The sequence below is a fragment of the Symphalangus syndactylus genome, chromosome 7, assembly GCF_028878055.3.
Source record: "Symphalangus syndactylus isolate Jambi chromosome 7, NHGRI_mSymSyn1-v2.1_pri, whole genome shotgun sequence".
NCBI lineage: Eukaryota > Metazoa > Chordata > Mammalia > Primates > Hylobatidae > Symphalangus > Symphalangus syndactylus.
In genome coordinates this window covers 34,903,778-35,036,200 of record NC_072429.2, presented here as the reverse complement: position 1 = coordinate 35,036,200, position 132,423 = coordinate 34,903,778, and the positions used below count along the sequence as shown (strand labels likewise).

The following is a 132,423-nucleotide window of genomic DNA, read 5'->3' as shown; positions in this document are numbered from 1 at the left end:
ACAGTAACATCTACTCTAAGGAATTAGTAATTTCACTTTTTATTATTTATACCAAATGTATGTGTGTGTTGTGTATGTTGGTGTAAATGTGGAGAGGTGGTAGCAATACCTGCTGATGCTGCTTGTAATTTGTTGCAGGGAATTACTGCACAATCTCAGAAAATACAAGGCTTCCCCAGTGCTTTCAGTCATCAGAGTTGGGATGATTGTGAGGTTTTGAATGATAGTATTGGACCTAAGAAATAGGATTAGCATCATGATCAGAACTGTTGAGAATCCTCGTACAATTATGTACATTATTGCTTGTAGAGTAAACACGAGAGCTTAGAGATGTATACGTTTCCACTGCTGGAAAATGATTATAAGTTAGGGCAACATTTTCTATAGGTGGCAGCAGTAGGAGCTCATCACATTGAACATTTTCAGATTTTAAAATGAAAATTTTCATCCGTAGGAATGGCCTAATGTATAGTTATTAGCTACTGAGCTTAGAACTCTTGACCCATGAGATTTTTTTTTTTTTTAATTTTAATTTTTATAGAGGCAAGGTCGTGCTATGTTGTCAGGCTGGTCTCAAGCTCCTGGCCTGATCAGTCCTCCTGCCTTCCAAGTAGCCGGAACTACAGGTGTGCACCATTGCACCTGGCCTCATGAGTATTTTAGTTAGATAAGATTTGTTTGGTTCAGTGGGTCTTAGTTTTTTAAGACCTGTTGATTTGTAATTAGAGATCTTGGGCCTTAAACTGTATTTTTGTTTTAGTGGTGAGGTTGGGCTTTACTTTGTGTATTCTAGTGTTCTCAACTTTGTCAGATATTGCTAGGGACCAGTGAGATCGATAATCCAAAAATAATAATTTGACTTTGGATGAGTATGTCATTACCACAGTGTTAGTTGAATTGCACTTTAGGTTAGAAAAGTTAATTTTCACATCTGTGCTGCGGATTAGGTGATATTGTCCAGAGCAGTTAAATGACAGGCTTGAATTGCACTTTAGGTTAGAAAAGTTAATTTTCACATCTGTGCTGCGGATTAGGTGATATTGTCCAGAGCAGTTAAATGACAGGCTTCCAAGTCATCCATGTAGCAAGGAGCACATTTGCCTTCCAAACTGATGCTATTTCTCTAGAACCATAATGCCCCCCTAATTACATTTCAGTAGCATAGACTGCAATGAACTTCCTACTGTAGGGAGACTGGAGTCTGGAATACATTCAGAACAAGGTTAACATTACAGTTCTTAATTTCCTTTAGGGCAAACAAGATAATTAAAGTTGGATTTTGTGAGTCTTTTTTTGATTTGCAGATTATATATGGTAACACAATAATGGTGGTTTGTTCTTAAGTTTTTTCTCATCAGGTTTGATAATTTAATGCAAACTTCAAATCTGGATGTGAATAATAATATTTTTATTATAGCATAATCCAGGTGAGTTTATTGTGCTTATAAACTGTCACCTTCTGATACTTTTCTTCATCCCTCTATTTGAAAAACCCTTGTAGAATTTAACGATTTAATGGAAAATGTTGCACTTCATAGAAAGCCATTTTAGAACTTATAGGTAACCTTTCTGAAGAGCTTAGATTTATAGAGCACTGTTTATGCTGAGTGACATTTCTTTTAAATGGTTGCATTTGTCAAATCTATAAAGATGTCTTTTATATTTCAGTTTTCTTTTTGTGCTACTTAAAGGAATCTTTGCAGTACTGCATATAGATGAGATAATTGTTGACCTTTTTAGTTCAGCAGTTTTTAAACTTGGAAAGAAGTAACATCAACATTTATTTGAATATCAGGTTTTAGCTAACTGCCTAATGTACCAAAAAAAAACTTAGCAGTGTCTTATGTGGGATGGGGGTTGAGTTAAAGTTGCTGATCAAGTAATGGCCATGTGGCACAAGATGATAACTAAGAATTTCTGGTTCTAAGGTAGTAATGCCTTTTGGGATTTGTATTTGTTTAATGTTGAGGTTCTGGGGACCATAAGTGGGCCTGTCAACTCTTAACAGACTATAGTAAAGGAGAGATGGTGGCTCAAGTGAGATAAAACTTGTTTATATTTACATTCTTGTTAGTGGATAGATACCACCTCAGGACAATACTGAAATTAAACTGCCTTGTTCATGCTTTCATGTCTCAAATCAAGGCCTAAATGAGTAAAAAAATGATTACAGATTACCTAAAACCCTTAACCAGTTTTGGTTTTTGATTATGCATATGTGTTGGCTTGCAATTAGGTTTTTAGTTTCTGTTTATGTGACTTGTTTGAAAACATTGGATTCGTCTTCTCTCCACAGTTTCTACTTGAACCTAGTAGCTTATTTTAATTCCCTGTAAGAGGAAAATTAATATAGGGAATCTGTTCAACTATTTCTTTAATAAATCATGTGACTTGGCCAATTACAGAAATTCATAAGTGTTTAGTATTTTGAAATGTGGCCAGTGTCCTAGATTTGTAAGGTATAGCATGCATACAGTGTGCCTTAGGATTTTTTTTTTTTAAGTAAATTAAGGATGTTTACCAGAAATTATTGATTTACTGAACCAAGTATTTATTTTCAGGAGCCCACTTTTGGGGAAGGTTGCCTATATTTTTGGTAGTGATTAGATGGAAGATTAAATCCTGTTTAACCTGGATAGAAACAGTTTTAACTATTGCTGAAGTTAAAATCACTTCGGGGTGGGGTGGGTTGGCTCATGCCTGTAATCCTAGTGCTTTGGGAGGCTGAGGCCAGAGGATTGCTCCAGGCCAGGAATTTGAGACCAGCTTGGGCAACATAGCAAGACCGTATCTCTACAGATAATTGAAAAGTGAGCCAGACGTGTTGGCGCATTCCTGTAGTCTCTGTCTCTCAGGAGGCTGAGGCAGGAGATTGCTTGAGCCCAGGAGTTGGAGGCTGCAGTGAGTTATGATCATGCCACTGCACTCTAACCTGGGTGACAGAGTGAGACCCTGTCTCTAAAAAACAAAAAATTAGAAAATGAAACAAAAACCACTTCGGTTACTCATTGTCCTCATGCTTTGATGTCAGTTGTTCTCCTACATTTTAAAATTTTGTTATGAAGATTGGATGTACACTGATTTGGCCTTTAAATGACATTATACCGAGAAGCTGGTATAAGGAAGTGGGAGATGAGAAAACTTTTTGAAAAATCATTTGGTGCATGCTAAGGTAGCTTGTAGGACATGTGGTTTTAAAAAATTCATGGATTTTGAAGAAGGATAGGGTGGAAGTAAAATTTAGCTGATAGCATAGGGAGCATTTTTGATTTATATAGAAAATAATTATATTTTTGAGTGAGAAGCATCAGACTTAAATTTTTTTCTTCTATTTTGGTTATTACCACAAGGAACAGAGAAACTCTCAGAATTCTTTGAATCATAGAATGTTAGTGCCAGAAAGGACTGGGAAGTGACTTGTACAACCCCTTCATTTTACAAATGATCAGAGAGAATTGGTTAGTAGAGTCCCAAATCTGCTTTTAGATGTAATACGGTGATCATCAGTTTAGATTCACTGTAGGAAGGCCAGCACTGTTAAAGTTTGTCAGGAGAAAAAGGGAAGGTATCGCTTTTTGTATGTTCACCCAGTTGCTTCTGTAGTTTTCATACGCCTGTTTTCTCTGTTTTCTTAGAACTGTCTTTAATGGCCCAGCTCTACCAGGCCTTGCTGTAGTTAAGGACATTAACTTGGCTCCCCTCAGGGATGGGTTTACTACTAGCTGTCAGAAAGCTATTGGGTATCCTAATGTGTTAATAGCTGAAACTCAGCTGTAATTTCTCCTAAATACTTCAGCATTTTGTATTCTGTACATTTTGGTGCTTTTTCCACCTTGTATTGTTGTAACTGTAAGCTCCTAGGGGGCAGCAATTTGGTCTTAGGCGTGTACCCTGTTTAGTGCCTGGCAATGCCATGTTTATATCAAGGTCTTAATATTACATTTCAGTTATTTCTCCCACTCTTCATGGAAGTGATGCTCCAGCCTTGCTAAAACACTTAGGTCCTCCCAATAAGCCAGGCATTGTGAGTCCGTGGCTTCAAGTGCCTTCTCTCTTCCCTGAAGGTCCACTGAGATCTACACTCCCCCCTTCCTCTGATCTCTTGCCATGTAAGTAATTTTTTAAAAGATCAGTACAAGAGCTATGTTTTTTCCTAAGAAAAAATTTCAACAGGAATGGGGAGACGTAGCCCCTTTTTGGGGCTGATCTGTCCAGAATTTGGAGTGAGGAACAAATCCATTCTCATCTACTTTCCACATTTTCCCTCTTGTTTGAGGTCCTGTTCCAACCTTCATTTCTAAAACTGTTCTAGAGCACTTTGTCTTTCTCATAGTTCATAACTTACCCCTTCAACCTAGAATTAGAATTACATTATCTGTTTTACTACTTTACTAGACTGTAAGCTCCTAGAAGACAAGGACCAGGGAGTTAATCTCTGTATTCCACCAGAAGGTACAGTGACTCATAACTAGAGTCTTTAGATGATAACTTACTGAGTTGAATAACTTAATATATTTCTGTTTTCATTCCCAAGGGAGGCATGTCTGGAGATAGACCTTGAATTTAATAAATTTTAGGCACTATACCATTTCAGTGGAGGAAATTGTTGGGAAATTTGGGGGGATGGATATAGAAGGGGGAGGAAGTCACTGGCCAGTTTGAGGTGCTTCCATTGGTCTGGGTAACTAGCCATTTCTTCCTGATTGTGCCTAGTATATCCCAGGCAGTTTGTTTCTATGCAGAATAATTTTATATGAAATTTTCATTTCTTTGCAAAAACTTGTTCCTTCTTTCAGTTCATGACATCATCCATGCTAAAGTCTGAGTCATCTGCTTCCATTTTTGTTATTCCCCACATCCAGTCTTCAGCTAAGTCCTGTCAGTTCTACCTCAAGTCTTTCACGTGTTTCTTCCTCACCTATGTAATTTCAGTAGTCTCTCAGCTTCACTTAACCTCTTACTCCAGCCTACTTTATACACAATGTTAGATTCATCTTACTGAAACATAGTTCTGACCATGTATCCCATGTATGTGTTCTCTCTCCCCTATTAGACTGTAAGCTCCTTATGGGCAGGATCTGTGTCTGAGTCATCTTTGTATCTTGCCTAGCACCTATCAATAAATACTTCTTGAATGAACAAATGAATTCTCATTTCTCAACATAAAGCCTTGTCTAAAGTGAGATATTTTCCAGGTTATACATAGGTTTCTCCCTGGGGTAATTGGAAGTTCTTGCATATAAAGTTGGTTAAATAGTAATAATTATGAGTTAACCACAGAAAATTTCAGAAAACTTTAATTTTTTTCCATTGGAATCAGCATGGATGTATGTATATGGATGGTTCAATAAATATACTTTTATATACATGTTTCACAGAAATTTTACATTCCATCTTCAAACTGCAGAAATAGATTTTTTTTTTTACAAGCCAAAAAATAACTGCCATAACTTCTATGACTTCATGCAAAAAAAGCGGGGAAGAGTAAGGGGCAAAAGGGAATTAGTTGTTCAAGGTTGAGTGTCCAGTAAGAAGTAAAAATGTTACATTAAGGAAGCGATTGCTTAACACACTGCTTAAGGTGGTAGCCAAACAAATCCTTAACTGCAGCATTAAGGCCATACCAAGTTTATACATATATACAGAGAAATTTCCATATAAAAGACATACTATCACATTTTCTTCTTCATAAGGATGAGGAACTTCATAATTCTGACCTAATTTTCCAAGCCAATTAATTAAAATGTCTCCAGGCTGCTCTTTAGAAATATCTTCTACTTTGGCTACCTGTCAGAGTTGCCGCTATGTGGGCTTGTGACTTCTGGTCTGGCGTGAAAGTATGAATCATCTTGAACCTCTTCCATCATAGCACTATGTTGCTGAGCTAATTCATGCTGCCCAGCTAAGCACATTTTCTACATCCCCAAAGTATTTGGAATCACAGAATTGTAACTTGTGGTTGTCTCACCTGTAACAGACTCCACAGTCATGCCGGCATTGTGACCTGAAGAATTACACAGTGCCCTTCTTAGATTATTTGGGGTTAAGGTAACTTCTTGAATAATGTACTAATGAACCATAGTGTTTCAGGAAACATGCCCTAGCTATTGGAAGTTCATATCTAACTTTTACCCCTTGTGTGTCATGATACATTTAAGTCGGTAGCAACATTTTTGGAATAAAGGAAATGTAAAATTATTTGCAGAATAATAATAACCTGGGATTTGCTCTTCTGCCTAAACATCAAACTAGGGAACTTTTAAGACGGTACATCTTTTGTGCAAGTATCTAAGCAGGCAAAATGGGGAAAACATGAAGGGCAAGTCCTTTGGGGATGACTTCCAATTAATGCAGAAGTCATTTGCTTTGGCAAGGTTGGGTGGGACTCTGAGATTGCACACTCTTGCCCTATTGGCAGAAACCAGCCCATCTTAAGTTAGTCAATGAATCGTGAGTCAAAATGAAAGGTTGCTAAATCTAAGATTGAGTGTATAAATAAAATAACCCCTTCCTCCAGTGACTGTGCATTTATTTTGTAATAAACTCATTTTGGAATGTTTTAAATTAAATACAACTTTGCCATTAATGTTGTCTTAGCAATGAATTGGTATCTCTGTTGTCCTGTTCATCGCCAATTTTCATGTGTGGCTCCAGTGTGTTCACAGCTATGGCTGCAAGGTAATTTGGTCTCTTTCTATAGCTTCCCTAGGCCAGTCAAGTTTGAGAATGACGTCTCCGTTAAATGGCCTATCCTGGGAGAGAGGACCAAGTGATTTGTGATTTGGAAGCACTGTGGTATGTTTGAACACTTGCCAAGTTAACAGTCACTGAGTATTCTAATCATGCACCAGCCACACTTCACCCTAAATGTACTACAAGTTATTCATTGCAGTAACTTGCATCAATTCTAGATAAGGTGATTTTTAATCAACAGGTCTACTGTGATGCTGATCTAGACAATGAGAGTGGAATAGCCTTTGGCAGTCTTGGAATATCAAGAGGGCTTAAAAGTATTAGGTTTTTGTTTTGGTCATTTTGTGGTTCACTTTGTCCATTTCAAGTCCAAAGCAGTTGAAGACATGTTTTACCCAGTTTGTCAGACATACTTGGAGACCACTGAGGTCCCTGCTATGTTTGTTTTGAAAGTAGAACTCAAGCTGTTTTTTCTTTTTTTTTTTTTAAACATTGCACTAACCTTTTGTCTAATAAGCACAAAAATCACATTGAGTAGGTATTTTGTCTATATCCATTGAATATACTAAGCAGGTGGGACCCATTTGGTTGGGATTTAATTTACTTATATCATTTTAACTGTTGTTAGTGCTGAAAATATAATGGCTTAAGTATTGGAAGATTGAACCACTAAAATATGAAGAAGTATGAATTTAAAATGCTCTGAAGTACCTTGTGGGAACTCAATTTTTTTAGCCTTTTCTGTACCATTCAGGCTGAATTGACATGTTGAGCATGGTATGCTTTTAGATGAGGTAGAAATACATCTAATGTGAAAAAAGTTGAGTTTAGCAAACTGCTTATTTGATATGTAAACACCAATTTTAAAAAAGATTTGAGGCAATCTTTAATTTACCATGGTAGGTAATACTAACTTTTCTTTTCCCCAGTGTGTGTTCTGAAGAATTTGCTTAAGAAATGTAAACTTTTGTGAAAGAAACTATTCCTTTTCCATACTTGGATTAGCAATGACTTAATACTAGCTGTGATTTAATACCAGTCAATACATGTTTGTCTTTATTTTTTTTCTACTCATATTTGGCTTCTTTTCCCCTCTGTATACCTTTTTTCTTTATGGACCTGATTTTCATGCTTTGAATAGAGATACTGGCTGGGAGAAGTAATTTCAGATGCAACTGAGGGTGTAAAAAAGGACATGCTAGACTGTTTTCTGAAGATGTGAATTGCTAGTGGGTACTCTACTTCTGAGACAAAGGAAAAGCTAAGTTCTCTCAAAATAAATACAGGGAAATCTGAGCTGAGCTGAAGGTGTCAGCTAATGGAAAGAAGATAGAAAGCCGCTCTGTTTGTGAGGGAGCACCCTATTGGTTTGTCTTTGAGAACTGCTATACTAATGAGTCCTGACCCTTTAAGCTTTTGATATACTCTAAATCTGTCTTCCCAAACATGTCTCCCATTGATTACACTTTATCCAAATGGATAATAACCTGGAATGTGCTGTCTATTTTTTAACATCCATATTTTCGCTCATACTGTTCCCTCTGCCTGGAATCTTGTCCTCATCTGTCAAAATCTCATCTGTTCTTTAGGTTACTGCTCACATTCCATGGTTTAATTTTTGCCCTCTCCATGGCACCCTCCTCCTCCTGTTAAATACTACATCCCACTTTAGTAATGATATTGGTGCTTTTATTATCCCCTCCTATATTGTAGGAAAAGGGGCTGTGTTTTTATTCTGATGCCCTGCTTTCATGGTATACTGATTTGCCATAATAGATTTAATATATAGCAGGTAGAAAGACAAGTATAGGGAAGTTAAAAATCTGAATAGAAAAACTGGAGATTATGTATGCGTGTGATGTTTTATGTAATAAAATATATTCTAGTTCTTCCTGAGCCCATTCTAACTTAGACTTTGAAAGAAGATTAAAATGCTTTCTCCCGGCTAAGGAAACATTTAAAAAATCATCCAAAGACATGTACATGGACCTGGAGACCCATTAAACCAGACTAAATAGGGACCATTCAAAGAGTGCCACTTTTCCTTTTCTGAACAACTTCCAGAGCTGACCAGAAGGGGTACTGTGCTGGCCCTCAGAGCAGTAGCTAAGACATTCCTGACATCACTGCTGTAGCTCATGGTCCTGTCATGCCAAAGACCAAGCTAGATGCAACTGAAGAGACAGGTAAGGCCAAGTGGATTCTATGAAGCACAGTCGTGGAGGCCTTGTCCAATGAACTCATCTGGCTAGTTTGCACAGATAAAAGGACTTCACAAGCAGGAGCATCTACTTTTTTGGAGAGGGGCACCTCTGTTGACACACTTCCCTTGTAATTTCATTTTCCTACTTCATGTCCAGAGCTTGGGTGGGAGTAAAGAGCCATTAGAAACTCCTCTGCTGGAATGAGACCACAATTACATAAATCCAGATAGTAAACTGCTATGGAAAAGAACCTTTTGTTTAGAATCTGAGCTCAAATGTCCCATCCTCCAAGAGACTTTGGATTGATTGTCTCTCGGATTCCATTGATATAAAGCATACATAATATCCCTGCTGAGAAAGAGAGTGTTTTCTGATTATAAGAAGTGTTGAAACCATAGTAGTGCAGAAGCATTTCAGAAACATTTCCAGGGCGAGGTCTTGTTTGAGGGTGAATATGGAGAGAGCTGGCTCAACTCCAGTCACATCTGCTATAAAATTGCTTCTTTTTATTGTAGTTAGTCAATGGTATGAATTTAGACAAACCCTTCAGTGGTCTGGAATGGTCCTACGTTTTCTGCTGTAACTGCACTTAGAGTAACAGGAACTACCAGGGAATACATTGTTAAATCTTGCTGGAAGTTTTCTCTATGATTAAATTGGGGGTGGGGGAGGGGGGTAGGGAGGAGTCATTAGAGTTATTTCTCTAAGGATATTTCACAAGTTCTGCTCTGATGGATTTCTGATTCTTGCAGAGGCTTTGGCAGAGAATTCAGACAACTGCCATGGGAAATGGGTTACAGCCTTCATAGGATACACATGCTAAAACACCAGAGTGGAATGTCCTGATGTGTGATGGGATTCTCAGGTGAGAAGCTAGTCTTAGAGGCAAGTCGTCCCGTGCTGTGAAATACCTTGACTTTCAAGGAAAAGGATTAAGATTATAATCTCTTCAAGGGCCAAGGCTCACTCTTTTTAAATGTCTCCCTACCTACTCACCAGAAGGCCTAGGATGGGGTGCCAAGCCTGATAGTAAAATACAATGAAACCTTTTACAACACACCGTATAGCTCTTCTTTTCTTCAGCCCATCAAAATATTCAGTTTGGCTTTTAAGAATCTCCTGCAACTCCCTCTTTTTATAGGAGAGTAAATAGGCCAAGAAAGTGAAACAGCTTATCTATATTCCCATGATGAACCTGAGGTTATACCAGAAGAAGGACCTACCTCTCTTTGACCTGTGTACTTCAAATGGCAGGTGTGTTTAAATAAGATACTGGGTTTCTGGAGTTGCATAAGGAAACAGTTGAGTCTGAAGAAGAGGAGGTTAAAAGACAATGCAGGGAATTGTGGAGCCAGGTGGAGGTGGGAATGGGAGACCCATTATGCTTGGAATCAGTATCCAGCCAGCAGATGTCTTTTATCCCTAGGTTAGTTAGCTGCTACTGCTTTGTAGCTGGTTAATGTCCTTATGTAGAATATAATTTCCATCACTGGGCTCTCTGAAGAGTATATTTTTGGTTTGCTATTCTCTACATTTTGACTTCTTGACCTAATGTTCCAGTGGAAACTTTGCAGAGCAATGAAATTCAAACTGCATGGGCAAGAGAATGAACAGAAATTGCAGCCTTAAAGCAAATAAGACAGGAGCTGCTATGTCCATTCTAGTCTACCCCTACTTCCCTTGGAAATAAATCAGCATCTTCTGACAGTTTGGTTTCATAAAATAAGATGCACAAACTGATGAAACGGGATGCTGACAGAAGAAAGGCAGTGGGAGGAGAAGGGGGAAGCAAAGGAGAAGTAATGGTCTGTTAAATGAAGGAGCTTTAGTATTAAAAATTATTGGGCAGTTTCTACTTTGGAATGCATTTTGCTGTTCTAATGAATGACAAAGCACCTTAATTACTGCTTTAAATAACCACATAGCTCCATCAAAACAGCATGAAATAGCACCAACGTATGAGCAAACCTATCTACTGCCATTTCTGTCTCTACAGCTTGAGAAATCCTTAGGAAACAACAGGATGATAATTGGTAGAGGCATCATTTAGTATGGGCCCTTGTGAATCTAGGTTACTCAGGCCTGGGTGAGATGTTTGTAGGATACCTTTGTCTTCCTTTGACATTCTGGGATCCTCAGCTAAGACAATCAGAAAAAAGTTACTGGTTTCATTCTCTTAATACTGGGCTTGGTTGAGGAGGGCTTCATTTCAGGATTTTTTTTTTTAAGTTATTTATTTCTACAGGGATTTCAACTTATCCAAGGATGTTCTCTCTCTGCATTGGGATTTCAGGATATGATAAGGCCAAAGCCTTGCCAACATACATGATTGCCCTTACACTGGTACAGGTAGTTCTCAAGAGCAAGGCAGCTCAATTAAAACAAATCATATTTCTTTTACTCCTCCCTTTGGTCAGGATTAGCACTTGTCTCTGGCTTCATAGAACTGCAGGAAAATAGGAAGGAAGGGGTTTTTTTTTTTTTTTTTGGGAGACGAAGTCTCACTCTTGTCACCCAGCCTGGAGTGCAATGGTATGATCTCGGCTCACTGCAACCTCTGCCTCCTGGGTTCAAGCGATTCTCCTGCCTCAGCCTCCCGAATAGCTGGGATTACAGGCACCCACCACCACACCTGGCTAATTTTTGTATTTTTAGTAGAGACAGGGTTTTACCACGTTGGCCAGGCTGGTCTCGAACTCCTGACCTCAGGTAATCTGTCCACCTTGGCCTCCCAACGTGCTGGGATTACAGGCATGAACCACCTCACCCAGCCAGGGAAGGTTCTTAATTCAAATTTCTGGAGTTGATTTCTGAGAGAAGGAGCTCAGTGGTAGAAAAGAAGCTAAATTATATTTTAAAAACATGCTGTCTGATTGCCTGTTTAGAGAATTTTTTTGGTTGGTTGGTTCAAGAAGGAATGATGCCGTATATCAAGGGTAGAGGTCGATTCACTTTTTCTCAACGTACCTTACCAGCCCCTCAGAGTGCAGGCCACCTAGCCAACCCAGGAAACATAGTCCACAAAGAAAATCTTGCCTGCCTTTTCAGAGTAGGCGTGGAGGGTGGGTAGAATGTGCAAAAGGTGCTCACCGAATAAATAAGATGCTTTCTAGAGCGGTATTCATGGCTCCTTAACTGGGCTTCCAGACAGACTAGGAAACAGCTACAAATCTTAGATCTTGACTTCTGTCCTAAAGCTGATACAGATTGTACCACCACCAAGCCCTGTGCTTATTCTAGTAAGGAGGCAGTTACTACAGATATAATAACCCCTTCCATTTCAGTATGTTGCAATTAACTAAGGAAGCTAATTTTCACACAAGACTATTATCAGTGATGGTATCAGTTTAGCTGGGGCATCAGCCCACTCTGTAATCTAATGCAGCCTCACAAAATACCATCTCTAGTTTTAATGATGTGGATAAAGATGTGTACTTTGAAGGAAAGGAACCATCTCTCATATTTTTCTCCCCAGTATGAACAAAACAGCCTGTGAAAAAGATTGGTGAGCTTTTGAGGGGGATTCATTTCTTATTTATTGACAGTTTAGAAGGAATAGTTTGGGTTAAATGACCAACCCTGTTGTTTTTTAGACTCAAACTAAAAATAGAGTTAAAATCAAGATACTACATACCCACATACACGGACATAGATTTTTTTTTTCCTTTCTATTCATGCCTGGTCTTGTTCATTCCCTAGAGTCTTAGCCAAGAATGTTTGAAAGGACTGGAGGGTGTCAAAGCTTAGCTATTTATTTTGAGTGTTCTTGAAATGAATGAGATACATTATAAACTAATAAGTGAGAATCAATTAAGCAGAAATTCGGTCTGCTTAATTGGTACCTCCTAGATTTGGCTCCTAGGATTAGCTGTAGTTTTGGAGGGTGAAATCACCAATGCTCTATGCCAGTGTCCAATTCTTACACCATGTATAAATGCTGGTGTGGTCTAGATAAGCAAAGAGTTTGAAAACTGGTAAACCATTCATTGTACCTAAATCAGTTTTTTGGCTACCATACCACTTAGCATCTGTAATCCCAAAGCATAGTATCCCCTGTGCTCAAACTGAAGAGGAAATTAAGAAAGTATTACTCTGTTCATTGGAGCCACTTAAAGTAATTGGCTTAGCTTATCTGGTTTGATTTTTCCATAAAGTTGAAATTCATGTAATTTGTTCTTACTACCTTATACATTGATGATAATGTCTTCCTTGAATATGCTTCCATTCTTAATTCATGATCATGTTTTTGAGTTTGTAATGATTGATGTCCTTTCCTCACCACCATTCGCCAAGTGGGGCAAAGAAAAAAGAAATCCACAAATTTTCCAAAGAAAGGCAACAATGTGTGGGTCCATGTGTTTGTGCATATGTATCCACACATCCATCTTGGAGGGTTTAGAAATCCAAGTGACATTAAATTTTTGGTTGTGTGAATTTCCTGTAGACGAGCTTAAACACAGAGTCATAGAGCACTTAGAGCTAAGAGGGAGTTTAGATACTATACTACTCTTCACATTGTGTATTTAGGGAAACTAAAGCCTAGTCATTTCCCCAAGGTCACTCAGCCTGTTATAGTGGCAGGACTAAAATCCAGGTTCTTTTCATTGCTATAATCACTCCACTCATGTTGATTTGCCATAAGGGACACTAGTTTGAAATAGTCTGAGAGAAGATTTCAGTGACATTCCCTCCTCTCTGTCTCAAAGAGATGATTCAATTATTTGTTGGCTACTGTCAACCTGGCAGCTCCCAGTGGGCCCACAAGCTGAATGTGGTGGCAGAAGTTCAAGGACGCAGCAGAGGTTGGGCAAATGGCCCAGTGATTTCTCTCAGATGGATTCCAGATACTACTTACAAGGAGGCTGGTTTGGAATCTGCAGATTTATGTTTTGAGTGGAGGCAGAATGTCTTAGAACAATGTCGTTGTCTTTAGTTTCTGCTGGAGGTCTAGCACGATTGTTGCCTGATTTACTAAGACTTCAGACATTCTGAATTTACTCCAGTAATGAGTAAAGTAGGAAGAAGGGCTTCTTTAATTTTTTTAGATTAAAAAGTGATTTTCCCTAAATAAAGTGAATAAAGTGCTAGTGAGAGGGCCTCTCCAGAGACTCATGCACCACTTGAGAATGTAGTGCTAATGAAAGGTGCTGACAGCAGCTCGAAGACTGATGTTCTCATCTTGAAGTATAGTCATTCAAGTCCCTCTTTTAAACTTTTCACTCCGTTGGACACATGTTTGTGATGGGGGAAAGGATGGTCTTAGATGAGAGACTCTTTACCCGCTTGGCTCCCATCTCCCAAGATTTCTTAGAAAAATAGATTCCAGGTTCTATCTCATATCATCCAAAGCTGTAATACCGTTTAGCTTTTTGGTCTACATAGGCCAAGAGAAGGGAAGGCAATAATTTATTTTCCCTGGACCTGGATGTAAACACCTTTTCCACTCAAGCCTCAAAGCCAGACCCTTTTTTGGCTGCATAGTGCATTTTCCTTATGTAAATCTCTTTAGATCTTTGCCATGACCTGCTACTTTAGGCCTGTATTAGTTATTGTGCTGCGGGAATGGGAGAATATCCCCTAGGGGAAGGTGCTTTAGGGAAAAGTTAGGCTTCCAGTGTCTCTTCTCTGCTTACCACTCCTCCTCCATCCTGCCTCAAGTTGGAGATTTTTAAAAGACACATGTGAAACCCCAGGCCTCAGTACAAACTGATTGTCAGCTATCTCAACATTCTACGTACACCTTTGATCCAAAGCTCAGACACTAAAGTGCAAAGAAAGAAATGGAACCCCAGTACTCTGGCCATGGGCCAAAGCAGGGAAAATGCTTCAGACAATGGTGCCATTATTTCAGGCTAGTGCTGTTGACAGTGGACAGAGGCCTGCTATCTCCACCTTGCAGACCTTCCATCTGTGATACCCATTTCTGTCCGCAGGACCATGCCCACCCACCCCACCCCCCAAATGAAATTCGTCTCCTGGTCCTTCTTTTTTTCTGGAGTGCCCTAGCTGTCCCAGGACAATTCTGGCACTTTAGAATTGAAAGAGAAATACTTGTCTAACTTTCCTAAATGTTAAACAAAGCACCTAAAAGGAAAAAAACAGACTTACAAAAATATAATGGGGTCAGCCCCCCAAACTTTGCACATTATGATATATGATATGTCAAAATATAACAAACATTTTCTAAACATTACCATCTCTCTCCACCCATTTATACCTAATCGGCAGCAGACTCAACACTGCCCTTTCACCTCTTAAAACTTTACTCTGTAGAACCACTAGATAATAAATGTATTTCACACCACTGACCCCACCTTCCCAAACATGCACTCAGTTGCAGTTCCAAAGAGACTCTCCAAAAAAATAGTCATTTGAAAAAAGTACCTGTTTACACTCAGTCTATCTGCATATTATTTTTCAAGATTATTACTTATTTTAACCATAAAAAAGATTGCATATTGGCAATATAATGAGAAAACCACGTCGGCCATTTCTGGGTGCCGGTAGAGGGTGAGTGGGGCGTTGTTGAAGCACAGAAGCAAGAGGGCTCAGAGAGGGGCAATTGTGGACCTCAGCCTTGAGATGTGAGGGTTGAGCTGGGGTTACCTACATTCTCAGTCCTTGGCCTCTGAAATATCCGTCTCTTTAGTCACTCCCTTCTCGTCTCTCTACCTGTCCCCATTTCCACTACCCATTCCCATACCACACAGCCCTCTTGAAGCAGAGGCAAAATGGCTTTTTGGCATGTATCCGCTTGGGTCAATTTGAAGACAGGTATGGCATTTGGAGGGGTATGATGTGGGACATACACCAGAGCAAGCTTATTTGTGACTGTTTCCACTCTGGGAAAAATTGTCCATTACTTCTGTGACTTTAAAAATTTCAGCAGTTACTAGGCTGATAGGTTAAGAAACAAATCTTTTGTTTTTGGGGTTTTGCATTAATATTAAGCATGAATATATATCATATATTACATTGCTTTCTTTCTGCTCTGGGGCAGACTGTGCTCTCCTTCCAAACAGGAAAACTGCACAGCCCATGGACTGAGATTTTTGAAAGCTATTATTTCCCCAATCCCCCACCCCCTGCCCTTACCCCCTCCCTTCCCCCCAGCCCTCAGTTCCTGTATTAGAAAAATCCCTCCTGACCCTCCTCCCAACAGCCCACCCGAGGTTAAATAGTGCCACATTGTAAAATTCATGCATCACTGCATTTTGCTATTGCACATATTGCAGAGAGAGTTGCGTAAGTGTGCCCCCTCCCTCTCTTCCCCTTCTCTTCCTTAGTTTCTCAGATTCCTGTGCTATTCCCACTTTCCCCTCTCCCAGCCTCCCCCAACCTTTCAGACCCTTCACTGGTTGTGGACATCCTCTCTACGGACAATCTTGTAGATGATCCAGTAGAACATATTGAAAATGAGGAAGGCCATGGGGAAGCCAATGCGGGATATTTTGTCGATCTTCTTGGCCCTCTGGATGAAGAGTTTTCGCATCTCCTCTGGGGACTTAGATGGTGCAGGAGGGGGGTTGGTGGTGTTATTGTTGTTGGCGCCCTTGACTGAGATGCCATCCTTGGCCTGCAGACAGGCTGGGCCCATCCCATAGGCAGAGAAGTTAAAGCGGCCTTCTCCAGCTTCATCCTCCTGGAATAGATTCAACATGGGGCTCTACTTAAAATAAGACAGGGGCTAGGCACCCTCCCTGCAAGGCACTCCCCTGGGGGCCAGGCCATGCCCATCTAGTTCTCCCTGCTTTCCAGACTGCATCACTCTAGGTTTTTGGAGGCTTTTTGGCTGGCTGGGGAGTTCTGCCTTATAGAGGGGCGCCACTTGCCTGCTGAAACAGATGCAAAACAGGGGATAGGAATGTGGTTTAGAGTCTGGAGACCTGTGTTCAAGTCCCAGCTGTATCAATTGCTGGTTGTATGACCATAGGCAAGTAATTTCCTTCTGTGAGTCTCCGGGATTTTTATTTCATTTTTTCTTCTACCTGGGGGATAAGATTCTCTCCACTACTCCACAAGTTTCTTTTGACCATCAGAAGTTATAATTGAGAACATACTCAAGGTTGTACTGGGTTTTAGTTAGAAATTCAGATAACAATTGGGAGAGATCCCCTGCTTTGCCTCTGTTGCTTCCTTGCCTCTTCCCCATCCCATTCCCCAGTTAATAGCTCCCAGGAGTGGGTGGTAAGGGAGATGGCTATGGGCCAGGATGGAGCAGGAGCTCTGGGCCTCACTTCCGTTCTACAACCCAGGGAAGCCACAGCTTCTTCCTGCCTCTACGTTCCCACATCCCTGGCAGTTGTAACTTCAGACAGACCTCTGGATTTTTACTAAGTTTTCATTCAAGACTCTTCATCATTTGGCTCCAACTTACCTTTCCAGGCTTTCCTTCTCCCCCACCAGATACTTTGCAGCCCTCCAGGTTTGTTTGTAGATTTTCTCTTGTGCCTTCTCATGTCCCTTCCTTAATGCTCGCTACCAAAATGCCTGCTGCCCTGATCTTTCTAGTTCATCCCTTTCCCAGGTCATGGTGGTCTTGCCCTGGTCTGAATCATGGAGGCACTTTTGTCTGCTCTCCTCATGTCCAGCTTTGTTATCTTTTCATGTGAGCTCTGGGGAGGAATTGAGAGTCTAATGTTTTGGTCTCAACTGAGCTGTCGATTCAGTGTTGGCATTGGGAAGTTTTATCAGCTCACATTGCCCACCTAGATAACGCTTTTAGGAAAGGAACACCATCTTCTGCTTGTTCCTGTGCAGGACCGGGCCAACAGAGAACAAGAAACTCAGTATAGGATCCACTGGTGCCTCTCCATCTCTCCTGTAGGATAGGCCACCTTCTGGTTTGTTTGTTTTGTTTTATTTTGTTTGTAGAGATGGGGGTCTCATTATGTTGCCCAGTCTGGTCTTGAACTCCTGGCCTCAAGAGATCCTCCTGCCTCGGCTTCCCAAAGTTCTAGGATTACAGGTGTGAGCCACTGTGTCCAGCCCACCATTGCAACAGCCTCCAATCTGCCCCCACCACCCAACCCATCTGAGTCGTTATAACACAGATCTTGGTCATCTTTTGCTTAGAACCTTTTAATAGGCTACCACTGACTTCAGGTTAATTAAAATCCTGAACATGATAAACAAGGCCTTAGAACCTGGACTCTGCCTGCTTTTCCAGTCTCATCTTGTGCCATTTCTATCTGGTGTTCTATGCTTTAGTCACTGAAATATTTCCTTATATTTGAAAATGTCATGGTTCTTTTCTTGATCTCTGGGCCTTTGTGCAGGTTGTTCTCCCTGCCTAGAACACGCTCTCAACCCCATCTCTTGTCTCCAACTCCTCTTTCACCTAATTCTTTCTCAGAAGCCTTCTCTGAGCTCCCAAGTATAGGCTAGCCGTTCCTGCTGTGTGCTCCATAAGCTCTCTGTACGTATCTCCGTCTTTTTTTTAAAGCTCTTATCACATTGTATGGTAATTTCTTGATTAGCGTCTGTCTCTTACTAGATTATAAGCTCCATGCAAAGTCTGTCATGTTCACTGCACTCTCAACACTGAACATATGAACGTAGTCCCTGGTTCATAAGCTCAAAACTTGGTATATGTTTGTTGAGCAAATGTTTACTTGTATATCTTCACCAGCTTTAGTGTCCTTTTTTTTTGTTGTTTGTTTGTTTAAATGGAGTTGTATTTTTAGCACCAGAAGGGTTTGAGACATATGGTAAATGCTCAAGAAATCCTTGGAAAATGAATGAATCTTGTCCAACATCTTCATTGCAAAAGTGAGGAGGAAGAGGATGTGCTACATACAGTGCCTGGCAAACAGGTGCTCAGTAAGTACTTGTCTATGAATAGGGCAACAGTAGAAGATTCAATGCCAGGGCCAAGGAGAGGAGTTGCGGGGAGCCGGCCAAATTGCTGGACCTAGTACTTAGAAGGGGGTCTAAGTCTGACTCTATTGCATTTCAGTGAAAATCTCCCCTTGCTGGAGCTTGGGTGTTGTTTTTTTTTTAATTTTATTTTTTATTTTAAACTGGGACCTAGTTAGATAGGGGGAAGCACCAAATTAACTTTTTATGCTGCTTTGGGTGAATTATTCTTTGCCTTTCTTATCTGTTAAACATGGGAATAGGAGGCATAGAGGTTTGGATTGAAGGCCCCATCTAGCTAGAGGATTATCAATTTCATATTGTGTCTGGGAGAAACATTCCCTAGGAATGACTGGTAAAGGGCTTGCTATTCTTATTGGAACCAGCAGGTGGCAGGAAATGTATGCCCAACTGCATCTGGAGCTGCTTAGAGCTGGAGCAGGGGAAATCTGGTAGTGTACTCTGGAGCTCAGGGAGGTTGCTAGTAGTATGCCTGCTGAGTCTGGTGCTCACAGATACGGTTTCCTAATAATTTGCCTAAGGAGGCAAGCCAGAGAATTCGAGAACCAGATGCTTTCTGCACAACAAATGAGGCAACATGGGAAGATTGTGGGAGCTGGGAAAGCTGTCCAAGATCATAGGCTCTGAGAAATTCAGGCATGTAGCTAGTTCCTCTCCACACCATCTGGGACTTAAAATCCCTTCTGCAAACTTCCTGTTAAAGAGGGTTTCTGCAGAAGAAGCTTGTACACCTCTAGTGTACAAATCACTTCCAGAGCGGCTTACTCTAAGGAAACTATGGTGAGCTCAATTCTGCATCATTGTAATTTCTGACATTTGGGCCAACTTAAGAGCCTTTATGAATGAGATTACGTTAATTCAAATGCATACAAGAAGGCAGGCAGGAGAAATGTGAGTGGTAAAGTGAGTTGGGGCTGAAAAATATCCCTGATTAGAAGGGATGGTATTAACTGGAAAATGCATTCCCTACCTAAAGGCAGTTCCAGTGCACCAATACCTTATGGGAAGCACATTCAGTGTGGCTGGTTGCTATGATTTTTTTTCTAGTGAAGCCAGAAGTGTGGTTTTTAAAAGCTGACCCCTTAAGTCCAGATTTTAAAAACACTCCAGGCCAAAGTAAAGATATTTGCACATCAAATTTGGCCTTCTGGCTACTAGTTTTTGACCTTCGCCATGGGATGAGGCTTAGTTTTTATTTAAGATCTAATAAATGAAAGACGATTTTTATCTGCTTCAGGATGGACACACTGAACAGATAAGAACTCATGGAGGTATGGTTAATGTTTGGAGAAGAACCTCGGGTCTTTTAGCACCTCTCCTGCCTTTGCCATCAGTGCCTCGTGATACTGGTGACTTGACCTTGCTATTGTGGGTCTCTCTCATCAGTTGCATGGAAGGAGTGGATGGGGTGATTGCTGAGGTATCTTCAAAGGAGGGAACAGAGCAGGAGAATCTGATCAAATCTAGCTAGTGGCCTTATTCACACTTTATCTGGCCAGAGATAGTGTTTGTTTTCTTCTAGTGTGTCAAACTGGTAGATACTTGGGGGGCGTAGAAGCGGCCTTTGAAAGTACCATAGGCCTACCATACTACATATCTTCAGGAGGCTCCATTCCCATTTTAGTCCATACAAACAGCATCTACTGGAGCTGTGCAGTGCCCAGTCAAAGGGGCTGGTGCTAGTAAAATATCTTGGACATGATCTTTTCAAATTAGTGTTTTTAACAAATGTCTCTAGCAGATGAAATTATAAAAAGCAGCTAGTCTATAGGGAAAATGGAAAAATAAAATCCTAGAGATACTTATGTTTGGTCCCTTTCTTTCTTTCTTTCTTTCTTTCTTTCTTTCTTTCTTTCTTTCTTCTTTCTTTCTTTCTTTCTTTCTTTCTTTCTTTCTTTCTTTCTTTCTTTCTTCTTTTTCCTTCTTTCCCTTTCTTTCTTTCTTTCTTTCTTTCTTTCTTTCTTTCTTTTCTTTTCTTTTTTTTTTTTTTTTTGACACAGTCACTATGTTGCCCACATTGGTCTGGAACTCCTGGGCTAAAGCAATCCTTTCACCTCAGTCTTCCTAGTACTTGGGATTATAGGCACAAGCCATCAGGCCAGTTTCTTAATTAGACTTTTTTTTTTTTTTTTTTTAAGCATCGGAGGCTAGGTATTAAATGGACAATATAGAGTAGCTAAAACTAGGGGTCGTTTAAGAAGTGTCATCTGGCTTGCTGAACTCAAGACAATTTCTTCCTTCAATGTAGTTTAGAAGGATGGTGATATCTTAATTCCCATGGACATCTTCTGTCTTGGAACGTCGGCCTCCTCCCTGTGGTAAACTGCCAGAAGTTAATTGAATCAGATTGCTGATGTTTAAGAAACACACTGATGGAAATGTGTGTATATGTAATCATTTTAATCCTCGGCACTTGTGCGGCAGGAACAAAACTTAAAGCTACTTTGGCATACCCTGATTTAATTCTCACCAGAATTTCCCTTTATACGCATTTTGCACATGGAGAACCTGGGCCCAGGTAGGCTAGCTCGAAGTCTCATACTAAAGAAAACTAAAGAGGCAGGGTCCTTTGTCACAGCACATTGCACCTGGGCAGACAACTATTTTGTTTTATTTTATTTTTGAGCTTTGCTGATTAGTAGACAACGATTTTAAATAGGTCAGTCTAAAGCTTGTAGGACCTGGCACATTGCAGGTATGTACTGTGACCTGCAACACTATGACAGGTCATAATGTGTGGGTCCCTGGTTGCCCTAATCTGTCAGTGGAAAAACTTCAGACTGTCTGTCTTCTTTATTGCTTTTAATGGCAAAAACTGCAATTATTTTTCCACCAACCTAATCGTTTGTTTATCCCTTTGTTCATTTGTTTGACAAATACTTATTGCATGCTCACTATATGTTAGGCATTGTGTTAGGCACCAGGGATATAGCACAGAGCAAAAACAAACACGGTCTCTGCCTTTATGGAGCTTGCAATTTGGTGGAAGAGATCGGCTTTAAAAAACACATCATTGAATTTGTGCTTTTAAATCAGGATACGTTTTTAGAAGTTTAGAAATTAAGTTCAAGTAGAACATGGCATTTGCTAGGACACACAGTGCACTGGAAGAGCAGTACAGGGAAAGAGAACAAGATATTTAAAGTCTTGTGTGTATGTTTGAAGAACTAAGAAAAAAGCCAGGGTGGTTGGATCTTCTGGGGAACTAGTTATGGACCCATGATATGGAGCAGTTTGCTCCAGCAGGCTGCATGCTCCCCATTGGCATTCTTTGGTCAGTGCACAACCTCGTGAACAGAGATTGGTAACTCCTCAGAGGTGCCCTGTCAAATATTCCTTTATTCAATCCCTCATATGGAGAGAGAACCCACTCTGGTGGAGATCTTGCTTGTTGCCTCTTTCCTGGAGGCAGGAAGCAAAGGCCTGAACCTGGGCATTCTACTTTAAGATCTCACCTTTTATGGAGCAATTGTCTTCTGGAATCAAGCCTATTAAAACAATGCAGGCTTGCAGAAAAAAGCCAATGGACACCTCCCAATCTTTTAGGCTTATAGTTAGTTATTTTCTTGACCCCATCAGCTTTTAGTTAATTAGTTCTGCCTTTAGGTATAACTTGATAATTTCTGTAATGTTACTGTTACGATTCAAAGAGTGACTGCCTATAGACCCAACTAGGGCATTATTTACGGGAGGGAAAGCTGAGACCTCTAGGTCTTTAATTCCTATTTCTAACCTGCCTTGCACATTGAGAAGGATGGACCATTGAAACAAATAACACAAGACAAGACTACTTAGAACTCTTTTGTTTACTACCAGCTGTCCCTCCTTAGGCAGTGACCCAAAGGCCTACCTTGTGATGTCTCCGCTTCCTCCTGAATCGGAGCAGCTCCTTATGTTGCCGAGACACAAAGTTAACGGCAGCATATTCTAGTAGGGCTGAGAACACAAAGAGCAGGCAAACTGCCATCCAAATGTCAATGGCTTTCACATAGGACACCTAGAGTGAGGGTGGAGGAGAAACACAGGGAGGTGAGAGCAGGGGAATGTAAAACATTAAGCATGGTGGAATATTTTCTGCTCTTCAGTAATTCCCTACATCACCTACTGCTGTCTGCTCCTCAGCTGGGATATTAGGGTGGAGGTACAGAGGAAAACAGAAGAGAAATGCATCAGACAGACTGGAAAGAATATTGGGGGTAGATTGTGGTACCTACGAGACTACTGAAGAGAGGACAATGGTATATTTAGCATTATCACTTAGAACAGAATGCTGTGTTTCATTTAAGGGTGATTGGAACAAACTGTTGTAGTGAGCATTAAAAGTGAATGGAGGATGTCAGCAAAAATGACATTGTAAGGACCTGAAAATTCCTCCAAAAAATTAATGAGAACACTGGAAAAAATTGTCAGTGCCAACTTTTCAGAACTCCACTAATTACCAAAGCCTTGTATCAGTCCTGTGAACATTTATTCAAGAAAATCAGCTGAATCTTAATAAGAACAGCAAGCTTTGTGGCAGCGTTTAAAAGTGTTACTGAGATATAATTCACATACCATACAATTCACACATTTAAAGTGTACAGTTTAATGATTTTTAGAATATTCACACATGTGCAACCATCATCATCAGTCAATTTTAGAACATTTTCATTACCTCAAAAAGATGTTACCTTTTAGCTATCACCTCTCTATTCCCCCAGCCATAAACAACCACTAATCCATATTTTATATGAATGAAATAATACAATATGTGGCTTTTTATGATTGGCCTCTTTCACTTAGAATATTTTCAAGGTTCATTCACATTGTAACATGTATCAGTATTTCATTCCTTTTTATGGCTGAATAATACCCTGTTTTATGGATATACAACATTTTGTTTATCCATTAATCAGGTAATGGATATTTAAGTTTTCTACCTTTTAGCTACTGTGAGTAATGCTGCTATAAACAACCATGTACAAGTTTCTGCACGGACATGTATTTTCGTTTCCCTTGGAGCTTTGTGGTGTTTTGCCCTATTCCTGTCCTAATCTATCCAGCTCCATGGTAGCCTTGAAAACCAACAGCTGTCTGGAAGCCATTGGATGGAGCAGAACACAGATGGAGCTTCTTCAATGCCTCATTCCCAGAGAGTTATCATCATTTGACATATCTCATGGTTCCCTCAAAGATGCCACTCACAAGGCTGTCTTTGACCTGATTTGGAATTGGCCCCATGTGAACAACCTTTTCTTTGAGGGCATTTATCAAAAGCAATCAATAGTAATTGCCACCTGAGGCAGTTGGGGCAAAATAATAGGTGAATCAAAAAGCTGAAAAAGAAAAGCTGGGTAATGAGATGTTTATAGGGGGCTTTGGAAAGCTGTGACATATTCTTGGGAAACTGTGTGCAAGCTTAGAGCTGTGTGCATTCCTGGGAAGACTTGAGATGGTTCTAGGCTCTCACCTTTGGCTAACCTTGATAGTCTGAGCAAGCAGGAAGTGGAGCCTGAGTCAAAGTTGTAAACTGCCTCACAGAATGTTTAAGGTAGAGAGCCCCTTGGCAAAGTCTAGGAGACTTATAGGTTCCAGGCATTTAAGAAACCTTTGTCTGATTTTTAGCTGACTACCAACCTGAGCAGAGACTTCAGTAGTCCCACAAAACAAATAATACAAACTTTATGGAATTAGTTCAGAAAAGTTACTGAATAGCAACAGCAACAAATCCTGGAGAGAGAGGAGAATTTGATTTTCAAAGTTGCCACATTATATTATTAAAATGTCCAAACTTGGCTGGCAAGATGGCCAAATAGGAACAGCTCTGGTCTGCAGCTCCAAGCAAGATCAATGCAGAAGGCAAGTGATTTCTGCATTTCTAACTGAGGTACCCAGCTCATCTCACTGGGACTGGTTAGACAGTGGGTGCAGCCCACAGAAGGTGAGCCGAAGCAGAGTGGGGTGTCGCCTCACCCAGGAAGCACAAGGGGTCGGGGATCTCCCTCCCCTGGCCAAGGGAAGCCTCAAGCGGCTGTGTCATGAGGGACGGTGCACTCCAGCCCCAGATACTACTATTTTCCCAGGGTCTTTGCAACCTGCAGAAAAGGAGATTCCCTCGGGTGCCCGTGCCACCAGGGCCCTGGTTTTCCAGCAAACTCCAGCAGCCGTTTGGACAGACACCGAGCTAGCTGCAGGAATTTTTTTTTTTTCATACCCCAGTGGCACCTGGAACCCTAGCAAGGCAGAATTGTTCACTCCCCTGGAAAGGGGGCTGAAGCCAGGGAGCCAAGTGATTTAGCTCAGTGGATCCCATCCCCATGGAGCCCAGCAAGCTAAGATCCACAGGCTTGAAATTCTCGCTGCCAGCACAGCAGTCTGAAGTTGACCTGGAACACTTGAGCTTGGTGGAGGGAGGAGCGTCCACCATTACTGAGGCTTGAGTAGGCAGTTTCCCCCTCACAGTGTAAACAAAGCTGCCAGGAAGTTCGAACTGGGTGGAGCACACCACAGCTCAGCAAAGCCTCTATAGCCAGGCTGTGTCTCTAGATTCCTCCTCTCTGGGCAGAGCATCTCTGAAAGAAAAGGAGCAGTCCCAGTCAGGGGCTTATAGATAAAACTACCATCTCCCTGGGACAAAGCACCTGGGGGAAGGGACAGCTGTGGGAGCAGCTTCAGCAGACTTAAACGTTCCTGCCTGCCAGCTCTGAAGAGAGCAGTGGATCTCCCAGCACAGCACTTGAGCTCTGCTAAGGGACAGACTGCCTCAAGTGGGTCCCTGACCCCTGTGCCTCCTGATGGAGAGACACCTCCCTGCAGGAGTGGAAAGACAACTCATACAGGAGAGCTCTGGCTGGCATCTGGCAGGTGCCCCTCTGGGATGAAGCTGCCAGAGGAAGGAACAGGTAGCAATCTTTGCTTTTCTGCATTCTCCACTGGTGATAACCAGGTACACAGGGTCTGGAGTGGACCTCCAGCAAACTCCAGCAGACCTGCAGTTGAGGGTCCTGACTGTTAGAAGGAAAACTAACTAACAGAAAGGAATAGCATCAAAATCAACAAAAAGGACATCCACACAGAAATCCCATCTGAAGGTCACCAGCATCAAAGACCAAAGGTAGATAAACCATGAAGAAGAGGAAAAGCCAGCACAAAAAGGCTGAAAATTCCAAAAACCAGAATGCCTTTTCTCCTCCAAAGGATCACAACTCCTTGCCAGCAAGGGAACAAAACTGGACAGAGAATGAGTTCAACAAATTGACAGAAGTAGGCTTCAGAAGGTGGGGAATAACAAACTCCTCCGAGCTAAAGGAGCATGTTCTAATCCAAGGCAAGGAAGCTAAGAACCTTGAAAAGAGGTTAGAGGAATTGCTAACTAGAATAACAGGTTTAGAGAAGAACATAAATGACCTGATGGAGCTGAAAAACACAGCGCGAGAACTTCGTGAAGCATACACAAGTATCAATAGCTGAATCGATCAAGTGGAATAAAGGATATCAGAGATTGAAGATCAATTTAGTGAAATAAAGCGTGAAGACAAGATTAGAGAAAAAAGAATGAAAAGGAACAAACAAAGCCTCCAAGAAATATGGGACTATGTGAAAAGACCAAACCTACGTTCAATTGGTGTACCTGAAAGTGATGGGGAGAATGGAACCAAGTTGGAAAACACTCTTCAGGATATTATCCAGGAGAACTTCCCCAACCTAGCAAGACAGGCCAGTATTCAAATTCGGGAAATACAGAGAACACCACAAAGATACTCCTCGAGAAGAGCAACCGCAAGACACATAATTGTCAGATTCACAAAGGTTGAAATGAAGGAAAAAATGTTAGGGGCAGCCAGAGGGAAAGGTCGGGTTACCCACAAAGGGAAGCCAATCAGGCTAACAGCGGATCTCTCGGCAGAAACCCTACAAGCCAGAAGAGACTGGGGGCCAATATTCAACAATCTTAAAGAAAAGAATTTTCAATGCAGAATTTCATATCCAGCCAAGCTAAGCTTCATAAGCAAAGGAGAAATAAAATCCCTTACAGACAAGCAAATGCTGAGAGATCTAGTCTCCACCAGGCCTGTCTCACCAGAACTCCTGAAGGAAGCACTAAACCTGGAAAGGAACAACTGGTACCAGCCACTGCAAAAACATGCCAAACTGTAAAGACCATTGACACTATGAAGAAACCACATCAACTAATGGGCAAAATAACCAGCTAGCATCATAATGACAGGATCAAATTCACACATAACAACATTAATCTTAAATGTAAACAGGCTAAATGCCCCAGTTAAAAGACACAGACTGGCAAATTGGATAAAGAATCAAGACACATCAGTGTGCTGTACTCAGAAGACCAATCTCACGTGCAAAGACACATATAGGCTCAAAATAAAGGGATGGAAGGATATATATATATATATTTTTTCTTTTGAGACAGTTTTGCTCTTGTCCCCCAGGGTGGAGTGCAATGGCATGATCTCAGCTCGCCGCATCCTCCGCCTCCTGGGTTCAAGCGATTCTCCTGCCTCAGCCTCCCGAGTAGCTGGGATTACAGTCATGCACCACCATGCTTGGCTAATTTTGTATTTTTAGTAGAGATGGGGTTTCTTCATGTTGGTCAGGCTGGTCTCGAACTCCTGACCTCAGGCGATCCATCTGCCTTGGCCTCCCAGCATGCTGGGATTATAGGCAAGAACAATCATGTCTGGCAGGATGGAGGGATATTTACCAACGAAATGGAAAGCAAAGAAAAAAAAAAAGCGGGGGTTGCAATCCTAGTTTCTAATAAAACAGACTTTAAACCAACAAAGATCAAAAAAGACAAAGAAGGGCATAATGGTAAAGGGATCAATGCAACAAGAAGAACTAACTATCCTAAATATGTATGCACCCCATATACACCCAGATTCATAAGGCAAGTTCTTAGAGACCTACAAAGAGACGTAGACTCCCACACAATAATAGTGGGAGACTTTAACACCCCACTGTCAATATTAGACAGATCAAGGAGACAGAAAATTAACAAGGATATTCAGGATGTGAACTCAGCTCTGGATCAAGTGGAACTAATAGAAATCTACAGAACTCTCCACCCCAAATCAACAAAATATACCTTCTTCTCAGCAACACATCACACTTATTCTAAAATTGACCACATAATTGGAAGTAAAACATTCCTCAGCAAATGCAAAAGAATGGAAATCATAACAAACAGTCTCTCAGACCACAGTGCAATCAAATTGGAACTCAGGATTAAGAAACTCACTCAAAACCGCACAACTCCATGGAAACTAAACAACCTGCTCCTGAATAACTACTGGGTAAATAACGAAATTAAGGCAGAAATAAATAATTTCTTTGAAACCAATGATAACAAAGACACAATATACCCGAATCTCTGGGACACATTTAAAGCAGTGTTTAGAGGAAAATTTATAGCACTAAATGCCCACAGGAGAAAGCAGGAAAGATCTAAAATCGACACCCTAACATCAGAATTAAAAGAACTAGAAAAGCAAGAGCAAACAAATTCAAAAGCTAGCAGAAGACAAGAAATAACTAAGATCAGAGCAGAAATGAAGGAGATAGAAACATGAAAAATCCTTCAAAAAATCAATGAATCCAGGGGCTGGTTTGTTGAAGGTTTGTTGAAGGTCTAAAATATATAGACCACTAGCCAGCCTAATAAAAGAGGCTGGGCATGGTGGCTCGTGCCTGTAATCCCAGCACTTTGGGAGGCTGAGGTGGGTGGATCACAAGGTCAAGAGATCAAGACCATCCTGGCTAACACGATGAAACCCCGTCTCTACTAAAAAATACAAAAAATTAGCCGGGCGTGGTGGCAGGTGCCTGTAGTCCCAGCTACTTTGGAGGCTGAGGCAGGAGAATGGCGTGAACCTGGGAAGTGGAGCTTGCAGTGAGCCAAGATTGCGCCACTGCACTCCAGCCTGGATGACAGAACGAGACAATGTCTCAAGAAAAAAAAAAAAAAAAAAGAGAAGAATGAAATAGACACAATAAAAATGATAAAGGGGATATCACCACTGATCCCACAGAAATACAAACTACCATCAGAGAATATTATAAACACCTCTATGCAAATAAACTAGAAAATCTAGAAGAAATGGATACATTCCTGGACACATACACCCTCCGAAGACTAAACCAGGAAGAAGTTGAATCCTGGAATAGGTCAATAACAAGTTCTGAAATTGAGACAGTAATTAATAGCCTACCAACCAAAAAAAGCCCAGGACCAGATGGATTCACAGCCAAATTCTACCAGAGGTACAAAGAGGAGCTGGTACCATTCATTCTGAAACTATTCCAAACAATAGAAAAAGAGGGACTCCTCCCTAACTCATTTTATGAGGCCAGCATCATCCTGATACCAAAACTCATTTTATGAGGCCAACATCATCCTGATACCAACACCTGGCAGAGACACAACAAAAAAAGAATTTCAGGCCAATATCCTTGATGAACATCGATTCAAAAATCCTCAATAAAATACTGGCAAGCTGAATCCAGCAGCACATCAAAAAGCTTATCCATAACCACCAATTCAGCTTCATCCCTGGGATGCAAGGCTGGTTCAACATATGCAAATCAATAGACATAATCCATCACAAAAACAGAACCAATGCCAAAAAGGCCTTCGATAAAATTCAACACCCCTTCATGCTAAAAACTCTCAATAAACTGGGTATTGATGGAAGGTATCTCAAAATAATAAGAGCTATTTGGTGTTTTAGACATGAAGTCCTTGCCCATGCCTATGTCCTGAATGGTATTGCCTAGGTTTTCTTCTAGGATTTTTATTGTTTTAGGTCTAACATGTAAAGTCTTTAATCCAGCTTGAATTAATTTTTGTATAAGGTGTAAGGAGGGGATCCAGTTTCAGCTTTCTACATATGGCTAGCCAGTTTTCCCAGCACCATTTATTAAGTAGGGAATCCTTTTCCCATTGTTTGTTTTTGTCAGGTTTGTCAAAGATCAACAAAAGCCAAAATTGACAAATGAGATCTCATTAAACTAAAGAGCTTCTGCACAGCAAAAGAAACTACCATCAGAGTGAACAGGCAGCCTACAAAATGGGACAAAATTTTCGCAACCTACTCATCTGACAAAGGGCTAATATTCAGAATCTACAATGAACTCAAACAAATTTACAAGAAAAAAAAAAAACCCATCAAAAAGTGGGCGAAGGACACGAACAGACACTTCTCAAAAGAAGACATTTATGCAGCCAAAAAACACATGAAAAAATGCTCATCATCACTGGCCATCAGAGAAATGCAAATCAAAACCACAATGAGATACCATCTCACACCAGTTAGAATGGCAATCATTAAAAAGTCAGGAAACAACAGGTGCTGGAGAGGATGTGGAGAAATAGGAACACTTTTACACTGTTGGTGGGACTGTAAACTAGTTCAACCATTGTGGAAGTCAGTGTGGCGATTCCTCAGGGATCTAGAACTAGAAATACCATTTGACCAGCCATCCCATTACTGGGTATATACCCAAAGGACTATAAATCATGCTGCTATAAAGACACATGCACATGTATGTTTATTGTGGCATTATTCACAATAGCAAAGACTTGGAACCAACCCAAATGTCCAACAATGATAGACTGGATTAAGAAAATGTGGCACATATACACCATGGAATACTATGCAGCCATAAAAAATGCTGAGTTCATGTCCTTTGTAGGGACATGGATGAAACTGGAAACCATCATTCTCAGTAAACTATTGCAAGGACAAAAAACCAAACACCGCATGTTATCACTCATAGGTGGGAATTGAACAATGAGAACACATGGACACAGGAAGGGGAACATCACACACTGGGGACTGTTGTGGGGTGGGGGGATGGGGGAGGGACAGCATTAGGAGATACACCTAATGCTAAAGGACGAGTTAATGGGTGCAGCACACCAACATAGCACATGGATACATATGTAACAAACCTGCACATTGTGCACATGTACCCTAAAACTTAAAGTATAATAATAATAATAATAAAAAAAAGAGCTATTTATGAAAAACCTGCAGCCAGTATCATACAGAATGCGCAAAAGCTGGAAACATTTCCTTTGAAAGCCAGCACAAGACAAGGATGCCCTCTCTCACCACTCCTATTCAACATAGTATTGGAAGTGCTGGCCAGGGCAATCAGGCAAGAGAAAGAAATAAAAGGTATTCAAATAGGAAGAGAGGAAGTCAAATGATATCTGTTTGCAGATGACATGATTGTATATTTAGAAAACCCCATCGTCTCAGCCCAAAATCTCTTTAAGCTGATAAGCAACTTCAGCAAAGTCTCAGGATACAAAATCAATGTGGAAAAATCACAAGTATTCCTATACACCAATAATAGACAAACAGAGACCCAAATAATGAGTGAACTCCCATTCACAACTGCTGCAAAGAGAATAAAATACCTAGGAATCCAACTTACAAGGGATGTGAAGGACCTTTTCAAGGAGAACTACAAACCACTGCTCAAGGAAATAAGAGAGAACACAAACAAATGGAAGAACATTCCATGCTCATGGATAGGAAGAATCAATATTGTGAAAATGGCCATACTTCCCAAAGTAATTTATAGATTCAATGCTATCCCCATCAAGCTAGCATTGACTTTCTTCACAGAATTAGGAAAAACTACTTCAAATTTCATATGTAACCAAAAAAGAGCCCACATAACCAAGATAATCCTAAGCCAAGAGAACAAAGCTGGAGGCATCACGCCACCCAACTTCAAGCTATAATACAAGGCTACAGTAACCAAAACAGCATGGTACTGGTACCAAAACTGATATATAGACCAATGGAACAGAACAGAGGCCTCAGAAATAATGCCACATAACTATAACCATCTGATCTTGACAAAAACAAGCAATGGGGAAAGGATTCCCTATTTAATAAATGGTGTTGGGAAAACTGGCTAGCCATAAGCAGAAAACTGAAACTGCACCCCTTCCTTACACCTTATGTAAAAATTAAGATGGATTGAGGACTTAAATGTAAGACCTAAAACCATAAAATCCCTAGAAGAAAACCTAGGCAATACCATTCGGGACATAGGCCTGAACAAAGACTTCATGACTAAAACACCAAAAGCAATGGCAACAAAAGCCAAAATTGACAAATGGGATCTAATTAAAGAGCTTCTGCACAGCAAAAAACAACAACAACAACAAAACAAACTATCTTCAGAGTGAACAGGCAACCTACAGAATGGGAGAAAATTTTTGCAATCTATCCATCTGACAAAGGGCTAATATCCAGAATCTATAAAGAACTTAAACAAATTTATAAGAAAAAACAAACAACCCCATCAAAAAGTGGGCAAAGGATATGAACAGACACTTCGCAAAAGAAGACATTTATGTGGTCAACAAACATATGAAAACAAGCTCATCATCACTGGTCATTAGAGAAATGGAAATCAAAACCACAATGAGATACCAGTCATGCCAGTTAGAAAGGCCGTCATTAAAAAGTTAGGAAATAACAGATGCTGGAGAGGATGTGGAGAAATAGGAATGCTTTTACACTGTTGGTGAGAATGTAAATTAGTTCAACCATTGTGGAAGACTGTGTGGCAATTCCTCAAGGATCTAGAACTAGAAATGTAATTTGACCCAGAAATCCCAATACTGGGTATATACCCAAAGGATTATAAATCATTCTACTATAAAGATACATGCACATGTATGTTTATTGCAGCACTGTTCACAATAGCAAAGCCTTGGAACCAACCCAAATGGCCATCAATGATAGACTGGATAAAGAAAATGTGTCACATATACACTATGGAATACTATGCAGCCATAAAAAAGGATGAGTTTGTGTCCTTTGTGGGGACATGGGTGAAGCTGGAAACCATTATTCTCAGCAAACTAACACAAGAACAGAAAACCAAACACTGCATGTTCTCACTCATAAATGGGAGTTCAACAATGAGAATACATGGACACAGGGTGGGGAACATCACACACCAGGGCCTGTTGGGTGGTAGGGGGCTAGGGGAGGGATAGCATTAGGAGAAATACCTAATGTAGATGATGGGTTGATGGGTGCAGCAAACCACCATGACATGTGTATACCTATGTAAAAAACCTGCATGTTCTGCACATGTATCCCAGAACTTAAAAAAAAATAAAATGTCCAATTTTAACAAAAATTCTAAGACATGCAAAGAAAGAGGAAAGTATGGCTCATACATGGGGAGAAAAGTAGTCAAAAGAAGCTGTCCCTGAGGAAGCCCAGATGCTGGACTTAATAGACAAAGACTTTAAATCAGTTATTTTAAGTATGTTCAACAAACTAGAGGAAACTATGTCTAAACAACTAAAGGAAAATATGAGAGCAGTGTCTCACCAAATATAGCATATTAATAAAGAGAAATGATAGCCTGTAATCCCAGCACTTTGGGAGGCTGAGGTGGGTGGATCACCTCAGGTCAGGAGTTTGAGACTAGCCTGGCCAACATGGTGAAACCTCGTCTGTACTAAAAATAGAAAAAATTAGCCAGGCATGGTGGTGCATGCCTGTAATCCCAGCTACTCGGGAGGCTAAGATTGGAGAATCGCTTGAACACAGGAGGCAGAGGTTGCAGTGAGCTGACATTGTATCACCGCACTCTAGCCTGGGCAACAGAGTGAGAGTCCATCTCAAAAAAAAAATGATAAAAAGAACCAAATAGAAATTCTGGAGTTGAAAAGTAAAATAACTGAAATGAACACTTCACTAGATGGAATCAACAGTAGATTTAAGAAGACAGAAGAATCAAGAAACTTAAAGAAGAATTGGTGGATTTTAGATTATACGGTCTGAGGAACAAAATGAAGAAAAATAAACAGCCCCAGAAACCTGTGGGAAACGACGTAATGCACAAACATAATGTTTAATAGGAATCTGCAGTGGAGGCAAAAAGAGAAAGAATATTTAAAAAAAATAGTGCCTGAAAACTTATCAAATTTGATGAAAAATAGTAATCTGTACATCTAAGAAGCACAGGGAACTCCAAGTAAGATAAAGAGATCCACACCTAGACACATCCTAATCAAACTGTCAGAAGACAAAGTCAGAATCTTTTTTTTTTCAGATGGAGTCTCGCTCTGTTGCCCAAGCTAGAGTGCAATGGCTAGATCTCTGCTCACTGCAACCTCCACCTCCAAGGTTGAAGAAATTCTCCTGCAAAGGCAGAATCTTAAAACAGCAAAAGAGAAGCAACTCCTTTTGTACAAGGGGTTCTTGATAAGATTAACAGTTGTATTCTCATTAACACCATGGGGTACAGAAGATAGTGGGATAACATTTTCAAAGTGCTGAAAGGAAAAGACTGCCAATTTTTCTCAAGAATTCTGTATCCCTTAAAAATGAAAAACACATTTTTAGGTAAACAAAAGCTGAGAGACCTCCACTAGCAGATCTGTCCTACAAGAAATACTAAAGGATGCCCTTTAGGCCAAAATAAAAGGATGCTAGACTATAACTCAAATTCATATGAAGAAATAAGGAGTATTAGTAAAGGTAACTGCATAGGTAAATATTCAAGACAATATAAAAAATGTTTTTGTTTATAACTTTTTTCTCCTATCTGATTTAAAGGACAATTGAGTAAATCAATGATTGTAAACCTGTGTTAATCAACATATAATGAAGATGTAATTTGTATGATAATAGCAATGCAAAGGAAGGGGGAGGTAATTGAGGTATATAGGAGCAAAGTTTTTTGTGTACTGTTTGTTATGAATTGAATGTTTGTGTGCCCCTAAAATTCGTATGTTGAAGTCCTTATCCACAATATGACTGTATTTGGAGACAGGGCCTATGAGGAAGTGATTAGGTTAGAGTTAGGGTTAGGGTTAGGGTTAGATCTTAGAGGTGAGATCTTTAGGGTGAGATCTTACAGGTGGGGCCTTAATTCAATAGGAATTAGGGAAGAAGAGATACCAGAACTCTTTCTCTACCACGTTAGGACAAAGCAAGAAAGTGGTCATCTGCAAACCTGAAAGAGAACCTTCACCAGCAACTGAATTAGCTGCCACCTTGATTTTGGACTTCCCAGGTTTCGGAACTATGAAAAATATATTTTTATTGTTTAAACCACCAAATCTGTGGCATTTCTTTTAGCAATCCAGGTAAACTAAGACACTGTTGTAATTCAGTTAGTATTAATAATCTGAATTAAATGTTTCTAAAATAACATGAAATTGTAATCCTCAGGGCAATCATGAAAAAAATAACTAAAAAAAAAAAAAATAGTAAAAGAAATGACCAGGGAATTAAGATGACACACTAGAAAATGCTGTTTTTTTTTTTTTTTTTTAAGATAGTGTCTTGCTTTGTCACCCAGGCTGGAGTGCAGTGTTGCCAGCATGGCTCACTGCAGCCTCAATCTCCAAGGTTCGAGCAGTCCTCCCACCTCAGCCTCTTAAGTAGCTAGGACTACAGCTGTATGCCATTCCATCCAGCTAATTTTTTAAAGGTATTTTTTGTAAATATGGGGTTTCACCATGTTGCTCAGGCTGGTCTTGGACTCCTGAGCTCAAGCAACCTATCTGCTGCTGGAATTACAGGCATGAGCAACTGCACTCACAAAAATACATATTTAATGCAAAAAGGCAGTAATGGAGGAACAAAGACACAAAAAAGATAAGATATATATAGAAAACAACACAATGGCAGATGTAAATTATACCAAATTGCATTTTTTATTATATTAATTAAATTAAGTGGAAATAGACTAAAAAAACTAATTGAAAGAGATTGTCAGACTGGATTAAAAAATAAAATGCAACTACATACTGTCTATAAAAGATACACTTTAGAGTCAAAGACAAAACTGTGATAAAAGTAGAAGAATGGAAAAAACATACCATGTAAACAGTAACCAAAAGAGGCCTTTAGGTGATTATACCAACATCAGAAAAAAAAAGAAACACAAACAAACCAGTCTTTAAGAAAAAAAATTGTTAATAAGAGATGAAGAGCATTTGATAATAAATGAGTCAATCCATCAAGAAATATAACAATTTTAAACATCTATGCATCTAACAACAGAGCCCCAAAATATGTGAAGCAAAACTGCTTGAACTGAAGCAATAAATAGATAATTCAACAATAATACTTGGAGTCTTCAAAACCCTGCTTTTTATAATGAATAGAATAATTAGAAGATTGCCAAGGAAATGAAAAATTTAAATGACACTGTAAACCAGCTAGACCTAAAGAACACCTATAGAACACTTCACCCAGTAACTGAAGAATATACATTCTTCTGAAGTGCACCATGGAGTATTTTCAGAATAAACCATATATTATGCATAAAACAAGTCTCAAACTTAAAATAGTTGAAATCATACATGTTTTCTGATTTCAATGGAATATTAAAAATGGATAACCAAAAGAAAGTCGGAAAACTCACAAAAATGAATTAAGCAATGCATCAAAGAATAAATAAAAGATATATTAAGGAATACTCTGAGATGAATTGAAAACACAACATACTACAACTAATGAGATGCAACTAAAATCATTTTTAGAGGGAAGTGTATAACTGTAAACACCTGTTTTAAAAAGAAGAAAGGTCCTAAATCAATAATCTAACTTTGCACTTTAAGAAACTAGGAGGGCAAACTAAAGTCAAAGCCAGCAGAAGGAAGAAAATAATAAAGATTGGAATGGTAATAAGTAAAACAGTAGAAAAATAATAGAGAAAATCAATGAAAACAAATGTTGATTCTTTGAAAAAGTTAGCAAAATTGAATAACTTCTAACTATACTGTTCAAGAAAAAATGAGGGAAGAATCAAATTACTAAAATAAAGAGTGAAAGAGGAGGCATTATTATCATTGACTTTACAGAAATAAAAACTATTATAAGGGAATACTTTGAACAACTGTATGCCAATAAGTTTGATAACCTAAATAAGGTGGAAAAATTCCTAAAAAGACACTGACCCAGAAAGAAATAGAGGCCGCTCACGGTGGCTCATGCCTGTAATCCCAGCACTTTGGGAGGCCAAGACGGGTGGATCACCTGAGGTCAGGAGTTTGAGACCAGCCTGGCCAACATGGCGAAACCCCATCTCTACTAAAAATACAAAAATTAGCCGAGCGTGATGGCATGTGCCTGTAATCCCAGCTACTTGGGAGGCTGAGGCAGGAGAATTGCCTGAACCCAGGAGGTGGAGGTTGCCGTGAGCCAAGATCTTGCCACTGCACTCCAGCCTGGATGACAAGAGCAAAACTCCATCTAAAAAAAAAAAAAAAAAAAATAGAAACTTTGAATACACACATAACATGTAAGGAGATTGAATTAGTAATAAAAATTCGACAAAGAATTGTCCAGGACCAGATGGCTTCCTTCATTAATTCTACCAAACATTTAAAGAATTCACACAAATCCTTCTTATACTCTCAGAGAAGTGGAAGTGGATAGAACATTTCCCAACTCATTCTAAGAAGTGAGTATTATCCTGATAACAAAACCAAAGACATCACAATAAGGAAAACTACATATCAACATCTCTTATGAATACAGACAAAAAAAAACTCTCAGGAAAACACTAGCAAACCAAATCCAGTGACATATAAAAAAGAATTATACATTATGAGTAAGTGGGACGTATCCCAGGAATGCAATGTTAGTTGAACATACAAACATCAGTCACCATATGAATAAAATAAAGGAAAAGTATCACATGATCCTCTAAATAGATGCAGAAACAGGATTTGACAAAATTCAACACCTTTCATGGTAAAAATACTCAACAAATTGAGAATAGAAAACTTCCTCAAACTGTAAAGGGCATCTATGTAAAACCCACAGCTAACCTCAGTTTTCAGTGAAAAACTGAAAGCTTTCTCTGTAAGACCAGCAATGAGACAGGAATATCTGTTCTTACTACTTCTATTCTTCATTGTACTGGGAGATCTAGCCAGGGAAATTAGGTGAGAAAAAGAAATAAATGACATCTAGGTGAGAAAGGAAAAAATAAAGCCTTCTCTATTTGTACATCACATGGTCTTGTATAAAGAAAATCCTAAGGATGTATAAAAGACTTAGAGTTAATAAATGAGTGCAGCAAAGTTATTGGATGCCAGATGAACATACAAAAATTAATTGTATTTCTATAGACTAGAATGAATAATTTAAAAATTAAACGTAGAAACAATTCAATTTATATAGCATAAAAGAATATATCTGTACAACACCTGTTATATGATTTAACAAAATAAGTGCAAGACTTGTACGCTGAAAACTAGAAATCTTTCTTGAAAGAAATTAAAGATGACCTAAATAAATGGGAAGAAATCCCATGTTGATGGATTGGAAGACATAATATTGTTAAGATGGCAATACTCCCCTGATTAGTCCATGGATTCAATGCATTCTTTATTAAAACTCCAGCTATTTTTTTCATTTCAAAAACTGACAAGCTGCTTCTAAATTTTTTTTTTTTTATTTGAGATGGAGTCTCACTCTGTTGCCCAGGCTGGAGTGCAATGGTGCGATCTCAGCTCACTGCAAGCTCTGCCTCCTGGGTTCATGCCATTCTCCTGCCTCAGCCTCCCAAGTAGCTGGGACTACAGGCGCCTGCCACCATGCCTGGCTAATTTTTTTGTATTTTTAGTAGAGACGAGGTTTCACTGTGTTAGCCAGGATGGTCTCGATCTCCTGACCTTGTGATCTGCCCCCCTCGGCCTCCCAAAGTGCTGGGATTATAGGTGTGAGCCACCATGCCTGGCTGCTGCTTCTAAAATTTATGTTTGTGTTCAAATGCAAAGGACAGAGAGTAGCCAAAACAATCTTGAAAAAGTAGAACAAAGTCGGAGGACTCACACTTCCAAATTTTAAAAGTTACTCCAAAGCTACAGTAATCAAAACAGTGTGGTACTGACAAAAGGATCAACATATAGATCAATGGAATAGAATTGAGAGTCCAGAAGTAAGCCAGTCCATTTATGGGTCAATTGATTTTTTTGACAAGGGTATCAATTCAACAGGGAAAAGAATACCCTTCTCAACAAATGGTGCAGGGACAACTGGATATTCACATGTGAAAGAATGAAGTTGGGCTGGGCACGGTGGCTCACACCTGTAATCTTAGCACTTTGGGAAGCCGAGGCAGGCAGATCACCTGGGGTCAGGAGTTTGAGACCAGCCTGGCCAACATGGTGAAACCCCCTCTCTAGTAAAAATACAAAAATTAGCCAGTTGTGGTGCATGCCTGTAATCCCAGCTACTCGGGAGGCTGAGGCAGAAGAATCGCTTGAACTCAGGAGGCAGAGGTTGCAGTGAGTCAAGATCATGCCACTGCACTCTAGCCTGGGCGACAGAGTGAGACCATGTCTTAAAAAAAAAAAAATGAAGTTGGACCTCTTCCCTCACATCACGTACATAAATAAATCTAAATGTGCCAAAGACCTAAACATAAGAGCCAAACTATGAAACTCTTAGAAGAAAATATAGGTATTAATCTTCATGATCTTGGATTAGGCAGTAGTTTCTAAAAAATGACACCAAGGCCAGGAGTGGTGGCTCACGCCTATAATCCCAGCACTTTGGGAGGCTGAGGCAGGCAGATCGCTTGAGGTCAGAAGTTCGAGACCAGGCTGGCCAACATGACAAAACCCCATCTCTACTAAAAATATAAAAATTAGCCAGGCATGGTGGTGCATGCCTGTAATTTCAGCTACTCGGGAGGCTGAGGCTGGATAATCGCTTGCACCTGGGAGGGAGAGGTTACAGTGAGCCGAGATCGTGCCACTGCACTCCAGCCTGGGTGACAGAGCAATACTCCATCTCAAAAAAAAAAAAAAAAAAAAAAAAAAAAAAAAAAAAGACACCAAAAGCATAAGCAACAAAAGAAAAAACAGATAAATTATACTTTATCAAAATTAAAAAGTTTTGTGCATAAATGATACTATCTATCAAGTGAAAAGAAAACCCATAGAGTCTTAGTCCGTTTTGCATTACTTCAAAAGAATATCTAAGATGGGATAATTTATAAAGAAAAAAACGGTTTATTTGGCTCACAATTCTGATGTCTGGAAAAGTTCAAGATTGGGCATCTGGTGAGGGCCTCAGGCTGCTTCCACTCATGGTAGAAAGTGAAGGGAAGCCAGCATGTGCAGAGATCACATGGTGAGAGAGGAAGCAAGAAATGGGTGGGAGATGCCAGGTTCTTTTTAAAAATCATTTTTTAAAATTTTATTTATTTTTTAATTTTATTTTAAGTCTTGGGATACATAGGCAGAACATGCAGGTTTGTTACATAGGTGTATTACCTGTGGCCAGGCTCTTTTTTAACAGTGAATATAGCGAGAACTCACCCCTAAGAGAAGGCATTAATCTATTCATGAGGAATCCACTCCTATGATCCAAACACCTCCATTAGGACCCATCTCCAATGTTGGGGATTAAATTTTAATACAAGTTTTGGAAGGGAAAAGAATCTAAACCGCAGCACATAGAACAAGAGAAAATATGTGCAAATTATATATCTAATAAAGGTCTAAAATCCAGAATACATAAAGAACTATTATAACTCAATAATAATAAGATAAATAACAAAAGTGAGCAAAAGATTTTAATAGTGAGTGGAGCAGAAATGCAGACATTTCACCAAAGAAGATATAGAAGGGATCAACAGGCACATGAAACAATGCTCAGCATTATTATTCATTAGCAAAATGCAAATCAAAACCACAATGCAACACCATTTCACACCCACTAAATGGCTATAGTTAAAAAAAACATATAATAATGTATGTTTGTGAAGATGTGGAGACGTTGGAACCCTGGTGGGATCATAAAATGGTATAGCTGCTTTGGAAAACAGTTTGGCAGTTCCTCAAAAGGTTAAGCATGTAGTTAACATGTGACACAACAGTTTCACGTCTAGGTATATACCTTTGAGAATTAAAAACATGTCCACACAAAAACTTGTACACAGATGTTCACAGCAGCATTATTTATAATAGCCAAAGTGAAAATAAACCAAATGCTTAACTGCTGAATGGATAACAAAAGTTGATATATCTATACTATGGAATATTATTCAGCCATAAAAAGGAATGAAGTACTGATGCATTCTACAGCATGGATGAACCTTGAAAACATTACACTAAATGAAAGAAGCCAATCATAAAAGGCCACATGTTGTATGATTCCATTTATACGAGATGTCCAGAAAAGGCAAATTTATACAGGTAGTAGGTATCCATTTATTGTTACCAGAGGCTCTTGGGAGTGGGGAATGAGGAGTGACTGTTGGAGGGTATGGATTTTCTTTCTGGGTGATGAAAATGTTCTGGAATTAGATACTATCTGTAGGCAGTTGTATAGATAGGGTTGTACAACTTTGTGAATACACTAAAAGGAACGAAATCTAATGCTTAAAAAGGCAAATAAATAAAAAGTATGAATGAAGGGGAAGGTGGAGTTGAGTGTTAATAACATATGGAGCCAAATATTTTTAACCACAAATGCAGCAGAATGTTGAGTCTAGTGTAAACCATAAGTAGAGAAGAATGTGGCATCAACTATTAATAGTGAGTGGAGCAGAATGTTGAATCTAGCATAAGGAAAAGAAAGCAGAACATTATGTCTGCTGTTACAGTTGCACACAGCAGAATGTGTTGTCAGGTGTTAATAGTGATCAGAGAATGTGGATTCAAGCATTTGTAGTGAATGTAGCAGAATTTGAGGTCTAGTGTGAATGCTGCAGAGAGCATATTGTCGAGTTTTGTTAAGGGTGAATAGAGGAGAGTGTGGTGTCTACTGCTGATGGCAAATGAAACAGAATGTTGTGTCTCACATTAAAAGTTAATGGAATAGTCAGTGTCATGAAAAACAAAAAACAGCTGGGAGACTGTTCTAGGTTAAAAGAGACAAAATAGAGCAACCGTGTGCAATATGAATTGGATCCTTGATTGGATCCCTCATCATATTTTCTGATGACTTTTTTGACAACTAGGAGAATTTATTTTTTTATTTTTTATTATATTTATTTATTTATTTATTTTTTGAGACGGAGTCTCGCTCTGTCACCCAGGCTGGAGTGCAGTGGCGCAATCTCGGCTCACTGCAAGCTCCGCCTCCCGGGTTCATGCCATTCTCCTGCCTCAGCCTCCGAGTAGCTGGGACTAGAGGCGCCTGCCACCACAACCAGCTAATTTTTTGTATTTTTAGTAGAGACGGGGTTTCACCGTGGTCTCGATCTCCTGACCTCCTGATCCGCCCACCTCAGCCTCCCAAAGTGCTGGGATTACAAGCGTGAGCCACCGCGCCCGGCCTAGGGAGAATTTAAATAAAGGTCCTGTATTAGATGATATTATTGAATTATTTCAAATTGAATTATTTCTAATTCAATAATAACCATTGAGTTAATGTTAATTTTTAAAGTTGTGATAATGTCCTTGTGATTCTCCTTCCTTATTTTGAGGTGAATTGCCATGTCTTTGTTGATTCAGTAAAAATTGCATCTACCTACCTACCTGCCCATCTATCTATTTATCCATCTGTCTACCTCTACTAAGAAAGTATATGTGGGAAAATGATGACTGGTGAATCTGGGTAAAGGGTGTGAGGGTGTTTATTGTATATTCTTTCAACTTTTCTATATCAAAACAGAATGTTAAGCAGCATTAATTGGAAATGGTGCAAAACATTGTTTTTAGCAGAAGGCTAAAGGAAGCAGAATGTGGTGTCCGGCATTAAGAAATAGAGCAGAATATCGTGTCTATTGTTGAGTGAATAGAGCAGAATGCGACTCAAATGATAATAGTGAATGTGGTAGAATGCAGCATGTAGCATTAAAAGAGAGTGAAGTAGAATGAAGCATCAAGCATTAACAGTGAAGGGAACAGAATGTTGTACCTCAGCTAGGTGAATGGAGGAGTATATGGTGTCTAGCATTAACAGTAAGTGAAACGGAACATTACTTTTAGCGTTAAAACTGAATTAAGTAATCCTAGCACTTTGGGAGGCCAAGGTGGGTGGATCACGAGGTCAGGAGTTCAAGACCAGCCTGGCCAACATAGTGAAATCCCGTCTCTACTAAAAATACAAACATTAGCCAGGCATGATGGCGCATGCCTGTAGTCCCAGCTACCCGGGAGTCTGAGGCAGGAGAATCGCTTGAACCCGGGAGGTGGAGGGTGGAGGTTGCAGTGAGCCGAGATTGTGCCACTGCACTCCAGCTTGGACAACAGAGTGAGACTTCGTCTCAAAAAAAAAAAAAAAAAAAAGTGAACTAAGCAGAATGCAAGATTTAGTGTTGACAGTGAAGGGAACAGAAGGTTGTATTGATCGTAAGGATGACTGAAAGAAAAATAGTGCCTGGTGTTAGTAATGAATGAAGTGAGATGCTGTGTCTGGTGTTAGAGGTGAATGGAACAGAATGTTGTGTCTAGCATAAGGGTGAATGGAGCAGAATGTGTATCTGACATTAATAGTGAATGGAGCAGAATGCTGTGTCTAGTGCTGATAGTGAATGAAGCAGAATATAGTTTAGGAGTTAACAGCAAATGCGGTGTTTAACACTAGAAATGTATCAAATTGAAATGTGTCCCAGAAAAGGGTTAACAAAACAGGCCTGAGGCTGCTATCTTAGAAAGGGCTTGCTTGCAAGGTTGCCTCTTGGATGGCATCTGGGAACTTGGATTTTGGGAGTATTCCTACTTTCCCTAACTGATAAGGCTGGCTTGCTGTGCCTAGATTGTACAAACAATCTGGTTCATGCTGAACAATTTGCTTTCCTTTTGGGAGTCTGGAATTTTGGCACATGCTAGGCAGAGGGCGCTGATGTGACCAGCCCCCAGTTAAAACATGGCATGCTGAGCCTCTAATGAATCTTAGAGCAGACTCTGTTTTTCTTTCCTGTGTCTTTTTTTTTTTTAGATGGAGTCTCACTCTGTTGCCCAGGCTGGAGTGCAGTGGCACGATCTTGGCTCACTGCAACCTCCGCCTCTCAGGTTCAAGTGATTCTCCTACCTCAGCCTCCTGAGTAGCTGGGATTACAAGCGCGGGCCACCATGCCTGGCTAACAGTTTCTGTTTTTCTGTCTTTTGGGGCAGAAACATAGCACACACGTGTCTGCATTGTTGTTGCTGAGTAAGAGTGCATTCTGTGTGACCCCTCATGGGAGGGGGAGAGTAAGGAAGCCTGCACATGGATTCCTCTAGTCTCTGCCTATGTTCTTTCCCCCTAATGAGCTAGCTGTATCTTCTGAATATGCTGCTGTAATAAATCTTAGCTGTGGAGAGCTGAGAATGGGAGAAGAGAGGAGTGTGTGAGCAGCATGGCGGCCTCGTCTCCTCTCCTCACTTCACTCTTGTGGCCTACCTTCACCTGTCCGCCTGCTCGGCGCCCAGAACACCTTCCACCATGACCGCCTCAGCACGTTCCCACTTAAACAAAGGTATTAAGCAGGTGTACATGTCCCTGTCTCAGGGTGAGAAAGTCCAGGCCAGGTATATCTGGATCGATAGTACTGGAGAAGGACTGCGCTGCAAGACCCAGACCCTGGACAGTGAACCCAAGTGTGTGGAAGGGTTGCCTGAGTGGAATTTCTTTCTTTTCTTTTTTCTTTTCTTTTCTTTTCTTTTCTTTTCTTTTCTTTTCTTTTCTTTTCTTTTCTTTTCTTTTCTTTCTTCCTTCCTTCTTTCTTTCTTCCTTTCTTTTTTCTTTCTTCTTTCTTTCTTTCTTCTTTCTTTCTCTCTCTTCTTTCTTTCTCTCTCTCCTGCTTTCTCTCTCTTCTTTCTTTCTTTCCCTCCCTCCCTCCCTTTCTCTCTCTCTCTCCCTCTTTCTTTCTTTCTTTCTTTCTTTCTTTCTTTCTTTCTTTCTTTCTTTCTTCCTTTCTTTCTTTCTTTCTTTCTCTCTTTCTCTCTTTCTTTCTCTCTCTCTTTCTTTCTCTCTTTCTTTTCCTCTCTCTCTCTCTCTTTCTCTCTTTCTTTTCTTTCTGATGGAGTTTTCACTCTTGTTGCCCAGACTGGAGTGCAATGGCACGATTTCAGCTCATTGCAACCTCGGCCTCCCAGGTTCAAGTGATTCTCCTGCCTCAGCCTCACGAGTAGCTAGGATTACAGGTGTGCGTGACTACGCCCAGCTAATTTTTTGTATTTTTAGTAGAGACGGGGTTTCACTATGTTGGCCAGGCTGGTCTCCAACTCCTGACCTCAGGTGATCCAACCACCTTGGCCTCCCAGAGTGCTGGGATTACAGGCATGAGCCCCCGTGCCTAGCCTGGAATTTTGATGGTTCTAGTATTTTACAGTCTGAAGGCTCCAACAGTGACATGCATTTCGTGCCTGCTGCCATGTTTTGGGATACCTTCAGTAAGGACCCTACAAGCTGGTGTTCTGTGAAGTTTTTGAGTACAACCGAAAGCCTGCAGTGACCAATTTGAGGCACACCTGTAAGTGGATAATGGACATGGTGAGCAACCAGCACCCCTGGTTTGGCATGGAGCAGGAATATACCCTCATGGGGACAGATGGGCACCCCTTTGGTTGGCCTTCCAATGGCTTCCTAGGACCCCAGGGTCCATACTACTGCAGTGTGGGAGCAGGCAAAGCCTATGGCAGGGACATTGTGGAGGCCCATTACCAGGCCTGCTTGTATGCTGGAGCCAAGATGGTGGGGACCAATGCTGAGGTCATGCCTGCCCAGTGGGAATTTCAAATCAGAGATCATTTCTGAGTGGGCTGTCTCATTTTGCATCATGTATGTGAAGACTTTGGAGTGATAGCAACCTTTGATCCCAAGCCCATTCCTGGGAACTGGAAGTGTGCAGGCTGCCATACAACTTCAGCACCAAGGCCACGTGGGAGGAGAATGGTCTGAAGTACATTCAGGAGGCCATCAAGAAACTAAGCAAGTGGCATCAGTACCACATCCGTGCTTATGATCCCAAGGGAGGCCTGGACAAAGCCCAACACCTAGCTGAATTCCATGAAACCTCCAACATCAACGACTTTTCTGTTGGTGTAGCCAATCGTAGTGCCAACATACACATTCCCTGGACTGTTGGCCAGGAGAAGAAGGGTTACTTTGAAGACTGTTGCCCCTCTGCCAACTGCGAACACTTTTCGGTGACAGAAGGCCTCATCGACCCGTGTCTTCTCAATGAAACCAGCAATGAACCTTTCCAGTGCAAAAACTAAGTGGACTAGACCTCCAGCCATTGAGCCCCTCCTAGTTCTTCATCCCACTCCAACTCTTCCCCCTCTCCCAGTTGTCTCAATTGCAACTCAAAGGGTGGAATATAAAGGTCTTTTTTTATTCAAAAAATTAAAAAATAAATAAATCTTAGCTGCAAATACAACTTTATGCTGAGTCCTATGAATCTTTCTATCAAATCTCTAGATATGAGATTAGTGTTGGAGATCCCTGACATACAGTATTTACTATTAATGGTGAAAAGAGCAGAATGTTGTATTTAGCTCTAAAAGTGAATGGAGGAGAATGTGAAGTTGAGTGTTAATAGTAAATGAAGCAGAATGTGTGTCTGGTGTTGGTAGACAGTGGAGCAGAATGTGGTGTCTGGCAACTCGTATTTGAACATAATGTTGAGTTTGGTGGAAGGTTTGATGGATCAGAAAAGTGTAGAACCTGGAAAGATCTGCAGGATCCTGCAAAGTATAGTAGATAAATAAGTAGTGAACAATTCCTTTGCTCCCCATGTTTTAGGCAGAGCAAGGAAGTAGGTGCTGTCCTTATTTGTCTGGGTGTTCTGTGCTCTTGGGCAATGAGACTTACCTTGGGCAGAGATGCTCGAGAGCCAGAGCTCTGGGTGGTCATGGTGAGCACAGTGGTGATGCCTAGGCCCACACGAGCAGGTGCAGCATCCATGTTGATCCAGAAGGATATCCATGAAAGGATGACAATGAGCAGGCTGGGAATATACATCTGAATCAGGTAGTAACCCATTTGCCGCTCCAGGTGGAACCGGGCCTCAATGCAGGTGAATTTACCTGCAAGAAATTGCAGTGAGAAGGCAGTGTAGCCTGGTGAATAGGACAAAAGGCTTTAGGGTTAGAAAAACCTCGGCTGGAGTCCTGGTTCAGTCTCACACTACCTGTGTCCTTAGACAAGTATTTGAATTGTTTTGTATCTGTTTCCTCATGTATAGTAAACTGGGGATAATAACAATAATACCTCCATCATATAGTTACTTATATGATTAATGTGAGAATAAAATGAGATGATGCTTGTGAAAAACTTAGCACAGTCCTCATACATTGTAAATGTTCAGGATTGTCAATTGCCATCATCACTGTTATCATCATCATCATCATCATCATCATCATCAATATTTTGTTGCTGAGAATGGGCCTGACTAAGTAGAACTTTCTCTACCTTTCTGCCAGTTATCTTCCCAAAACATGACTTGATCCTGTTATTTCCTCTTGTAAAACCTTTGGTCTCATCCTTCTTTCCTCATACAAGGCAGTTCCCATTACCTATAGGAAAAAGTTTAAACTCTTTAGCCTGCCCTTTATAATCAAGCTCTAACTAGTCTTTCTATCCCCTTCCCCATCTTTCTTCACCCTAATCATGACTCCCTACATGCCATCCCTTGCCTTGAGCATGCCCTGAACTTTCATGTTTCTGAGCTTTTGATATTGCTCATCCCTGTGCCCAGAATGCCCTTGTTCCTTCCCACAACCAGCCAAATAAATCTTCCTTCTCCTCCATGGCAGTGTAAATGTGAAGATTCTCCCAGGCAGAATGCTGCTCTTTTTCTGTGTTCCCTGAGCCCTGTTCACATGATCATCAGAGCCTTCAAGATATAATACAGTGAGTGAATGGGCAAGTCAGTCTCTCTTTCTGTCTGTCTTCTGCACTAGACTAGGCAGCTTGTCTCCTCCCTGTCTGTGTATCCCTGGAACTGGGATGGGGCCAGTCTTATGGTGGGGTCTTAGTTCCTGTCTACTGAAGCACTATAGGGAATTTCCTGGAGTTCCCTGGACTGTAAGCTGTAGGCAGGGCCTTGTCAGTCTTTTCTTCTTGCATCCATAGGGTCTAGCACAGAGTTCAGCTCTAACTTAAATGAAAATGGGGAAGAGCAAGTGAAATGAATGAGAATATGCTGTGTACATTTATGTTGTTTCCATATCTTGGCTATTGTGACTATTACTGCAGTGAACATGGGAGTGCAGATATGTCTTTGAGGTACTGATTTCATTTGCTTTGGATATGTATCTAGAAGTGGGATTGCTGGACCATGATATATTTCTCAATGGATGAATAGATAAAGAAAATGAAACATTATTCAGCCTTAAAAAAGAAGGAAATTCTGCCATTTATGACAATGTGGATGAAGCTGGAGGACATTTTTATATTAAGTGAAATAAGCCAGACACGGAAAGACATATATTGTATGATCTCACTTATATGTGGAATCCAAAATAGTCATACTTATAGAAGCCAAAAGTAGAATGGTGGTTGCTAGAGGCTGAGGGATGGGGGAAATTGGGAGATGTTGGTCAAAGGGTACAGAATTTCAGTTATGCAAGATGAATAAGTTCTGGAGATCTAATGTACAGCAGTGTGACTAGAATTAACAGTGCTGTCCTGTGTGCTTGAAATTTGCTAAGAGGGTAGATCTCCTTTTTACTTTTTTTTTTCTTTTTTGAGATAGAGTCTCGCTCTGTCACCCGGGGTGGAGTGCAGTGGCGTGATCTCAGCTCACTGCAACCTCTGTCTCCTGGGTTCAAGGGATCTCCTGTCTCAGCCTCCAAAGTAGCTGGGATTACGGGTATGTGCCACCACGCCCAACTAATTTTTTTTTTTTTTTTTGTATTTTTAGTAGAGACAGGGTTTCACCATGTTGGTTAGGCTGGTCTCAAACTCCTGGCCTCAAGTGATCCACCTGCCTTGGCCTCCCAAAGTGCTGGGATTACAGGCATGAGCCACCATGCCTGGCCTTTTTTTTTTTTTTTCTCACATTTTAAGAGTTTTTAAATACATTTTGAATATTTGACGCCTATCAGATTTATAATTTGCAAGTATTTTCTCCCATTCTGTGGGTTCTTTATCTTCACTATCCTGATAGTATCTTTTGACGCACTTTTAATATTTATGAAGTCAAATCTATCTATTGTTTTTTCATTATTCCTTGCATTTTTGGTGTTGTATCTAAGAATCTATTGCCAAATCGAAGATTAGGAAGATTTGTCCTCATGTCTTCTAGAAGTTTTATCATTTTAGCTTAATCTTAAATTTAGGTCTTTAAGAGGGTAGATCTTAAGTGTTCTTACTAGACACACACCCATACACACACACACAATGAGACGTATGTGAGTTGATGGGTATGTTACTTAGCTTGAGTGTGGTAATTATTTCACGATGCATATGTATATCAGAACATCACGTTGCATACCTTCGATATATGCAATTGTTATTGGTCAGTTATACCTTAAGAAAGCTAAAAGGAAAAGAAAATGCTGTATAAAGAGTAAAAGACTTGGTATGTGAGGGTCAGTTGTGGTGATTTGACTTGGGAGTCATTGCTTTCATGGATGCTATGGGAATACCATTATGGCTCAAGGGACAAAGAGAGTATCTTTGGAGGTTCTGAAACATCTCTGAGGTGACTCAGAATTCTGAGGCAGCTGCCCAAGACAGACTGCAGCCCAGGCTGCCTGTACCTTCACTGGGCTTTCTACTTACACCAGAGCCTACGATGGTTTCTCACAATCTCTCTCTTTCACCTCCTCCTCTTGCTGGCCTGCCATGCCTCTATACTCTGTGCATCTGGGTTCAGACCCCAGCTTCCTACCCATCCTTCCAGCTGTTATAGCAACTGACTGACTTTCTTCTCCCATGCTTTTATGAGCTTGTTCTCAGCCTGAGACAGGATATGCAAAGCCGGCCTTGATCTGGTGCCAGTCATCCAGATATTCAATCTTCCAACAAAGGCATGGGAGATAGAGAGCTAAGCTACACCATCGTGGCTTATCTGCTCTCTCATAGCTCACAGGCAAGTGAACCCTTTCTAGCTATTTACTAACCTTCAGTGACACCTCTCAGCTCCCTCTTGCTGAGGTCTATTGTGAGCATTCTCTCTACTTTTGCTCTGTTGGAAATGCCAGTTCATCTGTGACAGAGACTACTAGGTGTCTTCCCAATATCAGTTCTTTACTTCTGCCCTAGAAATAGGATCCATTCTGCTACCTGGAATAATGACTGTATTTACCAGCTTCCCTGGTAATTAGGTACGGCCCAAGCTTAAGTTACTCACTCCAGGACTCACAGGAAGAAAATGTCAGAGCCACTTTTTTGTTTCAAAACCTATTCTCTTAACCACTAGGTAATCTTCATAAGATCTGTTGAATCGATGATTGAATGTGTCTGAAATGACCTCTGGTCCTGGTTGGGGGGTGGGATCTGAGGAGGGTGGCCCTTGTACCTACCTGTGTTGTAGTGCTTGGTGCAGTATCTCAAGTCCTTCTCTTCCTTCAAGATAAACTGGGGCAGAGTTAGTCCATCTGCTACCTGCACGGCTCCCTGTTCCTGCCACTCAAAGATGAGGTCATTCATGGTATATCCAACTGGGATGGGATCAGAAGAAGGAGCAGTCACCACTCAGAAGCACTTGTTTGAAGCATGTCAGGGTTGGTTAGGGTTAGAGACTGAGAGAGACATCAGACACTTGATGGAACTTGTGAGACCAGGTTCCTTTTTTCTCCTCTCAAAAGAGGTAAAAAACTGGTTAATTATTTATATCTACATCAGAGCCCTTCCACCTCTCTTCCCAACCTTCTGCATTAGCTTGTCCTATTGTTCCCCCTCTCACTCCCATGGTGAAATGCAGTTGACATCTGCTATTTTCACCTGCACACCATCCTTGCCAGCCTCCTCTTTTGCTCACAGCAGATACTCCTCTGTGGAGCAACTCTATTGCATGCTGTCTTGGTGAGACTAACCACTGGCTGGGGTAGACGGGGGAAAGTGTGAAAAGGTGACTCAAGCTAGGCCAGACTGTGCACCAGCACTTCAGCAACTATTGAGTCAAGTAACAAGAGGTTCAGAGTTGGTTTGTGCTGATTCCCCTCATGGGTAGTGCTCCAAGGAAATGGTCCATTAATTCCTGTTGCCCAAGTGCTCTGCCTTGGTTTTTGTATTTTTAAGTTAGTCAGATTGGTTTCTCTGTTTGCAATCAAAGGAGTCCGCTATCCAATCTGTTAAAATCCCAGTCCTCCATAAAGTCTACTCCAATACCCTCTTTCCTTCTCCATCAGAAGGAAGCATGCTTTCTGCCATAAGGCCACAGTGCATTGTACTTCTAACAACACACCAATCACTTGCTGCCCTTTAGTACAGTTATTTGTGCAGTCAGTTGTTTACTTCCCCTGCTGGAGTGAACATCTTGTGGGTTCAAGGACCATGACTTATTCAAGCCATTTCTCCTCCATTCACATTAACCAAAGACATGGAACAATGACCCTTTGGAGAACGCTGCTGGCTCCAAAACATGGGCCTCAGTTAGGCAATGTAAGGGAAGTTATATTTCTAATGCATTTTCTAAAAGCAAAGTCCTTCATTGAATATTTTGGGTTATTACAGTAATCTCCTGGGGTCTAGTGGTTAGGAGCAGCTGTGTGGGAATTTCTGCCTATCCCATGGGTAAAAAGGAGCCTGGTTCTTTCTAGAGGATTCATGCAAGACACTCACAGCTTTCCAGTTGCATGATACATGTCTGGACATCCATGGGGAAATTCTTCAAGTCCATGGGGCAGGCCAGTGTCAGGGTGATTCTGGGAAGAGAAGGGAGTTGAATGATGCAGGATCCACACATCAGGGAGGCTGTGCCTCTATTCTAGTTATTGTTAGAAAATCAGTTGCCTAGGGCAGGGAAAGAAGGTCAGGGAACTTGTGTTTGTTTGTTTGTTTGTTTATTTTTGAGAGATGACATCTCTCTTTGTGACCCAGGCTGGAGTGCAATGATGCAATAATGGCTCACTGCAGTCTCGACTTTCTGGGCTCAAGCGATTCTCCTGCCTCAGCCTCTAGAGTAGATGCGACCATAGGCATGTGCCACCATGCCTGCTAATTTTAAAATTTTTTTTTGTAGAGACGGGGGTCTCACCATGTTGCCCAGGCTAGTCCGAACTCCCAGGCTCAAGCAATCCTCCCACATCAGTCTCCAAAAGTGCTGGAATTACAGGCGTGAGCCACCGTGCCCGGCCGTGACACGATTTTCATATATAGAAAGCCCTGAAAATTACATACACACATACACACATGTGTATACATAGAAAGCCCTGAAAATTACATACACACATACACACACATACAAACTGTTAATGCAAATAAAAGAATTTAGCAAAACTGAAGGATAAAAAATCCACAAGGAGTTATGGCAGGAAGCATGGTGGGAAGCAGAGTGCAGTCAGCTGCTTTGGGGACCTGCAGGCCCTCTGGCCTTGGAGGTGCAGATGAGCTGGGGGCCCGGGCCTGGCGGCAGGCTCTGTCCTCCAGGCTCCCAAAGCCCTTGCTGTGGCTCCCACCAGCCGGGCCCAGGCCTGAAGCAGCAACAAACCTCTTTTCCCACCCCACCTCAGTGACCTGGTGGCCATCTGGTCTCCCAGCCAACTTTGCCCAGTCTACACAAAGCCCCCGATGGTTGCTGGGATGCAGCACCTTTGGGTGGCGGTGGGTGTGGACAACTCATGTTTATTAAATAATTATGTGTGTATTTCCAAGTTCCTGATTGAAAAATGGAGGTTTAGAGAGGTAAAAGTAGGTTGCCTAAAGTGACACAGTTAGGGAACTTCAGGGTTTTTTGCAGTCTTTCTGGCCTCTGGAGACCTGTCTTTAGCAAGTTGCCTAGAGGCCAGGGGCTGCCCCTATTCCTTACTCTTCTGCATAGCCCTCAGGTAGGGACAGAGCTCAAATTTTAAGTTGAGCAGCACCCATGTGCACCTGCAGCAGGTGTTGCAAGTGGTTCTTGGCTTCCTTCTTCACACATAGGGCTCATCAAAGGTTATTTCAAAGAGGCCCTCTGCCTTCTGGGTGTCCAAACACAGTTGATTCACATCAGTAGGCTCATGCTGGTGTCAGCTGGAAAGGGGTGGGCTCCTCAGGATTCTGGGCTAGCTGTTTATTTTGGTTGTTCAACCCTTACAGAGGCCACAGACTCAGAACCAGAGGGAGTCCTCTCAACAGAATTTGAGGCCTGCAGCTCAAGCTGGAATACAAGACTCCAGCTTGAAAGGCTTTTCCAACATCTGAGTGCCTGCTGCAGGGGATGGAGAAGAAAGGCTTTCAGAGCCCAAAGAGCCTCAGATCATCAAGGCAACTCCCTCATGTGACAGGTGAGAAACCCAGGGTGCAGAGAGGGATAGGTTGAGAGTCATCTAAGGTCACACAGCAAGCTGATACATCAGCCAGGATTCAAAACCATGTGTTCTGGCCTTTGGATTCTGAGTCCCAGGGTGGGGTTGACTCATGTGTTTGCTGGCAGCACTGCCTTCCTGAAAAGCCAACCCCAATACCCTAAGACACCTAACTGCTGGTGTTCTAGTGGACCTGAACTGGCACTTTGGCTGCCTGTGATGAGGTACACAGCCCTTTGTGAACTTCCTCCAGCTCACACCCACGGCTCTGGATGTGGGCCCCTTTAAGCATAAGGTTGAAGCAAAAGGGGAAAAATGGAAGGGAGAGGCAGAGGAAGAAGACGCAAAAGAAGGGAGTGGAAGGAGGGAGAAAGTGAAGAGAAAGTGAATGCAGTTGAATTTCTGCAGATAAAAGCTCCAAAGTGGGGCAGCTGTCACACTGGCTTAATTTCCTGAAGTCGAATGACCTTGGAAACATCACTTTCTGCTGATTTGTCCTTGTATCATGCTGTACCAGGACTTACCTTCCTAGAGATAGGAAATTAGCCTGGCAGCAGCAAAATCCAAGCAGGCTGACCTTACCATCCCCCCAGCCAGCTGGGCCTGGATGGCCATTTCCTAAGCCTGTCACTCTTCCAGTCTGGATGTTTACTTGAGGGGATAGGAAGGTGGGCTCCTGAGTGAGGAAGGCCATGTGAGCCTCGAGTTCCTCTAAGCCTGCTCTTGATGATGAAGTTCCTAAGCTCCCTCCCCTACACAGCCTGCTCTCAGGAAAGACCGAGTTCAGTCAAACCTGAGGGTTAGGATCTGTACAGCCTCTCCCACAGGCCTGGACAGTTAAGGCTCATCACCCAAAGGGAAAAAAAAATGTGTTTCCCTGAAGGACTGGAGCAGTAGGAGGAGACATTTAGGACCAGCGCCCTTTTAAGCTCTTTGAAATAAAAACATATTCATATATTGATCAAATATTTGAGTGCCTATTGAATGCCATGCACTGCTATAGGACTTTGAGAGGGCATCAGATTCACACTAATACAGATTGGAATCTAGGCTCTGCTACTAACAAACTGGAAACTTTGGCAGGTTACTTAAATTTTTCTGATTCTCATTTGTCTAATCTGCAAAATGGGCATAGTAAAACCTGCTTCCTGGGGTTATTAGGAGGGCTGGATATAACACATGAAAAGTACCCGGCATAGTTAGTGAATTCTCATGAATGGTAGCTGTTATTATTACATGTGTAAGGTCATTTTTTCACCTCTTGGACATTGGTCATTTTCCTTATGCCTTAGGAGAGGAGATCAGGGACTTGGTGTGGAGGGGTGGCAGCAGACTCTGAAGGCTTTGCCCCTAGCCAATATCTCAAGGATACTCCACATCTGGAGAAGGAAATCTAAACGCCTAGACCCAGTGCAAAGTTTGGGGGATAGATTTTATAGAAGGGATGGAGCAGCCCTGGCCTTGACCGCGAGCAACACCATCCAACTGGCAGGCTCATTTACTTTGAAGTTGCTGTGATTTTCTAGGCTTTATGCCTTAGCTCCTGCTATTATTGGTAATCATGCTTGAATACTCTTTCCTATCTTGTTTGATTGAAATGCTGAGTAACTTAAACCCCACTTTCTCTAGGATGGCTTTCTTAGTCTCCTTGGTTATAATAAATCATTGGCTCCTAGAATAAAATATCCCATTGTATTTTATTCTTACTTGCTGAGTATAAGTTACAGAGCTGGGTCTACCTCTTCTGCAAAGGTGTTGGGTTGCCAGGGCCTGTTCACCTCTGTTTGGCCCCTCTTTTAGAGTCTGTGCCCAGAAGGTAGTGAGGCAAGACACGTTCTGAGCAGGGAGTGGGTGAACCTGGTCAGAACTCACCTGATACTGTAGAGGACATTCCCATTCCGGGAGATCCTTAGCAATTTGTTGTCTGTGGTGATCTCATGGAAGTGGGCCCCCTTCTCATTGGCAAAGAACAGGTCAGGTTTCCAGATGGAGTCCAGCATGGATGGGTCCAGGTCCAGAGAGTCATCAGGGTATTCATTATAGGCTAGGCGGGGGTCGTTCCATTGCTGCCGCAGGAAGATGTTGACCCTATAGTCCTACAGCCAGGAAATAATAAGGTGAAGGCAATGTTAGGCCCAAGGACATCAACTTTTGGAGGACCTGGGTGCTTTTGGCCAGTAAAACCTTTTCTGGAGGATGTTATTAAGTGTGGTTGCATCTCATATGGGGGTGAGACATAAAAGCTGTGTATCAAGCAAAAACCATGGGAGTCATAATTACCCCTGAAAATCCTCTAAATGCCCCATGAGGTATATTCAACCCTGAACTGAGATTATGTAAATGTTATTCTTTATTTTGAAAAAAATTAAACTAAAGAAAATTCAAAGATGGATGTAATAAACACTAGTTTTCATCATCCTGTTAATATTTTGTCATGCTTGCTTCATTTTTTTTTAAATAAGAGAGAAAATACATTGCAGATAAATTGAAGTCCCTCTTTTACCCTCAGCCCCAATACTACAGTACTTCTTAGGCACACTAAGATTTGAGAGTCACTGGTCTAGACAAATTGAAGGAATGAAAGGAAAAAATCAAAGCTGATGTCTGAGCATTCAAACTTTTCTCCCTAAAGAGAACAATTAATTTTCAAGAAGTGAAGGAGGGATGGGCGGAAGAATTCTGTAGTATTCCTGCTGGTCCTAGGGTTCATCCCATTCTGTTTTAATACCAGCCTTCTATAACTTACTGTGACATATGTTGATTTGTTTGGAAAGGTTTAATAGATGTCATGGAGTCACATCTTACTAGCTTCTTTTTTAATTTATTTATTATACTTTAAGTTCTAGGGTACATGTGCACAACATGCAGGTTTGTTACATATGTATACATGTGCCATGTTGGTGTGCTGCACCCATTAACTCGTCATTTACATTAGGTATATCTCCTAATGCTATCCCTCCCCCCGCCCCCAACCCCACGACAGGCCCTGGTGTGTGATGTTCCCCTTCCTGTGTCCAAGTGTTCTCATTGTTCGGTTCCCACCTATGAGTGAGAACATACGGTGTTTGTTTTTTTGTCCTTGCAATAGTTTGCTGAGAATGATGGTTTCCAGCTTTATCCATGTCCCTATAAAGGACATGAACTCATCCTATTTTATGGCTGCATTGTATTCCATGTTGTATATGTGCCACATTTTCTATTTTTTTTTTTTCCACTTTTTTTTTTTTTATTATACTTTAGGGTTTTAGGGTACATGTGCACAATGTGCAGGTTTGTTACGTATGTATCCATGTGCCGTGTTGATTTCCTGCACCCATTAACTCGTCATTTAGCATTAGGTGTATCTCCTAATGCTGTCCCTCCCCCCTCCCCCCACCCCACAACAGTCCCCGGAGCGTGATGTTCCCCTTCCTGTGTCCATGAGTTCTCATTGTTCAATTCCCACCTATGAGTGAGAACATGCGGTGTTTGGTTTTTTGTCCTTGCGATAGTTTACTGAGAATGATGTTTTCCAGTTTCATCCATGTCCCTACAAAGGACACGAACTCATCATTTTTTATGGCTGCATAGTATTCCATGGTGTATATGTGCCACATTTTCTTAATCCAGTCTATCATTGATGGACATTTGGGTTGGTTCCGAGTCTTTGCTATTGTGAATAATGCTGCAATAAACATACGTGTGCATGTGTCTTTATAGCAGCATGATTTATAATCCTTTGGGTATATACCCAGTAATTGGATGGCTGGGTCAAATGGTATTTCTAGTTCTAGATCCTTGAGGAATTGCCACACTGTCTTCCACAATGGTTGAACTAGTTTACAGTCCCACCAACAGTGTAAAAGTGTTCCTATTTTTCCACATCCTCTCCAGCACTTGTTGTTTCCGACTTTTTAATGATCATCATTCTAAGTGGTGTGAGATGGTATCTCATTGTGGTTTTGATTTGCATTTCTCTGATGGCCAGTGATGATGAGCGTTTTTTCATATGTCTGTTGGCTGCATAAATGTCTTCTTTTGAGAATTGTCTGTTCATATCTTTTGCCCACTTTTTGATGGGGTTGTTTGTTTTTTTCTTGTAAATTTGTTTGAGTTCTTTGTAGATTCTGGATATTAGCCCTTTGTCAGACAAACAGAGAGCCAAATCATGAGTGAATTCCCATTCACAATTGCTTCAAAGAGAATAAAATACCTCTCTTCAAGGAGAACTACAAACCACTGCTCAACGAAATAAAAGAGGACACAAACAAATGGAATAACATTCCATGCTCATGGATAGGAAGAATCAATATCGTGAAAATGGCCATACTGCCCAAGGTAATTTATAGATTCAATGCCATTCGCATCAAGCTACCAATGACTTTCTTCACAGAATTGGAAAAAACTACTTTAAAGTTCACATGGAACCAAAAAAGAGCCCACATTGCCAAGTCAGTCCTAAGCCAAAAGAACAAAGCTGGAGGCATCACGCTACCTGACTTCAAACTATACTACAAGACTACAGTAACCAAAACAGCATGGTACTGGTGCCAAAACAGAGATATAGACCAATGGAACAGAACAGAGCCCTCAGAAATAATACTACATATCTACAACAATCTGATCTTTGACAAACCTGACAAAAACAAGAAATGGGGAAAGGATTCCCTATTTAATAAATGGTGCTGGGAAAACTGGCTAGCCATATGTAGAAAGCTGAAACTGGATCCCTTCCTTACACCTTATACAAAAATTAATTCAAGATGGATTAAAGACTTAAATGTTAGACCTAAAACCATAAAAACCCTAGAAGAAAACCTAGGCAATACCATTCAGGCCATAGGCATGGGCAAGGACTTCATGTCTAAAACACCAAAAGCAATGGCAACAAAAGCCAAAATTGACAAACGGGATCTAGTTAAATTAAAGAGCTTCTGCACAGCAAAAGAAACTACCATCAGGGTGAACAGGCAACCTACAGAATGGGAGAAAATTTTTGCAATCTACTTATCTGACATCTTACTAGCTTCTAAACTCAATGCTTAGTTAATGTTTCTCTGATGGGACTGCAGTGTAGTTATTCCACTGAAAGAAAAATTCAGGAGTCAAATCGATTAGCCTAATGTTAGACCAGATGAAATACAATAGGTTTCTTTATTGCAGGACTTCTCAGAGACCTTAATATGCTGATGAGTTGTGTGCATCTTAAGAAGGGAATAGAATATGGTTTATTTTGGCCATGGAATTCTTATATTTGTGCATGATGAGTATCTTCTATAGAATATAGGTTAGGAATGGCTGTCCTAGTCAAAACTCCATCCCCACCTCCCACCTTTTTTTTTTTTTCCAGATGAAGAAACTGAAGTCCAGGGAGAATGGAGACTGGCTCAATGTCACTCTGAAAATGTAGGGCCAGAGCTGATTCTAGAACTCAAGTGTTCTGACTCCTAGCTGAGAGTTTGCTCAATAGCCTCAGCTGATCCTAGAGGAACTGAAAGAGTCCATTCAGTTTCTATTCACAAGGTGTGGAGCTATTATGGTATGGGTAGATCTCAATAGCAGAAAACTGGGTCATGCAGTTAAGAAATATTTCCATTAAGAAAGTTTTCGGTTAGGAGCGATGGCTCATGCCTGTAATCCCAGCACGTTGGGAGGCCAAGGTGGGAGGATTGCTTGAGCCCAGGAGTTTGAGACTAGCCTGGCCAACATGATGAGACCTTGTTTCTACCAGAAAGTACAAAAGGTAGCAGGGTGTAATGGCACATGTGATGGCCTGTACAGTAGCCTGTAGTCCCAGCTACTCAGGAGGCTGCTGTAGGAGGATCACCTGAACCCAGAGAGGTCCAGGCTGCAGTGAACCATGATCATGCCACTGCACTCCAGCCTGGGTGACAGAGTGAGACTCTGTCAAAAGCAAACAAACAAAACAAAAAAAGAAAGTTTTAAATTTTGTTACAGAGACATTGTAAACCTGGAGTTCATGAATATCATGACACAAGTAGAGTTTAGGATATATTTGTGTTTCCTAAGCAGGAAAGGCATAGCTTTCTGTGTTGGATCTCCCAAAGGGTCTATAGTTCCCCAAATGATTAATATCCTCAGTTCAAGTCCAATTTTAAATGCTTTCCTCCAAGGAATAATCTCCACACATGAGGACCGGCTATTGCTTTTTCCCAAGGGTGCTGGATAAACGAGGTCATGCAATATTTTCTTTTGGAATGCTGCTTGTAAATCCTCATCAGTCTTGATCTGTTATCAGCAGGGATAAACTAAAACAAACAACCTTCCTCCCCACTCTCACCTCACCCCTGCTCAATTCCTCCTACAGCTCATGCTTCAGTCTGTTTGCCTATAGAAATATCAATAGCTTCATAAAATGTTCCAAGATATTTTATAGGATTGTTCTATAATTTAATTGCAGCCTCTCCCTCCAGCCCCATAGAAAGTGACATTTGGCCTCATAATCTCATATCTTATAAGTCCCATGGTGTTGGAAGAACTTCAGGCCTGGCCTGAGTGTTGGCTCTTTGTCCTGATGATGGTAATGGACAACTCCCAATCTGGTCCTGTCTGATCAGGGGATTGGAAATAGTCTCTCCTTCTCCTTCTCCCTTGGATTTTGCATGAAGTGTGTGTGTGTGTGTGTGTGTGTGTGTGTGTGTGTGTGTGTGATGATGAGGCATTGGGCAAGTCACATCAGAGTAAACAGACTATGAATGGTTGGGCAGAAAAAGCCTTCAGTCCCCAAGCCCCAGCTGCACTTTTGATGTTCTTGCCAGTGACATGTCAAGTCCATTTATGTGGATAGCAGGAAGAAAAGAAAGTGGCATTTCTTAAAATGGTCTGTTAGGCAGCAGGCGCCGTTCTAGATACTGTCACATACACTTAATCCTCACAAAACCCCTGCAAGCTAGACATTCAGATTCCCATAGTGAGGGTAAGAAAACAGGTTTGGACAGGCTGAGAAATGTGTCCCAGGAGCAGGGCCAGTGAGTGGCAGAGCTAGGACTGGAATCAGCATCAGCCTGAGCCTCTAGTGAGCACTTATGATTTAAGTCACATGGTGTGGACAGCCAATCCTGTGTGAGGGACACTTTCTGTCAGCCTCATTGCTCACGCAAATTCTGCCTTCTCAGCTTAAGGCTTATCTCCTGCAGGAGAACTGATGCCCCAGGCTTCCCTGACCTCTTCCTTTTTGATCTCCTAGCAAGACCGAATCACCTGGAACGTTTAATTGAGCACCTCTTCACTGTGTATGTCTTATGTCCTCAGCTTGATTGGGAGCAATTTGAGCGGATGAATCAGACCTTATATTTTCACTGCACCATCTCACCTAGTCACTCAGTGCACCTATGAGCTACCTAGTACCTATGAGAAGGAAGAGGAGGTAAAGTCAGAAAAAGCTGGAACAGATGGGCTTTTCTTATTTTATATCTGGAAAGACTGAGACCCAGAGGGGAGAGGTATTTCCTAAGATCACACAACAATTCAGTAAAGAATCTGGAATTAGAACTTGGCTCTGCTTCTCTGAGCCTCACTGTTTTTTTTTTTTTTTTTTTTTTTGAGACGGAGTCTCGCTCTGTCGTCCAGGCTGGAGTGCAGTGGCGCAATCTCGGCTCACTGCAAGCTCCGCCTCCCGGGTTCACGCCATTCTCCTGCCTCAGCCTCTCTGAGTAGCTGGGACTACAGGCGCCCGCCACCACGCCCGGCTAATTTTTTTTTGTATTTTTAGTAGAGACGGGGTTTCACTGTGGTCTCGATCTCCTGACCTCATGATCCACCCGCCTCAGCCTCCCAAAGTGCTGGGATTACAAGCGTGAGCCACCGCGCCCGGCCATGAGCCTCACTATTAAAAGAAGTTAGGCTAGATCGTCTCTAAGAACTTTTCCAAATCCAACAGCTAATTGTTGTTAGTTTTATTTTTTCCAACAACATTTAACTGAGCTCTCTTAAGTGCCAGATACTATTCTAGGCACTGAAGAATCCACTGAGAACAAGAAAGATATATTTAGTCAGCTCCAGAGCCTCCAGTGTAATGTTTGCACCACACTGAGATAAGGGCTCTGATAGGGGTTAAACACAGGGTGTTAGGGAATATAGAAGACAGGTTCCCATCTGGACTTGGGGGTGGTGATCAGGGAAGTCTCCAGGTAGAAGTGATATTTCAGGTGAGACCAAATATGGTTGAGCCAAAGAGGGAAAGCACTTTGGGCAGTTGTAAGTGCATATGTGAAGGCCTAGAGGCAAAGCAAGAGTGTGGCACTTTGGAAAGAATAGCAAGTGAATGAATAGAGGAGTGGGAGGATGCATGCAGGGTCTTGCAAGCTGTACTGAGAAATTTGAACTTTTCCCAGTAATAATGTGGAGCGTTTGAAGAATTTTAAGTAAAGATGGACATTATTACATTTGCATTTTATTACTAATATTTAAAAATGTTTTACTGTTATTTCAGAAGCAATGCAAGTTGACAGTAAAAAATTTATATTTTAGACGTACATCATCTAAAAGAAGAAAAACAAAATAAAACCCATCTCTTTGTATTTCATAATGAGTCTCTCATTATGAAATGAATAATGAAAATTAGAGCGAGAGATGGAGAATGTATCTTGGTGTCCTCAGGCAGCTTGACTCCTACTGGCAGTGCCTGCCCTAGCAGCTGCTACCCAAACAAGTTGCTGCCGTTGATTTCCTCCCTTAAACTGGCAAACAGCAGTGAGAAATGCAGTTCAGAAGAGATCAATGTAAGTGGTGTAACAGGCCGAAAGCTAAAGGCTGTTTTGCTTATTTGGCCATAGCTATACGTATGTTGGTTGGTGTTTGACATGCTGGGGCTATGTTCAAGTTCAGGGACTGGAGGAGCAGCAGTTGAATTCTCCACTCTAGAACCTGAGGTTCCACCTCTGGGAGCTGGCTTCTAGGTCTCAAACTCTCAAGGGTAGCTCACAAACCGGAAGCAGGAGGGATTCCCAGAGCTCTGATTCAACAGCGTTCAGCACTAACTCACCCATCCTGCCTCTCAGATTTCTTGATGATCTAATTTCTGGTAACTGGGCAACTAGCTGCCCTGCTTATGAGACCAAGGCAGAGCATTAACTCATTCATTTGTTCATTCATTCATTCCACGGACATTTATTGAGGGCTTCCTATGTACCACCTGAAGTTGGATCTGTCCCCCATGTCTACCCCCACTGTGCCTCATTTCAGATTCTAACCTCTCCTAATAAACTCCTCTAAACTCAGTATTGTGATGAAGTAGAAAGCATGAAGTGTTTTAGTAGGATAGAGCTAAGAGCTTGAGCAAGAGTGTTGGTGGGAAGGGTATGTGGAATGCAAGAGGTGGGCCCATTGCAGTCAGAACCAAGAGACATTGCATCAAGAAGTAAACAAAAGAACCAGATTCTTATACCTTTTAAAGTCTCATCATTCCAGCTCCCAAGGGGATATCTCATCTCTAAACTCAGTCCAACTCTATTAACATTTATGAGGCTGATTGGGAGTACAGTGAGAGTGGAGGCACAGTGTCTTCATTTCTATACTTAAAGAATTCAGTTTACCTAGCAAGCAAGATAAGGCATGGACACAAATATCTACTACACAAAATTGAAAGTGAGAGGGTCATAAGAAGTTCTAACAGGCTTCATGCAGTGGCTCATGCCTGTAATCCCAGCACTTTGGGAGGCCGAAATGGGCAGATTGCTTGAGCCCAGGAGTTTGAGACAAGCCTGGGCAATGTGGAAAACTCCATCTCTACAAAAGAAGTAAAAATAAAAAATTAGCCAGGCATGGTGGTGCACGACTGTAGTCTCAGCTACTCGGGAGGCTGAGGTGGGAGGATCAATTGAGCCCGTGAGGTTGAGGCTGTAGTGAGCCATGATTGTGCCACTGCACTCCGGCCTGGGTGACAGAGCAAGATCCTGTCTCAAAAATAAATACATAAATAAATATAAATAAATAAATACTTTTAACAAATTGCCATTAGAGATGATTTCCAGCCAAGTTGGGCAAATCTGGAAAAGCTTTTCAGGAGAAGGTAGCATTTGCGGTGGCCCCTTTCAGTTTGTTCCATCCTCCAGAAGTTAGCATCTCTAGATCTAGTATTGTTCTGAGATGTGAACGGTATCTGGTTTCACCTGGAACAAGTCCAGTGATATGCTCTAAGCCTATACGTCTCACATCTTTGAGATAAGGGTAAAACATTAAGACTAGGGCTGCAGCCTCAGAGTATTTGGAATTAGAATATGTATAATTGGGGGTAAAAGGAATCTCATGTAGAAGAAATAGCACAAGCAGAGGTGTGTAGGCAGGGACATTCAAACAGTTCAATTTAGCTCAACCATTAGCAGCAATAATAATAATAATTGCCCCTTATTGAGGCCCTACTATACACCAGGCATTATGTCTTAAGCATGCCATACATGTCAGCTTATTTTATCTTTAAAACAATTCTATGACTTGGGCATTTTCAACCTAATTTTATAGATGAAGAAGGTGCAGGGAGATTAAGTGCTTTGTCTGGATTTACACAGTTAGGAAAGAGTGGGGCTGGAGTTCAAACCTGGTTTGTCTGATTACATAAAGTTCATGCTCTTAACTACTCTGCTGTGATAAGGCTGCAAAATGAATTAATTTGACTGTGGATATCCTTAACTGCCAAACCAAGGTGTTTGGATTTTATTTGCTAGCCAATCTAACACCATTGAAGACTTAAGGAGTGGGGTAATGTCACAGTTTGATTTCAGGAAGATCAGTATGGCAGGAACCACTGTAGACAACTGGAAGCAGGAGAAAACAGGTACAGAAAGACCTGTTTTAAGGCTGTTGTGACAATCCAGTTGGGAGGTAATAAAGGTTCTAAACTAAGAGAGCAGGAATGGAGATTGGAGCTAGATGAGAGAATCATCATTCTTATCATCATTTTCATCATCAAATATTATAGCTAGAAAGAACCCTGGAGACTTCTGTCTCAACTCTCTCATTTTACAAAAAGGAAGGCTCCCTCAGGGGCACACAGCAATTCAATTGACTAAGGTGGAAACTGCATGCAGGAATCCTGTTGGACAGATGTGAAAACTAAAGCCCTAAAAGCTCAAGTACCTGCCGCAAGTTACTGGTAAATCCAGAATTGATAATAACAGTGCAAATAATACTAATATTCTGAGACTTTACCACATGCAAGAAACTGTGTTAAGACCTTTATGTGTGTTATTTTATCTTCACAACAACCCTGTGATTGATGTAGGTTCTATTGTTATTCTCATTTTGCAGGGAAATCAAGGTACAGAGAGGTTAATATTCCACTCATGACACTGCATAACTAATAAGTGACAAAGCTGGGATTTGAACCCAGGACATTAATGTCAGAGCCCAAGCATTTAACCAGTAGACTACACTACCCATGATATCCCAGATATGAACTGAGTGACAGTTTGATTTGATGACACCTCAATGTCACTGGGTACGGCCTCTGGCTGCTATGACGTACCTGTGGGTTTTTAGATGCCCACAACTAACAGGAAGTATTGAAAATGGCAAAGGACAGAAAGCTTCTGCCCTAGATTTAGCAGTCTGCTAGTGCTTTATTTCTGCCTTGAGCCATGGATTTGATCTGCTGTCTGCTCTATACTCAAGTCCAGTGCTTGTGAACTGCCCAGATCTCTGTCTATTGCCTGCTTGGCCCCAGAAGTTTTGTGTCTTGAATTTCTCCTAAGTCACCATGCTGCCTGGTGCATTCTCATTTAGATATCATACAATCAGAGCTACATTTGTTGTAAAGAACTGTAGATGGTTTGGACCAGTGGAGCTTAGCATTTTTGTTTGTCTTTAGGGGATCACTAAAGATCAATGTGAATTTAATAATTACATAAAAATGTGAATAGCAGTTCTGTTTATTGGGTGTATTGGATGTCTGACATTTGCTAAAATTTTTTTTTTTCCCCGAGATGGAGTCTCGTTCTGTCACCCAGGCTGGAGTGCAGTGGCGCAATCTCTGCTCACTGCAACCTCCGCCTCCCAGGTTCAAGGGATTCTCCTGCCCTAGCCCCCCAAGTAGCTGGGATTATAGGCACCTACCACCATGCCCGGCTAATTTTTGTATTGTTAGTAGAGACACGGTTTCACCATGTTGGCCAGGCTGGTCTCAAACTCCTGGCCTCAAGTAATCCACCCACCTTGGCGTCCCAAAGTGCTGGGATTACAGGCATGAGCCACCACATGGAACTTTCTATGTATCATATTGCTAAACTTTTTGGCTGGGCGCGGTGGCTCACGCCTGTAATCCCAGCATTTTGGGAGGCTGAGGCAGGTGGATCACCTGAGGTCAGGAGTTTGAGACCAGCCTGGACAACATGGCGAAACTCCGTCTCTACTAAAAATACAAAAATTAGCCTGGACTTGGTGGCAAGCGCCTGTAATCCCAGCTACTTGGGAGGCTGAGGCGGGAGAATTGCTTGAGCCTGGAAAGTGGTGGTTGCAGTGAGCTGAGATTGTGCCACTGCACTTCAGCCTGGGCGTCCAGGCGAGACTCCACCTCAAAAAACAAAAACAAAAACAAAACAGCAACAACAACAAAAAACTTTTCATCGACCGAGCATACTGGGCATTATTATACTCATTTCACTGGAGAGGAAACCAAAATTTAGAGTGGTTAAATGGAGGTTAAGTTTCTTGCCCAAGATCACATAGCTAGTAGGTGCTAGGAACAGAGATATGAATCCAGGACTTCTGGTTCCCAATTTCACACTCTTTTGACAATTATAGGCTGTATCCTCCCCTTTAAAAAAAATTTTAAACCAAGTTCAATTTATTGTATTTTAAAACATCTATTTAAAATATTTTAAAAGTAAATATTTATTAAAAATTACTAAATATTTTAAACATATAATTAAACTTTTTATTAAATATTAAATACAATATTTTAGACTATCTATTGGGTAGATCAAGGAGATATAGTAGACGTAGTATACTGGGGCCCCACTGAGCCCATGGGACAGGTTGGTGCATAAATAACCTTATAATCAGTATCAGGTGAAGAATTTTGGATTGGGACATTAAGCAATGAAGTAGATTTATAACTGGTTGCCAAAGGGTGCAAATGGAAGGAAGGAAGGGTGGATGTTAACCTGGAAAGAGGAAAGCTGATAGTGTTGGCCGTGCAGGGCACAATGGTGAGACATGCCACTAACAAATTTGGAAATAGGAAATTAAGGTCACCCTCTGAGAATTAAAAAAAAAAAACAATGGAGATGAATATGCAATGGAGGGATTTGCATGTTCAAATCTGAGGCCTGGCATCAATCTGAATGACCTATGTGTAATCTCAATGACTTAGGATGGGCATGTGCTTGTAATGTAATGAGAAGAACCCTGATTTATTGTATTACATCTTGTTTCGGGGACTATTTTGTAAATATATGTGAGACATTCATTCTGTAGCATAAGAAAGGGCAGTTCAAGTAGGAGGAATTTGGCAATTGGTAATGTAGCATACTCCATCACTATATTTGTGGGAACACCAACTTTCTTGCCATTAGAAGGAGGGCTTCTGTGTGGTGACACAAGGATGATTTCTTAGAACTCTCTCTGGCTTGGATGAAATTTCCCTCAAGACTATCTACCTCTCTTTTCTCCAATTCCAGTTATGTTAAAAGCAACTTTTGCTTGGCAAGGGAGCACACTCCTGGTGGACATAGCATTCTTATTATTACAATAGAAAGTCTTACTGTAAATTGGAACAATTTGGCAGTTTGATTTCCCCACTTCAGTCTTTCGTGGGTTTGATGGTCATGAGTCAGCCTTCTGGAATTTGATCTGATGAAGAGTCACGCTCTGGGTAGTCATAAGTTCACTGCTGTGACACCTCCCCCGGTGTACTGGGAGAGAATCATCCAGCAGATGGTACCAAGACTGCTCATCACCCCATGCTCTGCTCGTGATAGACTCTAATGGCATTTCTGAGGGCTTTCTCCTTGGTCCTCTCTTAGTCTTTTGTTTACTAAAGCTTTGTCGGCACCATATCTAATTGGATAACAGTGAAGAGACTTTCTCTTGGATCCCCCAGACCCAAGAAGATTAGAAGGGACCTATCATAAGCTGTGTAGAGAGACAAAAGTGTAGTGGAAAAAGGAACAACAAAAGATCTCATCCATAATAGCAACCAACCCCACAAAATATCTATGAATAAACCTAACATGAAACATGTGAGTCGTGTATATTAAAAAAAAATCCAAAACTTTACTGAAAGGCATAAAGGAACACCTGTATAATTGGAGAGATGTACTATACTTATAAAATATTGTAAAGATGTACTTTATTCCCAAATTAATCTTTAAACTTAATGCAATCCTAATTAAAACCTGAGAGGCTTTTTTTTTTCTTTTTTTTGAGATAGAGTCTCACTCTGCCACCCAGGCTGGAGTGCAGTGGCACGATCTCGGCTCACTGCAAGCTCCACCTCCTGGGTTCACGCCATTCTCCTGCCTCAGCCTCCCGAGTAGCTGGGACTACAGGCACCCGCCACCATGCTGGGCTAATTTTTTTTTTTTTTGTATTTTTAGTAGAGACGGGGTTTCACTGTGTTAGCCAGGATGGTCTCGATCTCCTGACTTCATGATCCGCCTGCCTTGGCCTCACAAAGTGCCGGGATTACAGGTGTGAACCACTGCGCCAGGCCATGAGACGATTTTTATAGGCCTCAATAAACTGATTCTAAAGTTCACATGGAAGAAAGAAAGGGCTGAAAGCGTTAAGAAAAACTTGTAAATGAAGAACAACAGAGGGCTTTCTCTACCAGACATAGAAATATAATGAGTCACAGAAATTAAAGCAGTGTGATATTGGTATAGAAACAGATAAACAGAGCAATGGAGCAATAAACTGAGACTAGATACTAGAAATGTATACATGGGGACTTAGTTTATGAAAAAGATAGCGTTTCAAATTAGTAGAAAAACAGTGACTGTTTAAGAAATGGTGTTGGAATAATAGAAACTCAATCAGAGAAAAATAGAGTTAAGCCACCACCAAATTCTTCATATAAAATTAAACTCCAAATGGATTTAGGAGTTGCATATAAAAAAAGAAACCTATAATATTATTCAAAATGCCCAGTCAACATATTAAAAGATGCTCAAATTCACTAGGAATCTGAAGTGCAAATTGAAAATGACAATGAAGTACCATTTTGAAAATCCCATTTGGTGAAAATAAAAAAGCTTGATAATATGTTGAGTTGGCAAGGATGAAGAGAAATAAACAGTATTGTAGGGAATGTAAACTATTGAAGCTTTTTTTGGAAGAGAACTGGGCAAAATACTTTTAAAAAAGTGAATATTCTTTCATTAAAGCAATTCTACTTCTGGAATATATCCTAAAGAAATGCAAACAGAGAGTTATGCACAAGAATGCTCATTGTAGCATTGTTTGTAATAGTGTAAAGCTGAAAAAACCTGAAAGCATGTCAAGAGAAAAGTGGTTAAATACTGTGAAATGATGGTGTCTCCATACCATGGAATTTTACCAGGAGGCTATAAAGCCTGGAAACATAGTATAATTTTGTCGTACATTTAATCTAATAATAAACAATGTATTTGTTCTCCCATGTTTCCAAATTTGGGATTGTGTAGAGAGTTAAAGAGAATGAGGTAGATCTATATGTAGCCATGTGGAGAGAGGAATCAAGCTGTGGTGGAGTGGAAAAAGCAAATTGTATCGCACAATCCTACTTATACAAAGACATGTATGTGTACCTAAATGTATGAACAATCAAGTAAAGGGGACTAGTATGGTGTCCACTAAATTTTATTAACTCAGGATAGGACAAAGGGAATTGGAGGGGAGGGCAAAGCAGGGGCATTCTTATTTCTCATTCTCTTTTTCTTTTTTTATTGAACTAATTACAAAAGCTTGTTTTCATATATTACTAATGCACTTTAAAAAACTGTTCCAGGGTGCTGCTGTCCGTAAGCATACTGCAAGTGAACATTGTGACATGGCTCCCGAAATGGAAAGGTCTTTGAGGTGGAATGGGTAGAAATGGATTTTAGGGCCTAGAGAAGGTTTTCCAAGGGCTTCCTGGGGGAGGCAGAGGTTGAGAGAGAGGTCAAGAGAATGAGATTCTTGGTTCCCTCTCCAGTTCAACCAGAACCACCCATTTAAGAAATCTGTTTATTAAAGTGCTACATAAGATTTACCTTACAGCCAGGCACGGTGGCTCATGCCTATAATCCCAGCACTTTGGGAGGCTGACGGGGTGGATAGCTTGAGGTCAGCAGTTTGAGACCAGCCTGGCCAATATGGTGAAACCCCATCTCTACTAAAAATACAAAAATTAGCCAGGTGTGGTGGCACACACCTGTAATCCCAGCTACTTGGGAGGCTGAGGCAAAAGAATTGCTCGAACCTGGGAGGTTCAAGCAGTGAGCCGAGATTGAGATCGCGCCACTGCACTCCAACCTGGGTGACAGAGTGACACTTTGTCTCAAAAAAAAAAAAAAAAAAAGGTTTGCCTGAAAAATTGAAGGTGGGACTGCTATTAAAAACAATGCTTTGAAATTCACTAACCCAGAATAAGTATGGCCCCACTTTGCTCTGCTCAGAACACTCCTTGTGGGGGCTGGGTCTATTTCTTTTTAAAAATTGTTATTTTAGATTCAGGGGGTATATGTGCAAGCTTGTTACATGGGTATATTGTGTAATGCTGGAGCTTGGGCTTCTTTTGAACCCATCAACTAAATAGTGAACATAGTACCCTATAGGTAGTTTATTTATTGACCTTTCATCTCAAGATGGAAATCAAGTGCTGGATGCACTTTGAGGAGAGCACCCTGGTGGTGAAGGGACTGAAAACTAGAGAGAATGGTTGAGGAAGCCAGGCTGGGGGAGGGACAGGGAGAGCCGATCTCAATTATGTGAAGGGTTGTCAGTTGATTTGGTTGATTCTGTGTGGCACTAGGGTCAGGACTAAAGCTGTGGGTAAATGGAGATTTCAGAGCTGCCCAAAGATGAAATGGGCAGCCACTTTACCATCAGGGTGCTCTCCTCAGTGCGTTGAGTTCCATCTTGAGATAAAAGACCAATAAATAAATTACTTATTGGTTATTATGTTCACTATTTGGGTGATGAGTTCAGTAGAAACCCAAATACCAACATTATGCAATATATCCATGTAATAAACCTCCACATGACCCCTTGAATCTAAATTGGGAGGTAGTAGGTTCTCCATCACTGGAGGTGTGCAAGCAAAAAGTACTTGGACATGATGTTTATGGCAGGGATTCTGACAACGGATGGGGGTGTGCTTAGAGAACCTTTCCACAAATACTGACTAGCTCTTGCGATTTAAGCAGTGTGGTGGGCACTGGAAATATAGAGGTGATTGAGGGAAACAAGGTCCCCACTCTGGATGAAAAAGCCAATAAGGCAACAAACAAACAAGTGAAGTTTTAAATTTTAGATATTGCTCTGAGGATAATAGAACATGGTGATGTGATAGAGAGTAACTGGAAGAGGGGGATATTTTTAGGTAGGGAGGTGGAGAAGGACTCCCTGAAGCAATGTCTGAGCTGAGACCTGAAGGGTGAGAAGGAGCCAGGCATACAAAGATCTTTCTGGGCAGAGGGAACAGAATGTGGTAAGAACCTTTGAAAGTTGTTGCAGGATTGGAAGTAGGAGAATTCTGTGATCCGATTTGCAGTTTAAAATGATCCTTCTAGCAACTATGGGAAGTGGTAGGGGGCATGAGGAGGGGAAGGAAGGACACCAGTTAGGAAGGAGACCAGTCAAGCAGGAGAGAGATTATGCCAGTTTTAACTAGGAGCTGAGAGCAACAAAGTGGGAAAAAAGTAGATGGATTTAAGTTTTATTTTTGTGATTTAAAATGTCTGCTTCATTAGATCAACTGATCCCAGGATAGGTTGACTTTGACTTATGACTAAATGACTGCTCTCTAGCCAATGTGTTAATATTTACGGTTGGGTATAAAGGGCTCTTTTTTTTTTTTTAAAAAAAAAAAGATGGGGTCTTGCTTTGTTGCCCAGGTTGGAGTACAGTGGCACAATCATAGCTCACTGCATCCTTAAACTCCTGGGCTGAAGTGATCTCCTCTCTCCTCAGCCTCCTGAATAGCTGGGCCTACAGGTGCATGCCACCATGCCCAGCTGATGTTTTAATTTTCTTTGTAGAGATGGGGTTTCACTTTGTTGCCTAGACTGGTCTTGAACTCTTAGCTTCAAGTGATCCTCAGCTTCCCAAAGTGCTAGAATTATAGCCATGAACCACCACACCTGGCTATAAGGGGCTTTTGATCTCCTTGTGTGGTAGCTGTTTTCTTGTATCTTGAGGTCTTATTTGCAAATACCCAAAATGATGGATGACCAAGGTCGTTCTTATGACACAAGTTCTTATAGGACTGGACAAATCCTCCCATCCAAGTACTAACCAGATCTGACCCTGCTTAGCTTCAGAGATTAGATGAGATTGGGTGTGTTCAGAGTGGTATGACCATAGACAAGGACTGCACAAATCCTACTGAGCTTCTTATTGACCAAACCATGCTGCAGAAGACCAGGATGAGGTCATGCCCTCACATGGCCCTGGTGCCGTTGGCTCTGCCACTTCCCGCTTCCCTCTTTCTTTAAGCTCAGCAAATGGAGTAGGTGAAGAACAGGGCCTCAGGAGTCAGGCAGCCTGGGGATGATAACTGGCTGTGCCATTTATTGGCTGGAAAAATTTGGGTGAATCAAGCTTCTCTAAGCCTCAGTTTCCTTATCTATAAAATGGGATGCTTGTACATGAAATAATTCCCATAATTCACTAACCACAATTACTGTGCTCAGTAAATGACAAACACCAATACTAACACCTCACATTCTTTTCACAGTAGAGCTTTTTGAAAGGCTTATCTTCATGCTGTCTTTGTTTCAATTTATCCTTTGCATTCTTCATGCCCCTGAAATTGCATTCCCTAATTCTACATACATGCCCTCCCTTCCCCATCCCCCATTGCCAAAACTACTGGATGATACTTTCTTTTCTCACTTGACTTTTCTTTCCTCTTTTGGCACTATTGAACACACAACAGTTTTTTTTGAAACCCTTTCATTCTTTGGTTCATCCCTTGAAAATGTTCTCTCCTGGAAGGTTTGAACACGGGGAAATACCATGACCAGATTGCTGCTTTAGTAAAATCACTCAATTTGGTGCTGATCAGTTTAGAAAAAAAGAAAAAGAAAAATAACTCGAAAGTACACAACAGTGCCTGGCACATACATATTCAGAGAATTATTATTAATACTTTACAGAGAATTACTATTAACCTCTGTGTTCCACAGCATCCTTGCATAGCTCTGTAATCTCGCCCATCCTACTCTGGTATTATCTTGTTTTCCTTGAAATAGACTCCTTGAAAGCAGAGACCTCCTACTCACTGATGTCTGGTTCCTGTTTACTTCTGGTACCATAGGAGGATTATACTTCTCTTTGGGCAGTGCCATGTGACTTCCCTTGGATAGTGGCATGCAAGCAGAAGTCACTCCTAGGTGGAACACATTTACTTGCCAGTTGTTATGGACTGAATGTGTCCCTCCAAAATTTATATGTTGAAGCCCTAACCCCCAGAGTGACTGTATTTGAAGATGGAGTCTTTAAGGAGATGATAAAGGTTAAATGAGGTCTTGAGGGTGGGGCCCTAATTCAGTAGGATTTGTGTCTTAATAAGGAGAGAAAAAGGTGCCAGATCTCTCTCTCTCTCTTTGCACAGAGAAGAAGCCATTTGAGGACACAGTGAGAAGAAGGCTGTCTACAAGCCAGGAAAAGGGCCCTCACTAGAGACCAACTCTGGTGGCACCTGGAGCTTGGACTTCTAGCCTCCAGAACTGTGACAAAATAATTTTCTGTTGTTGAAGGCATCCAATCTGTGGTACTTTGTTATGGTAGCACACACTAATACACCAGTGTTCAACCCTTCAGTGTATTGTTCTCTTGTGTGGCAAATGTGAAATTGTGTGTTGATATGGAAATGCAATGCTGAGCTACCACCTGGGGGAAAGCAGCCCTGGAGAGCCCCTAGATCTGCAGCAGACTTTAGATGAGTGATAAATGAACCACTGTTGTCTGAAGATGTTGAGATTTTGGGGATTTGTTAATGCAGGAAAGCCTAGCTTATAGGACTAAAACAGAACTCTATCTCTAGAGCCTAATGCCAAATTTAGCACATGTAAGATGTTAATTAATAAATGGAGTGGAAAGAACAAATGAATGAAGAGAGACCAGTAAAAATAAAAACGAGCAAATAACAAAAACAAAAACACAACAACAACAAAAAAAAATCCAAAACCCAGAAGGGCATTTCCTTATGTTTGGGTATTGGTGTCCCCACCCAAATCTCATCTGGAATCCCCACGTGTTATGGGAGGGACCTTGTGGGAGGTAATTGAATCATGGGGGCAGGTCTTTCCCATACTTTTCTTGTGATAGTGAATAAGCTCACAAGATCTGATAGTTTTAAAAAGAGGAGTTTCCCTGCACAAGTTCTTCTCTTGTCTGCTGCCATGTGAGACATGCCTTTCACCTTCCGCCATGATTGTGAGGCCTCCCCAGCCACATGGAACTGTAAGTCCAATAAAGATCTTTCTTTTGTAAATGCGCAGTCTCGGGCATATCTTTATCAGCAGCATGAAAATGGACTAATACAGTAAATTGGTACCAGTAGAGTGGGGCAATACTGAAAAGATACTTGAAAATGTGGAAGCGACTTTGGGCACTGCTGAAAAGATACCCGAAAATGTGAAATTAGGTAACAAGCAGAGGTTGGGACAGTTTGGAGGGCTCAGAAGAAGACAGGAAAATGTGGGGAAATTTGGAACTTCCTAGAGACTTGTTGAATGGCTTTGCCTAAAATGCTGATAGCAATATGGACAATAAAGTCTAGGCTGAGGTGGTCTCAGATGGAGATGAGGAACTTGTTGGGAACTGGAGCAAAGGTGACACTTGTTATGTTTTAGCAAAGAGACTGGCAGCATTTTGCCCCTGCCCTAGAGATTTGTGGAACTTTGAACTGCAGAGAGATGATTTAGGGTTCTGGTGGAAGAAATTTCTAAGCATCAAAGCATTCAAGAGGTTACTTGGTTGCTGTTAAAGGCACTTGGTTTTACAAGGGAAGCAGAGCATAAAAGTTTGGAAGATTTGCAGCCTGACAATGTGATAGAAAAGAAAAACCCATTTTCTGTGGAGAAATTGAAGTCAGCTGAAGAAATTTGCATAAGTAACGAGGAGCCAAATGTTAATCCCCAAGACAATGGGGAAAATGTCTCCGGAGCATGTCAGAGGTCTTCACAGCAGCCACTCCCATCACAGGCCCAAAGGCTTTGGAGAAAATCGTTCCGTGGGCCAGGCCCATGGTCCCTGTTCTGTGTGCAGTCTAGGGATCTGGTGCCCTGTGTCCCAGCCACTCCAGCTGTGACTAAAAGGTGCCAAAGTACAACTCAGGTTGTTTCTTCAGAAGGTGGAAGCCCCAAGCCTTGGTGGCTTCCACGTGGCGTTGAGCCTGCAGGCACACAGAAGTCAAGAATTGAAGTTTGGTAACCTCTGCCTAGATTTCAGAAGGTGTATGGAAACTCCTGGATGCCCAGGCAAAAGTCTGCTGCTGGGGTGGGGCCCTCATGGAGAACCTCTGCTAGGGCAGTGCAGAAGGGAAATGTGGGGTTGAAGGCCCCACACAGAGTCCCTACTTGGGCACCTCCTAGTGGAGCTGTAAGAAGACAGCCACCATACTCCAGACCCCAGAATGGTAGATCCACTAACAACTTGCACTGTGAGACTGGAAAAGCCACAGACACTCAACGCTAGCCTATGAAAGCAGCCAGGAGGGAGGCTCTACCCTGCAAAGCCACAGGGGTATAGCTGCCCAAGACTATGGGAATCCACCCCTTGCATCAGCGTGACCTGCATATGAGACATGGAGTCAAAAGAGATCATTTTGGATCTTTAAGACTTGAATGTCCTACTGGGTTTCAGACTCGCATGGGGCCTGTAGCCCCTTTGTTTTGGCCAATATCTCCCATTTAGAATGGCTGTATTTATCCAATACCTTTACCCCCATTGTATCTAGGAAGTAACTAACTTGCATTTTTTTTTTTCAGATTTTATTTTATTTATTTACTTATTTTTTTAAGACAGAGTCTCACTCTGTTGCCCAGGCTGGAGTGCAGTGGCACCATCTTGGCTCACTGCAACTTCTGCCTCCTGGGTTCAAGCAATTCTCCAGCCTCAGCCTCCGAGTAGCTGGGACTACAGGCTCGCACCAAGTCTGGATAATTTTTGTATTTTTAGTAGAGATGAGGTTTCACCATGTTGGCTAGGCTGGTCTTGAACTCCTGACCTAAAGTGATCCACCCACCTCGGCCTCCCAAAGTGTTGGGATTACAGGCATGAACCACTGTGCCTGGCCAGCTAACTTGCTTTTGATTTTACAGGCTTATAGGTGGAAGGGACTTGCCTTGTCTTGGGAGAGACTTTGGACTGTGGACTTTTGAATTAGTGCTGAAATGAGTTAAGCCTTTGGGAGACTGTTGGGAAGGTGTGATTGGTTTTGAAATGTGAGGACATGAGATTTGGGAGGGGCCAGGAGTGGAATGATATGTTTTGGCTGTGTCCCCACTGAAATCTCATCTTGAATTTCCATGTGTTATGGGAGGGACCTGGTGGGAGGCAATTGAATCATTGGGGGCAGGTCTTTCCCAAGCTGTTCTTGTGATAGTAAGTCTCACGAGATCTGATGTTTATTATAAGGGAAAGTTTTCCTGCACAAGCTCTCTCTTTGCCTGCTGCCATCCACGTAAGATGTGACTTGCTCTTCCTTGCCTTCCACCATGATTGTAAGACTTCCCCAGACATGTAGAACTGTAAGTCCAATTAAACCTTTTCTTTTGTAAATTGCCCAGTCTTGGGTATGTCTTTATTAGCTGTGTGAAAATGGACTAATGCAAAATCTTTGCTTTGGCTGACTAGTTAGTAGTAAATAATCTTTTATATTTCTTTTTTTTTTTTTATAAGACACATGCACACGTATGTTTATCGCGGCACTATTCACAATAGCAAAGAGTTGGAACCAACCCAAATGTCCAACAACGATAGACTGGATTAAGAAAATGTGGCACATATACACCATGGAATACTATGCAGCCATAAAAAATGATGAGTTCGTGTCCTTTGTAGGGACATGGATGAAACTGGAAAACATCATTCTCAGTAAACTATCGCAAGGACAAAAAACCAAACACCGCATGTTCTCACTCATAGGTGGGAATTGAACAATGAGAACTCATGGACACAGGAAGTGGAACATCACACTCCGGGGACTGTTGTGGGGTGGGGGGAGGGGGGAGGGACAGCATTAGGAGATACACCTAATGCTAAATGACGAGTTAATGGGTGCAGGAAATCAACATGGCACATGGATACATATGTAACAAACCTGCACATTGTGCACATGTACCCTAAAACCCTAAAGTATAATAAAAAAATAAATAAATAAATAAATAAAAGAAAAAAAATCTTTTATATTTCTATAGCATTTACCAAAGACTTGCATACCTATTACTCTGTGTGATCCTACACATCATTCTTAGGGCCAGGTACCTGGGGGAACTGTATCTCAGAAGTGTTACATGCTGGCAGAGTGAGAACTCAAACCCTGGTCTCCCAACTCCTGGTTCAGATCTCTGTCCATTGCCCCTTAATGTCAAATAAGGCCAAACTTGTGGACTGTAGTTGCATAGGCTGTCATCAATCAGCAGGGGTCCTGGCCACAGTGCACCTGTCTTGTGCCAAGCTAGCCTGCCCCTTGGCAAGAGAGGCTGAAACACATGTTCTAATAATAGAAATACTGGGATTCATGCCCAAAGGATGTCAACACACTCTCTGTCTCTCTTTCTGTCTCTCACTCTGTCTCTCTCGTGTTTATATGCAGTTCTACACAGATTCCAGCAATATACAAGTCCCTTAATGTGCACACATGTATAGTCATACTCCCATACTGGTACATTTAAATACTCTTCTACTTATTCACTTGAATTCATATGCACACACATTCACATTCACATGCACATGCATGTACACACATGTAAACATGCCTACTCAAATGCGGATACATACTTAAATCTCTTTATATGTTCACAAATATCCACATACAAATACCCAAAGAAAATAATACACTCTATGCACATTCGTTCTTAAATATTTTCACATCTCCTACATATATGCAAACTCACAGATATATGTGTATTCATATGTACAGATTTCCACATGTGCAAATAGAAACATAGAAATACACATACTTATATCCATACCTATAGATCATACACATTTCTCTTTGAAGTTACATGTCTACATGTGTTCAAATTAGCATCACATATACACATGCCTATGTATGCCACTGCACAATTCCACAATCCCTCAATATACACCTCCACATACATACTACACAGATCCATAGATGTTCCAGTGCACACACTTATGCACATGTGTCCAGACAAGCTAGAGGTTTTCATCTGAGTTTTAGCTCTTTGTAGAATACCAGAGGGGCTGCTGTAGATCAGGATTCCCTTTCCTCTTTTCCTTTGTACATTTCTTTCTTTTTGTTTTTCCTTTTTTTTGAGACAGAGCCTCACCCTGTTGCCCGGGCTTGAGTGCAGTGGCATGATCACAACTCACTGCAGCCTTGACCTCCTAAGGCTCAGGTGATCTTCCTGCCTCAGCCCCTGCTCCAGGAGTAGCTGGAACTACAAGCATGTGCCACCATGCCCTGCTTTTTTTTTTTTTTTTTAGTAGAGACAGGGTTTCACCATTTGCCCAGGCTGGTCTCGAACTCCTGGGCTCAAGCAATCTGCCCACCTTGGCCTCCCAAAGTGCTGAGATTACAGGTATAAGCCACTGTATGTGGCCTCCCTTGTACATTTCTGTTTCAACTTTTACCTTCCTCTTGCTGCACAGACTCAAAGAGAGTCCCGGAAAAGGTCAGATAAAGGACAGGCAGTCTCAGCCCTCTCCTTGTCAGGACTGGATAGAGACCCCTGTTGCTTTGCTGGCTGCCTCTCTGCTCTCAGGTCTGTTAGCTCCGGTGAATAAAGCCAGGTCCTGGGAGGTAGGCAGTTAGGCCTGGGGACTCCAGCTGTTTATAGAGCTGCTATGCACTCCTGCTGTTTCTGGAGAACAAACACAGCCTGGAAAGTTTCTGAAACCCGGACTGTGTCCATATTACCTTGGACCCATGATGCACAACTAGCTCTTTGTGTGGTTGGAGAGGCAGAACCCAGGCTGGAAGACAGGGAGCCTGGGCTGACTATGTCACTAATTAGCTGCGTGTGTGTGTCCATGGGCAAGTGCAATCCTCTCTCTGGCCTCCAGTTTCTATGTCTGTTCAAGCTGAAGTTCCCTTTTGCTCTAATTCTCTGTGATGAAAGGAGACAAGGAAGGGCTGGGTAGTCCCAAACATTCAGGAATTAAATGTTTACATTTGGCTTAGGAGACCACACACTGAGTTCAAGTTCTACCCTTGCTACTTATTAGCTGTGTGTCCTTAGGAAAATAACCTAACTTTCCTGATCCTCAGCTTTCTCATCTGTAAACTGGAGATAAACTTTCCCACTTTATGGGGGTTGTTATCAAGCCTAAATTAGGTGATAAATACAGAAGTGCTCTGTTCACTGCCTGGTATGTAGTAGCATATAAGTTCTTCAAGAACAAGTTGTTTTTCTTGTTATTATACCAACACCAGTTTCCCAAAGCCACTTTGAGTGACAAGAAAAGAGGCTTCAATGGGAGAATCATCCAAAAGTTTTGGTAGGTGGAATCCAGAGGGAAAAGAAGCTGAAGGGAGGGGAACCTTTGAGCACTGCAGAGAGCATCAGACCTGTGTTTCTATCCCACCTATTTCTTGCTGTGTGACCTTGCTCAAGTGACCTTACCATTCTAACCACCAGATTCTCTCTCCAGAAAACAGAGAGCCAGACTAGGCAATTTCCTAAGTTTTTTTTTTTTTTTTTTAGATCTGAGACTTTTTTCCCCTATATCATCTGTAAACACACAAATAATTAAGTTAAACACACAAAAAATTAAGAAGCCGGTGGGGAAAAATCATAGTACATAAGTCTTCATTTAACATCATCGACAGGTTATTGGGAACAGACTTTAAGTGAAATGACATACGGCAGTTTATCAAATAATATTGTTTTGTTATAATGTTGATGAGAAATAAAATTGGTTGTGTTGTAGTCATTTTGTTGAAAGTTGCAGGTTCTAAGAACCTATTGGTGATGTTAAGTGAGATCTAGTAAGATATATTATGAGATATATATAAGAAATACTATATTATGAAATGTGCAAGCTTGGAAATAGCACCCCCTGCCCTACTTTGGATTAATTTTAATAAATAGGGAGAAAACTATGTCATTTGTGGTCTACCCTCAAGGCAGTATATCATAACTGATCCTTCATTTCCTGTCAGAAGATTATTTCTTTCTACTCCAGGAGACCATCTTCTCTGGGGTCCTTTGTTATCTCCATTATCATTACTTAATATTTTCTCTTGAGGGGAGCTGGGCATGGCATGATATTGGGTTGGATTTCCACTTTTGATGCACTTAGACTGTTGCTTACGTGTACTTTGTAGGTCCTGGTCCTCCAGTTTTTTTAGTCTGTGCTTTTTGGAGTTATAGCAGTGTGGCACAGAACAAATACTTATCTATAGGTTATGAGAACTGGATCTTAATCCTTGCGCAGTCACCAAGTAGCTTTGTGATATGATCTGTACAATTCTCCGTTTCCTCAGCTGTAAACTGGGGAACATAGCATGCCTACTTGACAGAGTGGTTGTAAGACTACACATGTGGTGAAGGAATCATGTGAAAGCGTGAATGTGAAAATGTGCTGAAAATGATAAATGGCATGTAACAATAGATGGCATCATTGCACGTGCACTTTGTGTCAGGCACTGTGCTTTGCACTTTCCATGCTTTATCTCTTAATACTCACAGCAGGCCACAAGGTGGATGCTACTAGCATCCCTATTTTTAACAGATGAGAAAGCCAACTTAAATACCTTGGCCAAGATCACAGAGCTGAGCCTCAAATTTTGTCTAGGCGTTGAAGACTGTGTCTAATTACTCTGCTACACTGTTTCTGTAGAAAGCAAAATGCAGCAGAAGTGAAGCCTGGGAAGGTAGTCAGAACATGTGGGGTGGGAAATGGGGGGTGAGGGTTGTGGGGGTGGGAGTGGAGAGGAGAGGAGGAAGAAACCAAAGCTCAGAGAAGTCTAAGGATTGCTCAAGATTACACAGCAAATCATCAATGATAATGTTGGGGCTGCAGTGTCCAGAGTCTCCATCATCATCACCATCATCAAAAATGCTTAGTGAACATTTACAAAGCATGGACAATGATAAACATTTCTCTAGGTTGGGCGCAGTGGCTCACATCTGTAATCCCAACACTTTGGGAGGCTGAGGTTGGTGGATCACATGAGGCCAGGAGTTTGAGACCAGCCTGGCTGACATGGCGAAACCCCATCTCTATTAAAAATACAAAAATTAGCTGGGCCTGGTGGTGCATGTCTGTAATCCCAGCTACTCAGGAGGCTGAGGCAGAAGAATTGCTTGAACCCAGGAGGCAGACGTTGCAGTGAGCCGAGATCGTGCCACTGCACTCCAGCCTGGGCAACAGGGCGAAACTCTGTCTCAAAACAAAACAAAACAAAAAAACCCATTTTTCTCTACACACTTCACATAATAACTTAATGATATCAGTATGTTAATTACCATTGGGATTTTACAGATGAAGAAACTGAGGCTTAAAGATGTGAAGCAAATAAGCTCCTCGCAGACAGAGTGAGCTCAGTATATGTGACTCCAGAGCTGGGCTTTTAATCACCATGGGAAGTAAGGCTATATCTTTCTTTTTTAGCAATCTGTATGAAGGAATTAGGTCTCTGTTTGGTCATTATCGGGAAACGAGTGCTGATATGTGCACCTGTCCTCAAATAACCAGGTCCTTTACAGAACCAGGTGGTCTACTCCCTGACTTGGCTTGATAACCATTTACCATTGAGGAAAAAGAGTGGAAGTGTCAAAACTCACTGTACAGATTATGATTAATACAAATGTCAATATGCTTCTGATCTCAGAGGAGAGGAAGAAAAGCAGAGGGGCTCATTAAGAGTGCTTGTAAGACATCCATTCAAAGGTGAAAAAAACTTGGCTATTTATTTGACCTGGATATCCAGTGAAAAGCGCCCATGTTTGTTCCTAGCTAACAAGTGGTACCATCTCCATTTGGGGATAAGAGGCCTGTTACTTTAGGGTTTCACCAGTTGTCCTTTGAATGTGGGAACGGTCTTCATGACCATATCAAGACAGGCCTGTTTGCAAAATGATAGCTTTTAGACCATTTGCCACCTCACCTACTGAACTCAGTGATTTTTGCCAGCCTGGGACTGAAAGGTTGGACGTAATCTCCATAAATGCTTAGGACCAAATACTGGTTTTAACTGATAAGCCATATAATTGATTTGATTTATTTATTTAAAAAACTGTTGAGTATCTGTTATTGAATCACTGTGCTAGCTGCTGGGGTTCCCACAGGAAATGAGACAAGATACCAGCCCCCAAGGAACTTACATTATAGTGACCGGAGGGACACATAAGCAGGTTGGTACAGTGGTAATTGTAAGTGGCAAGTGCTGTTGTGGAAATTGTAAAATGTGTCATGAGAATGGACAGAAGGGACCCATCCCAGCCTTGGGTGAAGGGCACACGTGAACTCACACACACGTCCGTGCATGTTAGAGTGGGGAGGCTTTCTATGAAATAATTCTAAGCTGAATCTTAAAGGAGAATAGGAATTGGCAAGGGAAAGGAGGCTGGAGTGGGTGCTCTGGGCAGTGGCCTAGCAGCCATCACCAAAAGCCTGTAAAGCAGACAGCGAGGAACAACCTGGCTGGAGAGCTGTAAGCAATCGGTGCAGCTAGAGTATGCAGTGGGAGAGGGAGGAGATGAAGCAGGGTGAATCACAGGGAGCCTCCTCAGCTTTGCAAAAGAATTTGGGTTTAATGCTGAGGGTGATGGGGAGCCATAGGAAGGGTTTAAATCGAGGCAGTGACGCGGTTAGATTTGTGTTTTGGAAAGGCTTGTGTGGGAACAAGTAGACTGGAAGGCGGCAAGTTGGAAGCCAACGAGAACCCTTTGCAGTCATGTAAGCAAGCCACGATGGAAGCCTGAACTAGATTAGGGGCAGGTGGATGTCCCGAAATGGATAGGTTAGAGTTAGCTTTAGGCTGCCCTGATTATTTTTTTTCACAAGCTAGATCACTTCCTTAACATAAGTACAATTGATTTTTCTGTTGAAAAAACAATAAACAAAAAAGTCTGAGAAAAGTTTTAAAATATCATTACACTTATTCGTAATTACTAATGTAATATTCACCCCTTGCAGAAATTTGAAAAATATATAAATACTGTAGGAAGAAAATAAAAATTATTCATAAGTTTATAATTCAGAGATAATCATTGTTACAATTTTGGTATTTTTTTTCCTAGGCATTTCTTCTAGTGTAATGGATTTATTTTAAACTTTTTTTACTATGAAAAGTGTTAAACATATTCAACAGTAAAGGAAATATACAATTAACCCAATATACCCATTTCAGCTTCTATAACCAGCAGTCTTCTGCCATTCTGCAGTTGAATGTTAAACTTAAAAACAGGTCTTCACATTTTCTTTTACTCTAAAAATTTGACTTGTTGTATAATTTTGTTTTTGTAATCCTGGGTGTTCGGCAGGTGCTTGCCCTGCTAGCTCTTTGGCCATTTTCAGATGTTATGTATTCACTCAGAACATTTAATGTTGACAGTAAAGGCATCCGAGCCTCATGGTATACCACTGGAGACTTGAAAAAAACCCAGCTGATTCCCCACCTCGGTGGTGGAGACCAAGGCAGAGGATAAATATTTCATGGAGAGATATCCCCAGCAGGAACTAACAGCTTGTGTTTTGACTTACTCACCATGGTTGTCTCAGCAATGGAACCAAAGCTGTTGATGAAAATGTTGCAGCTCACGTTCACTGGGGGACCTGCCAATCAAGAGAGATTCCTGCTTAGCCCCAAGGCCATGGAAGAACCCACGGGGTAGGACTCATTCCCAGAATACTGACTTCTGGAATGGATCGCCTTTGGTGGAGGAGATCCTTGCTTGCTCTCCACCCCACTCCCAAGCACCTGGGATTCCCAGCCACCATTTAACATCTCTATGCCAGATTTCCTGGTCCCCAAGTGAGCACCAGGTACAGAACACCAGAGGCTGAGCTGAGATGTACTTTCATTAACACAGGATGATTCATCATCCACCATATGGTTGAAATTCCTTCCCCAAGTCCCATCGGCTGCCTTTCAGCCACAAATTAGTGGCTGAAATGTATTTATGTCTACAACATTTGGAGGCCATCTTGGGAATTACAAGGAACAGCAAGCTCCTTGCCTTCAACTTATGAACCAAGAATGATTGTCTGAAAGGCATTGATGGGAATTACCAGCTGAGGAATCCAGAAGGAACCTCAGGGGAAGTCCACAGACTTTGTTAAATACTTTCTGAGCAAGTCTTTTGAATTCTACTGCAAAGCGTAGGAAAGAAATGGAGGATTATTCACTGCTTTGCTATCTCATTGCTAGAGGAGATGTTGTCTCATTGAAGCCCAATCTCTTCACTTTATACTATTAATTATAGCAGTTGCCATTTACTAAACATTACGGGGGTTACCGCTGTGCTGAGAGTATTATTAACATCATTTCATTTCATCCTTTCAACAACTCCAGGAGAAGGTATGGTTATTACCTTCATTTTACAGGAGAGAAAACAGAGGCTCAGAGAAGTTATTTGTTCATGGCTACGTAACTAGTAAATGAGTGAGTCAGAGTTTGAGTTCAGATTTATCTAACTCCAAGGGTGCTCATCTTAATGGCTATTCTGTAGGAAACAGGTTTAGAGGAAGGAACGGGCATGCTCACGATCACACAGACAGTGGCAGAGTCCAGAATTTCCAGCACTGGGTTTCCAAATAAGCTGACAAAAAGGGCTAACATAAAATAACCAAAGAGAAATGCGAGACCATGGGTAAGAGTGGTAAAAGCAGCAGGAGTCCAGGTGAGAGAAGTTCTGGAGAATGAGGCACGAAAGACCTCAGAAAGGTGGTGACCTGGAGATGACTTCGAAGGTGAATAGGACTTGATAAATGGTCACAGCCCTTCACATGAAGAGTGTAATTTGCAATTTGTGATTTTCTTTTTAGGTCCACTTTCTTGATTCCTATGAGGTACTCAGGTAGACAGGGCAGAATTCTTGTTCCTACTTGACAAAGGTAACACCAAGAGTTTTAATAACTCACCTAGGCTCATTCAACTAACAAGTGGTAGAACCAGGACTTGAACCAAAGTTTTCTGATTGTGGAGAGAAGACAGTAGATATGTCCTTATGCCCTCTGGCACCCATTGTATTCTGTCCCTCTTGAAAAAGTAGCCCAAGCATTTTGCTCAAACTAAGCTAGATCAGAAGTCTTGGCATATAGGAGGGGACTCAGTCTTGGGATTAGAATCTAGGTTTTTCCTTCAAGGGATTATCAGGATCTCTGGGTTTTGGACATAACTCCAGCACTCACTGGTTGTTTGACCGCGGCCATGCCTTTTCTCTGTCCTGGGCCTCAATTTCCTCATCAATCTGGAGAGAGAGTAGCTCTTGATCTAGGCAGTCATTCTCAGCTTCAGTGGTTTGGAATTCCTTCATGGAAGCTATCCATTTGCATTTCAGGGTTGTAAGATTTTAGGGCTGGAAGATTTCTTAAAGGTCACCTCATCAATTTCTTCCCAAACTGAAGTACAGACAGGGTTATCTGCAGAAGAATCATCTGGGAACCTGTTAAACTACAGATTCTTTGGCCCAACCCCACACTAAGTAAAACCAAATCTCCGGAGGTTAGCCCAAGAGTCTAGTGTTCAGAGAGCTGGTGAGTCTTATGCACAGCCAGCTTTGGGGACCACTGCTGTAGACCAGCTACCCATTCAAGGCTGAGTGCCTGAATACTTCCAGCAGTGGGAAACTCATTTTGTCTTGAGCAGCCCTTTCCATAGTTGGATAGCTCTGTCTGCTAAATTATTTTTCCTTGTGTTGAGCAGAAGTCTGCCTCCTTGTCACTTCCACCTAAATAAAGGTCAGGTGGAAAAAACCTGAATGGTCAGGATTTTTCTCCTTCATTTAGATTCAGACCCAGGTTTTTTTTGTTGTTGCCTCATGCCATTAAGATACCCCAAGGAGTTACTGCCTATGCCTTGAAATGATATGCACAGAGTTCCCACCCAGTTCCTGCAAGTATCTGGCACTGTGACTCCCATATAAATTAGTTTCTGATTTATGTGTTCGAGAGGGCACTGGCCAAAAGGATCCTATGGGAAGGTGCGGTTCATTGAAATAAATCTGAAATTAAATTATCCTTGAGAAAATTACAATTCAGCTGCCTTTGGCAGCAGGATAATATATATATTTCATTAAATATTAAAGTTTAATTTTGCTTTTTTGTATGTATTTGCAAGGGGCTGTGCCCCTGATCCTAGGAGCCGTTATAATACAGAAAGTCATAAAGAACACACAGAATAACAGAGCTGGAACGGCCTAGTCCTGCTGGATCATTTTACAGATGCAGAAACAGAGGCTGGGATACAGTAAGTGACTCATTTGGGGTCATGCCTGTCAGGTAAGTAGAGGGAGGACTGGAATGCTGTTTTAGTGCCCTTTACTTCTACCTCACAGTTTCTTTGCCATTGTACTCTGCAGACTGTGCTTGATCTTCCTGGCTACCCGTGTTTTCACGAGGGTCAGGAGCAGGGAAAATTTCTAGCACTTAAGGCAGCTGCTGAGTGATGGATCCCTCCGTAGAGTTTTTAAACAATGCAGACCTCTTTCTACCATGTTGGAGTCATAGGGGCCTTGATTCTCAATGGCCTTTTCAGGAGCTCTATGGTTTGTATGGGGTTTTGGGGAATCTGATTTGTGTCGGTGGAAGCAGGAAAGGCATCAAAGGGCTCAGGGGAAGAAAATCCTCTCGGCAATTTTTCAGGCCTCAGCACAAAGGAGGGCAGAGAAAACTTCTCAGCTCCTGCGGTGGGGCTCCAGGAAGCTGCAACTCATTCTCAGTCAGGTGGGGGTCGAGGGAGTTAAGGCTAATGCAGGGTTGGGAGGGGCCTAAAAGATGAACTAATTCTGTAGATATTGGGCCCAAGTGTTCTGAGTAAGCTTCTCAGAGTGGGAAGGTTGGACGGACCTTGATTCAGCGGTGAGGATAAAATTTTATTTCTTAAAAATGCCCAACTGCTGAGTAAGTAAATAAATAAATGAACAAATAAATAAATAAATCACTATTATTAGACAAAGAATTAAGTTAGAGTAACTGGGTTAAAGTCTCTGGTTTTGACAGCATGACTTGAAAAAGTCACTTAACTGATCTAAGCCCTAGCATATTTGTGGGGTCATTTATTTATTTATTCATTCATTTATGAAGGTTTACTGAGGCTTTTCTATGTGTCAAGTACAGTGGCATGCACAAAGTATAACTAACACATAAGCCCTGGATGCACCCACATTCAACAAACGAATGAGTTCCTCGTTTCTCAGAGCAAAGACCAGGGCGCCTCTACTCAGGATGGAGTTCTGAGAGAGCCCACCAGGGGGCGTGGTGGACTGGAATTCCTAAAAGCAGAGAGGGACAGAGGATGCAACCTGGTTGCCAAGAGCCCTAACCAGTTCCTGGAAGTGTTTGATTTGGCCAACAGTGTTTTTAAAAGAGGTGATTTAGTTGTCAATTTGCAAGATTTCAGATAAAACCTCAGACTTAAGTCTTGGAAGGACTGGCTGAACAGGGTCTGCATTCCTGCCTGACAGCCATCAACAAGAGCTGAGAAGTGGCTGCCCTTAGATAAGCCCTATGTTCTCTGGTTTTATTTTCTTATCTCCACCCTGCTTCATTCATATACTATAGTTGTCTTGCCCCTCTAGGTATTAGAGATTGTGACCCTGGTGAAGGCTTGAGCTGAGTGTGCTGGGACAGCAACCTTGCTATTGACTTACCTATCCTGGGGGTTATGTTAACAATGCTGGAAGCTATGGCCTCAGGAACAAGGTGCAGGGGGAGTGAAGGAGCCTCGAGGTAAATGGGGGACAGTGGGCCCAAACAGAGACCTGGGTGCATCTCCCAGAACATTTTCTATTTGGGAGCTTTGTGGAGCAAGCACTCTGAGAAGGGGACTTGAGAGTAGGGGGCAAAGTGAGCAAATATTAGGAAGCTGTTACCAGCTGTCACATGCCTTGTTTAGTCTTGAACTTGAGCCAAAGGAACAGTGAGGAAGGGCACCTGAAATCAAGGCTTGTCTAGGAGGCTGGCTGCAGGTCCTTGGAATAAGATTTTTGCAAGGGTGCTGGGAGGAAGGTCAGAGTGCATAGGCTCCCAAGGAGGTCCTTAAGACTGCACCTGCAGGGTTCTGCTCGGCAGTTTGAGATGGCTGCAACCTCCTGAGGCATCAGGAAACAAAGGGAACTAGTCTCTTGGTTATAGACACTAAGTTCCCATAGGGTTATGAGAGGTAAAAGAACCTTTTCAGGTCATCTGGAGTAGAGTTTGTAAATTGGCAACCCACAGGGCATATGTGGGTCACAAACATGTTTTATTTGAATTTCCATGTTTTAGGAATTAGGAAGTCTCACATAGATCTCGGTATCTGGCTCTTCTTGGAATACTTGATGCTCTGGAAACATGGGGCCTACATTTCTGCAGGGCAAATACAGGCTGGGGCTAAGGAGAGGCTGCCCCTGTAGAGGAGCCTGTACCTCTATTTCTTCATAGTCTCTACCACTCCCTATTGTCTTACTCTTGGTTTGCTTCACCGATTTAAGTTATCTACCCAAGCCTGGTAGGCATTTGAAATTATGACTCTGATTTAGACTAGAATTTTTCAAAATTATTTGTTAGCCCATGGGAAACTTTCAGCTGAAGAATTTTAGTTGGGAGCCCATTATTGAAAATAAAAGTGGAGCTGTTTGGGGAGGAGCAGGGTGGGCTTGCTCATCATGCCCTCTGCTTCTCCTTTGGGGGCACCTGCTGGAAGGCTGGAAGCTCCGTGAAGCATATGTTTAAAAGCTGCTGAAGTAGCCAAGCCCATTACTGCACAGATTAAGAAACTGAGGCCCAAAGAAAGGGAGAGACTCATCATTTAAGCTCAGAGAGTAAGTTTGTGCCTGAGCCCAAACTTGAACCCGTTTCTCCACGTTCCATGTTTATCCTTCTTCCCATTATACAAGAGGTAGCAGATAGTTTTTAATTCACTTTTGGACTCCTGGAAACCAGAGGTGCTGTTAAATTGAATCCTCTGAGGCTTTGTCTGGGTTTGGTGGGAGAGAAGACTGAATTGATTAAGAATGTCTGCCTTGGGTAGAGGAAAGAGTCATGGGATTCACACTGCGTATTTACCATCTGCGTGCATTACCATGCTGCTTGCTGCTTTAATCTGGGAAAGCATTTCCCTGTGGGTCTGGAAGGAATATTTTCTCTACCTTTAAAATTGGGCCTGATCCTGGCATCATATCCGGAGGTTCTCCCCATTAGCTTATCCAGGAAATCCGAGGGTGACATAGGCTTGGGTGCGGAGCGAGCAGCTTCAGCCTCCTTAGAAGCAGCAAGGCTAAGGAGGAAGAGAGGAAAGCAAAAGGTTAATGATGGCTCTTTCTCATGCTGTGATCAGATCCCAGCCTTGTCCAACCTCTGAAGAACCACAAGAGTGTTCTTAGCTGGAGTAATATGGGTAATATGGGTCCTTAATCAGGTAAGGCCCAGGTTAAATTGTTTACCCAGCCCAAATATCAGCCGTCATGGGATCCTGGCAGGCAGCCAAGTGTCTGATTGATGCTGGGAAGTCACGGACATTTTTAAGGCTTCATCTCTGGGATTTTGAGTAATCACACTTGGCAGCTGGGTGTCCCTGGGAGAGAAGATTGGAGGGTTAGTCTTTTGGTAGACCTAACCCTGTGTTGGGCAACTGCACTCTCATGGGTCCATGGAGCCACACGGACAGAAAGGATGTTAGAGATCAAATAATTTGCCATTTCCTCAAGGTTTATTTTCAGAATCAGAGTCACGGTTTTTTAAAAAGTTGCTAAAGTCAGATGCATTCTGGAACACAAATTTTATCAGGCATTTTTACCTCAAGTCTCCTCAGAAGCCTTGACAAGCTTATATGCTTGTACTTATGGGATCACTGTCTCAAGAAACATATACTTCAGAAAATCTCACTTGGGAAATTGAGGCCCAGTTAGCAGAAGGGACTGACATCGGACCTGGAGTAAATCAATAGTAGCTTATTTCACTGTTTTGAGAGTTAGGTGATCAGAAGTCAAACTGTGGGGATGCATTACACTGTTTCTGTCACCCCTCTCTCACCCCACACCCATTCAACAAAGTGGCTTTAAGACCCCATTCACACCACAGTATGAATTACTCATGTATTAAGAACATGACCCTCCCTCTGCCCAACTGTTTATTTATTTATTTATTTATTTATTTATTTATTTATTTATTTAATTTTTAGTTCTGGGATACATGTGCAGGTGCAGGTTTTTTACGTAGGTATACATGTGCCATGGTGGTTTGCTGCATCTATCAACTTGTAATCTAGGTTTTAAGCCCCTCTTGCATTAGATATTTGTCCTAATACTCTCCCTCCCCTTGCCCCCCCCACCCAACAGGCCCTGTTGTGTGATGTTCCCATCCCTGTGTCCACGTGTTCTTATTGTTCAACTCCCGCTTATGAGTGAGAACATGCAGTGTTTGGTTTTCTGTTCCTGTGTTAGTTTGCTGAGAATGATGGCTTCCAGCTTCATCCATGTCCCTGCAAAGGACATGAACTCATCCTTTTTTATGGCTGCATAGTATTCCATGGTGTATATGTGCCACATTTTCTTTATCCAGTCTATCATTGATGGACATTTGGGTTGGTTCCAAGTCTTTGCTATTGTAAATAGTGCTGCAATAAACATACATGTGCATGTGTCTTTATAGTAGAATGATTTATAATCCTTTGGGTATATACCCAGTAATGGGATTGCTGGGTCAAATGGTATTTCTGGTTCTAGATCTTTGAGGAATTGCCACACCAAACTCTTAAAGCATATAGATTTCCATAAGAGTCAATGTTAGAGGCTCAAAGGTTGAAGAACACTAATTTTGGGTTGCTTTGGGCAACTGAGCTTTCCTAATACTGAAATTATATCCAGGAGATAGTTAGGAGCCATAAGCAGCACTGACATGTGCTTGTGGGGCTGGGATGTTGGAGGAAATGCATAGAGATGTGAATGTATGTGTGTGTGTGTGTGTGTGTGTGTGTGTTTGTAAGGTGGAAGCTTCTGTCACCTAGTCATGCAGTGCATAATGTTCCCCAAGGATTTGTAACCAACCTGTCTTGTTTTTCCTCTCGGCTTCTTTTCTGGTCTCATCAGCTGTAACTATTTAAGCAATCAGTTAATAATGGATGAGTCTCAAATTTGTCACCACCCTGGCCTCTTCCTTAAAACCCCCTTCCTCATTTGCAAACACCTGCAGGACACATTTATCTCAATGTTCTGCCAGTGTCTCAAATTCATCTCCCAAACTGAACACTACAGCTTCCTTCCTAGACTTGCTCCTCCAGATCAATTTCCCCAGATGACGTCAATATACTTCCACTCTCTAGGATTAGAAGCCTCAGAGCCATCTTGTCTCCTTGCTCCTCTACCCCACTACCCCCCATAAACTCACTCACCAGGTGCTGATGTAGTTATCTTTGTTTGTGTTTTAAGAGCAGGAATCATGGTGGTTTTATTTATTATTTGTTTATTTGTTCTTTCATTCCCCACTGTGTCTACCATGGTGTCTCATACATAATTGGTGCTCAGTAATTGCACAGTGAATGAATGAATGAATAATGTGCTACTTTAATTAATCAAATATCCTGGCTAGTAAAAAGTGTTCATAAATATTTATACATGGATTAACAATTTAAAAATAATTAGACTATTATACACAGTGATGGAAAATACTGAAAGCAATCTGGTATTGCTTTGAAGATTTGGAGGGTATTCTAGGACTGTTTAGACACCTCTTGCTTAATAATCTGAAGGTCCTTACTCATATCCTGGGGAACTAATTTTGATGGACAGGGTGAGGAACAAATGCACTTTAGTTTCTTTGTGTGTGTCTATGGATGTAGGTGAGTTTGTGTGATGTGGGTGGGTTTCTAGGTATGATTGTATAGACATGTTATGTATACAGATGGATGGATGTGTATGGATGTATATGGGGATTAGAGTATGCATGGGGGTGTTTGCAGATGCATAGTGAATTGGGTCACATAGGTTTGTATGTGCAAAATGTGAATTTCTGTGTTCATGTGTATGTATTTCAAGTGTGGCATTTAGTATGGGCATTTTGTGTGTGTATATGTGAGGTGTGTGTATATGTGAGCTGTATATATAGGGTGTGAATGTGTAAAATGCTTCTGTAGATGTATGTCTGTGATGTGTATATTGCATGTGTTTGTTTTTGAAATGTACTGTGAAATATAATATAGAATAATGCAAAAGAGTGAAAAGAACAGATGATTTGGAATTCATCCTGTCTTAGTCATTTATTAGCTGTGTCACCTTGGGAAAGTTACTTAACCTGTCTGAGCTTTAGTTTTCTTACCTGTCAAATGAGTTTTGCACAAGGAATAACTGAGGTAGCATTGTTTAAAATACCTAGGACTGTTCTTAGAACATAGCAAGCACTCAATACATTTTTTTTCTCTTGCAGCATGGTGTGTATGTGTGTGTGTGTGTGTTTGAAGCAGTTCAGAGTGGGTCTGAGGCTGCTTCTTGTCTCACAATGCTTTCAGCTGCACCTTGGAGCCCACATGGCTGGAAAACCCTCCCAGGTGCTTCCCATGGCCCACATTTGGGGCCACAGTCCATTCAGCACTGGACTCATGGCTGCTGTGTGGCTCTGGTGTGGGCAGAGGGGACCACAGGCACACAACTAGTGATTTATGACTTTTCTGCTGTTATAATTCACTTCTAGAACCTCTCTAGGAGTGGCAGTTATGAAGCTTTCATAAGCTCCCGTACTCTCTCCAGACCCTCCTCTCTGATAATAAGATTTGGGAACATAGTACTCCCTCACAGCAGTTCCTGGAGCACAAGCGATCTCTTGGCCCTTAGGCCTCTCTCATAAGCCTGAATCCTATTGAGCAGTACAGTGGGAGAATGAATTCTCCCCACATCATCCCATGCCATTTGGTATTAGCATAACATGCCATTTAATACCAGAATCCTCCCCAAAGCTGAAGAGTCTTCTGGTTATTCTAACTTGCATGTCTGCAGTAAGGTATTTGAAGTCTGGTCACCCAGCCACTGGCTCACTTAAAACCTTAGCACTGAGCCGAAGTGGAGGGAATGAAGACCCCGGGGCGGGGGTTAAGTAACTGGCCTCAAGTCACACAGCACTTTAAAGAGAGAAGGAATTAGAACATACATTTTCAAGTGTTGACTCATCCAAATGCTACAGAGTAAGGGAAAGTCCTTTGTGAATTGTGAAGAGTATAAAATCATGATAGTTATGCTATTATTATGATTTGTTTCTGAAGCTTGTTCTACCCTGTTATATCCAAGCAAGTCAAAACATGTGTCTGAATTCTAGCAATCTGTATATACGCTGCTCTGAATTTACCACACTTAAAAATGAAGAAGAAATACTTGTGAACTACCCGGTAATCCTCTGTTTTGTCAAGTGATTCACTATGCATATTTTGAGAATCTCTAGTCCAGCCTCTCCCATATATTATTTACCAGCTGTTTCCTGATATCACTTTCATAATTTTTGCCCTGTTTTTTCACCACCTCTATTAGTCACTTAATTATTTTCGTTAAATTGCCTCACTTCTTTTAAACTTAAACTTATTTAAAAGGAAACTATATTTCACTACTCACAGATAGAAAACTAATATTACTTGCCATAATGGAAGAGAACCATAATAGCAAATACAATGACAACAAGACAAAAAGAGAAGAGTTTGCAATTCTAGTGATCTGCTGCTTGCCAATGTTCTGAGCCCAAGGCCTGCTCTAAGTTACAAAGGAAGTGCAGCAAGTGTTGGACAGGCATTAGAGGCATATTAACACCTAACGATACTCCTAGAGATAATAAGAAAGATTGGAAGAGAATTGGTTCAATAATGATTTATTGTTATTGTGTCAATCACTTAAAATCCTCCCCCTCCCTCACTGTGCCCTAGGCCAAAAGTTCCCAACTCTTTTCCAAATACAAAGGCTCCATATTAATGCCAAAGTAGCTATGCCTCCCTCCACTTGATAATCCTTGTACATTTCTGTCTATATTTAGACAGTACAATTTGCACAGGATTATTCAAAACTCCCCCTCTCCACCCCAGTGAATCTGATGTGCTGTGCATCTGTGTAGAGTAAATATGCATCGGGGAGCTCTTTTAGTACCACAATTCCCAGTTAACTTAAGCATTTGCTTATAGACCATGAGCTGCTGGACAGAGGAGCTGGGAATGAATCTGAGAAATGAAACACCCAATTGTTAAAATTTTCTGACCTTATAACAGTATTTGGAAATGAGGCAGTTTTTTTCAGGGATTACTAAAATATAATGGGTGAATCAGACTCACTTTAGGCAGATTTGATTAATGGTAATTTTCAGAAAGAGAGTGAGGTCTTCTGAGACCAAGTTTTCTATTCCTTACTGAGAAGGCTTATTGCAATAGATGCACTGACTATACAAAGTATTAGACTATTATACACAGAAATGAAAAATACTGAAAGCAATCTGGCATTGCTTTGAAGATTCATAGGGTATTCTAGGACTATTTACACACTCTTGCTTAATAATCTGAAGATCCTTACATCCTGAAGAGCTAGTTTTGATGGACAGGATGAGGAACAAATATACTTTAGTTTCTTTGTGTGTGTCTATGGATGTAGGTGAGTTTGTATGATGTGAGTAGGTTTCTAGGTATGATGTATTATGTTTGTTATGTATACAAATAGATGGATGTTTATGGATGTATGTGGGGATTAGAGCATGCACTAGACTTTCCACCACCTTCTGGTCAGGGGATTTGTCACACTAAGAGATTTTGTTACTTAAAGGACCTCAGATGTTACTTCTAATGAAAGAGACCATGCAAAGCTCCAGGAGTAGAGTTCAACAGAGGGGTTGGAGGCAGGGTGATATAATGAAGTAGGGGCTGTGTGACCTTCAGTGAGTCACTTCCCTTGTTGGCTTTCAGTTTCCCTGGTTATACAACGAAATTAAGATGATCTCTAAGAGCCCTTCCAGCCCTCAGCCATCATTTTATGAATCTATAATATTCCTTCTTTTTTTTTCATACACTGGTCTGGGGATCCAGATTTGTCTGGACTTCTTTGGAGGAATGGGATTTTGTGTCTTGGTTCTTCCTCACCTAGTCTCAAGATTTTTTTCTCCAAGGGGCCAACCTGTTTCTCAAGGTTTACTTGGAAGAAAGGCCAGATCAATGTTCAGATTCTCATTCTCCAGTTGCAACATCAATTGAAATAGGGAATCAATATAAAGCTGTCAATCTGAATTACAAATGAGCTAGGGTTGGCAGTAAGACTGGGGAGAAACAATTTCAACTACATTTTGCATGGCACGACAGCCCCAAGAACCACTCCGGGTTAGCAGGGGGGATCCCCCCAATCGATTCCCTCTCCAGTTTACCATGAGCAGAGAAGTCCAGGAGGTCAGGATGGAAAAGGGGGAGGAAAGACAAGGAGGGGGCAGAAGAGCGACTAAGAGGCTGAGAGTAACCAAGGGAAGGACCTATACAGCTGGAGGAGGAACTTGGAGGTGCAGATTGAGGACAGGGAGGTGGGAGGTGAAAGAGGAAGAGGACACTGTGAAAACGAAGGAGTTTGAGGCATGGTCAGCACTATAATTGAGGAATTCAGTGAGTACAGTGGACAGGTACCCAACTACTCTTGGTGAGAGGATGAGAAGTCTCCAAGAGGCTTTGTGGAGAAAATGACTTTTAAGTAAAACTTGAAGGTTAGGTATGGAGTTGGCCTGGAAAAATACAGGAGGAAGAGTGTTTGAGGTAGAAGGAACAGCATGCGTAGTTGAGAAGTGATAGACAACTTGGAGAACCGAAAGAAGAGTTTAGTGTGTGTATGAAGGAGGGAGGGAGAGAAGAGAATGGGAAATGATGAGAAATGAGGATGAAATACTTGTGGGTAGGCTCTGTCTTGTTCAGTGCCTGGCATGTAGTAGTAATTAGAAATTCGATTTGACTGGCCTTTGCCCTCTAATTATTTGTTGTCCAGTAGATAGAATAGTTTAGGTACTTAAGAAATTATAAGAGGCTGCCAACTCTGCTTAGGTGACATAATTGGACTGCTATGGTGGCTCAGTGGAAGGCAGTATTTGAGGGGAAGGTGGGGATTAATCAGAAATTGTCTTGAGTTTTATTAATTGTAGCCTCTTTGTGCTTTTAGAAAGACACAACATTTGCCATTTTCAAATTGTGTATTCAGGGGAGAGAGCTTTCTCCTGCCCCATTGCCTGTGGGCTGGTCTTTTTCTAAATGAAAAAGAAATGGTGGATGGTGAGGAGGGGTGGGTGTCCTGGGCTTCTGGGGAAAGGTGGGGCTGAGCTGGGCTGGCACTCTTGGCTTTCTAGGCTGAGCCAGCTTCCCATCCCTAGCTCTGACCCCAAGGGACTTGGGGCTTGTTGTGCAGCCTGGGCCCTGCTGGTCACCCTCAGCTTTGCCTGAGTTGGATCATCAGGTCAGCATCTGGCTTCCCCCAGCCAGCTGTGCAATTCTGATTTTATTTGATTGCAGTAAGGGGCTTAGGCTGGCTAGGGAGTGCTTGACATTTTATTACTGTCACTGCCACTTCATTATCTGCTAAGCACCCCTGGGAACAAAATGTCACAGTTGGCATGCCCTGAGCCCAATTCACCTCGGGGTCTTATGGAACAAGACACCCCTCCCCCTTCCTGTCCTACCTCCCACAGTTATGACTGCTTCTTATAGGGAACGCTTATCTGAATAAGAAGCACATGTATTTGAACATGATTTTCTTCTTGTAGCAAGGTAAAATCCTGGATTCTTGGAGCTGGACCAAACCTTAAAATCTCATCTGATTCTGCCTCTGACCCTAAGGAAGTCTGGTCCCCTAGGGATCGCATATACTCTGTAGCATCAGTTTCCATGTTTTCCTCTGGATAGCCTTCCATCCACTAACTCTCCTGCCTTATCGTATGTATCCCCACAAAGTAGGGCCACCTAGAGAAAGGTGAATGAGGTACCTAGTAAAATTTAAGGAGGCACTCAATCCCAGGGTTGCATAAATGCCAACCCTGCACTTGCAGGGACCAGAGAGTGAACACCTCCTTAAATTTTGGGCCTCACCTGCTTCACTCTAGTCCTGGCCCTGCTACAACATCCTAAATCCCGGAGCCTGGTCTACAGGGTGGGATTTCCTGTAGATTATCAAATCTGTTCACCCGATTAGGGGATCTTTACCTCTTACAGCATCCCGCTTTATTTTTAAAAAGCTTCTTGTTTTTCTTGTTTGGTGGCAAGAAATGACGTTAATTGAGCACCTGCTGTTCCTAATGTGGACTCTGAATTGCACATTATATATTTTATCTCATTTTATCCCCCAAACAGCCTGAGAGGTAGGGATGCCTGTCTCCATTTTACAGGTGAGAAAACTGAGGCTTAATCAATTTTGTGGCTTGTGACTTGATCTGTCCAACTCTGGCATTCCACACTGTATTTGCTTACATTATATTGACGTTTTCTTTTTTCTCATCTTCCTTCTCCTTACTCTAGGTGCATGTGTGAAGGCTGGAGTCATGACAGCCCTGGTCTTTTCTGGTTCAAGCCAAACTTTCAGCTCTGTAACCTTCCTTTTTCTCAGAATTGGGGCCATCAAGTTGTTATATAGACAAAACCCTGAAAGCATGATTTTCACAAATGTCTTTTCAGGCTCTAAATAAACATGGTTTTCATGAAGTACAGAGCCTGGCACATAGTCAGAGCTCAATAAATATTTGTTAAATGGATGATATATACCTGAAATTCCAGAGGAAGCTTAATTGAGCTGTGCAGCATTATTTGGCATCAGTGATATGATTTGACTGGAGTCCAAAGAGTCCTAAACTCTGGCTCTGATACTCTTAGTCAGCCCCTGGGGAAAATATTTAATGTCTTCAGGGAAAATACAAGGCAGAAAATAAGAGAAAAAGTCATTTCTTTCAGTGGTATTCACATGAAATGTCTTGGACCACTGGTCTAGGTCAAACCTATGTTTGCGCATAAACCCCACATTCTTGCTTCCTTATGTCCTTATTTATAATTCCACCACAACCATCTCACTTTGCCCTGACTGTGTCTATATGTCTCACTTGGGAAAATTTTCCCATGCCTCTGACCTTCAGTGTTATTCTGCAGTCTGGTCCTATGGTGAAAGAATGCTTGGCTTAAGCATGGGGGCATCAAGTGGCCCTCAGATGAGTTAGAGTGTGAAGAATCCAGGGGGATTCTTCAGAGGCTTGAGTGTTGAAGAATAAGCCTATGGGGTTTACTCTGACTGAGGGAAAGCTCTTAGCAGGCCCTATGTAATCAGCATGCATCCCACGAGTTGGACAGAAGAGCAAATGGCTCTCATTACCTTCAGTGCAGCTTTCTTTTTTTTTTTTTTTTTCTTTTTTTTTTTTTATTATACTTTAGGGTTTTAGGGTACATGTGCACAATGTGCAGATTTGTTACATATGTATCCATGTGCCATGTTGATTTCCTGCACCCATTAACTCGTCATTTAGCATTAGGTGTATCTCCTAATGCTGTCCCTCCCCCCTCCCCCCACCCCACAACAGTCCCCGGAGTGTGATGTTCCCCTTCCTGTGTCCATGAGTTCTCATTGTTCAATTCCCACCTATGAGTGAGAACATGCGGTGTTTGGTTTTTTGTCCTTGCGATAGTTTACTGAGAATGATGTTTTCCAGTTTCATCCATGTCCCTACAAAGGACACGAACTCATCATTTTTTATGGCTGCATAGTATTCCATGGTGTATATGTGCCACATTTTCTTAATCCATTCTATCATTGTTGGACATTTGGGTTGGTTCCAACTCTTTGCTATTGTGAATAGTGCCGCAATAAACATACATGTGCATGTGTCTTTATAGCAGCATGATTTATAGTCCTTTGGGTATATACCCAGTAATGGGATGGCTGGGTCAAATGGTATTTCTAGTTCGAGATCCCTGAGGAATCGCCACACACCAAAAGCAATGGCAACAAAAGCCAAAATCGACAAATGGGATCTCATTAAACTAAAGAGCTTCTGCACAGCAAAAGAAACTATCATCAGAGTGAACAGACAACCTACAGAATGGGAGAAAATTTTTGCAACCTACTCATCTGACAAAGGGCTAATATCCAGAATCTACAATGAACTCAAACAAATTTACAAGAAAAAAACAAACAACCCCATCAAAAAGTGGGCAGAGGACATGAACAGACACTTCTCAAAAGAAGACATTTATGCATCCAAAAAACACATGAAGAAATGCTCATCATCACTGGCCATCAGAGAAATGCAAATCAAAACCACAGTGAGATACCATCTCACACCAGTTAGAATGGCCATCATTAAAAAATCAGGAAACAACAGGTGCTGGAGAGGATGTGGAGAAATAGGAACACTTTTACACTGTTGGTGGGACTGTAAACTAGTTCAACCATTGTGGAAGTCAGTGTAGCAGCTTTCTTTTTAATCAGACAAATCTCACTGGAGAAATGTGTCTTTGCAGAGAATGGAGCCCAGGCTTTTGGACAGAAAGTTTTGGGAAAAAAGATTGCATTAATCAGCAGGCATTGGTCATTTGAGGTTGCAAAGGCCTGGGAGTATAGATATTGAGGAGACATAGCAGTAGGATATAAACAGATGAAGACATGATATTAGCTAATGACAGTAATGGCTATCATTCATGATACTTTATATATTTCACTGGATTTAATCTTCTCAATACCATGAAGATGACATCATTATCCCCATTTTACAGATGAGGAAGCTGACACTTTCATTTTCAGAAAATTTACCTGAGGTTATGCAGTTTGTAAGTGGTAGCCCCATGAGACAACTGGTCTCTGAAGCCCATGGTATTAATCACTATAATTTATTGACTCTTCCAAGTGATAGTGATTTGCAGAGTCCCTCTGAGAAGCCTCTCTGGTTCATGATATAAAATTTTCCCCATAACTCTGGAATTACAACTGTGAATTTTGAAGCTCTGGGAATTGGAAAATATAGGTTGGGAACAATGTAATTGATAATCACTTGTACACATGTAACACTTACAGTTTTTATGGCACTTCTAAATCCATCACTACATTTGATCCTCATACCAGCCCTGTGACAGCATCTCCATGTCCAGATGATGACACTGAGGCTCGATTGAAAGGTAGGAGGCCTGCTCAGTCTCAGATGGTAGAACCATAACATAACTGGAGGGCTCCAGGTCTGATCTGGGTTATCTTCTGCTTGACTCTTTGGCCATTCCCCAGAACCAATCACGGTATGGACAAAACCTTCTTGACTGTTTATTACATCATTTCTGTCACACTTTCTCTGTAGTCAACTTGCCTTTTGTTTTACCCTTTTCTCAGTTAGCTCATCTTGAAAATACTACCTGCCTTTAGAATGGCAAAGGATCACAGTAATTTTACAGATGCTGTGGAAATAAACTTTGATTTCTCAGGTTAGTCAACTTTATTTATTAGGTACTTTTAGATACTGGTAATCTCATTTTAGATAGCATTAGTTTATTATTTCATTTACTTATTTACTTAAAATAATTAGGAAGTGCCTATTATATTGTCAGAGATTGTACTAGGTGTTAGAGGAGGTTACAAATAAAATAATAACAGCTAGCCCTTATTGAGTGGTTATAAAGTACTGTACCAGGCATTACACCAAAAGCTTTATTTGCAATACTTAATCCTCAAAATAACCCTTTGAGTTAGGGTATAATTACCTCTGTTTTTTTTCTGATGAGAAAAGTGAGGTCTGTAGAGATTAAATAATTTATCCAGATTCACCTGACCTTACAGACTTCTCTCTTAACTATATCAATGATGAATGTGCAATAGCCATTGCTTTCCAAGGGCTCTCAAACTAGTAGAGGAAAACTTACATGAGAACAAATAAGTGCTTTAATATCCAGGGCCATTAGAAAAAATATATCACTTTTCCCTTCCGAGTCTATACTAGTTCAAACTCAGAGTGGAAAAAAAAAGCCAAGTTGCAATGAACCCGTAGGAAATGCATCAGCAAAACTACAGTATTTATCCCAGAGAAAACAGAAGTTTCATAGGAGTTGAGCTGGGATGTGTGTGGTCTTCAACCATCCAAAGACTATGATTCAAAGGAGGATGTTCAGAAAATAAAAAATCCTCACTAGGCACTGAGGAAGAAATGATTTTAAATTGTAGAAAGGGCAATTTGGATTAAAACCTGAAGTTGCCTCTAATAAACGGAGTGACTGGTCTTCAGAAAGTGAGCACTTAACTGTGAGTTGATAGGGTTTAGCTGAAGTGGGTATTTGCATGTAAATACAGAGTTTTAGGGACGCTCCAGGGCTCTAATAATGCTCTCTAAATAGCCTTTGTTGATTCCCTTGAATCCTCTAAGACAGAGTCAGAGCTGCAGCTATGCTCAGTGGAGTGGAACTTCTTTGTTTCACTCAGCAGGTTCTAAAGTCTTGGGCAAGAAGTGAGTAGTAGAGTCACAGAATTACGAGACCTAGTCATCCTGTGCATTAAAAAAGACATTCATTGATCACCTGCTATAAATTAATAAATGTATATTATACCCCTGCAAGACTATCATCTCCATTTTATAGATAAGAAAACTGACTCAGAGATTAAGTGAGAATAGCAAAGGCTACTACCAATGACCAAATACTTTCTAGGTGCCATCCACAGTTAAGAACTGTTCCATACAGGCGTTCTAATCTTCCCAACAACTTCATGAAACATCAAGCATTTTTTTATTTTTATTTTTTTTATTTTATTTATTTATTTTTATTATTATACTTTAGGTTTTAGGGTACATGTGCACAATGTGCAGGTTTGTTACATATGTATCCATGTGCCATGTTGATTTCCTGCACCCATTAACTCGTCATTTAGCATTAGGTATATCTCCTAAAAGCATTTTCTTTTCTATTTTTCAGATGAGAAAACTGAGACTTGGGGAGATTGACTGAAATCAAGGTGACTTAGTGGCAGAGCTGATACATAAATCTAATAGAGGTGAAATTTTGACATAAGTTTTGGAGCAGCTGTTCATATCTGCTAAAACAGCTCACTCAATTCAAATATGCATGGTTTTAAGTTTCTGCTCTTCTGTGGTTTAGTATAAGCTTCTAGAAGGAATATTTACTTAGGAGAATTCAGGAAAAGTATCATTGACACCCTGTGGGACTTAACGAGATGGAAGGAAGAGTGATGGATGATGAAGAAACGACAAGGCTCTGTGGCCAATGCCCCTTTACCCTTTCAGGATAAAGGAGCTCTAGGGTCCTTGCTGAGATTTTCTTCTCTTCTTGGGATTTCTGTCCTTTTTACCCTGTACCTTCAAGATCCTCCAGCAGGTCACCTCTTTCTAATGCACAGGGGGACCAAACGGGGTCCTGGGTCCCACTGCTTTCTGCTGCTTGTTGTGTGTCTCAGAGGCAAAGAGAAGCAACCTTGGAAATGCGACAAGCTGTGGATGTGGAGTCAGAGGTTCTGGGTTTGATTTCCACCTGTTGCAATTCTTCCTTGTATGATCTTGGGCAAGTCCTTTACTACATGTAACCACCAGCTTCCTCATCCATAGTGTGTAGATAGCTCCTGCTCTAACTTTTAAATTACTATTTAAAATAATGTGGAAGAAAGCATAAGAACTTGTTTTTTTTTGCTGAAAAAGGGCATGCTCCAGGGCTAAGCACATGGACTCTGGCCTCAAATCAGGCTCTGGCTTTTACTAGCTGTGCGGCCTTGGACAAGTTACTTATTCTGTCTAAATCTTTGTTTCTGCATCTGTAAAATGAGGATGATAGTAGTTGTTGGTGATAAGCTTGTTGTAAGGAATAAGCATTCTTTTACAGTGCTCAATTTGGTGTGTGGCACAGTGTAAATGTTCAATACAATTTTTATTGATTCAAAGAGAGTTGGCGGATCTAGGCTTTGTGATAGGGGATGAATATATGAACTTCCAGAAGCTTTTTGTGCTTTATATTGGAATCTAGAAGGGCCCCCACTCTGACCCTAGAAGAGTACCACAGCAATCTCAGGTAGTTCTACTATGCTTTTAGTAATTTATCTGTTATGTAGTAAATTAATAGCATTACTTTGGCATTTCGGTCAATAGGATTAAGATGATCTGATGGTAACAGAGCAGTAATTGCTACTGCACATATGGAAACTGTCCAGTGGCAAAAACTATTTTTCACAAGCTGGCTGATTGCCCTCAGACCAGACTCTTTCAACTCTTAAAAAAATAACATTTTCCTCTGATGATTAAAGCAAAAAAATGCACATTGGGAAAATACAATGAGGTTCAAGGAAAAAAATGAAAACCCACCTAGAAATCCCATTATCTAGATATCTACTGTTAACATATTGCTAAATTTCTTCCAGGTTTTTTTCCTCTACAGATTATAATCAGTGTTGTTTCCTCTTTATTTTTGACTGAAGATTCTAAATGAGCATTTTCTATTGCTATTAAACCTTTAGAAACACAATTTTAAATGACTGCATATGCCAGTGTGTGGCTGGCATATGCAGTCATTTAAAATTAGTATTCATTTTGCTCTCCCACAATTGATAGGCATTTATATTATTTTCAATTTTTAGCTATTATAAATTATGCTGGAAAAACCCCCTTGGTCACAAACCTCTGTTCATGTCCTAGAAGCAAAACTGCTGAGTCAAAGCTAGAAATATTTCTGAGGCAGAAAGGCCATAGCAGAGTAAAGGAGCCCGTCCCAACCCCCCAGGACCAGCAACTTGGCTCTCATTGAAAATTAATTCTTCATAAGGCAGTGTGCTAGGGGCAAGGGCTGAAGACAACGGTGAGTAAGTAAAAGTTGAAAAGGAGAGAGGTGACTGCTTCCACCTTTTCCCTTTTACTTCGCTGGCTCACATTGCCCATGAAATTGTAGACATTGGAACGTGCTGGAGGGGAGAAAGTGAGCTCTTAGTGACAGATTGTTCAGAAGCCCAACATTGCTTTGTGCTTTGCATTTCCTTTTCTGTTAAATTGCCCTGCATATGTCTTCTGCCTGTGTCATATTCATTTTTTTTAATCCCTGAAAGTACTTACATTTTGTAAGCATTCCCTAAATGCTCGAAATAGGGGGTAGGATAGCACAGTGGACTCAAATCTGATTCTGCCATTTATTAGCTGGTTCTGATTTATTAGCTGTGTGATCTTAGGCAAGTCACTTAACACTTTCAAATTTGTTTCCTTATCAGTAAAATAAGGGTAATAATAGGGATACTTTCTATAATTGTTGGGCTAAGTAAGAAAATACATATCGAGTAAGAACTGCAGTGCCAGGCACAGAGAAACCACTGAGTATGTTAGCAATTATTACAAATAAAAATAAGGTTCAAATAATCTGCACTAAAATCTTATGCCAGCCTAAGTTTAACCTAATAATTCTTAAGAACTTCAGAAAAATCTGAAGACTGAAAGAGTCAGGAATGCAGGAAATACTGGATGTGGGCTGTACTTCACATCTTGGCTAATTTATTATGTTCAGTTGTAGGTCCTGCATTTTAAGAGGGACATTAACAGGCTGGAGCAGTTCCAAAAGGGAACAATTGGGCTGGTAGACAAACTTGAAATTGACCTGTAAGGAATAATTAAAGACTCTGTGGGTGTTTGGCTCAGGGAAGACTTAGGCAGAAGGGATAGGTCCGTTGGGCTGTTGGGGGAAGAGGGACCCAACTTAATAAAATAATGTTTTTGAATATTTTTATTTTCCAGACATCGAGCTTTGCAAATATTATTTATTTTTTCTTCTCCAAAACACTACATGAGGTATGTATTTGTGTTCCTATTGTAGAGATGAAGTAACAGGCACAGAGGCAGAAGTGACTTGGTTGAAAGTTAACGTGGTTAATAGGTGGAATGGTAGGAATGGAGCCAGGTCTTTCTAATTCTATAGTCTGAGTACCTTCTACAGCCCACTGACTTGTTCCAAGTGACCAGGGAAGACCTGTTGGACTTTTAAAGAGCAAGGTGGCTGCCTGATACATGTGAGGAAAGAATATTTAGACCATTAGAGCCACCCAACAATGGAAGAAGCTGCCTAGTTTCTTGTCACTGGAAGTATTCAAGGAGAGGCTGAACCTTTCTGCTCAGTAACATGCTGTAAGGATGACAGCTGAGGAGTGGGCTGGAACTGTGACTTTATTACTTACTTGGGTGTTCTTGAAAGTTGCTTAACTTCTCTAAGCCTGTTTCTTCATCTATAAACTGAGAATATGGCCTAATTTTAGAAGACTTACAAAAAAAATACAGATAAATTGTTAGCCAAGAAGCTGGTATACAGAAGTTGCTCTTTATATATTAAGTGAAAAATTATCTATAATCTTTCTATTTGTATCTGTGGCTCTCATTTATTTGTTGACACTGTCTACTCACTTCTTCATTGGAAAAAATTTTAGACTTGGAGAGGTCACCTGCTAGGTGAGTATTTTACTTCACTTCTGCAGTGGCAGGTACATGCTAATTTCTGTCCCCTTAGACAAATGACAGGTTGGACTTTAAAACAGGGGCAGTGGAATAAACAAAAGGAAAAATGTTTAGACTGAAATGTTAAGCAATAGAATAGACATTATTGGCAGAAAGACTAGAACCACACAGCTAATAAACCATGTCACCCTATGGATCGAATATCAGATGGGTTTGAGGAGCCCACTATATGCCCAGCACTGTGCCATATGCATTAGAGTTCAATCAGTTGGAGGCACTGTCTTTGTCTACAAAGGTCTTAAGGCCTGGGATGGCTCAGACAGTTGTGAAAAATTAGCTGATAGGACTGAGTGTTATTCTGTGCTAAATCTTTTGGTTTGGATTGCAGCCCCTGGGCAATTAGGGAAGAGATGCTCAGAGGCAAGAGATGGAGAAGATGACCTTGGAAGGTCTCTTTCTTGCCTGGGATTTTCTCCTTTTGATGATTCCCAGGATTCTTTCTAGCAGGCACAATGCTGTAATGTTGCAGTTGTGGCTCCCTTGGGCACATTCTCTAGTCATTTCCCCAGGACTTTCCCCAGAGCCTGGGAATATGCTAATAATTGTTGTCCATAATCTGGCCTGGAGGAGGAAGACATGGATGAGGAAAAGGAGGAAGAGGTGAGGAAGAGGAGGAAGGGCTGCCCTTCTGAGGGCTCTCTCGGCAGCCTTCCTTCCTGGGCTTTGAGAACAAGGCAGCATCCTGTCTCCTCCCAGTATCCATTCAGGCCCCTGTTCTGTAGACATCAGTCTAGGCTCCTACCAACATCAGCCATGCGTCCCACCAGCAGGAAACATGGAGTTAGTTGCATGAAGAGAAAGCTTTTATTGTTGGAATTCTTGAAGTGAGGATCCTTCCTTTTCTTTCAACAAGATAAGCAGATTCCAACTGCTTTGGAAAAATGTCTTCCTTTCTCTATCCTCTTGTTTCCTCCTCCTGTCATCATTCCTCCTTAAACTTTGCTTCTTCCCTCCTACATTCTTTTTCCCTTCTGGTTTCTCTACCTTCTTCCTTTTCCTTCATTTGTTTCTGAATCCTAGGATGATGGAATTGAGAGAGATCTTAGAAGTCCTCTAGTACAGTGTACTCATTCATTTTACAGATGAGAAGAATGCATTTCCAAGAGAGAAAGAAATTCACAGAATAAGTCCTTGGTGGAACCCAGAGTAGACCTGAGTTGAGTTCTCTTCCCTCTTTATTACTCTGCTTATCTCCACATTTCTCTCCCCTTTCTTGTTTTTATTTTTTTAAATTGTTCATTTTATTTCTTGCTCAATACTCTTTCTTCTCTTTTGTTTCTTCTTAATCCCATAATGTTAAATGGAAACGAAATCAGGATTTGGTAGAAGAATTGAAAGGGAAGTGTGTTGTCAAGTTCTTCCCATTGTGGCTGTGATTTGGGGTGAGCCCCTCAATTTTCCTCCTGAGAGTCTCTATCTACTTTCTCCATCCTACCCCGCCATGTCTTTGGAGGGGTTTGTCCACTGTCTTTCTCCATATGAGGACTTTGAACTTGAATTGCCAAGGTGCCCTAAAGGGGTCCTAGGTTGGTAAGATCACTGCCTTAGTCCCTTCATTTACAAACTGGGGATGATCATAGTACTTTCCTCATAGGGTTGCTATAAAGATGAAATAGTTAATACGTATCAAGTATTTTGAAAAGTTTCTGGCATGTAGTAGGTTCTAAATATATGTTATTCATATTTGCTAGTATTATTAATTATAAATATTATTTAGAGGGATTTCTGTCCATAAGGAGAAGGGTTGAGAGTCACAGATGTCATTCTAACATAAGGAGACAAAAGAAAACTGTGAATATAGCTCAAATAGAGACTCAGCAAATTACACAAAGGGTGACCTAATCTCAGCTGTGCTCTGCTTCCTGAATGTGTGCACTTTTTACCCAAAGGCACCATCTTTTCTCCAACTATTTGAATTCATATTGCAGCACATGTCCATGACTTACCCTGAGAAGAAGCTGTTTGGAACTTAAGAGTAAAGTTAGGCCTTGCTCAGAACTGACACAGTTTAAGAAGTCCTTCTGATACTTTCCATTTTCTCCCAGGTAGTGTTTAAGATGTGATGACAGAGTGCCATATTCTCCAAACCAAAATCACTTGCATATCATATAATAAGTTTTGTCCAATTTATGTACTATTATTTATTTTTAGTTTGATTTTGAGTCTTAAATGTTATCAGTATCATAATGGAATCGGTAAGTTCTGGTCCCTAGTAAAATAAAATAAGAGAAAATTATCCTGTACCATTATAGTGTACCTTGTACACTATTGGTGTAACTCTGATTTGATTTTAGGGAAAGTTGTCATGGTAATAAGAGACTTGGAATTCTCAGTTCTTGTCTGGGCTGGACATTAATTTACTGTTGACTTTGGACAAGTCCCTTTCCCTCTGGCCACAGTTCCTCCCTGGGAACTGAAAGAATGGGACGTATAATTCTTTCCATCTCTTTTTTTTTTTTTTTGGTCATGAGTAGGAGTATTTTATGAAATTGCACAATGAATTGGGTAGGGCTCCAGTCACCCTGATGAGAGTATGTACCATCCATCACATTGTTCTGAGCACCCAATTCTATAATATAACTCTAGCCTTCCATTTTCCAGTGACATTTTGCCTCCAGCACAATGACTTCTGTGGGAAAAGCAACTTCCATTTGTTCAGAAAATTCTTCTAAATACACCAAATAGTTTCAGCCTCTAGGCTGGTTTTTTTTTTTTTTAGTTTTTTTTTTTTTTTAGTTTTTTTTTTTTTTTTAATTATACTTTAGGTTTTAGGGTACATGTGCACAATGTGCAGGTCTGTTACATATGTATCCATGTGCCATGTTGATTTCCTGCACCCATTAACTCGTCATTTAGCATTAGATATATCTCCTAATGCTGTCCCTCCCCCCTCCCCCCACCCCACAACAGTCCCCGGAGTGTGATGTTCCCCTTCCTGTGTCTATGAGTTCTCATTGTTCAATTCCCACCTATGAGTGAGAACATGCAGTGTTTGGTTTTTTGTCCTTGCGATAGTTTACTGAGAATGATGTTTTCCAGTTTCATCCATGTCCCTACAAAGGACATGAACTCATCATTTTTTATGGCTGCATAGTATTCCATGGTGTATATGTGCCACATTTTCTTAATCCAGTCTATCGTTGTTGGACATTTGGGTTGGTTCCAAGTCTTTGCTATTGTGAATAGTGCCGCAATAAACATACGTATGCATGTGTCTTTATAGCAGCATGATTTATAGTCCTTTGGGTATATACCCAGTAATGGGATGGCTGGGTCAAATGGTATTTCTAGTTCTAGATCCCTGAGGAATCGCCACACTGACTTCCACAATGGTTGAACTAGTTTACAGTCCCACCAACAGTGTAAAAGTGTTCCTATTTCTCCACATCCTCTCCAGCACCTGTTGTTTCCTGATTTTTTAATGATGGCCATTCTAACTGGTGTGAGATGGTATCTCACTGTGGTTTTGATTTGCATTTCTCTGATGGCCAGTGATGATGAGCATGTCTTCATGTGTTTTTTGGCTACATAAATGTCTTCTTTTGAGAAGTGTCTGTTCATGTCCTTTGCCCACTTTTTGATGGGGTTGTTTGTTTTTTTCTTGTAAATTTGTTTGAGTTCACTGTAGATTCTGGATATTAGCCCTTTATCAGATGAGTAGGTTGCAAAAATTTTCTCCCATTCTGTAGGTTGCCTGTTCACTCTGACGGTAGTTTCTTTTGCTGTGCAGAAGCTCTTTAGTTTAATTAGATCCCATTTGTCAATTTTGGCTTTTGTTGCCATTGCTTTTGGTGTTTTAGACATGAAGTCCTTGCCCACGCCTATGTCCTGAATGGTATTGCCTAGGTTTTCTTGTAGGATTTTAATGGTTTTAGGTCTAACATGTAAGTCTTTAATCCATCTTGAATTAATTTTTGTATAAGGTGTAAGGAAGGGATCCAGTTTCAGCTTTCTCCATATGGCTAGCCAGTTTTCCCAGCACCATTTATTAAATAGGGAATCCTTTCCCCATTTCTTGTTTTTGTCAGGTTTGTCAAAGATCAGATAGTTGTAGATATGTGGCATCATTTCTGAGGGCTCTGTTCTGTTCCATTGATCTATGTCTTTGTTGTGGTACCAGTACCATGCTGTTTTGGTTACTGTAGCCTTGTAGTATAGTTTGAAGTCAGGTAGCGTGATGCCTCCAGCTTTGTTCTTTTGGCTTAGGATTGACTTGGAGATGCGGGCTCTTTTTTGGTTCCATATGAACTTTAAAGTAGTTTTTTCCAATTCTGTGAAGAAAGTCATTGGTAGCTTGATGGGGATGGCATTGAATCTATAAATTACCTTGGGCAGTATGGCCATTTTTACGATATTGATTCTTCCAACCCATGAGCATGGCATGTTCTTCCATTTGTTTGTATCCTCTTTTATTTCATTGAGCAGTGGTTTGTAGTTCTCCTTGAACAGGTCCTTCACATCCCTTGTAAGTTGGATTCCTAGGTATTTTATTCTCTTTGAAGCAATTGTGAATGGGAGTTCACTCATGATTTGGCTCTCTGTTTGTCTGTGATTGGTGTACAAGAATGCTTGTGATTTTCGTACATTGATTTTGTATCCTGAGACTTTGCTGAAGTTGCTAATCAGCTTAAGGAGATTTTGGGCTGAGACAATGGGGTTTTCTAGATATACAATCATGTCATCTGCAAACAAGGACAATTTGACTTCCTCTTTTCCTAATCTAATACCCTTTATTTCCTTCTCCTGCCTGATTGCTCTGGCCAGAACTTCCAGCACTATGTTGAATAGGAGCGGTGAGAGAGGGAATCCCTGTCTTGTGCCAGTTTTCAGAGGGAATGCTTCCAGTTTTTGCCCATTCAGTATGATATTGGCTGTGGGTTTGTCGTAGATAGCTCTTACTATTTTGAGATACATCCCATCAATACCTAATTTTTTGAGAGTTTTTAGCATGAAGGTTGTTGAATTTTGTCAAAGGCCTTTTCTGCATCTATTGAGATAATCATGTGGTTTTTGTCTTTGGTTCTGTTTATATGCTGGATTACATTTATTGATTTGTGTATGTTGAACCAGCCTTGCATCCCAGGGATGAAGCCCACTTGATTATGGTGGATAAGCTTTTAGATGTGCTGCTGGATTCGGTTTGCCAGTATTTTATTGAGGATTTTTGCATCAATGTTCATCAAGGATATTGGTCTGAAATTCTCTTTTTTGGTTATGTCTCTGCCAGGCTTTGGTATCAGGATGATGCTGGCTTCATAAAATGTGTTAGGGAGGATTCCCTCTTTTTCTATCAGTTGGAATAGTTTCAGAAGGAATGGTACCAGTTCCTCCTTGTACCTCTGGTAGAATTCGGCTGTGAATCCATCCGGTCCTGGACTCTTTTTGGTTGGTAAGCTATTGATTATTGCCACAATTTCAGAACCTGTTATTGGTCTATTCAGAGATTCAACTTCTTCCTGATTTAGTCTTGGGAGGGTGTATTTGTCGAGGAATTTATCCATTTCTTCTAGATTTTCTAGTTTATTTGCATAGAGGTGTTTGTAGTATTCTCTGATGGTAGATTGTATTTCTGTGGGATCGGTGGTGGTATCCCCTTTTTCATTTTTTATTGCATCTATTTGATTCTTCTCTCTTTTCTTCTTTATTAGTCTTGCTAGCGGTCTATCAATTTTGTTGATCTTTTCAAAAAACCAGCTCCTGGATTCATTAATTTTTTTGAAGGGTTTTTTGTGTCTCTATTTCCTTCAGTTCTCCTCTGATTTTAGTTATTTCTAGCCTTCTGCTAGCTTTTGAATGTGTTTGCTCTTGCTTTTCTAGTTCTTTTAATTTTGATGTTAGGGTGTCAATTTTGGATCTTTCCTGCTTTCTCTTGTGAGCATTTAGTGCTATAAATTTCCCTCTACACACTGCTTTGAACGTGTCCCAGAGATTCTGGTATGTTGTGTCTTTGTTCTCGTTGGTTTCAAAGAACATCTTTATTTCTGCCTTCATTTCATTATGTACCCAATAGTCATTCAGGAGCAGGTTGTTCAGTTTCCATGTAGTTGAGCAGTTTTAAGTGAGTTTCTTAATCCTGAGTTCTAGTTTGATTGCACTGTGGTCTGGGAGACAGTTTGTTATAATTTCTGTTCTTTTACATTTGCTGAGGAGAGCTTTACTTCCAACTATGTGGCCAATTTTGGAATAGGTGTGGTGTGGTGCTGAAAAAAATATATATTCTGTTGATTTGGGGTGGAGAGTTCTGTAGATGTCTATTAGGTCCACTTTGTGTAGAGCTGAGTTCAATTCCTGGATATCCTTGTTAACTTTCTGTCTCGTTGATCTGTCTAATGTTGACAGTGGGGTGTTAAAATCTCCCATTATTATTGTGTGGGAATTTAAGTCCCTTTGTAGGTCACTCAGGACTTGCTTTATGAATCTGGGTGCTCCTCTGTTGGGTGCATATATATTTAGGATAGTTAGCTCTTCTTGTTGAATTGATCCCTTTACCATTATGTAATGGCCTTCTTTGTCTCTTTTGATCTTTGTTGGTTTAAAGTCTATTTTATCAGAGACTAGGATTGCAACCGCTGCCTTTTTTGTTTTCCATTTGCTTTTCCATTCCCTTTATTTTGAATCTATGTGTGTCTCTGCACGTGAGATGCATTTCCTGAATACAGCACACTGATGGGTCCTGACTCCTTATCCAGTTTGCCAGTCTGTGTCTTTTAATTGGAGCATTTAGCCCATTTACATTTAACGTTAATATTGTTATGTGTGAATCTGATCCTGTCATTATGATGTTAGTTGGTTATTTTGCTCGTTAGTTGATGCAGTTTCTTCCTAGCCTCGATGGTCTTTACAATTTGGCATGTTTTTGCGGTGGCTGGTACCGGTTGTTCCTTTCCATGTTTAGTGCTTCCTTCAGGAGCTCTTTTAGGGCAGGCCTGGTGGTGACAAAATCACTCAGCGTTTGCTTGTCTGTAAAGTATTTTACTTCTCCTTCACTTATGAAGCTTAGTTTGGCTGGATAGGAAATTCTGGGTTGAAAATTCTTTTCTTTAAGAATGTTGAATATTGGCCCCCACTCTCTTCTGGCTTGTAGAGTTTCTGCTGAGAGATCAGCTGTTAGTCTGATGGGCTTCCCTTTGTGGGTAACCCGACCTTTCTCTCTGGCTGCCCTTAACATTTTTTCCTTCATTTCAACTTTGGTGAATCTGACAATTATGTGTCTTGGAGTTGCTCTTCTCGAGGAGTATCTTTGTGGCGTTCTCTGTATTTCCTGAATCTGAATGTTGGCCTGCCTTGCTAGATTGGGGAAGTTCTCCTGGATAATATCTTGCAGAGTGTTTTCCAACTTGGTTCCATTCTCCCTGTCATTTTCAGGTACACCAATCAGACGTAGGTTTGGTCTTTTCACATAGTGCCAAATTTCTTGGAGGCTTTGTTCATTTCTTTTTATTCTTTTTTCTCTAAACTTCCCTTCTTGCTTCATTTCATTCATTTCATCTTCCATCAGCGATACCCTTTCTTCCAGTTGATCACATCTGCTACCGAGGCTTCTGCAATCTTCGCGTAGTTCTCGAAACTTGGCTTTCAGCTCCATCAGCTCCTTTAGGCCCTTCTCTCCATTGGCTATTCTAGTTATCCTTTCTTCTAATTTTTTTTCAAAGTTTTTAACTTCTTTGCTATTGTTTTGAAATTCCTCTCGTAGCTCAGAGTAGTTTGATTGTCTGAAGCCTTCTTCTCTCAACTCGTCAAAGTCATCCTCCATCCAGCTTTGTTCTGTTGCTGGTGAGGAACTGTGTTCCTTTGGAGGAGGAGAGGTGCTCTGCTTTTTAGAGTTTCCAGTTTTTCTGCTGTGTTTTTTCCCCTATCTTTGTGGTTTTATCTACTTTTGGTCTTTGATGATGGTGATGTACAGATGGGTTTTTGGTGTGGATGTCCTTTCTGTTTGTTAGTTTTCCTTCTACCAGACAGGACCCTCAGCTTCAGGTCTGTTGGAGTTTACTAGAGGTCCACTCCAGACCCTGTTTGGCTGGGTGTCAGCAGCAGTGGCTGCAGAACAATGGATTTTTGTGAGACCACAAATTCAGCTGTCTGATAGTTCCTCTGGAAGTTTTGTCTCAGAGGAGTACCCGGCCGAGTGTGTTGTCAGTCTGTCCCTACTGGGGGGGTGCCTCCCAGTTAGGCTGCTCAGGGGTGAGGGACCCACTTTAGGAGGCAGTCTGTTCATTCTCAGATCTCCAGCTGCGTGCTGGGAGAACCACTACTCTCTTCAAAGCTGTCAGTCAGGCAGGGACATTTAAGTCTGTGGAGGTTCCTGCTGACTTTTTGTTTGTCTGTGCCCGCCCCCAGAGGTGGAGCCTACAGAGGCAGGCAGGCCTCCTTGAGCTGCGGTGGGCTCCACCCAGTTCGAGCTTCCTGGCTGCTTTGTTTACCTAAGCAAGCCTGGGCAATGATGGGCACCCCTCCCCCAGTCTAGGCTGGTTTTTATTTAGAGAAAACACAATCAACATGGCACTGGTTTGGGTGACTCCAAATATCTTTCTTTCCTACCTGGTACAGGTTGCCTTTTATTAAGGTGGGCTCTAAGTTTGATTGAATTCCCATACTCTCTGGCATCCTCTTTTATTAAAAAGTATATTTTCTGGCTTTTCAAAAGTAATATTATATTGTTGTAAAACATTCAAGTATTACAGGAATATTTAATGCAGGAAATAAAAGTTCCCCATGGTCTCATTCTCAAGAGATAATAACAACTATAAACAGTTTTCAGTCCATTTCTGTAGAATTTTTCCCCATAAGAGAACATGAATACATATAAAAAGTGAAAATGGGATCCCACTGTACAGACTGTTTTGCTATTTGCCTTCCCTTCTCTCTCCACTCCTCGTAATCATTCATCCTGGCCATTTTTGACTTTTTTGCATGGAATGAGGTTGCCTGCCCATGATACTAACTGCCCGTTTGGCTTTGAATGAATCATTTCTCCCCTCAGGTTTTCAGTTTCCTCAACTATAACAAGAAACAGTCCTCTCCAACCTGCCCATCTCCTATAATATAAGGCTTAAGGGAGATAATGGAGATGTATGAAAGTGTAGGCACCGTGAGGGTGGAGTTGATAGCAGACTGTTCTCTGTCACTCTCTCCTGCTTTATTGGGTTTATAGCACTTACTACGTCCTGCAATTCTATAGTTTCTCAATTTGTTTAGTTGTTTGTACCCCCCACTAGAAGTTAAGGTGTGTTAGAGCAGGGACCATGACTCTGTTCCTCAATGTATGTATCCCCAGAACTTAGAACAACTCCTGGTTATCATAGGAATTAATAGATATTTTTTGGATATTGAGCAAATTATCCTCTCTCAGCCAGGCTTCTAATTGATAGAAAGCCCATTGGGAGAGAATAGGGCAGAGCAGGACTGGGCTGAGCCAACGTAGCAGGGTGGATGCCTGGCTTACCCAGTGGCCTTGAGCTCAACATCATTCAGCTTAACTGTTCTGCAAGTGTTTTTCCTTTGTTTGCCTCACTCTCCTATTACTCTTTGCCTACCTGGTAAATTAGTCATTCTTTATGGCCCAGTTTAATTATCCTGAGTCATGTGAAATGTCTTCAATTTATACTGTCTCTCACCTCCAGACAGAGTTAATCAGGCTCTTTTGTATGCTCCCACAACACTTTGCACCTATCCTACTTTAATTATAGTAGCAGCAGTTTTCCTGCTTTGTACACTTGCTGTGTGCCATATGCAATGCCAACTATATGCCCTCTCCCTTTTAACACTTATGATAATCTGTCAGGAAGGGATAATTATAATTCCCATTTAACAGATGAGGAAACTTGAGGCTTAGCAATCTTAAAAATAATCTTGCTCCAAGGCATACACATAGCAAGTAGTATAACTAGGACTTCGGAATATGTATGATTAATTCTTAAGCTAGAGTTTTTTTTTTTTTTTTTTAGACAGAGTCTCGCTTTTTTGCCCAGGCTGGAGTGCAGTGGCACTACCTCTGCTTACTGCAAGCTCTGCCTCCCAGGTTCACGCCATTCTCCTGCCTCAGCCTCCTGAGTAGCTGGGACTACAGGCGCCTACCACTGCGTCTGGCTAATTTTTTTTGTATTTTTAGTAGAGACGGGATTTCACCATGTTATCCAGGATGGTCTCGATCTCCTGACCTCGTGATCCGCCTGCCTTGGCCTCCCAAAGTGCTGGGATTACAGGCGTGAGCCACTGCGCCCGGCCCCAAGCTAGAGTTTTTAACTGCTGGGCCTTCAATATGCCAATTTAGTTTAAGAATTAGGCAATGACAGCTGGAATTACCCATAGTCTTTACATAGTTCCATCTCATTTTAGGCATGGAATAGCTGAGACTAGTTACAAAGTTAGAGCAGAATTTGCAGGGGAAGGAAAACCTTGCTCTAATATCTAGGCTGTCCAATTTTGGGTAGCATGGAGCATTACATTTTTTACTGGGCCGTATCACCTCCTTTTTTCAGTAGGCATAGCTTTTTACAGTCCAAGCCATATTCAATACATTGATTCAAGCACCTCTCTCTGGGCATAATGCAGTCTCTTATTTGGCTCCTTTGAAGACTGTTTTTTTTTTTTCCTACTAGATGTTTTAGGTCACATTGAGGAAACTACCTTTAACTGAGGTAAGTCCATACTTTCTTCATATTTAAAATTATTTTAGAAAGTTTTCCTTGTCTTATGGAAGGGGCTTCTCCGCAGGACTTGGTGATGGTGAAGAGCAACCTTATCTGCAATGGCTCAGATGTTTTGAGAGGCCCAGAGTTTGGACATGCCCTGTCAGAGAGCAAGGGTAAGGTTGAGCAAGCAACTCACTGCAACAGCTATGGAACCAGGGCTGCACTGCTATATCTAGCTCACATTCTCACCGTGACTCATTTCTTGGAGCAAAAAGGGGTCATGGTGAGATACAGCAGTGCTTTAGGGTTGGTTGTTTGGAATCTTTCAGGTCCTGGGCTTCTGCAGAGCCAACAGAAGGAGGATGAGAGCAGGCATGTGGGGACAAAGCAATTTGATTTAACAAACACTGAGTGTTTGATATACATGAACCCCTGGGATGACATTATCTATGAGGGAGTAGTGGAGTAAGCTGAAATCTTTGAAGAGCACTAGGGGATCTTTCCCTTTTCTTCCTGTTTGCTTTTCACATGCATCAAGAAATTCATTAAGCTCTAATCTTTGTGGGGCTTACAATCCAACAGGAAAGCTAGAAGGGCACCCAAATGTATGTAAGGTCCCTTTAAACAGAGTGCTAAGGATAATGCCTATATTTCCAAGAGGATTTAGGAAGGAGAGTCCGTGCCCAGTTGGGGCTAGGCATAGAGGCAATCCAGGGACAATTCATGGAGGAAATGATGCTAGAGATGGGTCTTAAGGCGTGGATAGCATCTCAGAGAGAAGGACAGGAAATTACCATTTGTTAAGGGATTGTGCTCTGATAGGAAAATGTGTTTGAAGTGGGACTTCGTGTATCTATCAGTGAAGTTGTTATTCTCAGTTTTTAAGATGAGGAACTTGAGGCTCAGAAAGATTGAGCAAACTGCCAAGACCATACAGCAAGGAGGTAACATAGGCAGGATTCAAAATCAGAGGAGTTTGAACCTAGAACTGGTTGGTGTGTCTTTTACGGCAGTGAGGGGGAAGCTTTTCCAGATTTATGGAGAGTATAGGGCACAATATGAGTTACAATACAGAGGTGAGACTTATGGATGTACTGCTTATGGACAATGAGAAATCCATTTTGGGTTGGAATTCAGTTTGTATGAAGTAAAGGAGTTGGAAATAGCAGTGGGGGCTGTGTGTGGCATGCTGAGAGTTTCGTATTATATTAAAACCTGGCATTTTCAAGAGAAGGGCAGCACAACGGTAGATCCATATGCACACTGACAAAGCATTCCTGAGTGACAAAAGAGAAGTTACCAAACATGGTGTTTAGAATCATCCCGTTTTTGTAAAACAGAAGCAGCTTACTACAGTAGCACAGCAGCTAAAGGCTCTCTGAAGCCACACTTCCTGGATTCCAATCCCACACTGACACTTCCGAGCTGGGTGATCCTAGGAAAATGATTTAACCTCATCTGTACAATGAAATGAATAATAGTGTATGATTTATAGGATTGTTCTGAAGGTTACATGGGTTAAGTTCTCTCCAGCTCTTAGAAAGGTGTCAGGCACATAGGAAGCACTCATGTTTTTGTTGTTATTATGTTATTAAAACCATTTAGGAGAATGAATATCAAACTGTTAAGTGATTTATTCTAGGAAGTAAGATTTACATGTATTTTAGTTTCAAACATATCTCCCTATGCTGTTTAATATTTTACAACAAATACATATCTGTAGTGTAAAAAACAAAATAAAGGAAAACAAAATGACAAACCAGCAGGTCTATTTTAAGAGCTGATATTAGGAGACTTTATTTCTACTGTATTCTTTTTCTCTAATGGCAATAGGGCTGGTAGGGACACATTGGAAAATGTCTCTGGTGTCACTCAGAGAGCTATTGAAAACAGATGTCTGAGACAGCATTGCCTGAGTTTTCTGCAGGCCATGTTAGGGGTGATGCCGATGGCTATTGTGGAGGACTGGCCCTTTCTGCTCCCCCTGCCTTGTCTGGGCTGGTTGTGGTTTTCTGGCATAGAGATGTTATGAGAAACCTGCTTTGAAGGTCTGCTTTGGGAGTGGTAAATCTGGGGCATGCGGTGAGACCTTTAGTGCTTGTGGTTGGGCACGTACAGAAGATAAGGGAGACTGGGGATACTCCTGTGTGTCTGGGGGTTACAGAACACAGCTAAAAATGTCTTTGATCTGAGTATAAGGGATGAAGATTTTTAAAAATTCTGTTCCTGGGCCAGAGACTATGCTGCCCTTCTTCTTGACCTCCTGACTCAGTCAGAAATTCTCCCCCCTCAATCCTAGCTAGCTTTCTCAATGAAATGATCTTGGTCACAAGGCAGGTGGGACAAAGGAGAAAGGACGTTCAGTGGCTGACCGTCTCTACTCCTTGACAGAGCTCTAACCACACACTTTATGATGGGGGTGGGAGCTCGTGCAATTTCTCTTGTATGTCAAGGATAGAGATTGAAAGCTCATATCTACTTACAGATGCATGTTAATAACTTTTTAACTATCCAGAACCACCTGCAAGAGATGCGCTCTTGATTTTCTAGAGAGGCAAATTCATATCTTTCATCTCTCTCATCCAGTCTAGTCTCCTCCTTCCTCCCCCCGGTTCATTCTTTGAGTAACAGTGGCAGGGTAATGGTGAAAGGAGTGTTTTCTACAGTCACACCCAATTTTGAATCCTAGCTCTGCCTTTTACTAGTTGTCTTACCTTTGGCAAGTTACATAACCTCTTTATGTATCAGTCTTGTCTCCTGTAAAATAGGGATAGAATAGTACTGTTATAATAGAACATAATAGTATTTTTTTGAGAATTATGAGGTAGTGTATATGATGTTGTTAGCATAGTATCTAGCATTCAGTAAACACTCAATAAATGCTAATGATTATTTTTAATGAGTTGTTGCAGTTGGGGCTGAGATGGGGCATCCTGAGGGAAGGCAGAAGAGAAGGCTCAGGAAGAAAGGAATATCTGTTTGCAGTTATCTATCAACATATAAGATGCATTTTTTCTGTACCCCAGCAATTTCATTCCTAGTTCTTATTATCTACTTGGAGAAATACCACATGTGTTCATAAAGTTGTAGGTACACTGTAATTATTGCAGCACTGATTGCAGTGGGAAAATTAGAAAAATTATAAGTGTTCATCAATAGGGGATGGCTAGAAAACTATGGGGCATTCATAACATAAAATGCTCTGCAGTGGTTAAAAGAATGATGTAGAACTGTAGGCTTCAACAGGTAAGGCTTCCCAAGATAGGTTAATATGTGAACAAAACAAATTGTAAATTATATAGAAAATATGATTCCATGAAATGATTGTATATTTCAATGGTTATATACATGTGTGTATGTAATGTATATATAATATATATATGAATAAAAAATTATCAAAAAGGATAACAGTTGAAAGGGACCTAGAGGTCATTATCAAAGGGGATCTCAGGCTTTGGTGTAGTATTATAATTTCTTAAAAAGGTAATGTATGCAGACATTGTGCAGTTAAACATGATCAAGGACAGAGAAATAAATGCCTATCTGGCCAAGTGTAGGAAGAACAAAGCTCTGTCAAACCAAAGGCCAATGAAAAATTTCCAGCTCTTTTTTTTCTAGGCTTCTTTCCACCCCTGTTATCCATTGGTAGAGGGGGAGGGTTATTAGACTGACAGCTGTACCAGCTCAAAGGGGCTGCATAAATATATCTCTATCTATCTGTCTATCTCTATGTATCAGTATGGTGAGGGAGGAGCAAGGAGATCTGTATTTGAATCCTGGTTTTACTCTGAGAATAACAGCATGGTTACCTGCTGTTACCAAAAGGCAAATCACCTTTTTTTCTTTAAGCCTTAGTTTTCTCAGCTCTAAAATGGGGATACTAACCATTGTCCGGTATCTAATTTTTAAGGTGATTGGGCAGCTTATAGGAGATCATGGATATAAAACATGCTATAACCTGTGAAGTGCTTTTTATAAGACAGTACTGCAAATCTGCCTGGCAGCCAGGGTTGCAGCAGCCTTGCCGCATTCCTCTGGAGCTGGCAAATGTTGCAGAACTGAGCACACAGCAATAAATACGCAGCTCTCAAAAGGCTGAAGATCATAGTAGTTACTCTATTTGGTGTATAAAATACTGACATGATTTGCAGAAAGGCTGACAGGTTAAAGGGATAGAGAAAAAGGAAGATCATGGTCCTGAGGTCAGACAGGTGGTAGAATGTGGCAGTGGTCTCTGAACATCTGGGAGTCCTAAGCAAGCCTCTAGCTATGCAAAGTTGAGAGTACAACATACACAGGAAGACTGGTAAGTGAGATCATCTTTGGAGAAAGAAACCACATACCCTCTCCTTCTGACCATCTTGATTCACCTCCTTTATCAATCCTGACAGACTCTCATTGCTGTGTCCCAGGGCCAGGATTTAAAACTCATTGCCCAGATGCCCCTTCTCTTTATTTAGTGTCACACAGAGTTCCCAGCTGTGTGAATGAGAGCTTTTGGTGCACCAGGACTTCAGAGACCAGGCCACCGGTCTGGGGATAGGGATAGCTCCCTGAGGAACCCTCTGGAAGGGTGAGTGTGTTTATGTTTATAAGAAAGGACGGAGTGTGAGAGGATTGAAGGAAAGAAAGTGCGGTGGCAGAGTTAGGGTGTATGGACTCTATAGATGATATGTAGGGGAGTAAGTTTGGAGATTATGTATGGCTTTGAGAGCTCTGTCACCCACTCTATAAACTTGAGGTAGTTATTTATCCCCGCTACATCTGCAAAATAAAAGGGTTGATCTATGTCAGGGGTTCTCAGTCAGAATGATCTAGAGCCTTGCTGTGCAAACCTTTGGTCCAAGGAAGCAACAGCATCAATCTTCTGGGCACTTTGGAAATGCAGATGCTCAGGCCTACCCCAGACCTCCTGAGTCAGAATCTGCATCTTAGTAGATCCTCAGGTGATCCCGGACACTGAAGTTTGAAAAGCACTGAATTAGAGACTCTTGTTGACATTATGGGTTTCTGGGTCCCCATTCTGAGAGATTCTGTTTCAGTAGTTTGATATGATTTTCATAATCTGTATTTTATTTAATTTTTAAAACCACTTTATTGAGGTGTGATTGACATACAAAAAGCTGTACATATTTAGGACTTGATGAGTTTAGAGACAAGTATATGCTCATGAAACCATCACCATAAACTATGCCATAAACCTATCCATCACCCCCAAAGGTTTCCTCTTGCTCTTTTATATATTTGTTATTATTATTGTTGTTATTTGCAGTAAGAATTCTTAGTGTAAGATCTGTCCTCTTAACAAATGTTTGGGAATCTGTCTTTTTGACAAGTCCTTTACAGCTAACTTTGACAGCCGTTGAATTCTAGAGCTAAGAGTCCTTCCTACCCCAAGATTCCATGATTCTGTTGATACTCAAGACACTCTGAAGGAAAGTGTGATTCTCTGGGGGTGAACAGGTGGAAGAGTTGGGAATGTACTTGTGAGAAAGGGAGCAGAGGCTTGTTCTCCATATACCTGTGGGTTGCCCAGAATATGAGGCAAGAGAGCATGCTGCCCAGGGCTGCTGCCCATTTCACAGCTGGGATTAATGATTGTCGGCAGCTCCCTGTTAAGACGGTAAACTAATTTAGCAATGGACACTGAAAAACACACTAATTCAAAGGCAGAGAGTGGTAATCTAATTGCACTGAATTAGCCTCAGGAGACTTGGACAATATCAACTTCAGAAAATCACAAAGGGATCCTTTTTAAGGAGTTTCAAAAGCTTTGGGGCCTCAGTACCCCTTGTAAGAGCTTGCATTACAAAGCGTAGGCACTGTGTGGATAAGCCCCTCTCCCTAGCATCTCTGGGCATTGTTCCCTTCTAATGTGCTTTCTGAATGAATTTGCTGGCTGGCTGTATAGTGTTTTCATTTTGTGTGTTAGGCTTTACAGGGAGTTGGTTCAGGGAGACAGCTGGAGTTCAAGGCTGAGAGGCCGTCAGTCCTGTGAACACCATCGGTGCCTGTGGCCTTGTCCGTGGACAAGTGCATTTTCTGGTAGTTTTTTTCTGGCTCATTCCGAGGCCCTTCTCATTTCTTAAAACCAGGCTTTTACATAACCAAGGTGATTTCCTTTTAATAATTCTTTGTTGCATGGTGTTTTTCTGTTCATTGTCCAATTTATTAATTATCCAATCCACTTTTAAGAAGAAAAAGATCCCAGTTAGTGGGTATTCATGTCATAATTCGAAGAGCTTACAAAGATTAGATAGCAATTTGGGAATCAGAAAAGGAGGAAATATAGAATTGTGAAGGTTTGTCTCTGACTTGCATTTCATTAACTCTTCTGCAACAAATTACAAATCTCAATTTGCAAAAGAAGCTTGAATTCCTTGTATGTCTTTCCTGGGAGGTGGACGTCCAGTCTCTGCTTGCACCCTTCCACTGACAGACACCATCACTACCACTGAGGCAGCCCACAGTACCATTTGAAAGAGCTACCAGAAAGTTCTGATTTATATTGAGTCCAAATTTGTATGTGTGCATTAAAAAAATCTATGAATTTACTCTGATTCTTCTCTTGGAGCTATATAGAATAAATCAAATCTAATGTTTCCCAATATGGGGTCCCTGGGTACATAGGAGATTCATGAAATAGTAATGAGGACTCAGAGTGCATTTTAAACATTTCAAAGGCTCTAACAAATTGCATATTTACTTCTGACAAGGCTCTCTGGATTAACTCAAAAGAATCACATATCTTTACTTTTGTTTTTTCTTAGGTCAACTCAGTGTGGCGACATTGCTTATCCCATGGTATTTAGTATTTCTGGCAGTTACATGTGCCTTTGATTAATAAAGATGGGAAAAATATGTTAATGATGAATGGTATCTGGTAAACAATTTTTTTTGAAAAAACAAAAAAACATAGGCTTTATGAGGGAAAAAAGAGCCAAACAGAATCGTTGATAAAAAGTACAGAAATGTTTGGTCTCTCTTTCTCACACTGTTTTTCAGATCTGTGAGTATAGTAATCAGGCATCATGTTTTCTCATCATAATAAACATTTCCCACAGAAACTGACATATGTATAGGATCTGTCAATAATCGTGTCCAGGTCGGGATAACTCTCCAAAAAGCGAATTGCTTAGTGAGGTCCTCAATTCTTTCAGATCTTTGAGCTTGACTATACCTCGATGTGGCTATTTCTTATAATAATTGAAATATACTGCAATAGCTGTAACCAAAGCTGTGCTATCATGGAAGAGATCGGGAGAAGATATCCGAAAATGGCACAGCTAAAAGTGATTTTAGAAGGTGACTGGCCAAATCTCTTCATTTTACAGCTGAGGAAACTGAGAGCCAGAAAGGTCATAGAACCCTCTCAAGGTCATGCCACTAGCTAAATCCTGGATCCTAGGTCTGCTTCCCTTTAGGCCAAAGCCTGTTTGTTTAACGCAAACCTGCAGAATAGTTTCAAGATGGCCAGGTGGGGAGACTGTGCCATCCATCTTAAAAATCATGCTGGCTTCTGCCAGCTGATGAAGGAAATAAAGTTAATGATGCCCACAAAAGTGATGCTGTCGCAGGACGCATGTACAGGCTGCCTGGAGGGGAGCTCTGTGGGTCCTCTGAAGGAGGAAAAAAGGATTTTAATGTACCTTTAAAGGGAGCAGTGTCTCTCCTTTCTGCAAGGACAGGGACTGTGGCATCTGTCCCTGCAGAGTCCTTAGTTTTGGACTGGACACATAAGCAAGCACATGATAAACAAATTTCTGGTGAAGAAATGAGGGCAGCATCACCACTGGTCAATTCATCCTGAAGCTTTGTGGGTATGGGCCCCTGCCTTTGACAAAGATCTTATTAGGGGTTGAAGAGAACGTAGAAGTGTCAGATTCAGTCATTTGAGTTGATTGGTACGAAAATTGAGTCCCCATTAGAGGAAGAGACTTGTTATGCCCATGCTATAGGATGGAAGCAGAGCTGACTCTAGAGGCAGGAGTTCTCAAATTATAGCCCAACTTCTCTTTCCACTACACCACATGGCCATAGCCTCTTTCATAAGGCAATCTAAAGAAAACAATTTCCTGAATATCATCTGCTTAGGTCATTACCAGTTTGGCAAATATGCAGAAGTCATGTGCTGATTCATAACTCCATTTACCAGCCTAGGGTCCCTGTCCAACCTGTCCTTCAGGAGCAAAATCACAACATTTTCTTTTCTCTTTTTTAAGGTTCCTAAGCCCAAAAAGGGAGTAGACTCCCTTTTTGTTATTTGCAGTAAGAATACTTAATATAAAATGCTTAATATTAAGCATTCTTAATTAATCAAATACTTAATTTGATGCTAATACAAACTTGCCCAAGGGACTTCATTCCTTGGGGAAAAGTCCTTGGGCCATGTCAGAAACTCCTAGACACATGCTGCAGTGCCAAAATGCAGCAGGTAAGATTCAAGATAGAGTACAGCTCTCCTTCCAGAAGGGAAAAATCAAGACAGTCATCTGCCCTTCTTGACAAGCCTGGAGATGGAGAAGCCACAGGGGCCACCTCAAGGAAAAGCCCATTCACCTTTCAACTGGGTAGGTTTTTTCTTTAGGATTGAGATATGAAACAATGTATTTGTCACTTTCCTTTTGATCCTAATGTGGATAGAAACATCTTTCCTTCAAGGTTCTGATGACCTTTGTTAGCAGTTGAGTGGCATATTCAGTACAAAATCCAGTGCAAGGAAGCATCTACTGGGATGGAAGAGGGAAGTGGCATATTAAAGAAAAGCTGATCATTTTTTGAGAAAACCACCCAGGGATTAGATTTGGTTCATCTGCCTGCCTTTATTCCCTTCTCAAGCACATGCTAGGTCCCTTTTTGTTTTATCAGGGTGCTTTGTATATTTCATGAGGGGCATTTTCTCAAGGAAGCTAGAATTTCCTCCTCATTATAATTACTACATTGGAGCAGCTGATTAAAAATTTGGTCATTCTGTACTGTGGTTTGAAACCTTGGACAATTTTGTCTCCCCTCTGCCCAGGATGTATATTTGGCAAGGTCTGGAGACATTTTTTGATGGTCATGACTCAGGGAGGTAGTGCTACTAGCACCAGGGATACTGCTAAACATCCCACAATACCCAGGACAACTTCCATAACAAAGAATTATCCAGTTCAAAGTGTCAATAGCACGGAGCTTGAGAAACATGTGTCTGTTTGAGTTGCTCAGAAGGCAAGAGAATTTTGGGGTCATACGGGGCCTGTCCCAGCCATAAGCCTCTGTAAGGGCTCTGGGGATCAAAGCCAAGTTCACTTCGGCTTGAAAGGACATTTGAAAGAAACGTGCTTCTACCATTAAAAAAATTTGCCTACTATTTTTGACCAGTCTGGCTATAGGGCCCCATTCTCAATTGAAAATAAGGGAAAACATTTAGGTTATTGACTCTCAGAATGCCACTTACTGAATTTTAGAACCATAGGTTTTTAAAATGTCAGATCAGGAACTTTAGCCAAATCACCTGATCTTACTTATGAAGACACAGTTGATGAGCATGCAATGCTTTTTGTCTTCCAGGACCCCATGTCTCCCTTTCTAAAACCTCAGTTCCTCTTCTGTGTTGGTACCATATGGGATTTTTGCCTCATTCGCTCAATTTTTGTTTTTGTTTGTTTGTTTTGCTGTTATTGCCATTTCGCTGGTTATATGCTGATGCAGCACGTCTGTTATTGAGAGCCTTTCCTAGCCCCCGACTTCCCCAACAAGGTTAGCAGCTGGCATCATTTATTCTAAGGAGTGCCTGGTTGACTGAGATGATTGGATTGGCCATTCCAACACAGCACCCATCCCTTGGGGAAGAAGGGGTTATTCACATGGAACCTGCTAGAGAGCTGCCAGCCTCCATCTACCCCCAAATACATTCTAATAAGTTCTCACATTATAATGCTTCTGTATTTTCACCTGGAATTTTAAAAATGAGTGAGTTAGAAATGAAAATACCAATTGAACAAATACAATCTACTCACTTTACTTCCTTGTGACCTTTTTTAATCTCTCTGAAAAATTGCTGAATTTCTTGAGTTCAATTATTATCTGTATTATGTTTCAAAAATAAACATTTACTCCTCTAATGAAGTAGACATTCCTGTATTTTGAAAGTGCGGTGGTGCCACCCACACTTCCAGCTCTCCACAGTTGTAACTCTTCTTTCCTTATAAACACACAGAATTATATCCCACATCCATTGTAGCTCATGTGTGCATTCACACACGTAGGGGAAAGAGATGTAGAATGATGTTTTCTGATAGGCCACCACCAGCTTAGTTGAAGAATTAACACAATGGATTCATAACCTTATCAAAATGACTACAATCCGGACCTTTTAGACTGAGTCTCCCTTTTGTGAAAGACAATGTCTGGAGAGGAAAATCAAGCATGTATACTGCTCATCAAGAAGAAAAGAGAGAGTGTGTGTGGGGAGAAAGATGTGCTTGGTTCTATTAATTTGCTCTTTAATCTCTCTGGTTCAGTTCTGTCTCCTGTAAACCAAACAGAGAATCAATTTGCATACAAATGTTACAAAGTACCCAACCTCCATACATTTGTAGTTCTATTAAATATGCAGGGGATAAAGGATCTCGTATTATTAATAGAATACTTCTTGCCCTTTCCCCCATGAAGTAGCCACAGTTTGATACGTTTCATAAGGCCCTGGATTGTTGTACTTTTTCATTCTCTCTGACTCTCTGACTATTTGCATTCTGTTCTGTGGTCAGGACTCTGTGGCCTACAAAATAATTATTTGAACTGGAGATTAGAAGCTTTAGCATTGGGTATCTCAGATAAGGGGGCATGCCTTTTCTTCATCTCAAGAGAAAGACATGAAAAGAGGCTGAAATACAGAAACTTACTATTTGAGGGTAGGTGTCATTCATTTAATAAACCAGCCAACAGATTAGTCAAACCAGCAATTCCTATGAAGTGTAAGAAAACAAAAATTATTTGCTGTTTTATGTTGGGAGAGTATAATATTTGGTGACCACTTATTTTTAAAATCAATTTGGAGTGGGTTTTTCAAATGACTGTTAATCCAATGCCACAGTAAATATGAGAGGCAGGCATCTAAAATGAGGAAGATTAATGATTCCTGCATGTCATGGAAGAAGAATAATTTTTTCAATTCATATAAGTGGAATTTATCATAGCCATCTCTGAAGATGGTATGATTCACACACTTACAAAAGGACTATCTATTTCGATGCTTCTTAAAGAGGTGATTTTTCACTTTTCGCTTCTACTAACATAAGAAAGACAAGCCTTCAGGCAGAAAATTTTAACCTAACAGACAGTGGATGGGAGAATACATTAAAAAACAAAGCAAATGAGGATTGCTCATGAGTTCAGGATCTGCATCTAACAGAGTTTGGAAAGGTGGGTTGGTGAAAGAGGCAGTCAAAGTTTCAAAAGGGAAATGTTTCTCAGTATGTTCCTAAATAGATCCACTCTGCACCCAAGTTCAGGGCTTTACACACTGAGGTTATAATACTATTGTTTCCAAGCACTCAGCCTTAGTAACTCCCCTCCCTCTTCGCAGAAAAAGAAAACAACAGCAAAAAAGGAGAGAAAATGAAATGCTCTGTGTCCAGCGAGTTTGAGTGCAACCTTCCCCGTCACCGCTAGTTGTCACTTGGCTCTCAGACGGGAAAGCTGAGGTTTTCGGCACTGCGGTTAGGGAGAATGCAGTCCTAATTAAACTGAGTAACTCCTAAAGCTTCCCCTTAAAGTCCTCAGCTGAGTGATAGCCAACATGCAGTGGGGCTGGGGACCAATCGCGGGGGGTGTAGCAGACAGAAGGACAAACAAACCGTAAGAAACAGGCAGACAGCTGCCAGAACAGAGACTGTCTCAGACCTCCACGCACAAGCCAGACACCCTGCGGGCGGGGGTGGGGTGGGTGGCGGGGGGCGGGAGGGGGGAGAAGGGAGACGGGGGATGGAAGGACCCGATTGTGGTGGAATACAGCACCCTTCTTCCCCAAAATGATGGGACCACGGACAGAGGCAGCCTCCGTACTCTTTCCCCCATTCATCAGAACAATGTGGTCAGTAGAAAATTGCATACCTGAAGAATACAATTGTCTCCCAAAGGTAGAGTCGAAGAGTATTGAAGCTGTACATTTTTCAGGTCCTTGTGCTTTGTAGTCCACGAGTTATGGTGGCAAAAATGTTTCAAATTGGCACTTACAAAACCAGAAAGCGCTATTGAAAAAAATAATCCAGATGTTAAGGGGAGGCGGGAAACAGGGGCGCGGAGGGAGAGCCCCAGGGGAAATTGGAGCGAGGGGGCCGTAGATATAGATACCACGGACAGCGGCGGCTGCGAGGCGTTTCAGCACCACGGAGAGCGTCCAGCCCTGCTTTTCAGGAGCGCGAAGAGTATTGCTGTTTGCTAAACTCCAGCGTGTCTGTTGGCTCCCTGCGGCGCTGGGAGGCACGTTTGGGGGTGGGTATATTTCCTTTTTTTTTTTTTTTTTTACCCCTGTTTTTCTGTTTAAACGGCCAGCTCCATGCAAGGGAAAAAATCTTCTGTGGAGATCAGAGCGCTGGCCTCGGACCGTTGGATTGGGCGAGCATCTTGGGTAAAGAGAACAGAGCTTTATGGCTCTGGGCCGGCCTGAGGGGGTTAGGGGCGAGGGGAAAGCGGTTGACGGCGCTGCCTTCAGTTAAATCTCGGAGAGTGTGCCAGGCTGGCGCATCGCAATCCAGTCTCGGAATCTCGTTCTCCTGCCTCTGTGCGGGTCTGCTGTCGCCTTGCTATTCCTGTTTCCTGGTCCCCGCCGAATAAGTTATGATCACTGCAGAAAAGGTGTCCCATTGCTCGGGGCCGCAGGCGTCAGAGAGCCCAGGGCAAGTTTCAGGGGCTACCGGGGTCCATGACTACCCCGCGGGGCTCAGGAGCCCTATGCCTCAGATGCATCTCGGTTTTCTGAGCTCGCTCATCTTCCCTTGGTCAAGACTCCTTCAGATCTTCAGACTTTCTTACTGCATTAATTTAACAAACTGGAGGCGTGGGGGATGGGAGGGGTGATAGCCGATGGGAGGGGGTTGAGAGGAAAAAAAAGGGGGGAAAACTCCTTAGTATCTTCAAACCCTCCCACTCGAGGTGTTCATTGGCCCGCGGCTACCAAAACCAGATCTTCTCCCGTTATTCGGCCAATAGCCTGTTAGACTCCGGGTTGAATTTAACGCTTAGAGTGCTGGACGAGATCTGCGCAATCCCCCTCCTACCCCCAAGCTTCTTTCCGTGTAAGCGGTGGGGTGAGAGAGGTTATGGAATTAATCTCTCTAGGTCTCTCAAAAGGTTGCCTTGATTTTTAAAGAATGCAGTTGTTTGTAAGTAAAACATATGGTTCCTAGTTAAGACGTGCTCTGGGCCCAATTTATCCTTTTAAAAGGGAAGAGTTGAACCAGATCCCTGATTTTTTTAAAAAGAGCTCTGAAGTTATAATATTTGGCCCCAGAAAGAAAGCAGGAATATCCAAAACGAAGTCTGGTGGATAAAGACCCCCTCCAGGGTCACCGTAGCAGGGAAATACGAGATAAATTCTTTGAGCAGTTTCCAGGGTTGAGTGGGAGGTGTTGTGGCTGGCACCCTTTTTAGAGGGAATAAAAACACTTTCTTCCAACTGGACAGGAGACAGTTTTATTCGCCTTTTATATGCTGGGGAAACTGAGCCTCACAGAGCTGTGGCTTGCTTCAAATTGATGGCAGAGCCAAGTTGTACACACAGGGATGTGTTATGACACATATTCCCTGCTTTTTCTTCCTCTGTTTTTCCACCTTATTTGAATCTTAGAAACCAGCTATACATTTCACTCTAAAGCCCATCTGAGGAGATGGAGTTAATCAGATTTTCTCCAAGCTGTGGGACTATAGGATAAATACTTTAAAGGATTTTCTGGCTGATTTGAACTCATTGGGACTCTGGGGACTCTCTCTCCCAACGCTACTGAGAGAGGACAACCCCTCCCCCTTACCCAATAACGTTAGAAACTCCTTTGGCTGATCTCCCAAGAATATTCATCAGCTCAGCTCCCTCCAAGGCTAGGCCTTCTCCCAAGCAAAAAGATCTGGAAAGTCTTGTTTACTAGCCTCCCACCAGCAGGATTTCCCCTCCCCTCCCCCGTACTACAATAGCATAGCCCACGCTACTGGTTCTGTTATTGGCTCCCACAATCTAGAATTTCCATGATATTCTGAGTAGTGACTGGAAAGGAAATTTTGTTTTGAAGGTTATATTAATATGAGTCAGATACAAATTTAAATATAATGTATAATATATGTATTTTTATATATGTAATCAAGAGCTAACCTTTATTAGCGTGGTTTCTATGTGTCAGGAACTACTGTGAATTCACATAATCTCATTTACTTTTCACAGTCAAACCTTGAGGTAAGTATTATCTTTGTGTATATGTTTGTGTACATTTGTGAGCATGCTAGGGCAAAACCAGCTTGTATGTTACTGTGTATACAAATTTATTTATGATTTGTATCGTGCCTAATTCTCAAGTGATTTTGATATGCATACGTGTATTTGTACGTTTGTATTTGTAAATGGGTCTTTCTCCACATACACATAGATGTGTATGTATCTATGTGTGTCTTTGTGGTGCTCCTAGAAGTACTGAAACAAGCTGTAAGCTGGCAATTTTGTCCTGGTCCCTCATCTGACTAGGAAATACCTGCATAGCCAGGTGTGATGCAGTATGTGGAAATTTGTTTTTTTTTTCCTTCAAGGGGTGCTGTGTGTGTGTTGCTGTTCATGAGTGTGAGTGGCTCCAAGGCTGTGGCCTGTGCAGGAGGTAAGAGTAATTATTACCTGGGGTGGTGGAGGGGCACCTGTTTGTTAATAGGCCTCTGTTTACTATGAGGCTGATACTTTCATTTAATCAGCACACATGAAATGAGCATGTGCCAAGTATTGGGGATATGACAGTATATAAGATAAACAGCACAGTATATACTGATAGTGTATAAAATAAGCAGTATATAAGATAAACTTTTGGAACATGCAATTGCTTCAGAAGTTCAGTGGGAAGAGTCCCTCATGTTAATCTACACTTTTTACCCTACATATCACATATTTATGCCTGTACAGATCTTTTTGTTCTTGTTTAGGTCACTATTGAAAATAAACAACTGTGGGCTTGGCAGTCAGGGATTTATGTCCTTATTTTATCTCTGCTTCAAAAAGGTTGGTTATGTTGGATAAATGACTAAACTCCAGGCCTAAGTGAAATGAGGGTAGTAATGCCACTTTTCTCACTGCAAGAAACTGCATAGAGTAAATATTTAAATCTAATCTTATTGTAGCTTACCATGCTATGAAGCAAAAATCTTCAAGGAATGGAATGGATTGGCTTCAGCTAATGGTTCATTTCTATTGGTAACTTTTCTGTGTAGTCTGACTCCAGTGTAGTTCTAATACTTGACTGGTCTCTTATAGGTCCTAGTAGGCAGATTTGAACCCTACTAAGTATGAATAAATTTTGACACACGGTGAGACTTATTTCATTACTAGAAAAGATTCATTATTTTATTCATTCAACAAACATTTATTGAGCATTTACTGTGTATCTGGTACTATTCTTGGCACTGGGGATATAGCAGGGAACAAAACAAGCCAGGAGCCCTATTCTAATGGTATGCATCTTCTATTGGAGGAAGACAGAAGACAAACGAGGAAATATGTGATGAGTTAGGCAGTCATAAGAATTAAAAAGAAAAAGGCAGGGCAGAGTGGCATGGAGGTGCTATTTTATGTAATGTGATCAGATCAGAGAATGGCTCCTGAAAAGGCATTTATGTAATTGAAAGAAGTGAAGGAATGAGTCATGTGAACCTTGGAGGCTGGTAAGGAAATCTTTCCAAGCAGTGGGAAAAGCAAATGTAAAAGCCCTGAGAGGGGAGTATGTTTGGAGTGTACAAGAAACAGCATGGAGACCAGTGTGCCTGGACAGAGTGAGTGCAGGGAATAGTGAAAGAAGATGAGATTAGAGAGGAAGTTGGGGACTAGAGCAGGTACTACCTCCAGGAATAAAATTTCAGGGATGGCAGGAGCACAATGAAAGCAGGAAGACTAGTTAGGAGCTATTGAAAAAGTCCATGTGAGAAATTCTTTAAGATAGTCTTGTTCAACACCTTTGTGTACAGAAGAGGAAAATTATATACAGAGAGGTTAATAGACTTACCCCTTAGACTCATAGCGCAGCTGGGACAAGAACACAAGTACCCTAATTATAGCTAAAGGGTGTTCCAACTATTTTTTTTGTTTCAACTAAGATAAAGGGCATGCAGAAAGAAAGTCAGGAAAATCTATGAGGGAAGGGAGTTACCTGTTTTTATTACTAATATATACTGATATATATTACATATCAGTATCAGATACTACGGGCTCAGTAAATATTTATTGCAAGGATGAATGAGTGAATAAACAAAAGAACAAAAAGATTCAGGTAGAGGACACAAATACAGGAGAAAGAGAGTAAGGAATATTGTTAATCAGGTGAGATTATGTTGTCCTGAGCCAACTAATGTAATTAATATAATGCCAAGCCTCTGTCCATAATGGCATTCACAGAGGAGAATGCTGTATGTTTCAACACTGCTTTGACAGACCTGAATTATACTTTGCAAAGACAGATAGATATTTGGAACAACTGAGCAGCTTGCCTAATTGTGTTGTAGTATG

General features: G+C 41.3%; 1 protein-coding gene and 1 pseudogene across 2 annotated transcripts; one reads left to right on the top strand and one right to left on the bottom strand.

The window, feature by feature from the left end:
* Window positions 1–16,088: 16,088 nt before the first annotated feature.
* GLRA1 (glycine receptor alpha 1) lies at window positions 16,089–128,197 on the bottom strand. 2 transcript variants are annotated; one of them, XM_055285560.2, is made up of 9 exons: window positions 127,791–128,197; window positions 88,740–88,867; window positions 83,156–83,223; window positions 55,000–55,223; window positions 51,464–51,546; window positions 50,203–50,340; window positions 46,544–46,758; window positions 22,627–22,773; window positions 16,089–16,563 (listed from the first exon to the last, which is right to left on the bottom strand). In XM_055285560.2, the coding sequence occupies exons 1-9, from the start codon at window positions 127,844–127,846 to the stop codon at window positions 16,249–16,251; spliced, it is 1,374 nt and encodes a 457-aa protein (XP_055141535.1). In that variant the 5' UTR covers window positions 127,847–128,197; the 3' UTR covers window positions 16,089–16,248. The 2 variants fall into 2 exon arrangements, with proteins under 2 accessions (XP_055141535.1, XP_055141536.1); XM_055285561.2 differs by having other exon boundaries at window positions 16,089–16,539.
* LOC129486133 (glutamine synthetase-like) lies at window positions 44,082–45,994 on the top strand (annotated as a pseudogene).
* Window positions 128,198–132,423: the final 4,226 nt, after the last annotated feature.

Excerpts from the sequence above, each read along its gene's own strand:
- GLRA1 (XM_055285560.2), bottom strand. The coding sequence starts at position 127,846 with ATGTACAGCTTCAATACTCTTCGACTCTACCTTTGGGAGACAATTGTA. Across the intron at positions 83,224-88,739 it reads GATCAGGCCCAATTTTAAAG|GTCCCCCAGTGAACGTGAGC; the intron begins GTAGAGAAAATA and ends CTTGATTGGCAG. Across the intron at positions 22,774-46,543 it reads CTCGAGCATCTCTGCCCAAG|GTGTCCTATGTGAAAGCCAT; the intron begins GTAAGTCTCATT and ends CCCTCACTCTAG.